The sequence below is a fragment of the Rhinolophus sinicus genome, chromosome 1 (genome assembly GCF_057876585.1).
Source record: "Rhinolophus sinicus isolate RSI-liver-muscle chromosome 1, RSI-T2T, whole genome shotgun sequence".
Classification (NCBI taxonomy): Eukaryota; Metazoa; Chordata; class Mammalia; order Chiroptera; family Rhinolophidae; genus Rhinolophus; species Rhinolophus sinicus.
The window spans coordinates 105,562,135-105,706,313 of record NC_142501.1 but is presented as its reverse complement, the minus strand read 5'-3'; the positions used below and the strand labels follow the sequence as shown (position 1 = coordinate 105,706,313).

General features: G+C 41.3%; 3 protein-coding genes and 1 pseudogene across 14 annotated transcripts in view; 1 reads left to right on the top strand and 3 right to left on the bottom strand.

Moving 5' to 3' along the window:
• LOC148759166 (ankyrin repeat domain-containing protein 26-like) overlaps nt 1–19,454 on the bottom strand; it is a 144,720-nt gene extending 125,266 nt beyond the window's left edge. Inside the window, exons 1-3 of the mRNA XM_088793155.1 lie at nt 19,397–19,454; nt 15,246–15,357; nt 9,808–9,927 (exon numbers count right to left, since the gene is read on the bottom strand). The gene's annotated coding sequence lies outside the window, so the exon portion shown is untranslated. The remainder of the gene's footprint in view (nt 1–9,807; nt 9,928–15,245; nt 15,358–19,396) is intronic.
• An 18,463-nt stretch (nt 19,455–37,917) lies between these two features.
• On the top strand, nt 37,918–139,363 carry LOC148759163 (ankyrin repeat domain-containing protein 26-like). 12 transcript variants are annotated; one of them, XR_016021733.1, is made up of 15 exons: nt 85,672–86,185; nt 88,943–89,057; nt 89,213–89,386; nt 101,243–101,276; nt 103,754–103,826; nt 108,882–108,921; nt 111,764–111,857; nt 115,574–115,644; nt 118,564–119,295; nt 120,668–120,820; nt 124,045–124,115; nt 124,456–124,549; nt 128,820–128,976; nt 137,979–138,027; nt 139,150–139,237. XR_016021733.1 is itself a non-coding variant. In XM_088799965.1 (14 exons), exons 2-14 carry the CDS (start codon nt 89,052–89,054, stop codon nt 139,239–139,241), a joined length of 1,683 nt encoding a protein of 560 aa, XP_088656091.1. In that variant the 5' UTR covers nt 37,918–38,425; nt 88,943–89,051; the 3' UTR covers nt 139,242–139,363. The 12 variants fall into 12 exon arrangements, 8 of the variants coding, with proteins under 8 accessions (XP_088656091.1, XP_088656264.1, XP_088655098.1 ...); XM_088799965.1 differs by lacking the exons at nt 85,672–86,185; nt 128,820–128,976 and adding an exon at nt 37,918–38,425 and having other exon boundaries at nt 139,150–139,363; XM_088800138.1 differs by lacking the exons at nt 85,672–86,185; nt 128,820–128,976 and adding an exon at nt 70,188–70,272 and having other exon boundaries at nt 139,150–139,363.
• LOC148759165 (ankyrin repeat domain-containing protein 26-like) lies at nt 56,498–70,248 on the bottom strand. The gene is made up of 5 exons (XM_088800607.1): nt 70,197–70,248; nt 64,581–64,777; nt 63,175–63,400; nt 58,257–58,302; nt 56,498–57,124 (listed from the first exon to the last, which is right to left on the bottom strand). The coding sequence occupies exons 1-5, from the start codon at nt 70,221–70,223 to the stop codon at nt 57,075–57,077; spliced, it is 546 nt and encodes a 181-aa protein (XP_088656733.1). The 5' UTR covers nt 70,224–70,248; the 3' UTR covers nt 56,498–57,074.
• Nucleotides 83,384–85,801, bottom strand: LOC148759164 (patched domain-containing protein 3 pseudogene; annotated as a pseudogene).
• Nucleotides 139,364–144,179: the final 4,816 nt, after the last annotated feature.

The window sequence follows — 144,179 nt, the reverse complement described above, 5'->3', positions numbered from 1 at the left end:
ACTCTAATTTAAATTTGTCCTAGATGTCGTCTTTGAAATGCATTATTATGATTAATAGGTGTATTATAAGAAGCTTTGACTGGTTTGATATACCTCTGCTTTTTACTTTCAGATTCTGCCAAGTTCTGGTCTACTCATGTGGATGACACAGGTGCACTGAACAGAATTCTCACTTGAATGTGTGGTTAACTCTGAAAATCACCCGCTGATAAACCACCTCCATTCCAGGTCCTTTACAGATGCTAGGTTACTAACAATTCCCTTTCACTGGCAGTGGGCAGAACACTCACTAAATAAAATAAAGTGTGCTCAGACACGAGTGGTTAGAGACACCTATCTCTTCATTGGACTCTTTATTGGTAAAGCCAGGCCAGCCACTTTAATAAATAAGCCCCAAGATTTTAGTGGCTTATCACAAGGGAAGGGTAGTTCTCCTTCATGTGACAGTCACTGAAGATGTGACGGGTCACTGAGCGATTATCTTGCCCCTGGTGATTCAGAGACCCGAGTTTCTGGTAACTTAAGTTGCCATATTTCAAATAGGATCCTCTGTTGCCTACGTCTAGATGGTGAACCGGACAGAGAACTTTTTAAAAGTCTTGGCCTGGAGGTGACACATACCACTTCTTCACATATTTTATAATTGTTTACCGGTCACACATTCAAGTCAAAAGGACTGAAAATCCATCCTTGATGTGGCTGTCATGTTTCAATTTCAGTTTTATATTATGGAAAGGGAACACAATTTTTGGTTGACAGCAAGCACTCAATGTCATTGATTCTTACCTCATGTATTTCAGTAAAATGAATTCCCCAGATGGATCAATACTTAAATGCAAAAAAGTAGGTAATTATAACAACAGAAAAAAAGGAAAGTCTGTCATTTATGACACAAAATCCAGAGCTCATAGAAGAAAAGAATTAGTTAATTCAACTGAAAACACAGCCTTGGCAAGCAGCAATATGGGTGAGGCAGGGTGGAGGCTCATGACGCAAAAGACATCAAAACATAATCATTTCAATATATAAATGGTTCCTATACCTCCAGAAGAAAATCCCCCCAATCCAAAAGGAAAACTGGCAGAAGATGATAGAAGACAGTTCACCCAAAGAGGAAATATGATGATTCTAAGCAATACATTAAAAATAAAACCAAAATAATATGCCAATGGAACAAATCAAACACTTGACTGACTGACATTCTGAGATAGGCTATAGCAAAACAAAACCTCATACACTGCTTATGAAGGTGTCAATTGATACAACTTCTACAGATCTTAATTAATCAACAGTTGTAGAAATTTAAAAGGAGGATACCCTTTGCCCTAGTAAACCTACTTCTAAAAATTATCTCATACACTTAGTTCTTTTTCTCTAAACATCTCATACACTCAGTTCTTATTCTCTAAACAAGAGACATTCATTCATTCGACACTGCTTATGTCAGTAAAAGACTCTAAACCACTCACAGGTCTATCCATAAGGTGATGACTCATTAATCAATGTTTCACCCACACACCGGAAAAATTATAGAGCAGTTTAAAAGAAGAAGATAAATTTATATGCACTTACATGTTATGGAAAGCTCTCTGTACATCTTAGGTCAAAAATATAATTTTCATATACAAATAATTCAATAATATTTATGAAAATATATATTTACATGCATTTTGATATGCCTGTAAATGCACAGAAAGAGTTTGTGAGGACAAACACCCACTTTTTACCGTGTTCTTCAAAGAGAGGAATGGGATAGAAAGATGGTTTAGGGCTTTGGAGTTTTTATTTTCAATTTTCATTGTATATAATTATTTCTAACAGATATGTATATATGACATGTGTAGTTAGGGAAATAACTGTAGTTAGAAAAAACAAATTAGGTGAAAGCAGGTCATTAAAGCCTTCCCTGAGAAGTACGCCACCGGATGAGTCCCACGAAGGAAAAAGATGTCCATCACAACACATGTAATATCTGTGTGATTTCTATGTGTTTGCCTGTGAAGAAGCTAAGGTCTTCCAATAATGTGGATCGTGTAAGACAGGCACACATATTATTTGCCTTTAACATGTTCCTTGTATTAACTGGGCTCCTGAGAGGACAGGCCACGGACACATATGGGGGTGGTCAGGCTACGGGCAAATAACGTGCTGCCCTACAGAGCTCCTTGCAGCACCTGTTGGGTAGCATCTGCAAGTAGTCAGAGCTCAAACTGACTTCCTTGGAAATTCTCCCGGAAACTCTTGGGTAGGGTGGAGACGGGCAATACATCCAGCAGCTACTTTTGGTGATCTTGAGAAGATACCCACCAAGAAGGGCTCCTGATGGCTACCTGAGCTCAATTATGATAACAGAGCCTAGCAGCCATTTCTAAACAGGGGCCTCTCAGGCAAACTGCCCTTCAGGGAGAAGCCTGCTCTAAGCTGCGTGCCTCCCACACTGAACTGAACATTCTGCCTGCACTGTGTTCCTATCATCTGAGCTGACCTGTACAAAGGAGATCCTGGAATTGCAGACTGTAGCAGAGCAGAACTATCAAGCAAGAGAGGGGCCTTGCCCCAGGACCATCTCAAAGCCATGCAGACGCACAGCCGTGCTGTCTCCTAATTGAGCTGTAACACTATTGAGCTTCACCATAGCTCTGCTGTATCACAATTGAGCTGTTTACATTGAATAACTTCCCTCTTTCACCACACCACAAATTGAATATCCTTTTGGCATTGAATTAGCACCAATGACAATCAGCTGACACTCTGTTGTTGAGAACATTGCCTCTCTCTCCAGGACATGAGCCTCAGTCCCTCTAGGGTTGTGTAAGAGGCAGATACAAAGCCCAGTCAGATCCTAGTTTGAAGGGAGCCTAAAACCAGAAGCAAGGCTAGAACCAGAAGCAAGAAATGGAGTCAGGGCAAGGAGCTCTTTGGCAACCCCACAGGGTTTCTTAGCAGTCGTCAGTCAGAACAGGGGTCAGAGACACTGGGGTCCTCAAAGGAAAGATGGGAGCACATCTAGAAGAAAGATTAGTATGGGCGCAGGGGTCAGATCCAAGCCACACAACTGGCCCTAAGTCACAGGTTTTGTAAGCCTGAGATCCAGGGCCCTAAACTAAGATGAGACCAGCATTGGGGCAGGGCCCAGAGGTATTCTGGTTGTCAGAGCACAAGCTGAGCCCAAGCCAAGCAGGAAACCAACCCCGTTCCTTGTGAATACTGGTTTCTGGCCTAGTTTTAAGGAGGAGAAACGTGGCCCCAATAGGTATAGGGAGGTGGCCACTGTGGGTACCACTAATTAATTGCCGCATAAATTCCTTATTCTGGAGAGGAAACAACATCTCTTAGAACACAAACCAAAAAAGCATGGGGGTGAGCGGAATAAAAACACTCCGTTGTGTAATTAGTTGGATAAACATTTTTTTTTTTTTTCCACTCCTCTCCAACCGTAGATTCTTCTCCTCTCCATCTTGACAAGCTGGTTCCTGGGTGGGAATATGCCCAATGAGAAAAGGATAGGGAGCAGGAAAATTCTTAAGTCACACATGCGGCCACGATGGTCTAATACATGCCTTCTCTGGGCTTGAATATAAAACTCACCCTCACGTGAGTGCTTTCGAAAGTTCCTTGGACATCTCTCACTGCTACTTCTCTGTTATCCTGAGAATTTCAACTCTTTTCTGGACAGCACCTCCTCGACCATCCCTAAGATATCCCCATCCTGTCTGTCTCACGCACACTCATATGTGATGGTTATTCTTTGACTACATGCTTTCACCTCAGACAGACCCTAATGCAAATTTATCCTAGGGTTCCATATTTACTGTTTTGCAGAGATGCATTTGAACAACAGTGAGACTTTTTTAAAAGGTTATGCTCCAAATTGAACTTCATTCTATGGCATGTAATGGTATATTGAGCTTCTAAACTATTTCAAAATTGTCTGACATTTTGGAAATGACAAAACTTATACTAAATAGGTCAACTGATGATAAAATCTGGAAAAATCTGCGCCTCTCAAATATACAGTAAACTACTCCTTGCTCATGATCCTTTTCAAGGGAGATGTGAATTCCTCACCAAGCATATAGATGGTTTTCTAAGTATAATAATTCTAATTGAGGCCTTCCATACTATGTGAATTGAAAATTCAGGAAATTGGCCATTTTGCTGCCAGTGATGTCCAAATCAACTTGAGCACTGGAATTATATCAGCAAATTTTTAGTCACAAGGTTCTGCAGCTTCACTACAAACATATTAAATCAGAATCTAGACTGCTGGGTTCCAGGAAATCTAAGGTTTTGAGACTCTTTTCGGTCATTCTGATAAACTGCTTAAACGATTGCCTTCTTGGTAACTGGAACATCTGCAAGTCTATTCACTGAAGTCTTATGGTGTTCCACCTTCAAATCTTTTCTCCCATTGTCTACTGAACATTAAAATATAGGTCATTTAGAGAAAGTCAACACCTCAACTAGTCAAGTCATGTCAAAACAGCCAATCATATATTTTAGTCTCTCCGTTCTCTGAAAAATTTACATCACAAAGTACAGAAATTTGAAAGATGGAATGAGAATGAACATGTCATATACAACTGTGGTCCTCATTAATCTTTCAGATTTCAAAATTTATCTTAGTTACTTTTTATCTTAAACTTTTATAAACTGATGCTGGAGTTTAAGAAAGTCTTCATTATAATCAAGATTTATTGTAACAAAGCAATTTACTTTGGTTGTGGAATTGGTTGGTTTGGGGCCCTGGATGTAACTCACAGAACACTGAAAAATATATCTGGGTTCACATCAGCGCACAAAAGAGAAGAGGCTAATCGTAGAGCTTGCTTCACCACAGAAACTTTAAAAAATTACATAAAATGGTCAAAATCAACACTGACAGAACTCTAGAAAACAAGCCAAGCTTTACATCAACAAAGTGAACACTAAACCTGGGCGGAAAAATAAGCAACTTAAAATGATAGAATGTTTTGTGGCATTTTCATTTGCCTTTGTTTCAACCCTCTGCCTGGTAAGTACAGTGCTGGTCGTGGTCTTCCAGAAGGGGGCCTGTATTCCTGATGTGGGACGCGGGGCTGTGTTTCAGAGGGCACAGAACAGACCTTGTTCACAAAGAGTTATTTGTATGTTCTAACCTGTCTGAAAGCTAGAAGACTGACACAAAGCACTGCCCCCTTTTGAATACTTCAGAACTCACTCATGGTGAAAAAAGGCAGGAAGTCAACAAAAGCAATGGAAGGCAAACTGACAACCCACAGCCAGTAAGGACAAAACATTATAGATTGAGGCACACAATAGACCAGTGAAAGCCATGGGTGAAGAGCTAGAGAGGGAGTGTCTTTGTAAAATTGAGGTATTCAAAGGCACTCATGTGTGCTGGAAACTTAGACACACACACATCCTCAAGGCAGAATGCCTGCTCAGGAAAGACACAAGAAAACTCCAAGCTTTCACCACTGGCTGATCTCAGGGCTCAGTGTAGCAGGAATTAAAGGCTAAGGAGGACGTATAAATGGCCTGGCTACACACTGAAGGAGTGCCCCAGATTTGCAAAGCCAGAAAAATTTAGGATTTTAAAAATATAATTAAATCTCTCTCTCTCTCTCTCTCTCTCTCTCTCTCTCTCTCTCTCTCTCTCTCTCTCTTTTTCTTTTTATTTTTTGTTTCTAATGTTCAAGAAAATTTAGGTCAAACACTAGCTGAACAGGAGCTACAGGTACAGAGACTTAAGAGATCACAAATGATAAAGAATACAGACCTGTAAAATTGTTGCTAAAGTTCATTAAACAAGCAGCTACAACCTACAAGCAACAGAAACCCTAAGGAGGGAGAAAACCTTGATTGAAAAGACTACATGATAATATTCAGGATGTCTAGTTTTCAATGAAAAATTACAAAGCATGGAAAAGAAATTTGGCCCATTCACACAAAAATTAAAGTTAACTGTCATTGTCTCTGAGGAAGCACACTGATTGGAATTACTAGAGAAAGATTTTTAATCATGTATCTCAAATATGTTGAAATAGTTTAAGGAAGTCATAAGAATAATGTGTGAACAAACAGAAAATATCAATCAAGAGACAGAAATTATTAAAAAGAGCCAAATACGAATCCTAGTGATGAGAAGTATAATAATTAAAATGCTCCCTACAGGATTTCAATAGCAGAATTGTATAAACAGAATAAAGAATCTGTAACCTGGAAAATAGACCTAAAGAAGTTATTCAGTTGGAAGGGCTAAAACGCAAAAGGATGAAGAAAATACACAGAGCCCGAGAGTTCAACCAAACCAACATACAGTGGGAATCCCAGAAGAAGAGAAGGCAGAAAAAAACAAACAAACAAACAAACAAAAAAAACCATAAAGAGTTCTTCCCGTAAGCAGCCTGAGGTCACCTCTGAAAATGGTTCACTACTCGCTTGACTCAGAAAACCCCACAAAATCATGTAAATCAAGAGGTTCGCATCTACCTGTTCATTTTAAGAACACTCGTGAAACTGCCCAGGCCAACAAGGGTGTGCATATCTGAAAAGTCACCAAGTATCTAAAGGATGTCACATTACAAAAGCAATGTGTGCTGTCCCGTCGTTATAACGGCGGAGTTAGGAGGTGTGCCCAGGCCAAACAATAGGGTTGGACACACAGTCCAACCCAAAAAGAGAGCAGAATTTTCACTGCACATGCTTAAAAATGCAGAGAGCAATGCTGAACTTAAGGGTTCAGATGTAGACTCTCTGGTCATTGAACACATCCGGGTGAACAAAGCTCTCAAGATGCAGCCCAGAACTTACAGAGCTCAGGGGGGTATTAACCCATACAGGAGCTCTCCCTGCAACACACAGATGATCCTAACTGAGAAAGAGCAGATTGTTATTGTTCCTAAACCAGAAGAGGAGGTTGCACAGAAGGAAAAGATCTCTGAGAAGAAAGTGAAGAAACTAAAACTTATGGCCCGGGAATGAGTTCAGCATCAAATAAATGCTAATAAAAGTAAAAGCAGAAAAGAAAGCATAAAGAATATTTAAAGAAACCATAGCTGAAAACTTTCTAAATTTGAGAAAAGATGCAGATCTACATATTCTAGAAGCTTAATGAACTCCAAAAATTATAAATCAAAGAGGTTCATACACACATCACCAAACTCTTGAAAGCCACGGACAAACAATCTGGAAAGCAGCAAACAAAGAAACAAAAAACCAGTCAGTACAAAGGATCTGCAATGAGATGCACAGCATGTTGCTCGTCAGACACTATGGAGGCCAGAAAGCAGGGCAATGACATTTCGAAATTGCTGGACTGGGTTCTGGTTTAAGACGGCCACGTAGGAATATCCTGAACTCATCTCCCCCCACATACACACCACATTTACAGCTGTATAAGGAACAATTTACTCTGAGAAAGAAAACTAACAACTGGTAGAGCGACCCCTGCTCATCGGGTAAACAAGAGGGAAAAGGAATCCACGCGGTTAGGAAGGGCTGACAAAGTCTCGCCATAAACCCCACCCCCCGCACACTGTACTTGCTGCATAGCTAATGCGGTGAGAGGCTGCCAGGTGGGACAGGGCTGACATAGGACGTTTCCATCACCACAAACAGTTCTATCAGACATCACTGCTGTGGAAGTTTGGAGTCCTACCTTTCCCGTATTGTCTCTTGTTTCTGAAAGGACTGTTTTGCTCATCCCCGCAGTGTTTCTTTCACACCTGCACTGATATCACTGAAGTCACCCTTGCCTCATCAGCATGGCTGATATATACCAGTCCTCATTCAGAGGAATTAATTTCTTGCCCTGCTCTAGGTAAAAGTGTATGAACTTTGTTGTTATAGAGGTTTGTACTCATAGTCTGCGTCCACCATTTTCTAACTGTGTGGCCTTGGGCAAATCATTCAATCGTATTCTATTTCCCCTTCTGTAAACTGTGGAAAATTCATACTTCACAGAGTTATGAGAATTAAATGAAATAACAGAAATTAAGGGCCTAATTCAGTACCTACTACATGTATGTGCTCAATAAATGTGATTTCCTTCCATCATATAACTTGTCTCCAGGTGTGACCAACTTACATAGAACCTGCCCTTCCAGGGGGAGGATTTACTGGTATCTCTAGGAACTCTGAACTTCAGAGGCAGAGGAGGACAGCTAATCACGCGGGGAAATCTAACATATGATTAAGAGATGGGTTTCCTTGCTTGGACATCATAGGCCAAGATTCAAGATTGCCAAACAAATTATACAGGTGCTTTGGTGGTAAAATTGTTTACGAAAACAGGTAAAGCCTCATTTGAGCGTAGCAGACAAGAAAATGTCCGAGGAAAATATGGTAAATGACTCCTGAACGAGAATATTGGAAAAGCAAAATGAGCCAGGTGAGACAGGTGTAGTCATCCTGAAATGACTCTCATGGGATAAACAGTAATTCTCTTTTTATAGACCCAGAAGACCATGAGACAGGCTGAGGGAATTTTCAGTGATTTCTACGCCACAATCTTTCTTTCACCTGTAAATGAAATTGATGAAAGTGATTGACCACCACTCTTATTCCTGAAATACAGTGCTACAAGACTGTTCCATGATGGAGATTATTTATTTATACATAAATAAAAAGTAGAAGGAAACTGAAGCACAGAACAAAGTTCTCTTGTGCACACCAACACACATGAACTTGTATCTGTGTGTCCAGCAGATTGTGCGTGCCCACCCACCCCCCAATGGGGACGGTTGGCCTGCCACCCCTGTGCTCTGTCTTCCCTCTCAGCCATCCTCAGCATGTCACTCTTTTGCAGGCCAGTTCTCCCCATTGTCACAAGCGGGTGTAACACTTGCCAGAGCAGTCAGACACAACAGCATGGAGGGGAGGAGAAGGACTATTATCCCATGTGCCTCTACAAAGAGTGAAATACGTGCTCTGGTGTTCATTGCTGCTTTATTTACGGTGGCCAAGACATGGAAACACCCAAAGTGTCCTTCGATAGATGACTGGATAAAGAAGTTGTGGTATATATACACAATGGAATACTATTGGGCCGTAAGAAAAGAGGAAATAGTGCCATTTGTGACAACATGGAGGGATCTTGAGATTCTTATGCTAAGCGAAATAAATTACAGAGAAAAAGTCGAGAACTATTTCATTTCACTGATATGTGGGATATAAAACTAAAGAAACAAAGAAACAAGACAAAGAAACAAAAACTCATAGACACAGACAATAGTTTAGTGGTTACAAGAGGGTAAGGAGGGAGAGAGGTGGTAGATGAGGGTAAGCAGGGTCAAATATATGGTAATGGAAGGAGAACCGACTCTGGGTGGTGGACACACAATGTGACACGAGTATATTGTAGGACAGAATTGTACTTGAAACCTATGTACTTTTACTAACCATTGGCATCCCAATACATTTTAATTAAAAAATCAAAAAAGGGACTCAGAAGACTTCTGACATTTCTCTGGGTGAAAATGCCCACATCTGATTCAGTAACTGACACGATAAACTGGATCACAATGACTGGCATGGATCACATGGAATTTCTTCCTGGGACATGGATAGTGTGACCTCTCTCAAGTCCCATGGGTTAGGGCTGGACAGTAGAACACAATAAATGCTCCGCCTCAGGAGAAAAGGTGGGACCAACTCTTAGGAACACAAGGATTTTCCTTCTGGTAATATTTCTTGAAACTTCGTTCTCTATGCTTCCCGTTGTGTAGGGAACAACACCCACTGCATTTCTCCAAAGCCAACCTTGGATAATATTGACTGTCCTGTAATATACTCTCTCTGTTCTTGGCATAGTATGGACCTTACCTGAAGTTGTCCTGAATTAACTTTTTCCATTCATTGTTATTCTTCATCTATAGAGGAAATAAAGTGAAGGCGACAATCTATTTCTTCTGGGAAATTAGTTTTTTGTACGCACAGCCTCCCCTAAAAGAACACACACAATAGCCTGTTACATGCCCTCTCACGTGTACCATGAAGCTTTCTGCTGGCCACTTCACCGGACTCTCAAGACATCCCAAATCTAACAGTAATTACACACAGTTTCCTTGTAGATAGAAAAATGTTATAGGGCCACGTAAGGAATCTCTCCTCTTACACATATCACTTCAGTTACTATTGTGTTTTTCTGCCTGGGACTAGAGGCATAAAAATTAATAAAAACAGACATAATTCATGACCTTGTGGAACTGAGTCTAGCAGGAAAGACAGACATTCACCAATCATAACAAGCAAATGAAAAATTATAACCATGATCAGTGCCAAGAAGGAGAGAGGCAAGAGAAGTCAGAACGGGTGCCATGAGGACGTGAAGCTTAAGCTTTTATTGTAGGAAGACAGCAGCCAACTGCGTAAGTAGTAGAGGGGTAGGAGCATGATCCAGACAGAAGGAATAGCATGGGAGAAGGTTCTGTGACAAGAGAGAATGGCACAGCCTGAAAAAGGCCAAAGAGGTGGGAGCATAGAAAGAAAGGTGCGGGAGGTGGTGCTGGGAAAGCCAGCATCTGAGATGGAAGCCAGATCACGCAGGCCCGCGTCACTCACAGTTCGAATTTTAGTCTTTCTCCTATGTGTAGAGGGCAATTTCTGAAGTGTCTTATCTAGGGGATGGCATGATCAGATTAGCATTTGAAAGGGTTATTCTGCCCAGTAGAGATCATCCTGGAGGCAGCAAAGCCACTTTTCAGGCTAATGCAATATACCACATGAGAGACGTTGCTATCTTAGACTAGGGTGGAAACCGAGGGAAGCGAAGAATTCAGAAGAGAGTCAGGACGTAAGAAATAGCCAGAATTCCATGATGGATTGGGTGAGAGGTAAGCTAGCAGGGCCTGGTGAATGGTGGTGCCCATTAACGAAAATGGAACATAGAAATAGGACTGGGTTTGGAGGTAGATGAACAAGTTTGAGAACTGCTGAGCTGAAGGAATCTCTGAGACAGCCAAGTGCACATGTCAAGAAACTAACTGGATCTATAGATCAGGAAGGACGCAGAGGATTAAAACGGAGACATCTATTTATGACTCAACTTCACATAGGTGATCATTTAAACTTTGGGCATAGGTGAGATAAACCAGAGCAAAGAGTAAATTCAGTGGCTGGAAGGTGTGAATACAGGGGCTGGGAAGCGGGATACACGTCTGCAGATGGGACCGAGATGTAGCCAGAGAGGAAGTGAGGAAACAAGGTGAGGGCTGGGTCATAGAAGGCAAGGAAAGAGAGAATGGTTCGAAAGGAAGCCAGTGACCCGCTGCCCTGAATGATGCTAAGACCTCAAGGAGAATGAGGCCTGGACAGTGTGCACTGGATTTTACTGCAGGGACGTAACTGGTGACTTCACTGAAAGGTGTTGACAATAGGCGGAGGCGAGATGGAAACGGGTTAGGCAGTAAGTGGGTGGTGAGGCAGTGGATGCTGTGAGTCCTAATAAGTTTTGAAGGAGTTTGGAGGTGGAGGGGAGGGATATAGTAGGTTAGCGGGGGCAGTGTGAGAGCGCCAAGCACACTCACTTTTAATGGGAGACTCTTGAACATATTTAAAAGCTAAAGCGAGGATTCAGTTGGAAGTAGAGACTAAAGTTATGAAATAGAGAACAGGCTGTTACTACTGTAAAGACCTAGAGAAAGAACAGGAAGATGGGATCCAAAACACAAGTGGAGGGATTGGCCGTTGAGGAAAAGACCTGTCTAAGCTGGGAAGGATGGAAGGAGAGACTTGATATAGTGGGAGGAGTCCAGCAGGTGGGGGCCAGAATCCAGCAGCCCTGGAAGCCAGGCCACCTGTGGATTATTCAGCTGAATGAGAAATGCATTTCTAAGTCCTTTGGACCACATATTCTAACACCTGTAAATTAAGCAGAAAAATAAAATCATAACAAACATGCTTAATCTGATGTCATCTCATCATTTTCAGGCATTGTCCCAAACTCACTATCAGGGGTCAGTTTCAGAATGACAAAACTGACACAAAAGGATTTCACAATTTTGATTTGTTTTAAAACCAGACCACAGAAAACGTGATCATAAATATTTGGCCAAATGCTATTTTGTAGTCAATTGGAGAAATCTAAATTCCATTTGTAGGATAACTAGAAAAGCCAGCAGGAGGGCAGTGAGATGCAATCTGTTTTGATAATTGGCCTTGGCCATCCGATTTCAGAAATGCATTCGAAATCTGCTAACAAACACATAAAGCCTGATCCAAAGCTTGCCAATAAATTCCTAGTATTTATTGTTTCTTACTGCGTGGCCTGTGAATAACTGGAGTCGTGTTGCTCTTTCCTTTTCACAAAAAAAGAAATCTGAGGAGTCTTTGTGAGAAAAGGTTAATCAAAGGGCCACTATATGTGGTTCTGAATTTGAAACTTACCCTGTAATCGAACATTCGTGAGTAAAATTACTGCAGCATCCACTTTATTCGTTAGCGTCATGCCTCCCAAATTGAAGCCTTTGTACAAGTAATGCAAATCAGAAAATTTATTCCACTTGTGGGTTATTATTTAATGCAGTGACCCTAGTTTTATAGAGTGTGACTCCATATTTGAGGGAAGGTTATAACCAACTCTCACCCTACAGCTTGTAATCTTAAAAAGAGAAAATGTCAAAGTTGAAAAAGCAATGTGACAAATTTTTAAAAATGGGAAACTGAGGCCATCTTGTAGTTATGGAGAATTAAAAATAAAAACTTTATCTCACATTTTTTTAACACACATTAAAGACTCATGGCCGAACCAGGCCCAGTTGGAATAACTGTTACCCTCATGTTCTGCAACAACCATGTGGAGCCTCCTTGTTCCTCCCTTAAAATACTGTTAATGTGCAGATACTTCCTTGACATCAGACTCCTTTCAACCAGGAAATTCCAATTTCCTGAAAAAATGTTTCTGTGGTTATAATTTGATTTTCGAATCGGAGGCAGACCTTAATTTCCGGTGCTAAGGAATACTTTCATGGAAAATGAGCTCTAAATCATCTTTTGAGGCATTAACAGCAAATGTCTTTGAGAGATGCTCCAGAGCCCCAGAAACAGGATGTCACTTGAGTTTTGAGACCGTGTAAGTGCAGGTTCACTTCCAGAAAACAGTGCTGTAGGAGGAGGTGTCAAACGCCTTCTTACCAGAAATTTCTGGATTGATCAAAGAAATGAGATCAACAGGAGCCAAGATGCCACCCAAATGGCCCACATTTTGTAGAGGAGACTGAAGGAAAATGCCAAGAGCTGAGTCATATGCATCCTTGCTGTGATTACAAAATGGTGCCATGGAAGCAGAAGCAGTCCTTTCTCTACGTTCTAGACTCAGTCGGCTACACCACAGGCAGATCAGTTCTTGAAGATTAGAGGAATCTCCCCATAAGCGATGATATTTGGGTGATATGCATTCATACTGTCAGACCAGACCTCTTAGTCTAAATTGATATAGTGATTTAATGATTTATATTTAAACTTGATAATGTACATCTACATTTAATAGGAAACACTTCCTTACTCTACAGGAATTAAAAATAAACATACCCATTGGCACTAATTGCCTGAGGAAATCATTGATTGAAAGGATGGCAATAAAAGTAGGAGAGGACTTGGAGGATGGTTGTGGAGTTGGCCACAACAAGGGCAGAGAGAAAAAGATGAAGAAGGAGAGAGTCAGGGAAGGAAGAGAAAATGAGAGAGTGAGAACGTATTACAGTAGATAAGGGTAAAATACTGTGCAATGATTGTATGTGGCTGAGCAAAATAAAAGAATAATAACCATAGAAGCCAACATTTGTTGTCCACTCACCATATGCCAGGCAGAATGTCGCGCCCTGATTGTGCATCATTTTATGTGATCGTTTTTGAAAAAAGAATAAGAAAATTATGTGGTGAAGGCAGATGGCTCAGCTGGTTAGAGCACAAGCTCTGAACAACACGGTTGCCGGTTCGATTCCCACACGCGCCAGTGAGTTGTGCCCTCCACAACTAGATTGAAGACAATGAGCTGCCACTGAGCTTCCTCCAGAGGGGCAGCTGGATGGCTCAGTTGGTTAGAGAGTGAGCTCTCAACAACAAGATTGCTGGTTCCATTCCCGCATGGGATGGTGGCTGCACCCCCTGCAATGAAACAGCCACTGGACTTGGAGCTGAACTGCACCCTCCACAACTAGATTGAAGGACAATCACTTGGAACTGATGGGCCCTGGAGAAACACACTGTTCCCCAATATTACCCAATAAAACAAAAAATTTTTTAAAAATTATTTTAAAAAAAAGAAAAAGAAAATTAGGTGAGCTTCCCCAAACTGCCAGAATTGGATGGCTTAGATAGGATTTTATCATAGAATTTTTCTCTTTCTTCAAAAATCTAGATCTCACATTTAATATGTGTGCCATTCTTCTTCCTCAGTACCTGGCATGGTGCCATTCATTGACTGAATATGTCAGGCACTTTTTTAAAGAAGAGGCTGAAATATTTGTAAAACTAGATACTACATGGCCATGTTAGTAGAGATTGTTGAAATCTCTTGAAATCACAAGTGAGTTAAGTGAATTGAAAAAGGAGACACAGGTGAGTGGGGGGGCTTTGCCCAGGGTTGGGAAGGTAGAAACAAGTGTTCTCTAGAGTTCTCTGGGGGAAGGTAGGGACTCACCTCTCCAGCTCGTCTAGGAACCTGGCTAGAAAGGTGGCACAAAACTTCAGCTGGCACTGTTTCCAGCCTATGCTGCTGGGTCCTGCCCTTCCAGTTTACTGGAAGGTTTGTGTGTGTTCTGGATCAAAATCTGCTATTCCATTTCTGCCTTATTCTCTGTATCTCAAATGTCATTTATAGTTTTAGGACTTTCTGGGTTGGTTTGGTTTAATTCTTAACCACATAATTTTTGAATGCTGACCTGCTTAAGACCCTATTTTGTGTGAATATAAATAAAAGGAGTCAGACCACTCTAGAAAGAAAGAGAAGAGAGAGAGAGAGAGAGAGAGAGAGAGAGAGAGAGAGAGAGAGAGAGAGAGAGAGAGAGAGAGAAGTGAGGAGCAGGTCTTCCATGCTGAAGCTAGAAACAGGTCCAATCTCCTATCACAAACCTTGCATCAAATTAAGTTACTACACCAGGAATGAAAAACTAACTCACTTTGCAGAACATATGCACAGCAGCAGCAAATGGGGGGAATTCTGGAAATCCCCACTTAGTGTGGGCAGTTCAGGGAACAGAAAGGGCATACTAGGTTGCCAGCCTGTTTCCCAGCTTCTTGGAGGTACAGAGTTCAAAACCTACCCTGGAAGAGCTGCCAAGTTTATCCTCCACCTTGGCCCAAGGAGAAAACACTGAAGGGCCACATTCTAAGCACCATCGGCACACACTGGCAATAGCAGCAGCAAAGATTCAGCTAAGGGAGAAAAAACAGGGATTTTTTATTTGACATTTTAATGTTTCTGTAATCTAGCTGCTTACTAAATCCAACAGCAAACAAAACTTTCTGTCTTGGAAGATAAGTGATAATATAACGACCATTTCCTGTATGTCTGCCCTTCCTTCTGAATAGACGAGTTATCTTGTGCTACTTTTAAAAAATGTATTCCCAATGAGGGTCTCTGTTTCTCTAACATCCTCAAAAGATTACTCAATGAGGTGTCACCAGCATACAACTGTGGTATATACATTTACCACAGTGAAGAAATATTTGTTATAAGAACTGTCCTTCCGTACTAATTAGTGCATTATCAATCCAAAGAAATTAAAGTCCCAAATGCTAACTTAAGAGTCTAAAACCATTCTCCTGGACTTCTCATCACGCCAGTTCCAATCAGATGAACTGTCCATCTCTGCATCCCTATGGCAGCTGCAGCCAGGAGTGGGTGCAGTTCAGGGCCTTGCAACTGTGTGTGTTCACTGCTAAGCAGCTCAGGAGCTTTATGATTCAAACTAGTTTTGATTCAAAACAACTGCATGACAATTGTTTTCCACACTTACACATTTTTAGAAAAACAAACAATCCCCAACTCCTAGTATGGTTATCCCAATCATAATTATGTTCCAAAACCCAGTATTTAGTGTAATCAAAGGACATAATAGAGACTCAGAAGTATTATTTATATATATCTATATATATATATATACACACACACACATACACACACACACACACACACACACACACACACACACACACACACACACTTTACTAGTGTGCTGGTCAACCCAAGACGCTTGTTTGGGGTCTAGGATCACGACCCTGAAAATCAATTAGCATCCCACGCCCATGTTCATACCATCATTATGTGTCATAGTGCCCAAATGGAAAAACAATCCATGCCCATCAACTGACAAATGGATAGACAAATGCAGTATATGCACACAGTGGAATATTATTCAGCTGTTCTAAGGAATCTGTAATGCTACACATTACAATAAGGATACAAATTGAAAACATGATGCTAAGGGAAATCATCTAGTCATAAAAAGCCACACCCTGTATGGTTCCATATACGTGAAATGTCCAGAAGAGACAAATCTTCTGCAGAAAAAAAGAGTATTAAAGGTTGTCAGGGAGTCGGGGAGAGGAGAATTGGAACTCCACTCAGCAGGCATCCTGTCTCTCCTCCCCTCTAACTTGCTGGGGCCCAGTCACCTTTCTGATCTAGTAACAATGAAAGCACCACCCCTTTCCTGAAACCCTCTGTGACAGCAGGTAGACCACCCACATCTCACTCCCCTGACCTATGGAGCTCAATTCCCCCTCACATCTGTTGAGTCTGACCCTCCAAATTTCAACCATTATCATGAGGAAACCTTTCACTTCCTCCAGCGAAATCAACCTGAATTTCTTTACTCTGTTATTATTCTATTGCACCTATTCTTATAACAAGGTTGAAGCACACTTTTAATGTGTCCTCCTAAGAACAGCTGATTCCTTGAGGATGAACCCTCCAGGCATGGGCTTTCTGAATTGCTTTTGGGGGCATCGGGCTATGGAAGCTTCATTGAGGTGATTTTCTATTATCCTTCAAACCAAGAAAATGTGTGCTTTTTGTTTTCATAATAAGGCTCAGATCTTTTTCTTTGTTGTTAATAAAATTCTACCACCTTTCTATGGTCAAAGCCATACTTTCAGTCTCAGATGTCACATCAATGATCAGTGTGTATCTAAATAAACAAATCTAGAGCCAACTTGAAACTACAAAGTGGGGAGTGACTCTTAAAGGCCTGCTGATATACCCATGGGTCGGCCCCTGCAGACATTGCCCCCTTGCGTGTTATTTCAGTTCAAAACACCACCAAAAGGGAACAACCCGTATTCACAGTTTGAAGCTACTTATACACTAGTTGTTTGCCTCACACACGGAATTTATTGCACTAAATGTCTGGCCTGCACACGTGGTTGAAAATTCAGATTGTAAAAGCAGCAATAATTATCCTCCTGTCCTTATAAGTGAATCCATGCTCCGGCTGCACTTGTTACCTAGGCCCCGATGGCACACCGTCTGCAGAGAACCTGTGAAGCTTGTTAAACAGGAGTGCAGTTCAAGATAAAACTGCAGTCATCCAAATTCTAAAGCCAGCCCTCTGGGCACCGTGAGCGAACACCAGCAGGAAAGACCAGCACGTGTCAAAGCATCTGGCTGCATAACGACCACCACTTCCCCGGGCTCAGTGTGGCCAGGAATTACAGTGGTCACCAAGGTCAAAATACACAGCCTAAGACGGAAAGCGTTTGCAGGGGTCATGGGAGGTCAGAAAGAAAATAAAAGTCTCCACGATCACAGGGCACAAATAGGCCATTGCAAACTTGTCAGGGCATGAACCCCAATGGCCTGGCACTACAATAGCTCCAATCTCTGAATATTACTTTGTTCCTGATTCATGAACCAAAGCAAAGAGTAAAACCTTAAAAGCAACCAAAGATTGTGGGGACGGGGGCAGGGTGTGGAATAGATTATGTTCAAAAAACGAACAGTTGGAGAACCAATTACTCAACAGCAATTATGGAAGCCAAAGTGCAACAGAATGTCATCTTCCATATCATCAAAGACACTAACTACCAATGTGGAATTCTCTACGAAGTGAAAATATGTGCCAACACTCAGACAAAATAAAAACAGAGATTCACCACCAGGCATTTCTCACTGATGAAAATTCTAAGGGATGTTGTCATGCGGGGCAGCCTGCAGGGTCTCTGCTCCCGCTTCCCACATAAGAACACAGGAAGTGGCTATGCCAAAAAGGAACACCCACGGAGCCATAGGTAGGGGAGTCATACCACTATAGTCTCTGGTGGCTTGATTCACACGACGTGCAACCTGCTGTCTGCTTTTCTGCCAACTGACCGACTTCCTCTTGCTAGCTGCAATCTGCCGTGCTAACTGCAATCCGCTCTTGCTAGCTCAGCCACCATCTTCTCGCTAGCCCCCATTTGCTGCTAGCGTAGCCACAGCAGTTATATTAGTGGCCAATGGCTCACTGGGTACAGCTGATGGCCAACTAGCCACAGCTAATGGCCATGCAATCACAGTTGATGGCCATTTACTACCTGAGCCAGCACCTTTCTACATGAGGCCGAGAGCCTGGAAACTGCACTCCTGGCTCTGTCCCCACAGATGTAGTGTGGATTGCAGATTGCAGAGAAGAGGATTGCTAGCAAGTGAGATTGTTTGGCAGAGATACGTGGATGGCAGGTTGCGGATAGCGTGGTTCCTGCTTCCTGTGTCTCCAACCCAGCCGCCAGTGAGACTATAGTGGTATGACTCCCTAAGCTATGGCTCCATGGGTGTTCCTTTTTGGCCTCACCATGTCCTCCGTTCTTATGTGGGGAGGGGGGCTGAGACCCCGTGTGACTCCCTGCATGATACAAGACCAAGGCATTTGCACATTCAGTGTCTGGTGAGGGCCCACTTCCTGGTCCATGGACACCGGTCTTCTTGCTGTGACACATGGCAGAGGGGCAAGGGCTCTCTCTTAGGCCTTTTATAAGGGCACTCGTCCCATTCATGAGAGCTCCATCCTCACGACCTAATCATCTCCCAAAGGCTCTGTTTCCAAAGACTTTCACGTGGGGCATCAGGACTTCACCTATGAATTTCAGGGGGACATGACATGAGCATTCAGCCTATGGCAGAGCCCTTCACGGTTCGTGGCCATGTGCGCTCACTCAGGATGGCTGAGACTTCAGGAGGCAGCCAAGGGAGCCTCTCACTTCCCGGAGCAGGGCTCAGTCTTCTTTTAAAGGTTTTCAGCTGATGAAATCAAGCTCACTCAGATTCATTCCCCTTTTGATTGACTCACAATGGTCTGAGTTACTTACATGTGCAAAATTCCTTCACTTTTTGCCACATTCTGAGGGTTAGAGGCAAGGGACAGATCCTGCTCATTCTCAATGGGAAAGGATTATGAAAGGTGAGCACAGCAAAAGGCAGATGTTATGAAGTGACCTGAGGGTCTATGCTCTTCAGTTGTGTGAAGGAAATTTTCTGAGTTTTATCATGCTTATTTTGAATCTGTTGAGAAGAAAATTTTTTAAAAATTTGTCATGTGAATTATATTGTTTGTTTGCATTAAATGATTCGGAAGGCAATTTAAGTGTGAAAAAAGCTGAAGTTTAAAATATTCATCATCATCAATATGGATTGAAATAAATCAGAATTATGAAAATATTTTGAATCATCTCATCTGACTGTTCCAAAAAGGGAATTAATTTTAAATTTTACAAATTGAACAATATGACTTAATAATCTAAGAGTATGGTGCAATTTTTAAACCACCCTTTTTATTTATTACCTAATAGTCTCGTTTTATATCAACTGGTCTTAAAAATAAAATGATTTTCCAGAAAGAATGATTCTCACAGATTAACTGAGTGATAATAATGATGGGAACTGAAATATTAAAAAAGAGAAGCAAACACCACCTTAGTTCCCAAAATCTAAAAATAAAAATGTAACTGCTCTTAACGGGAGTAGAGGAATGACATACAATATGTATATCAAAAATGTAATTTGCAGTGAAATGAATTAAGGCATGTTAAAAATCAATGAATTAACCTGTAAAAATAAATTTAAAAAATTTTTTCCAGTACATCGTGCCTTGCACAGTCTTCAATATCCCAGAATTTTTAGTGTTCTGCTTCACGCTTTTCTACCTCATTCGTGACTATATGAATTTTGAGGTTTAATAATTTTTATCTCCACTTCTTTTTATTCTCTAGTTTTTCACATGACTTTTGTACTCCTTTATAGATAATAACTCCTGTTAAGATTGATTTTCTTCAACAAGTTGTAGACATCCTTTTTAAAAAAACTGTTTAAAACAAAATTTGTTTAACAATTGGGGAACAGTGTTTTTTCCAGGACCCATCAGCTCCATGTCAAGTAATTGTTTCCAATCTAGTTGTGGGATGCGCAGCTCAGCTCCAAGTGAAATCGTTCTCTTCAATCTACTAGTTATGGAGGGTCCAGCTCACTGACCCATGCGGGAATCGAACCGGCAACCTTGGTGTTATGAGCACGATGCTCTAACCATTGACCCAACTGGCCACCCCACAGATGGAGACATTCTGAAGATGCAGTTTCCAGTTTTGCTGTGAGATCATCATTCTGAACGAGTAAGATAGTATAATTTGGTTACGAAGGAAGTTGACTGAGAATAGGCTAACCCCAAACCAGTATCAACTTTTGAAATAAATTCAGTTGCAATAAAATGTCATCGATACTGTAGCAGAGTCTTAGAATGTGGAACCTTGAATTACTCAGAATGAAGAACAAACATAAAAGCACCAGGAGTCTCAAAAATGCATCCTTTATTGTTATCGACTTTGCCACATATCTGCACTTGATTTTCTACTATTTCTTGAATGATTATTTCATAACTTTCTTCTATAAAATTACTATACGTCACCTCTCAGTGTTCGTATAGTATAGTCACCTGTTCCCCATTTTAACTCTCCATAATTTCTTAAGAAGTTGTAGGGAGTTACAAGTAACTCATCTTGAGTAACTTAGGCCTCAGTCAGCTACAAATGTTTCATGGTAATTTGAATTGCTTTCCAAGAAGAATTGATTCCCAAGGTTAAGGAGAAATCACATCTCACACTGTGAATGTTTAATGAGATGATCACTGCATTTTTTTCAACAAAAAAAGTCTTAATTCGATAATGCTGTCTGTAATCTTCTCTTACTTTTTGTTTTTTGTTTTTTGTTGTTGAGTTGCATGAGTTCCTTGTATATTTTGGATATTAGCCCCTTATCGGAGGCACTGTTTGCAAAAATCTTCTCCCATTCAGTTGGTTGCCTCTTTATTTTGTCGATGGTTACTTTTGCTGTGCAGAAGCTTTTAAGTTTCATATAGTCCCATTCGTTTATTTTAGCTTTTACTTCCCTTGCCTTTGGAGTCAAATTCATAAAATGCTCTTTGAACCCAAGGTCCATAAGTTTAGTGCCGATGTTTTCTTCCATGCAGTTTATTGTTTCAGGTCTTATGCTTAAGTCTTTGATCCATTTTGAATTAATTTTGGTACACGGTGACAGATAGCAGTACAGTTTCATTCTTTTGCACGTGGCTTTCCAATTCTGCCAGCACCATTTATTGAAGAGGCTACCTTTTCTCCATTGTATTTTTGCTTCTTTCTCAAAAATTATCTGTCCATATTTATGTGGTTTTATTTCTGGGTTCTCAATTCTATTGCATTGGTCTACGTGTCTGTTTTTCTGCCAAAACCATGCTGTTTTGATTATTGTTGCCCTGTAGTACAAGCTGAAGTCATGGAGTGTGATACCTCCAGCATTGTTCTTTTTTCTTAAGATTGCTTTGGCTATTCGGGGCCTATTGTGGTTCCAAGCAAATCTGATTAATTTTTTTGTTCTATTTCTTTAAAAAATGCCATTGGGATTTTGATGGGGATTGCACTGAATCCGTATATTGCTTTGGGTAATATGGCCATTTTAACTATGTTGATCCTTCCAATCCAGGAACGCAGAATGTCTTTCCATTTCTTTGAGTCTTCTTCAATTTCTTTTAAAAATGTCTTGTAGTTTTCAGCATATAGGTCTTTCACATCCTTGGTTAAGTTTATTCCTAGGTATTTTATTCTTTTTGCTGCAATTGCAAAAGGAATTGTTTTTTGCATTTCTTTTTCTGAGATTTCATTGATAGTATATAGGAATGCAATGGACTTTTGTACGTTGATTTTGTAGCCAGCAGCTTTACCATATTCATTGATTATTTCTAACAGCTTTTTGGGGGAGTCTTTAGGGTTTTCTATATATAGCATCATGTCATCTGCAAAGAGTGATAATTTAACTTCTTCATTCCCAATTTGGATACCTTTCATTTCTTTCTCTTGCCTGATTGTTCTGGCAAGGACTTCCAACACTATGTTGAAAAGCAGAGGTGATAGGGGACAGCCCTGTCGTGTTCCTGAACATAGAGCAAAGGGCTTCAGTTTTTCACCATTAATTATGAGATTAGCTGAGGGTTTGTCATACATAGCCTTTATTAAGTACAAGTATTTTCCTTCTATACCTATTTTATTAAGTGTTTTAATCATACATGGATGTTGTATCTTGTCAAATGCTTTTTCTGCATCAATTGATATAATCATATGATTTTTGTCCTTTATTTTGTTTATGTGATGTAGCACGTTGATGGATTTGCAGATGTTGAACCATCTTTGTGCCCCTGGGATGAACCCTGCTTGGTTGTGATGGATAATCTTTTTAATGCATTGTTGCATTCAATTTGCTAGAATTTTGTTTTAGGATTTTTGCATCTGTATTCATCAGAGATATTGGTCTGTAGTTTTCTTTTTTGTGTTGTCCTTACCAGGTGTTGGTATCAGGGTAAAGTTGGCCACATGAAATGAGTTAGGGAGTACTGTCTCTTCTTCAATTTTTTGGAAGAGTTTGAGCAGGATTGGTATTAGATCCTCTTTGAAGGTTTGGTAGAAGTCACTGGTGAAGCCATCTGGTCCCGTACTTTTGTTTTTGGGAAGGTTTTGCAAGACTGGTTCAATTTCGTTACTGGTGATCTGTCTGTTTAGATTTTCCAGTTCTTCATGGTTCAGCCTAGGAAGGCTATATGTATGTATGTAAGAACTTGTCCATTTCTTCTAGGTTATTGGATTTGGTGGCATATAGTCTTTCATAGTATTCTCGGATGATCCTTTCTATTTGCACCCATGATAACTTCCCCTTTTTCATTTCTGATTTTGTTAATTAGTGTCTTCTCTCTTTTTATCTTAGTGAGTCTAGCATGTGTGTGTGATGACGATGATGGGGATGAAAGACAGTTAAATATTCATCCTTCATAGTGGGAGATCAATAAACTATGTTGAAAACAGGGGGGATATTTTAAGTGGCAATTTAAGCCTGATATGTGGAGGTAAATATGGAAAGAACCAGCTAAATTTGTTGAAAGTTGTTATCTGGGGAAGCAGGAAAAGCAGGTGGGGCGTGGCCCAGGAGCTGCAGTTTTTCTATACAGAGTTCTGGAACAACCGATTCTTAAACTGTGTGACAGCAAAACTGGTTTTTAAAAAAGAACTTAGTGGTGATAAAAAGTAAAACAAACAATATTGGTATCTTGCAAATTGCCAAACCTAACTGGGGCACAGGCTCAGTTCCTGGCTCAGCAAGTACGTGGGTTAGGAGCCATTTGGTGCAGGGTTGAAGGAGAGCCTTTGTCATACCACTCACTCATCCACAGTGTTTTGACCTACATTTGAACTACAGCTTATTTTCATTTTCTAGGGCGAATTTTCCAATTCGGGTTGAATTTCCTTGCTGCTTCTCACTTCTCCTGGGTCACACTTCTTACACACTTCCCCTCTCCTTACTGGCTGTCAGTTTAAGTTTGTTTAGAAAACACAAATTACGTGACATATTAAACTTGACAAACAATGAAAGAAAGACAAATCTACTGTTCCCTCTCCCCACAAACCACCTAATTTTTTCAGAAGAAATTTTATACTGTCTACACCCCTATTTCTTGTGATTATTGACAATGAAGATTAACTTACTTCTTTGAGAAAAACACATGCTGAGTCTTGGGATGTGCTTTCATCATATCTCACATAGTATGTAAATCAAGCCAGGATGTTCAGGTATCAGGGATTTTAGTTCTAGGTTTCAGCCCGACCTTAGTTAGGAGGAACTCGTCAACCTGATGCCCACGTAGAAAACATTAGTCTTGGCAACTAATCGCTGACTTACCGGTTGTTAAATACTGAGAAGGCCGGTTGTCAGGACATACTGGGAAAAAGAAGGACGATCTCTTTTGTCATAAAAGGTAGTCGATATTTTTCCATTTCAGCAATGATCACCCTTACAAGCATTATGTGATACTTAAGAAATAAGAGCCAATTTATCTTTGCTACACTGAAATTTTCCCACTACTTGGCTCCTCTGTGTTGAAAAGAAATGGTGGTATTTGTATCAACTGTCCAGGTGAGGTTTTGTAATTTGCTTAAAACAAAACCAAAGCCAAAACACTTACAGCCATCCTAATTTCAACAAAGGAGTCTTCAGAGTGCTTTTGAGTTCAGCTTGAGTTGTAATTCAGACACAATGCCCAGCAGATCTGCCTTTTCAGCTTGAAGGCACGCCACCTGGGTCTTTAGCTGTTCCATTTCCTGTTCTGCTACTGCCTTGGGGTCCCCAGTGGGGTCCTGGAAATGACGAGGAACAAAGCAAATTAACTAATCAAACTAAGAACCTGGCTTTCAAACTCAAGTGCTCCACACCCACTGGGAAGGCAGTTTTTCAACATCTTTGTCACCTATGCTTTACAACAGAATATTCCAGCTTGTCCTTGGCAATTTATTTTGACATAACATTTTCATATCATTTTACTGTATTCAAATAATAGCAAATTAAAATAACTTCATGAAAGAAAGGCTTCCTCAGCATGCTGGAATAATCTGATATTATGAAAATAACCAACCAGACCTTGGCAATGGTAGACTTGCAAATTTTAGTCCAGAATATCAGAAAATAAGGATAAAATGCTGCCAAAATTCAACCTCTTGCTTTTAATTTTACTCCACAAGTGCACACCCACCCCCTCGCTCCCCATACCTGTCATGTCCACTTAGAAGCCAAAGCATCAAGGACATCACTTGGCACAGTAACAGCAAAACACAATGAAAGGTCCAAAATTCTCCCAGGTATATAGTCTGGATACTATAATACTCTGGGTTGGTGCTTTAAGATGCTAAACGTAAGTCTGGTGAGAAATAAGCAAACTGAAAGTTCAGAGGCTGGTATGAAAGCTTAAAAAAAATTAAATTTCAGGCTCTATAAACATTAATATTTCACCAATACATCAAGTACGTGTTGTGTTCAGCCAGATGCAATCACTGCATACGACAAAGTCGGAAGAAAGACCCTGTTTAGAGGCAAGGTTTTACTTGGGAGCAGGGAGAACAGACTCGACTCCACACTCAGCTAATCAGTGTACGTGCTGCCATGAGCACATTCACTTAATGTCTTGGCCTCAGTTTACTTGAGTTAGAAAGAAAGACATGGCACACAGGGTCTCTGGTCTCTTCCAGCTCTGACCTTCTCGGCCTCTCTGATTTCCTCCTCAGGAAACCTTCACTACTCTTGAGGGCATGGCACCACCAGAAATATGTACACTTGAGATTGTCAGAGGAGGCAACACATCAGAAAACTGACATGCACCGCACACATACCCCTCTCTGTGACAGCTTTCCTAAGGGATGGTAACCAGGCCGAAAGGTTCGCAGTGGAACCAAAAAGTATCAGAAAGGCATGTGCCTGGAACATAAACCAGCTCGTCCATGAAATGTTAAAAACTGATGGACGGGTATTAGCTTGCAGCAGGGAGGTGCCCCTCCTACCATCGAGATCATGCTCTTCCTTCATTTGCAGCATTTCCTTGCTGGGAAACTAGCACAGGACTTTGAGCAAAGCAACTCCTTGTGAAACGGAAGAGTCAGGTCTGCAAGGAAAGATTAAGAGCCTGTGCCATCTCTCTTAGCAATGACTCACACCAAAGAAACGTACATGTAAAGGAAGGACAACATACAAGGAAAGGTACCACTGAGCCTGGAACCAGGAAGCAGACAGATGAAGGCAAGACTACATAGGATCATTAGGAATCTTCACATTTACCCACCTGATCTGTCAGAAAACATTTTATGGAATGGATTTTTTAAAACTACCTTGGCAGGAAGGTAGGAAATAGAGTTTTATTTTTTTTAAAAAGGAAGAGGCTTAGAGCTTTATTTGACTTTTCTGTCTCCTTATAAAAGAATGTTCCTGGAATGAAGTTTTAAACAAGTGTCTGAGGACCAGGGCTATAAGGCCGTGACACTAGAACCTCCGACTGTCAGGTTAATTTTCTTTTTCACAATTCTGAGCATCTCTTAAATGCCTTTGAGAAAATATGAATCTATTTGTTTGGCCATAGACACCTTGTACTCTAACACTTTAAATGTCTATTTTACCCCCGAGAGTCTGTTCACTGACTTCCTGGACTAGAACTCCCATGGTTTATTTTCTAGGATCTCAGCCCCAATTCCACCATTTGTCACACTGTCCTCACTTTTAGTCACTTACCATTGACTTTGTGAAACACAGCAACTTCTCTGTCTTTCTCTGTATTTAGATAATATCTCCATCCTACTGTCCTAGCAACGTGCCCAGTTGATATCCCATTCTATAATCCAAGAAGAAAAGCCTGTCTAATGACCTTCGCCTAGCAGTCTGCAATTAAAATTTAAAAACTACTCTGTAGAGACATTATATAGAGTATAATTCAGTGAAATCAAACAGAACCATTAATGCCTCTGCCTCACCCTGAGGATTGGAAGGCAGATCTCTAGGGGAAATTTCCAACTCTCTTCCCTGTGTAGGACAAAACACTTGAGAAGCCCTGATGCTGAGGGGGATTCCCCCCTGTGGGAACAGTGGCAAACATGGGCCAGCATGAGTGAGACAAGTCCCAGGCCTTGAGAGCTTTACTAAGTGAGGAAGATGACCGCCTAACCTCAAAACCACCTCAAGGGAGGCAAGGGGTCAGCCCGGGAGGCACAGTTTGGGGGGGAGAAGGCTGATGACCAAGGGTATTAAAGAGCCCCAAGTATCTCATTGTCGCAAATACCCAAGTCTTGTGTCCCAAGGACTCGTTTCTGAGTCCTGCTTGTAGCTCACTTCGACAGATCGCCTACACTGACACAAGCTGTCCACAGTTTCAACTTCTGATCTCAACTTCTTCCAATGCTGGGATCTGTAAGAAAACCTCCAGGCAGACAATCTCAAACTGCTTCTGGAAGCTTCCTTTTTGGCTTCAATGTGCTAGGTCCCAGCTGGCTGAAGCCAACTGTCAGTTCACCTCCCAAAAGCCAAGGGAGGAAAAGCATATAAGACATTTTCTTCCAGAGAATAGAAAATTACTCATATGTCCCAGGTGTAATCATTTCTTCAGAGTATTACACCTCAAAAACATTCAGACAATGAGCGATTTCCCCCCAAACGTGACTTAATGCTCTTCCAACTGGAAGACACGTTGAAGCATCAGATGTGGTAAGCCTTATCCACAGTGAAACATTTCCAACACTAACATGAATGTATTAAAGCTCAATGTTTCCATTGTCTCACGAGCACAAGTTGATGAGTAGATCACTGATACCAACTGATACTTTTCTAAACAACTTTTCATTCTTTAGATTATTCTATACCATCCCCTTTTCATTACTTTCTTTCCATTTTATTTCTCTGTTCACATTCTTTACCCATTCAAGGAATTAGAGATCATCAAATTTCAAGGTAAAGTCTCAAGAAAGATCACTGATATCTGGAGTTACGTCCTCCCTGAATCAACCCAGTGCTCTGTCCTCCAAAGAGTTAAGATCCAGGTTTGGAAGAAAATGAACAGCAGTTGTGTCCATGTAAACAAATAATACCCAGTGAGCGCGAGCAACCAGGCAGAGGCTGTACATCTGCTCTGCTTTGTTTTTCACTAACATCTTTGATACCCACTCTTGGCTGTGAGCGTATTTCCCAGGTTCTTTGGGTCAATGAAAACACGGCAACCCTGTATAATCTTCTATCACAAGATGACATTTCTTAAACCATCTTTCAGAAGTAAATGTACAATGAAAAGTGATGAATCTATCTTAGACAGAGAGGAAGGACAAGGTCAACAAGTAACACTTCTGAGTAACAGATTTCTTAAAATGCAATTTTATATTACAGACACACACTAAAAACACACTTGGATGGTTCTAGGTAGAGGTCCTTCTGCACTGTCTGTAATGAATACAAAATGTTAGTTTATAACTGCAACATTCTTTTGACTATAATCAATACGGTCAAAGCTTTACAAATTTCTTTCCCCCAACAGTGATTATTCATGGCCCTTAAAACTGCAACCAATCTTCTCAGCAAGAACACTTCTTTCAAGGTAATGCAAAACATCTGTCTAACCTGAACCATGAAAGGCTTTGATCTAGAAGTCCAGACAAATAAGGTTCTACAAATAAGATACTACAAATATTAGTAAAATAAAATCACAGCCAATCAGTCTGCTCACCTGGAATGACATTTCTGTTTTCCCCTTTTAGTTTTCCAAGTTCTTCCTTCAATTTTTCATTTTCATGACTCAAGGCCATTAGGCGTTCTTTGGCTTCTTTGCTCTGGATCTCAAATAACAGGCGTTCTTCTTTCCGTTTCTCTGTCCAGGCTGAAAGCTCCTCAAATTGTCCTTTCATAGCTTGGTTATTTAGCTTCATGGCTTCTGTATGGGGTTCAGAGTGAGGGTGTCACACACCAGGGGACTGAACCTGACTTCATAAATCTCACTGCCCCTCAGACCCCTTCACCAGGAGGCTCTGGATCTAAAGATGCCATGTTGGGCCTGGGCCTAAGGGTCAGCCAGAAGAAGACTGTAGCAAGATGAGGGGCTTTTGTTTTCAGACAGGACCAGCGGGTCTAAGGGTATTTCTAGTCCTCATAAGACTCAAGAAAATAAAATTGATTTGGGTACCTCCATATAGCACAAGTACCTGTGTATAACTACAAAGACTAACCAGATTCAAACACAGGTCCTGCCAAAAGCCATGGCTTGAGATATTAGAATGCTTCCTCTTAATAAAGTAATGATATTTAGGACTAACTCTACAATAATAGCAGCCTTCTTTCGTTCTGTTTCCTTTCTTTCGTTCTGTTTCCTTTCAAATTAACTAAATGTCATTATGCCATTTCCCTGAGACACATAAAATACTTTTTATTCTTACCTTCACCCAAAAGTAAACAATGAAAGCAGCTTTAGCCTTACTGAAAGCTTAATTCTGTGCTCTTTCTGCTCCTTGGGAACCAGACAGAGAGCAGGGAGTTCACCAACAAGCCTTATTACAAAGGGTATTATATTCAGGAAGGTCCAGGGTGAATGGAGAAACACGGGGGCCAGGTGTTGCTTACCTTTCAGCTGATGGTTCTCCATCAGCAGCTTCTTCATTTGCTGCAGCAGCTCCTCTGGGGTGAATGTGTCCAGGTTTGGGTGAGCCAGATTGGGGGGTCCATTTCCTGTGGTTTCATTGGGGCTGTCCCCCTTTTCAGTTAGGCATTTAAGCTGTTGGTGGGACATGGCAACAGATCCTATGGAAAAGTTACAAACAGAAAATATAGCTGTCCGTCCTCTGCAAGGGCTCCCCATGAATCCCCCCAAATCCATTAGTAATTGCTAATATGTATTCCAAAAGTTGTCTACTTTCCCTCCCATCATATTTTGAATATTTTTTGACTCTTTTAAACAAAGGCTATCCTAGCTCAGTGTGTATGTGTGTGCACTTGGATGCCTGTGCATATGGGTGTGTAAAGGGGTACAGTGAGGAGCTGGGAAATGGAGGAGGAAAAAAAGGGCAAAAGGGCACGGCATCATGATGATCAGGAATCTTAGCAAGAGTCATTCAAGAGGATTTCCATATATATATATGTATATATGTATGTATGTATATATATGTATATCTGTGGATGTGGGCAAAGCATCAATAAGCTGATTTTCCCATGCACATCATTCCATTCGAGTCTCCATATTGTGGGTGAATTGCATGGTATGTTAAGTATATTTCAATAAGCTGTTAATCTCCATATTTTATTTCTTGTATTTTTGGCTAAGAAGAAAGGGAGAACTAACACATTTCAGATGCTCACTATGTCCCGAATCACTGCATCAGACACGTCAGTTTCTAATCCTCACGGAAACTCAATTATATTTATTTTACAGGTGACAGAGCTGAGTTCACTGAGGTTTTATAGTTCTTCCAAGGTCACTTAAGAGGCACAACCAAGTAGCAAGGATGACTCCAAACCCAGACCTATAGGACCATAAAGGGATGACTGAATATTTAGGCTTCAATATTGGATCATTTTGCAAAGCACACTAAAAAGACTAAGAAATCTCGCCTAGTTATTGCATGTTCTGAGACTGTTTTAAGCATACCATTAACCTCTAGCGGGGGCAAAGCCGACGTCAATAAGAGACAAGTGTATCCCCACTCCACCTCTGTGGGGCCTATCACCTGGGCAAACAGAACTCTCTTCTCATGACTGGCTACATGCTACAGGCAAACATTTTCTTTTACACATTTCATGAAGAAGATGATAAGCCTTTTCAAGAAACCCTGCAGTCAGTGAAGACGAGGAGAGAGAAGTCCACTCTCTGATGTCTCACTGCATCATCACGACTAAGAGTGCTCTCCCAGTGCCCATACAAGAAAAGGCAACCAAACACACTAATGCAGGGCGGTACTTCCTCCCGATCCAACAGGAGGCGGCACCTGGGCTCTCTGGGGGTCCCCTGGAACCAGGAGACTGGCGACCTGCCTTTGGTCTAAAGGTACTTGTAGGAAATCAGAGATGGAGCTACTACTGATGGAACAGCAGGCCCCCAACAGTGTCACCTGTGTGACGTCTCCCTAGGGCAGCTAGCACAAGGAAAGGCATTCTCATGAGATTCTTTAATGAAGATGGCAATGTTGGGAAGTAAAAAAACACTGATAAAGTACAATATTCAAGTGTGAGCCGTTGAAGTCACCAATGTGCCCCATATCCCAATTCGTTTAGCAAAGAGGATACTGCTGACGTGTGCTCTCTGATAGTATCAGGGGACGAGAACGAACTGCTTTTGTTTTCCACAATAAAATAATCTGGATTATTTTGCATAAAATAATTTGGACAAAAATAATTTGAATAAAGCCAGTTTCTGGCTTTCTGTAAAATTCAGTTTTATACAGAATGATGTTGGTGCTAACATTTCATAAAATGGGTTTTTACTTAGTATCGGTGTTCCCATCAATTTTGCAGAGGAATACTAAAATTCTAGGTAATAGACCGAAAGATAAAATCCTTGTAACGTGTATCATTTACTTGTCCACATTAAATTTCCTCAGGTATTCGGTGATTACACTACACTTCGAAAAAGTAAATGGAAATATTTTACAGATTTTTTGAAAAAGTACCTAAGCAGGTATCCACAAATGTGTTTCGTTCCATTTTATTATATGCACACATTTCTCCTTAATAGTTTTTCCAAGAGAGGGGAAAGAGAAGGAAAGGAGAGGGGAGGAGAGAGGGAGGAAAGAAAACCACCCAGATATTTGTCCTCTTTGACTATCCTTTATGCCTCTACCAAGTCTTCAGACACACCACAAAGAAGTTAAACAGGTTCTAATTATTACATTGGTGCTTCTCACTTTTCCAGGTTGCCCAGATTTTATAAGGACACCAGGAAAAAAATAGGGTTATACTAAGGGAGACAGTAGAATAAACACTGGGTGCCAATAACCAGATGTGTGACCTCCAGATGTCACCTGACCTCTTGTGATGGTTAGCAAATGTGACTTATGTAGCAAATGGTCATTACAGTAGTTTTCAGCTCAAAAAGTGTTCTTAAGCTTCTAATAAGGTCACAGTCCAACCCATACCATTCAACACATGCACCCTAACAGCCTCAGGGCCATGCCACCCTCTCACACTAATAATACACATGCCTATCCTAGTTATAGTAAAGCCTTTGCTATTCAGCACTGTTAGGAAAACTTATTTGGTAATGCAGATGTCACAGTAAATAAACAGTTAGCCTGTATGCTGAATATAAGTATGTAAATACCAAAATTATAAGCATGTCAATTAGTACCAAAATATTACTAACAGCAATTTAACTGACTTGTGGTGACTCAAAGAGAACTTTATGATTTTAGAATATTTCAAGGGGCCTCATTATGATTTATCACAGTACAGTGCATATGTGAAAGGTCTCTTGGTAGAATGCCACTTAGAAGAAGCTGAGTACTTACCCTGTTTTTAACAACACCTTGCGCTACTTTCAATGAAACACAGAGATGTATTATACATCCTTGAACGCATCTTCAAAGGTTATGGAAATTGGCACTAAGCCATTTATTCCAAGGTTCTACCTGATTCCAGATTTTTCCATAAAAGTCCAACTAATGTGGACCTGAAATGTGTCATTTACAAGCAAAGGTGATATTTAACTACAGAATGCTGAATTGATTTAACACGGGATTTGTCAAGATTTCCCTGATGAGGAAGAAAGAGAGCTACATAGAAGGTCCAAAGATCAAAAGCAAAATCTCGGGGATTTTATTCCCAGATCCACTATTTGAATTCCCGATTATATATTTTTATCATTCTTAACTCCAGAATGATAAATTCTGGAATTGCTTAACTACTTGTAGTTATAGCAATGGCTTGACTTTGTAGGCATGAGCTTAAATCTCATCCCTGAGTTGGGCTTTAAAATGATCCAGTCCAACTCCTTATTCTGGCTCTGGCGGCCCAAGATGGCGGATCAGAAATTTAACCCTGGTCTTGAACAAAAGAAAAATAAGAAAAAAATAAGTCTTGTCTGGCTTTTGCGGCAGATGGTCATATAGACCAGGCGTAAATGACATCAATGACAGAAACTATGAGCAATGACCTTAGCAGGCAACTGCCCATTATATTACAGGATGGTTCTGATTGTCAGAAAGTCATTTTGTATTGAACTTAAATCTGCCTTATACTGACTTCCACCCACTAGACATTGGACCAGTGGGAATACCGTTGTTTCCCCAAAAATAAAACCTGGCCGGGCAATCAACTCTAATGCATCTTGCGGAGCAAAAATTAATATAAGACCCAGACTTATTTTACTATAAGACCCAGTCTTATCTAACATAATACCTGTCTTATATTAATTTTTGCTCCACAAGACGCTTTAGAGCTAATTGTCCGGCTAGGTCTTATTTTCGGGGAAGCACAATAATACAGAATAAGTCTAACCCTACACTGTTGTGGTTGATTCTCCAAATTTGCTGATTAAGTATTCATAGGTTCAGTCCCCATGTGAATGAAGAAATTTTAAACAGTGAAAACCTATTTGGTGATCGGAGACAAAAGCTGGTTATTGGCAAATTCCGGTTTGGGTTCACAAGGAAGCTGAGTGACATTCTGTCGCATCCAGCGCAACAGGGGCAGTGAGGGTGCGAGAAGGGGCGGTTTGGGTTAAGTTTTTAAGAAAGAAACAAACAGAGACTTAATGCAGTTAAATCTCTCTGAAGGCCAGGGGTCTCTCAGTCTCAGAGTACTGGAGCCCAGAATAAGGCCTACTGGGGGTTTTTATTGAATAGGTATACAAAAACAAGAGAAACCAACCTTGTTTCTTACACAGTCTCTGAAACTCACACATCATAACAGAAAAACATTTATCTCAATCACCCATTGTCAGTCAACAGCTGAAGCACAAGGTCCCACAATGTCCTAATTAAGGTATATACCCTTTGTCAGTCAACAGCTGAAGCACAAGGTCCCACAATGTCCTAAATTAAGGTTATTTTGTAACAGTGCCCTTGAGCTAAGTGGAAAGAACTGATCTTTATTGTTTTTGTAACTTCTCTCACAAACAGGTGCCAGGGAAAAGCCAGAGCCGGCAACAGCTTTTCCCAGGCAGGGGGAAGGGGAGGCAAGGCCCCTTCCCATATTTTTCTAAAGCAGCTCATTGGGGGTCCCCACTCGGTTCCGCCTGGCTTAGGTTGTATCTCCTGTGAGATATCTTACCCGTCTTTGGCTGCAAACCTTCTTTTGGGGACCAGACAGAGAGACCTAAGGTGTAAACTTGAGGATGGAACAAAGTCCCAGAAAGGCACAGTCTCACAGACTCTTCTTTCCTTACGGAAAGACACGGGGGGACAGTTGGCTAGGCTGTTGTGTGACTACAACATTCCAAGACTGCATCAACTAAACCCATCCCCATCCTGGGGAAATAACTCTAAGTACGTATCCTTCTAGGGGAATAAAAACAACGCTCATCTTTTATGCCAGAAATGGTATTCTGATTTTGTAATTGGCTAATATACGGAAAATGAAAATAGATTTCACCTCATCATCCCAGGCAGAAACCTGGAAGTTGTGTTTGATTCTTCCCATTTCCTCTTCCTCTAAGTCTAATGGGTCACTAATGGGTCACCAAAGGCTGTCACTTCCGCCCCCTCTCCATCCTCGCCAGCTTAGGTCAGACCCTTCTTGTATTGTCTGGACTATAGATATCAACGTTGCACTCTACAGAGTACAGGATTTCTGCCTATTTTGTCCACAGCACCTAGGACATTACCTGGTATATTTGGGGGTCCAACAAATACTTGCTGAATGAAATTTCATAGCCTCCTACACAGTCTGACTCTCAGATCGTTCCCTCTCAGCCCACTGTTTTTTTTCCCCAACATGAGCTCATCTGGCTGCTTAAAACCCTTCCCATACAAGACAGAGGTCCAGCTCCTTCCTGAGAGACAAATAGGGCCTTTCAGGATCTGTCTGTCACTTAGTCACCAATATCATCTCCTGTCGCCATGCCACTCACACCCAGAGGACATTACAGAGCTCACAGTTCCCTGCACTCTTGCTTCTACGCCCTTGTATCTGTGTTCTGCCCTGTGCTTCAAATGAATGGCCCCCTTTTGCCCTGACAAACAGCCACTGGACAGTTCAATGTCCAGCTCAAGGAGATGTCCCGTTCTTTCCTCTGTGTACCCAATAGCGCGTTCCACCTGTGTTCCACCTCCCTGGCCCTTTTCTGCAAAGTGTTCACCCCATGCCCGTCCATCTTCCTGTCCAACTTAGGCCATGGTCTCTATTTCATTCTTCCCAGATACTGGCACACAGCAGGCCCTCAGGAAATGTTTGTTGAAATGATATGAAAATATAGTTTAACAAGGTATTTTAAAGTCTAACACTAATGAAACACTTCCTGCTGTGTAGGTGACAAACCCACATGCTAGTATTATGAGTTTTACTACAGTTCTACGGCATTCACTTCCAGATTCTTAAATTCAACTTTTAAAACTTACCTTGAAAATTAGTACTGTTTTTTATATTACTATTAGGTTGGTGCAAAAGTAATTGAGGTTTTTGCATTCATTTTTAACCTTTTAAACCACAATTACTTTTGCACCAACTTAATGCAAAGGTATCTGGACATCATTTCATAACATATATTCTGTTATTCAATCCTCATGCACATCAAAGTGAAAACAATGAAAGCTTGTAATATATTTTTTTCTGCATGAAATAGATGTTAATTTCAAAAAGACAAAGTTTACTTTTTTCCTTTTCCTTTGTATTTACTGTTCCATAGATTCCAAAGAACATATCACACAGTTCAAGTATCTAGAAAACTCACAAGAAGCAGGGCTCGGAGATCTACTTAAAGGGGGGGCTTCCACAGTAAGGTAATAAATACAATGACCAGTTCCTTTCAACAATAAGTTTCTTTTGGTTTTTGGAGGGTTTATTTGGATTCCATAGCATAAGACGCAACCTGAGGTCAATTACAAAAAGACACTACTTTTATAATGCTGTTCACAATATCTAAAGAACTACTGAAACCGTCCCAGTAGAAAAGTGGACCGTTCATCCCAAAGACTCTAATCATTGTCTCCTCTCTCCAGGGTAGTCCCTTCCAGGGCGGTCCCTGGCCCGGCCTCCTCAGGGTCTCCCAGCTGACTACAGACTGGGCAGGGCCTGAGGGTTAGCCTGGCCCCTAGACAAAGAGCAAGGGGGGTTTGCCGTTCACATTGCCACTTGCTGAACCAGATCTCAGGCTTTCCATGTCCTACCACCACCTTACGGGCCTACAGCTTTGGTTTTCCTTAAATATCTCTGTGGCACACATTTCCGTACAACAGTTTTCCTGGTGGAGGAGGCAGACGAACCTGGTTTCATTTTCTCTGTTCCATGTTTATTGTCTCCAGCTTACACATCTCCAACAGTAAAAGCAATTCCTCAGCCTCATGAAACATTCACATTCTCTGTCTAAATACAAGTATAAAAGTATGTATATACACATTTACACACACACACACACACGTACTAGACACAACGGTTTATGAAGATTCCTTTCAGGTGGCTGTTCAGTATCCCACCACCTGAGAGAAGTCATTTGTTCTCCAGTGTTCCTGGGCCGTTTCCTAAAGCTCGAGTAGTTTTCAGTTTTTCACGTCTCCCAAAGGTGTACCCTTAACCACTTCCCTTGTAATGAGGCACTAGCTGCACAGTGATTCCCAACCCGCGGGAGGGTATCACTTTAAACCACGTTTACGACCTACAGAGGAAAGTCACCTGCCGCCAGCCAGGCCGGTGCAGAGGGGGGAAGGGCGCTCAGGGATGGCCGCCCTCGCGGCCCTTTCCCACCAGGTGAGGATCCGCCGGGAACTGGAAACCCTCCCACAGGAGGGGACGCCCCACCCCTCGCCACCCACTCCCCTACTGGCTCAGGATGGCAGGGAAGGGGTCTGCGGGAACAGCTTCCAGGGTAGATAGAGAAGGAGCCACCGCCTCGCCCAACCCCTACCCGCCCCCGGCCCCGGATCACCCCGCGCGCGCGCTCCCGCCTTTTCCCGGTCACTGCTTCCTCGGCATCGTGCCCGCCGGGGGAGGCTCGGTACCCGGATGCAAACGCGGACCAGAGGACACGCGGGAGGGCGGCGGCGGGGACTCGGGGAGCCTCGGGCTGACTTGCCGCCTTGCGACCCCGCCCAGCGACGCTCAGCTGACTGCCGTGTGGGCTTCCCCGCAGCGGCGGGGAATGTCCCGAGCCCCGCCCCCGACAGGCCCCGCCCCGACAGGCCCCGCCCCGACAGGCCCGCCCCGACAGGCCCCGCCCCGACAGGCCCCGCCCCGACAGGCCCCGCCCCGACAGGCCGCCCCCCCCCCCCGACAGGCCCCGCCCTCCGAAGGCCCCAGCCCACCGAGGGCCCTGCCCCAAGTGTCCTTCCGCCCCTCTTCCCTGTGTCGACTCCCGCTGGCTCTAGGCGCCGACCGGGATAATGAGGATTGCGCCAAGGTGTCAGTGTGATAACCGTGACGAACGGCGTTAATCAAAATAAATTATTAATTAAACCATGTGTGCGGAGTCGTTCTTCCCCGCGGGGGTCCCTATATAAAGCCATATCCACAGGGGGTCGCTGCACCCCGTGGAAAGAGGAGGATGGTCCCAAGCATCCTTGGAACTAGGCGTCAATCTCTATTAAAAGCCTTACATCTGGATGTAGGTAACTGAGCACGCATGGCTTTCCACCTGATTTTACGCTTAAAATAGACCTTTAATTATAAACAAAAAGGCTGCGGGATGCTTTTTCCGCTTTTGTTACCAGGGAACAAAACACCTGGTTTTGTTTCTGGATGTTTCAGCTGCCCCAGGCAGGGGGATTACTGCATTGACCTGGATTGTACCTGGGAAGCAGGGGTATTGCTCTACTGGACCAGAGGAGGGAAGATGCTTCCGGATTTGTCAGAATTAAAAGGAAGGAAACAAGACGAGGAAGGAGGGAGAACCGCACGAGTTTGCAGTCTAAGCACGGTGAGCAGGAACGAGCACACCTGACGCAGAAGTCATCTGATCTCAGCGGTCGGAGCACCAGGCAGGCAATGGGACCCTCGAGCAAGACTGGAAAACAGCGATTAGGGCGGGGTTGCAGGTGGTCTGGAAGAGTGTCTGGGAGCCGGTTTGCGCTGAAGACCAAGAAGGACGTCATACCTGGAAGCCTTGATTTTGGAATGAAGGAGCTGACGCTGCTGAAATCAGTGGGAATAAGCAGCGTGTGGATGAGCATCCACGCTGCTCACTGATGAGATGGAAATGAGCCGCAGACACGGGGATGCGGGGGAATCCTAATACAAGTGGCAAGAGGCATATGCTCCCTTTCCTGGCATCCTGGAAAGATCCCGCAGGATTCTGCTTCGCTATCTAGACCGCCTGCTCCGGGCCGGCTCCTCCTGCCTGGCCCTTCACACCACCCTGAGGTTAACCCCCGGGAGCAGAGCAGGGGCAGCTAGCGAGTTAGTAACTGCCCCCAGACTCACTTCCAGAGCGCCCCTCCTGGGCCTGGTAGGCGTGCCTGGGCTGAGTCACACTCCACTGGGCTTTCTTCTATTTTAAACCATAGTAAGGTAAGATGAACTGAGTATGAGAGAAGCTGGGGAGGGGGGAGGGGATAGGGGGTGGGACTGGAGGAAGCTCATATGCAATGCTGCCCATGCTACAGAGTGGGAAGGTTGGGGATGAGTTTCTGGTACAGAAAGTGGTCAAGGGAATTTTCTCTCCACCTCCTTGCTCCCAGCAGGAAGGGCCTCTGAGGCATTGAGCACCTCCACCACTTCTTACTATGCAGCTATGTGACCTTGGACAAATTACACGCTGGTGCTGTGCCTCATTCGCTCTCTGTAAAATGGGGGCAGGACTACGGATCCCTAATAACAAAAAGTTCCGAGAACCAAACCCTTTCTTAATTCACTTAAAGACAAAACCTGGCCTAAACTGATGTACATAAAGCCTTTTACAGGCTTTAGACCACTTGTGATTATTTGTTTCCCTGAAGGCACATTGACTAGTTTGTATGAGAAGTGCTTCAGATCCTCTTGGGGAGTTATGTTATATAAATTACAGGCATGTGTTACCTTGCTAACATCCAAACAATTCTGAATTCTGAATCAGAGCTTGCTGCAAAGGCTTGAAATCTACAGCACCTACTGCCTCGTGTCCTGGTGAGGATTAAAGGAAGAATGCATGTAAAATGCTCAGAACAATGCCTGGTGCAGTGTTAATTGTATTATTAGATTGCTAGTGTTAGAGCCGGCTTTGTTTCTCAGCCTGACTAGTCCAGGCGGTACCTCATTCCTCTGTCACACTTCCACGAGTAGATGGACTCTAAGTGCCCCTAAGAAAACTGAAACTGTACCTTGCTTTTAGCTGTTCGCTGATGTGGTTTTGTGGTAGGGTATTTAGGGAGGTACTCCTTCGTTTATGTAAATGATCTCTGTGCTCCTCCCCACCCCCTAGCTCCTTCTGTTTGAAGAAGGCAGCTAATCCCTGTGTTTCCTACTTCAAGGGCATTTGCACCATCCTTTTGAGAGAGCTCATTCTCACTAAACACCTTATATATCCCAGGTGTCATGGTGGGGAAAGGGGAGATAGGCTGGATGGGGTAGGGGGCTTTTCAGCAGTTGGAGAGAAGAATGACTACTCTAGAGTGGAAGGGGTGGGGATTGGTGGTCTCCTGAGCCCCTGCCGCACCAGGCAAGCTCTTGGTGTCACACAGCTGTGTGATGCATCTATTAGATCTAGAGAACCTGGCCCCACAGTTTTGGCAGATTCTGGAGTCCACACTTGTCACTGGAAATAATAGAGCAGCCTGCCTTCTCCTTAGAAGAACCCTTGTGTTGGGTAATGAGGGTATCAGCAGCAAGATTAATGGGCTGAAGAACAAGTGGTCCTGATTCCAATGGTACTGAAGGCCCTTCTAGATTTTTGCAAGACCCTAGAGAAGGAGAACCTCCACTCCAGGCCGCAGTGATGCCTGACAGTGGATCTCCCTACATCCCTACTGGCACGGGATGAGTGGAAAGTAAAGCTATGTAATATTTTTATGTACATCTGAGCTAGTAAACTAATATTCATACTTGGGACACCAGATCCAAAAGATCTACCTAGACCATGATTGTATATATATAGATATGAAATGTCTGGAAAAGGGAAACAGAGACAGAAAGCAGACCTGGGCTTGGCTGGTGCTGGGAGTAGCTTTGACTGCAAACAAGCTCGAGGGTATTTTTGGGGTGATGAAAATATTCTAAAACTGGATTGTAATGACTGCACAACTATTAGTGTAATTAAAATCACTGAGTTTACAGTTATAATGGATGAATTTTGTGGCATGTAAATTATACTTCAGTCGAGTTGCAGAAAAACACCAAAAAGAACATTAGAGCCTGAGGTAAATAATCATATTGTCCCAGAAAGGATATGTCCCTTCTCCTGTTGGGCCAACATCTACTCAGTAGCTGAGCTGGTCTGGGCTTCCTTTGAGCTTTAGATTCAGTTCACCATTGACTCCAAATATTCTGAGGATGGGTTCCTCGAAAAGTTCAACAGAATTACCACATGACCCAGCAATCCCACTTCTAGATATACACCTGAATGAATTGGAAAGAGGGACTCAGACTGATTTCCTCTTACTGATATGCAGCATCTGCCTGTACAGTATGAGGAGTGAGGTGTATAGTCGAGGCCTCCATCAGAAAGAGGCTCTGGGAGTAGACTCTCAACTGCCGCCAATTTGCAGCAGATTCAGCCAAGTATCTTGAATCCCAGGGAAAATGGCACCGCTTTATGAAACGCCAGAGAGTGTGTGTTTGTGTGTGTGTGTGTGGTCCTTGTTCCTCTCCTTCATCCTATGTCCCTAAATCATGAAACAATAAACTCATTGGGAAGGAGTTGGGTATTTATCCTTTAGGGGATTGTTGGTCCTCTGTGAATATTAAATAGGAATACCATAGTAATAATACTACTTATTAATGGCTTCCTACTCCTTTCCCATTGCGTATACAGAGAAGCTCTCTTAGTGCCTGCCATCTTTCTATCAAATCAAGGCAGAACATGGAGTTAACATTAAATCTTTGTTTCCCTCTTTTGCTGTAAAACTGTTGAGTTCTTGGAGCAAAATTTTCTGTTAAAGTCTTAATTAGCCAGAGCCAGTGATTTGGAAAAATAATCATGATATCACAATTCTTTGTCATGGTCTGAAAAGTATTGTCATTATCTTCTATGTATGTTTGAGGAGTGAGAAATAGTCTCAGTACTTCATTTTCTGCATAGGTTCTTGCTTCTAATTAAATAATTCACCTGTCAGTGTTGACACACACGTGATTTGTCTGTTTTCCATCTCATTTATTTTTTCCACAATGAGACATCTCTCTTCTCAGAAGTCCCTGGTGGAGTGGGGGACACAGGCCTGGGTGTCAGGCTACCTGGGCCCAGCCTGAGACGCAGGAAGGGGCAGAGTACCCTGGGACTTACCTCTCTATCAGGGAGGTAAAGAGGCCAGGACAGGTGAACTCTTAGCTTCCGTCTAGCTCTAAAAAAAACGTGAATTCCTTTTGGTTCATTGTGTTTGGTGTCCTATTTCAGTAGTCACCAAATTAACTTAATTTCAGTTTAGGCTTTTTGTTTGTATTAGTCAGGGTTCTTCAGAGAAACAGAACTACCGTGTTTCCCTGAAAATAAGACCTAGCTGGTCAATCAGCGATAATGCGTCTCTTGGAGTAAAAATTAATATAAGATCCAGTCTTATATTATGTTAGATAAGACCTGGTCTTATAGTATAGTAAAATAAGACTGGGTCTTATATTAATTTTTACTCCAAAAGATGCATTAGAGCTTATTGTCTGGATAGGTCTTATTTTCGGGGAAACATGGTAATAGAATGTAATATATTCATTTTCTGGGACAGATATCTACACCGTGTAAGCATGTCTGACTTTATATGAGGTAGAAACCCTAAGAATGTTAGGATGGGTGGTTGATAATTAGAGGATTGGGTGTTTGAATACTAAAGAAATGCCACTTTTTTTTTTTTAAAGATTTTATTGGGGAAGGGGAACAGAACTTTATTGGGGAACACTGTGTACTTCCAGACCTTTTTTTTTTTTTTTTTCCCCAAGTCAAGTTGTTGTCCTTTTTCAGTCTTAGTTGTGAGGGCACAGCTCAGCTGCAGGTCCAGTTGCCATTTTTCTAGTTGCAGGGGGCACAGCCCACCATCCTTTGCAGGAGTTGAACCGGCAACCTTGTGGTTCAGAGGACGCATTCCAACCAACTGAGCCATCCGGGAGCTCAGTGGCAGCTCAGCTCAATGTGCCGTGTTCAATCTTAGTTGCAGGGGGCAGAGCCCACCATCCCTTGCCGGACTTGAGGGATTGAACTGGCAACCTTGTGGCTGAGAGCCCACTGGCCCGTGTGGGAATTGAACCGGCAGCCTTCGGAGTTAGGAGCATGGAGCTCTAAGCACCTGAGCCACCGGGCCGGCCCCGAAATGCCACTTTTTATACCTCAAGATGGTGAAATGGGACGCATCACTTACAGGTACTTACCGTTGAATTATTTTATTGACCCTCTCTGCTGCATTTGATACCTGTGATCACATGCTCTGTGCTTTCCCCGCTGCTCCGAATGCCCCATCTGAGAGCTCGCTCATAGCTGAAATCTTTGTGTTCCTGACACTCCCCCTCAGCACCCTTTAATGCTTAATGCTTCTATGCTCTCCTTCCCCACCCTGGACAATCTCACTGACCCTCATGGCCTTCGCATACCCTCCTCCAAGCTTCAGATGTCTGTAATCAATTGCTTGCTGGCATCTCAAAATCAACATGTTACAACCCCGAAATTCATTATTTTGGCCAAACTGTCTTCTCCTTGCTATTCTCCATCGCAACTTACGTCATTCACATTCACCCATTTGTATACATTAGAAATTTGGAAGCACCTCTGACTCTTCCCCCATAGTGAATTAATCATCAAGGCTTGCCCCTTGTTACTTCTTAACTTTTCTGGAATCTATTAGCATTTCTACTTCCATCAGTGATGTGCTGGTAAATGGTTAACCACCTGCTCTGGAGGGAAGCCTTGCTTTACAGCAATTATTAATTTCTGTAGAGCAAATATTCCTACTGTGGATGATTTCAAGCTATCCAAGGTTTCACAGTCTCTCCCCCAAATTCCTGGGGACTTAATTGTCTTCTGTGAGATGATAAAAGCCAGCTCCCACGCACACTGGCCCCAGCTCCCATTGATGCTTTCTCAACCTGTGCGTCTTGTTCCGACCTTCTTTTGCCTCAGCCATTCCATAGCCAATGCCAAAGAGGTCTGCTCCAAACTGAGACCTGACCATGCTGGTACCCTGCTGAGATGCCCTTGGGAGATTCGATCCCCATCTCCTACCAGCTTACGCATTCATGCCCACCGCACCCGTGTCATTTCCAGTCACCTTGCAGTGTTGTCCCTGTCACACTGCGTGTATGTCTTTCCTTGCTACCCTTCTCATGCTGTCTGCCCACTTCCATTCCCTTCCTCTGTTCCTGGCTTCTATCCTTTTGTTCTTTGAGGCTCAGCTCAGCTGAAACCTCCTCCAGCCATTCTTCAGATTGGGTTGGGTGCCCCATCCCTGTGTGTCTATAATAACATTAGCAGGCTTTGATTGCTGTGCTTACAACCTTGCACCCATGGGGCTTTGTTCTGTTTGTTTGTTTTGATCTTTTTTCTTTCTATTCTGTAAGCGACTTAGGGAGAAATCACGTATTGAGATTCTCACCCCCATCTCTACCCCAGCTTTATAGCTACAGAGCATAGAACAGTGGCTCTCTCATTGAAATCAATCAATAAATGCTTCTTAATCATCAAATGTGTGTGTGTGTGTGTGTGTTTGGGATATGGCGGAGGTTAACAGTTGTCCAATTATCTATTGCTGTATAACAACCCCCCTCCCAACCACACAATTTTTGGCTTAAAACTGTTAAAATAAAAAACAAACAGAGACCAACCTTGAAAATTCCCTGAGCAGATAAAATTAGTTTAGTCATACCAGCAAAGCTTAATTTAGCTGATTTTGCAAGTCTAACTTGACCTGGTTTATTTCTTGCTTATGCCTCTGGAAATCAGAAGCAAAACTTGAACTCTTTCCCAAGGTTGATATGAGGTAACTGCTGACCTATTTCCCTGTCATTTAAGAAAATTCTAATGTAATAACCAATCCCTGTGAAGAACAGTCACTGCTTTCTCACTCTATAAGCTGTGAGATTTATAGCAATATTCCATGTTTGGGTTTGAAATGTTCTTACTTTGCAAACTGTCTTTTGGTGTGAACCCAATAACCTTTTACTAATCACTACTTTGGTGATTTGTTGGTTTTACTTCTGTTATTTCTGAACTTTTGACAAAACAGTAACAATTATTTTGCTCATGAATGTGGGAGTTAGTCGGGCTCTGCTTGGCGGTTCTTGACTGAATTCTTTCGGCAGTCAGATGGCATCTCAAAACCTGGGAAGACTCAAAGGGCTGGGGCTCCGTGGGCTCTTTCCCCCCTGTATACCTCCCACTCCATGCACATGGCTGCTTCAGGGTAGCTAGACTTCTTCCATATGATCCAAAGTGGACTTCCTCTGCCCTGCCACCCCCCCCCCCATTCTGATTGTCATCTATTCAGTTTTGGGAGGGTACAGCCCCCAGACTCCAAGATGGTTTTGGAGGTGTGGTTTTCCTACTTTCAGTGTCTCTTTGACTAAGTTTCAGGTCAGTTGCTCCGTTGCGTTTCCCTCAGCACCTGAGGCTGAAAACTCTTTCCCAGGTTTTTTGGCAGTTGACTGTTTGTCTCCCCAACATCACAAAAATGGCCCATTGGAAGCCAAGGAGTTGAGAGAAACCCTTGGGAGATCTGACTGGCAGATTTCAGGTCAAGAAAAAATAAAATTCATGAGTTTTTTGGGGGTCGGGGGGAAACTTCTGTTTTCTGTCCCAGTTCTTCTAGGTCCAGATCTCTGACATTTGAATGGGTTCCTCTTTTACTTTCCCTCATTTGTCACAGATAACATCTTAATCAGTAATTTGCAACAATAGAGTAATTTTTTTGCATACTATTTCATGCAATAGATGCTTTTTGTAAAAAGACAAGCTTTTCGATGATAAGCCATAAAAATGATCGTTAAGAGTTTGGCAGCTAAGCAGGAAAGACAGCCAGCAGTCTCAAGACTTGGGCTCAGATCCTCTCGCCACCATTTAATAGTTGCTTCACTTCTCTGAGTATCGGTGTCCTCATCTGAAAAACGGATAACACCTGCCTTACTCGCCTTCTAAAATCATAAGGATCAAAGCTGGTGGAAGCTCAGATGTTGCACCTGCCTGAGTCTGGACAGTGGGTGAGGGAAGGGCTCAGCGAGGAATCCATGGTTTCTGCCAGCGCTTCTGCTGTGGGGAGGCTGCCCCTCGGGCTCTCGCTCTGCAGCCAGATGATTTGCTTCCTCCCTGTGTGTCCCTGGCGCCTTTCGAGCTGCTGCCCCAGAGCTGGAACTCAGAATGAGTGAGTCAGTCAGCAAAATGCTCTTCCCCACTTCTCCTGCCTGGCCCAAACTGACTCATCTATCCAGTCTCAGATGAAACATCATTTCCTTAAGAAAGCCTTCCTTGGGGCTGCCGGTTAGCTCCCTTGGTTAGAGCGCGGTATGCTTGACGGCAAAGTTGCCGGCTCGATCCCTGCATGGGCCACTGTGAGCTGCGCCCTCCACAACTGGATTGAAACAACTACTTGGCTTGGAGCTGATGGGTCCTGGAAAAACACACTTAAAATAAATAAAAGTTAAAAAAAGAAAGAAAGTCTTCCTTGAGCACGCCCCACCAGGCCCCACTCTCCTGGACTAGGGTCAGGAAATAGATAGCAGATATTAGGATAAAAAAAGCTTTAAAAATTAAGAATCTAATCAAGGCTGAAGAAGTTAGCTACAACCTCAGTGAAGATTACAGATTTCTCTGCGCAGATGGAAGAAGTCAGAAATGGCATCCCTTCAACTCAGAAAAGCTCAACCGTATAAAGAACTCAGACACGATATAGTAACTGTGAAAAGGGCTCATTCTTAAATTCTCCTAACATTGAAGATACTAGAATGTTTCAACTTAAATACATTTACAGTCAGATTACAATTAGATGATTTTAGATGGGAATTATAAGGCTGACTTCTTGGTCCAATTAGGCAAATTTTCTTAAACATTGCAACTACATAAATACCAAATATGCACACTCCTTAACGTAAAAAAAAAAAGTCAAAACACATAACTCTTAAAGATTTAACGCATGCTTTAATTCTAAATCTTCCTGGGGTTAAAAGAAGCTTCTTCTGTAGTAGGCAGAATTCTAAGATGACTCCCACCCCTTGCGTATGGGTGGAACTTGGAAATATGATGAGATGTTATTCCCATGACTAGATTACTAACCAGTTGACTTTGAACAAATCAAAACAGATTCCTGGAAGGGCCTGCCTTAACCAGGCAAGCCTTTACAAGGTGAAGCATCGGAGTAATGTGCTCCTGCTGACTTTGAAGATATAGCTGACCCCTGACCAACAGACAGAAAAAACACTGGGACCTCAGCCCTACAACCACAAGGAATTCGATTATGCCAACAACCAGTGAACTTGGAAGAGGATCTTTAGATGAGAACCACAGCCCCAGATTTCAGCCCGATGACACCCTGATCTTACCTGTGCGTGAACTCCTAATCCACACAAACTTTGTAATAGAAAACTACTATTCCCTCTGTGGTGGGCTGAATTGTGTCCCTTCACCCAAATATGTTGAAACACTGACCCCTTATGACCTTATTTGGAAATAGGGTCTTCGCAGATGTAATCAAGTTAAGAGGAGGTCATACTGAATAAGGGTGGGCCCTAAATCTGATGACTGGCATCCTTATAAGGAGAGGGAGATTTGGGGACACACTTGCACACACACAGGGAAGATGGTCAAGTGATGATGCAGGCAGAAACTGGAGTGATGTAGCTAAAACCCAGGGAATGGTAAGGCATGGATGCAGACATCAGATCTGGATCCTAGACAGTCGCACTAGCTGGGCTTTTGGGACACTCATCTCTCCTGGTTCTCCTCCTGCCATTTTCAGTGGCCCCTTCTACTCAGCATCCTTGCTGGCACTCCTCCTATTGCCCTCTAATGGCTGGAGTCCTCAGGGCTCCGTCCGGGCTCTACCCTCTGAGTCTCTCGCCAGGTGATCTTGTCATTCCCTTGTCTTTAAATCCCATCGATGTGTTGATTACACCAAACTTGACATCCCCATGTCAGGCGCCTTGAGTTTCCTTCTGGAACATACAAAAGCAGGTCTGATGGCATCCCCGTCCAGCAATGCCGAGGATGCCACCCGACCCCCCCACCTTCATTCTTCATTTGACTTCCTTCAGATCTCAGTGAGCTTACATTTAACCTTCTCTGACCGACGTAGCATTGGATCCATGTCACTTCGTCCTGCTCATTTCCTTCTCAGTATTTTTTCATTCCCTACAATGTTATTCACTTCTTGTTCACTTGACTGTTATTGGTTGTACTCTCTAGAATTTTAGCTCCATGAGGAGACCATGTCTCTCGTTTACTTTTCTGGGCCCAGAGCCACGCAAAGTGCCTGACCAAAAGCAGCTGCTCAGCAATACCTGATGAACACATGAAAGGTTGTCCTGAGCAGGTCACCTAACCTTGCTGAGGTAATTCCATCTATTCTATAATTTTAAGAGGATTCTATGGGATATAAGGTGGTATACTTGGAAGAGCCCAGTCTGCTACCTGGCACATAGCAGATGTTTATTAAAAGTTAGTAAATGTAAATTAAATGTTATTTCCTTCCCCTTTTTCTGGGCCATACATAATAAGCTTATAACATGCACCTAAAAGCCCTTCATTAAATCTGGTGTGATGCACGTCACATAGTTCTAAACTGAGTGTACTTATTATCTAGTATACAGATGCACTGGGCTGTGTTCTCAGAGACAATGATTTAAATGGTGTGTATCCTGCTATGTGTCAAAGTTTGAGATCCAGTTATATGGAGTATACATTAAAGTGCAGTACTGGGTATATTAGTCAAAGTTCTCCCGAAGGGAAAAACACAATAGAAGACTGTCTGTCTGTGTGTCTGTCTGTGTGTCTGTCTATCTTCTATCTATCTATCTATCATCTATCTAGCTATCTATCTATCTATCTATCTATCTATCTATCTATCTATCATCAGTAGGGTAGGCTGGCAGGCTGGACATTTAGGTAAGACTTGATGTTGCAGTCTTGAGTCTGAATCACACAGGGAGCAGGCTGGAAACACAGGCAGGATTTTATGCTTCGGTCTTGAAGAAAATTCCTTCCATTTTGGGAAACTTCAGTCTTTGCTCTTAGGGCCTTCAACTGGACGAGGCCCACCGCATTATGAAGGGTAGTAAGCTTTACTCAAAGGTACTGATTTAAATATTAATCACATCTAAAATATACCTTCACAAAAACATCCAGATTGGTGTGTGACCATACAACTTGGCATTCTGTCCTAGCTAAATTAACCATGACACTGGGCAAATATTTTAATGATCAATTTTAAGAAGAATGTTGAAATAGTCTAATATTATGTTGAAATAGTCTAATATTTCTTCAGTTTTAGCCTGAGTTTCATGGAGAACCTATAATACAAAATCCTTACTCCTTCTTGCAGGAGTTTGTTATTGATTTTTCTTTTCAGTGTTTTCCCCATTAGTCTAAACAGATTCAATACTTTGGAGGTGGGAAAACAGTTCTTAGTTAGGAGTTTATTAATCATTACTCACCCAGACTGGCAAGTCTAGAAGTCTCTCTCCTTAAAAGAAAGACATCTGTGTGTCATATACCCCACTTCAAATATTGTTTATTATTTCATTCAAAAAGCCACAAAAACAAAACAAACAAAACAAACCAATTCCAGACCGCTAGTCACTATGCTGGATGCTAGTTACAATGACAAAATGTGGCTTTGGTTTTCTAATTGTTTTTTGCTGGTTGTCACAGGGCCCCTTAAATCTCATGACTTGTTTGACTAAAGAAAACAGGCACTTCATGAAACTGCAAAGGAAATGGAAAGGAAGTAGCAGGAAAGACCCCTTAGCTTCTGAGATACTCATTAGAAGTTGGGAGAGATTTGTCATGAAGTGATATAAAGCATTTTTCCAGCAGGAAACAATTTGTTGAGAATAGTTCCAGGTATGCAGTGGGCCTCCTGATGCTCATTAAGTCTAATCTGATTTTCTCAGCCTGTGACTATCTGTGTCCGGTAGAAGGCGCCAAAGGAAAGCACTCATATTGGCTGAGACCCTTTCTTTTGCTCCATTTTAGTGTGACATGTGGATCAGAATAAGAAGTGGACAAGAAAATAGTTGCTTCTCCTCGCACGTGGTATATTGTAGAATAATGGAAAGGTAGGTCAAACACAGACTTCCCAGTAAAACGGCACCTAGACACAGAGTTAGCACAGGAAATTGTGTGTGTGTGTTTGTGGGGGGGGGGGGGGACAGAGCCCCAGAGAGTAGTTTACAGGCTCTCGGCCTCACGTGAAGGGGTGCTGGCTCGGGTGGTGGATGGCCGTGGGCTGTGGCTGATTGGCCATCGGCTGTGGCCTGTTAGCCGATTGGCCGCTGGTATAACTGCTACGGCTACGGAGGAGAGCCGAGGACTGCCGAGGATTGCCGAGGAGCTGAGCAGAGCCGAAGAGAGCGGAAGAGGAGAGCCGAGAAGAGCGGAAGAGAGGAGAGGAACAGAGTCAAGAGAGTGGAGGAGAGTCGTCGGTCGGTCGGTTGGCGGAAAGGCGGGCGGCAGGTCGCGCGTCCAGTGGGCCCAGCCTCCAGTGAGACCATAGTGGTATGACTCCCCTACCTATGGCTCCGTGGGAGTTCCTTTTTGGCCTCACCATATCCTGCGTTCTTATGTGGGGAGCGGGAGCAGAGACCCCGCAGGCCGCCCCGCCTGAAAAATGGGGCAGCGAGCAGGGTCTCCCGCTCGACAGTGTGTGTGCACGTGAGTGCGCACGCGTTTCTGAAATGAAACAGCAAAGAACGGAAGTGATGAAAAATTCTTCAAGAAAAGGTGACCAGAAAGTATTCTAGAAAAACCTATGAAGATAATTAAAAAGTTGGAGAAGATGAGAGAGAGAGAGGAGAGCTCAAGTGAACATAAGACTTGGAACTTGGGTGAAAAGTATTAATATGGGGAACTCCAGAAGAAGGGGTCCTAGTCCTCTGTTTCTTGTAGTCCTCATAATAGTGAATGGAATTTCAGTGAATACCATATAAGTGGAGGATGAGGGGAAAAGACACCAAATCATTTAGAACCAATTCAGTGGAATTCTTTGTGTCAAGGGACTTAAAAGTCTAGTGCTCACAAACTGCATGTGGTACCTGTTGGGGAAGGTGGAAGTCAAAGCTTTAGGTACTCACAGAGGAAGCACCCTACTGTGGAAAGGAGACAAGAAAAAAGCAAAGTTGAGTTGGAATGGTAGACCTACTGGGTTCACCTTCTGTTTGTTACACTTTTAGAATCTCCCATTAAAAGAACCGATAAGGTGGAAGATGCCCAGAGAGATTTTCTGCCGGCTGCAGTTAAAGGATCTCTTGCTCAGTTTAGAAGCTGCTTCCAGAGCGTGACCATCGACATAATTTGGAAAAAGTTCCCTGTGTCCTATGCCACCCATCCAGAGACATTTCAAAAAGGAACACAAAGGAGAGCACTAATGACGTATTCTTGTGAGCACACACAGGTGACCACTGAAGACGAGACTAAGAAGCTACCATAGATTCTTCCTGAGAATGTTGCTTCTCTCAGGGTTCCCTGCAAGTTATAAAACTCCTAAGTGAACCAATGCTACAGGACGAATAGATAATGCATAACAATATACAAATGTTATAGGCTTTGCAATTTACTTCAATTCCAAGTAACTTCCAACATTGGGTGCCAAAAAACTAGACGTTCCTTTCTTCCAGGAGACTTGATTTCTTACTCAAAGAGTATGCCATCCAGGTTGTTAAAAGTTTGAGCTGAATTATAAAATCTTTGGAAGGGAGTGGTGCTTAGTCCACGTTATTCCAATTAATCATTCAAAAAAGATCTCCTAAACATACTCCGATAAACCAGTGGCTGTTAAATTTGTGTGCTAAAGAATTGTTACCAGGAATGACATTGTACCTCGTTCTTCTGCTGGGCTAGTAAGGTATTTGTCGTCCTCACGAATAGGATGTGTACTTGGATAAGCAGGATGTCCTCCTCCTTTCTCTGACTTTTAACAACGTATCTCTTTGATTTAGAGGTATGTGCAAACCTGGAATCCTGCTGGGCAGCTGCAAGAAGCCTTGACCCAAGTAGGAGCTGCAGCAAAGCGTTTTCTAACTGGGGCTAAGTCTCTCTTTGTCCTGCTCGTTACTATCTACCTAACTACCCCATCAGAATCACCTGAGGTTCAGGTTAAGATGCAGATTCCTCGGCCCAAACTTCACACTGTCTGAGTAGAGATTGGGGGTAGAGCCTAGGAATTTGAATGTTAAACAATCATTTCAGATGACTTCAATGCAGAAGAGCGAAGGACCTCTTTTAGAGAAATATTGCCCTGAGCAAAGGCAGATTGGTCAATCAGAGAGGACTTGAAGCTCACTTCTCCATTCATTCATTTTTTCATTCATTTATTCATTTACTTACTCCCTCTCTCCTGAACACATTAATTCAACACACATTTCTGGTGCCTTAACATTGTACTTGGTGATGTGGGACATAGTAAATATAAAGAGACTCAGTTCTTGCTCGAAAGGAACTTGTATCTCAAGCCTGAGATATATGTAATATATATATATATATATATATATATATATATATATATATATATATATATATATCATATATGTCCATATGTATACACGAGGTGTGATCAAAACATTCGGTGAATGTTTAAATTAAAAAAACGTATTACAGTGAAAGATGCATTGCCATTAATCCCTCACAAAATACTCCCTCTCACTTTGAACACACTTATCCCAGCACTCTTGCCACTTTCTGAAGCAGTTCTGGAAGTCCTCTTTCACGAGTGTCTTTAGTTGCGCTTTCCTGGCTGCCTCCATGTCCTGAATTAGTTTGACTTTGGGGACGCGCCAGAAGTCACATGGTGCCAGATCCGGTGAATTAGGTGAGTGAGGACACACCATAATGTTTTTGTTTGACAGAAATTGCCATATATCAGAAGCAATGTGTGACACGGAGCGTTATCATGATGGAGGATGATTTATGGCACACTTTAAAGCATACCTTCTCTTCTTAACTGTAGCTTACACCTGAATGACTGCACTAAACAAGTTGAAACTTGTCACCGTTATTAAGGTTTGACGCGTCGCTTCCCATATTGAAGATGCCTGCCTTCCCATTGGATAGCACTCGGCAGCGCCATTCATTCTCTCTCTCTCTCTCTCTCTCTCTCTCTCTCTATATATATATATATATATGTATATATGTAGATGTATATATGTATGTATATAGAATGTATATTATATATATAATATATTTATATATATATATATATATATATATATATATATATATATATATATATATATATTATACACACACACACACACACACACACACACGAGGGCCAAAAAAACGTATACACATTTTAAGAACTGTTATATATGCTCAAGTATTAGTTCACCATCATCAGAAGTGTATGGATGCTGATGGTAACCACTTTGAGCACCTCTTGTAATTGCAGAATTCAAATGTGACTTGCATTCCTCTTTTGTTATTGGTATATATTGAGTTTTCCATTTTTAATAATTCTTTCCTTTCTTAAAATATGTATACATTTTTTTGCCATATATCTACATCTCCATATATAGATATATGCCATATATGTGTATATATATATATGTTATATATGTATTCACAGGATGTACAGTACAGCATAGGGAATATAGCCAATGGCACTGTAATAGCTATGTATGGTGTCAGATGGGTGGTAGACTACTTGGGTTTATCACTTTGTGAGGTGTGTCAATGTCTAATCATTATGTTGTGTTGTACACCTGAAACTAATAATAAAAAACACCTCATCATGAGAAAACAGAAGTTGCTCTTGATGAAGTTTGCCCCTAGTGGCCATCTGTGTCATTACTACTCCAGAGAGGCTTTTCCTCTGGTTTAGGACGTTACTGGCTATGTGTATCATTTCTATCCACTGCTTATGCTATATGCTTCTATTATTTTAATTTTCTCTACGAGTTTCAGGAAGACATAGCTGATTAACTTACCTCAGAAGTTTCTTTCCTTCTCTACCAAGTAGGGCCATGCTATTTGCCAAATCTGAATACTTCCCTTTTCTGTCCCATTGCTATTTGCTCTAGATGTTTTTCTAATATGTTCCTCTAGATTTTGTTTTATGAAGTTTTCCATGGTGAGCTATGTGAAAACAGCAAGTTTTGGGTCTGCCAAAAGCATCTGCTGTCTAAAGAAATCTTGTCCACATTCAACTTGCCTGGGTTACATAATCCTTCTCAGAAGAGATCCTTCCATCAGACCAACGACTATTACAAAATCAGTCAATAGTATATGGTCTTTCCTTCCACCCTCCCTCCAACGTAGCTCATCTTTTCTGTGCTTTACCACAAATCCTAACCATGATTTCTTGGGCACGTTTTCCCATGGTACAACATACAATACGTGGTCACCTTAACAGCCACTCACTAATTTTTGAGTTTTTACACTGATGTGACTCGACTTCCCCTCTCCAACCTGCCCTGATATTTGGTAACCAATTCATACTGCTGTCCCAATATTCGCCTGGAGGGTCCTCCTTGTTCTTCCTAGAAAGTCTTCTGCAGCTTTTAGACACACCCTCTCAGGGGTCACTCTAGTCAGCTGAGATCCTGCATCCCTTCCTGTCTGAAGTTTCTGGGGTACAGTCACCCTTTCCGATCTAGTAACAATGAAAGCACCACCCCTTTCCTGAAACCCTCTGTGAGAGCAGGGAGATCACCCACATCTGCCTCCCCTGACCTACGGAGCTCAGCTCTCCTTCACATCTGTTGAGTCTGACCCTCAAATTCTCAACCTTCCTCCTGAGGAAATCTTTCACTTCCTCTGGCGAAATCAACCTGGATTTCTTTATTCTGTTATTATTCTATTGCACCTATTCTTATAGGAAGGTTGCAGCACACTTGTCAAACCAGCCCGTTTTCTCCTGTCCTCGGAAGAAGAGCTGATACCTTGAGACCAAGCCCTCCAGGTGCAGGAATCCTGAGTGGCTTTTGGGGCGCTGGGGCTATTGCAGCTTCACTGAAATGATCTCTTCCCTCAAACCAAGAATGTGCCATGTTTTTGTTTTTTCTTTTATCAATAAGGCCCCCATCTTTCTGTTTGTTGTTAATAAAATTCTACCACCTTTCTATGGTCAAAGCCACACGTTAGGTCTCAGATGTCTAAAATCAAGATCAGACTTTATCTAAATTAACAAATCCGTGTCCAACTTGAAACTACAAAGTGGGGAATGAATGACTCCTAAAAGGCTGTTTTTAAATAATGTGTATCCATGGGTTGGCCTGTGCATAGATTGCCCCCTTGCTTGTTATTCAGTTTAAACACCACCAAAAGAGAACAATCAGTACACACAGTTTAAACCTCAGTTACACAATATTTCTTCTTAGCAGCACACAAGGCACAAGGAATTTATTGCACTAAATGTCTGGCCTGCACACGTGGTTGAAAATTCAGATTGTAAAAGCAGCAATAATTATCCTCCTGTCCTTATAAGTGAATCCATGCCCCGGCTGCACTTGTTACTTAGGCCCCGATGGCACACCGTCTGCAGAGAACCTGTGAAGCTTGTTAAACAGGAGTGCAGTTCAAGATAAAACTGCAGTCATCCAAATTCTAAAGCCAGCCCTCTGGGCACCATGAGCGAACACCAGCAGGAAAGACCAGCACGTGTCACAGCATCTGGCTGCATAACGACCACCACTTCCCCGGGCTCAGTGTGGCCAGGAATTACAGTGGTCACCAAGGTCAAAATACACAGCCTAAGACGGAAAGCGTTTGCAGGGGTCATGGGAGGTCAGAAAGAAAACAAAAGTCTCCACGCTCACCGGGCACAAACAGGCCATTGCAAACTTGTCAGGGCATGAACCCCAATGGCCTGGCACTACAATAGCAACAGTCTCTGATTACTTTGTTCCTGATTCATGAACAAAAAAGCAAAGAGTAAAAACTTAAAAGTAACCAAAGATTGTGGGGACAGGGGCAGGGTGTGGAATAGATTATGTTCAAAAAACGAACAGTTGGAGAACCAATTACTCAACAGCAATTATGGAAGCCAGAGTGCAACAGAATGTCATCTTCCATATCATCAAAGACACTAAGTACCAACGTGGAATTCTCTACGAAGTGAAAATATGTGCCAACACTCAGACAAAATAAAAACAGAGATTCACTACCAGGCATTTCTCACTGATGAAAATTCTAAAGGATGTCCACTACAAACAGAAGAAAAACTACCCCATATGGAAGTTCTGAGATGTAAGTAAGAAACACTGGGGGGACACACTGGGAGAGGGTGAGGGCAGACAGTGGGATCAACAGTGGTCACCACTCAATGTGGGGCGTTGGAATCCAAGGCAGTGAGGAGGACATGTGCGTGGGCACAGCAAGGAGATGAAACAAATAAGATACAGATGATGGGAGCCACCTTACTGCCATAAAAGGGACTTAACAGAGAGTGAAGAAAAAACCCTGTGGAATGATCCCTGTGGAATTTGACTGGAATTAGAAGAATTGGTAGGAATTCATAGTTTTCATTATATTTGATATTGAACCCACGCGTGCGTGTATGCGTGCGTTTCTGTTGACACACATAATCCCTGTTGTTCACTGAGGGAGCCCGAGAGCAACGACAACCACTAGCAACATGCACACCCACCGCAACTGGTGTCCAGATCCAGGTCTCCCGATGTCACTCTCCCCTAAGAGGATTCAGGGCTTCTATAGAAAATGTCCGATGGCAGGGCTGGGGCGGACAACTGCAAGATGAGCTTGGAACAACTTGTCGAGAGAGAAAGGACGTGCTCAAAGAATAATGGGGACAGGTCAAAAAGATATGCTGTGAGCTTAAAATGGCTACCACTGGGCAAATCAGGAGCATTTAAGCACCAAAGTAATAAGCTTTCCTTCCTCCCTCATCTGTTTGCGTGTTTCGTTGGATGTATTGATCAATGCAGGAGGGATGACACAATCATACTATAATCATTTGGCAACCATCAAGGCATTGATTCAGCAAGAGTCATCAATGGGTGCTCCATCTAGTGGGTGAGATTTTGAGGATTGACGATATATTTACAGAGTCTCAGGGTATCTGCACACAAGAGATAAGGGAATAACCAAGGGGAAATAGTAATTTTATGGTGGACAAACTCGGCGACGCTTCTTAACCACACGATCAAAGTCAACATTGCCAGTAACGGAACCCAGCACCTGCCTCCAGATTTGCTGCACTGGGAAGAACTCAGCATCACTTGTGTGACATTTCTGCCAAGTCGGTGTAACCAGAAGCTTCTTAATTTTAAGACTGTTTCCAAAAAACAAATCGATAAATCAATGACTAGAAAAGGTGAAAAACCTTAGACAAATTTTATTTCTGTAAGAGGACAGCTTTATGAATCTGTGTTTAAAATTATATATTAATATAATCAGATTTATGGCACTATAACAATTGTAATACATCCAAACATTGATCGTAACCATAACAGCAGATATCAAAATGATGTCTGTGAAAATTTTTAGGTTCATACACAGTGATAAATATTGGAAAATTGAAAAATAGCTATCAGTTTACACCACTGCAGTATTAATGACAACTTGGTTGTTTGGGTGTTGGATAAACAGCTAGTATTTGGGCAGCATGAGTATGTAAAACTTAACACTGCTTGTTTTCATCCACAAAATCTGCTGCAAAGCTAGTTAGATGCCAAGAAACACAGTTTGAATACTATATAGATTTTCATATACACATATGAAACGAAAATATTTTCCTTCAATAAGGATTTTCACATGCCATATGTTTAATGGGAAAGAAGGAAAATGCTATGTAAACAGCCCAGTAAAGGTGAACTATTTATATTTCAGATCATATAGTTCTTACTCAAAAACGACATATATTCTTGTGATGCATTCAAAACTAGATCATCACTAGATATTAGAGCAAAGTAGACGGTGTTCAGATTGAAGTTCAGCATCAGCTAGAAAAAAAAAGAAAGAATCATACTCTTTATCTAAAATGTAAGTATACATGTTAAGAAGAATGAAAAAAACCTATGAAGACTCCACTACCCAATAGGAGATTACTATTACATATCACTTGCCCATGGCTGCACACTGAATTAACTGCTCTTCCTGCTAAGTTTCAGAGCTTCTGATTGTCTCATTCTTCATTCATTTATTCAACAAGCATGTGCTAAGGTAGTACAACAAGCACTGAAGTTACAAGGTGAAGAGGACATGGTCCACCCCCGAACCATCACCTACTCTAAACTGGAAAAACAGGTGAACAGGCCATTTCCATTCAGAGTCACATATACCATACAAATATAAAGCAGGGCATTATCGGAACACATAGAAGGGACCTCCTGGCTTTGTGTCAATATTGTCTGCCTTTTGGTGGCGGTGATACGTATGTTCGTATCTGAAGGACAAGGAAAAAGCATGCCACATAGAAGGAAGAAGCAGATGCAAAGACTAGAGTGGGGAAGAACAGCGTGGAATGAGAAGTAGTCTAGTTTAGCTATCAATAGATGCTAGAGCAAAGGGGCAGACTAGAGTTAGTAGCAAGAGACAAGGCCGAATTATTTGGCAAGAAGTAAATTGATTTGGGTGGTTTTAACCATGCAAAAGTATGTGATGTTTCTCCTGAAGGTAAAAGGTAAACCAATGACAAAGTCAATGACTGGAGGTTTAAATGTCACCGATCAGGTGACAGCTATATGGACTGTAATTGCCTAAGTATTACTAGATGAGCCTGGTTACTGGGCCTTATATCACTAGCAAAAACAGGATAGATTGATGAAGCCCAGTTTTCAATGTACAAGTTAAAAGTTCCATATGGGTGGTAGAGGAAAGGAAGGGGACGGCCAGAAATAAAAAGAGATACGTGGACTTTGAGGTTTTCGAAAGGCTACACGTGATGAATAAATGAGGAAGAAATGTATTCTTCATAATGCTTGTTTATGCTTTCAACTTTCCCACTTGCAATGCATGAGAAAATAGTTATTGTAGTATCTATTATCAAAACATGGAGAAGGATGCCATATTCTTTATTGTTTATTTCAGAAATTAATGGTATCTAACTGGAATCAGTACATTTTGGCCACCTACCTTCTTCTACATCTCTAGTTATGCTTTCCACCAACTTCTGCTGCTCCTGAAATAAATCAAATCTTAGTTACAGTATTTAAGTTAAACAAGAGGCTTTAATGTAGGAATGTGGCCTTTACATAACACCTTTAAAGAGTAGACCTTGCTTGGGCATTGTGTAAATACACACAAAAGTAATCACATAAATAAAATAAATTTGTACTCATTTTAATTTAATAGAGAACATATATAGGTGACGCTGTTTAGACTAATCCGACCATAGTGCAGCTGAAATTCGTCTACTGAATACACACAATTTCAGAAGGATGAGGTGTGATCTGACTCCTACAAAGAATCAAACAAGTCATATTTTACAGTGAATGCATTACTTTTCAATCCTTAGAAAAACAGCCCTTTATAAAACTTTAATCAGTTTTTTTTTAACTTTAATGGATTTTTTCCTTTATGGATTTTTTATCTTAATCGTTTCTTGCACTTTTAAAAAATTAACCTTAGGGTGTGTTCTAGGCTATTTCTCAGCATAGAACCTTAAATACATAAAATGATGATTGTGGCCCTGTCACGTCATGTGAAAATTCTACTGGCATCAACAATCACAAAAACTATTTTCTTGTCTGTATTATGACTGAAACATTTATATTTGTATGGACACAAAGATTACAGGAAATCTGACTTAGAAAGTATGGCCTAGACCCAGTTTTCAAATTTAGTTTCTGATTCATGACTAAAGAATTAGTAACAACGAAAAGAATACATAATTATTTAATTGTAACTTCGTATTCTTTCTACAAATGAGGGAGGCCCAATTTTTGAAATATTCGAGTGGTTGTAGTTAGTCTACTTAATTACGAAATGTATGGGAATATTTCAAACTCTATACTGCAAGTGTCCCAGTCTAAAGTTTTCTTATTTAATCCTTCCTTCTGAAAGGTATCCTCTCACTACATGACCGAAACGGGGCTTACAATAATGTCCAGAACATAATAGACAGTGTGGTGACAACGATAATATGACACCCAATGCCTTTACAAATTCAGGGGTGAAGACAAATCTGTTGGCCATCATGGTTTCCAATATTTGCAGAGACTGTTTTCCATAACACCTTTTTGTCAATAGCTTCATAGAAGGGGCTTATAAAATGAATAATGTGACAACATTACTAGACGGCCTTGTAAAAACAACAACCCAATACCAGGTGAAGGGAGAGGCCTGTCATGAAACAGTTTTAATTCCAATTAATCAACAATATATAAAATGCAAATCACATTTTTCTGTGACTTGAATTAGGGAACTGCAAATGTAACGTTATTTTCTTTTCCCCAAAGCCCTTTTCCTAGATATTTACTTCGATTATCTTTATGTTTATTTGTAGGTGAAGATTGTGTTCAGATAGTAGAAGTAGCTTGTAGTCCAATATTCAGAAGGAGAATGCTTCTGCAAGTTTATTTATACCTTTCCATTACTCAAAAATATAGACAGGTGAGAAAATTATACACAGGAAAAGAATGTATCCACGAACTTTAATTCAAAGGAGTTTCACTAGAAGGGTTTTCTCATAACTGGTACTTCTCAGACTCTGTCCCATAGAAATCTAAGGTTCCACTGGGGACCCCGCAGGAACACAAAATCTCAGAGTCTCCATGTCTCCGTTAGCTAGGCAGCTCTACTTGTCTATATTTTATATCATATAGTTTCGTTCAAAATTTTTTTTAAAGACTCGTATTAGACTGAAAAATAAATATTTTTGAAGTCAGAAAGTCACTGATTTAGTCAAAGTCCGTAATTGTACATAACAGGCAATCAAGCTCAGAGAGATCAGAGGTCACCTGAGGTCACAAAACCAATGAGCTGCAGGCCAGGAATGGGCTTTAGGACTTCTTACTGAGGCTAGAGTAACATGCCAGCTACTTCCTCATATTCAGGAAATTGCCATCAATTTCTGACTCAGACAAAATGAATACCTAAAACTTTGTCATGTAGTTCAACAATACTGAGGCATGAGAAACAAAATAGTAACTTTCTAAATAATTGGAAGCTTTAAAGTCATGAAAAAAAATAAGGAAACTGAGACTGATATCAAAACTCCGATTAATAGCAGTCAATACACTCAATATATAAAGCACAAACATTTCTCAACACAGGACCGAGAACTTGAAGGAGAAAATCTTTAATGATAGAAAGCAAACTCGAACTGAGGAAATTCTTCCTTAAAGGAACCTTTCTTTTCCTGAAAATAAAACTTGGTTGACCGATATCAACCAACAAATGCGTTAACCATGTTGTGGTAATCTGTAGCAAGCAAAACTTATACCACAAAAGAGATTTCTCTTTATCTCCTAGCACACTTCTGGCCAACCTCACATCATCACAGCTGGACCATAAGTCTTTCCAGCATTCTGTCGTGATTGGGAGACGTATCTCTGTATCTTGACGGAGTAGCGCTTTTTCATCTCTCTTAATCAGGCTTGCACAATTGGGCAAAACAACGCCCCACAGGGGGATAGTGGCTAACTTGGAAAAAAGGTGTTGAGTTTAAAGTAAACCATTTATCAGTTTATCTAGAAATACTGAAAAACTAAATACATCTTTCCTACCAAAAATTAATTAAAGAAAAATTGTCCACAAGCATATTCTCTTGCGTAGCTTCTGCAGTTACACTCTTTCATCTTCTGATTTTTCTGGAGACGACTAAGGAGAACATTTGAAGTATGTATCACGCTGAACAACTCACAAAACATTAGACATACACTTTCCTTTTGTACCCAGTATTCCAATGTCAGCACTTCGAAGCACTGAGATCCTATACGACCAAAAGGCTGTCTCAAAATACTTGGCTCTGCTATGCTATGTTATGATGAAATTAAATGAAAAAACAAGGTTGAAACCTCATTTAGCACAGGCCTACGCTATTTTGCTTGTCATTAAGCGGGCCATAAAAATACCATCAAATTACAAACCAATCTGCATTGACAGAAATGGCTATCTTAGAAGGTGATGTCAACATTATGGCAAATGACACAACAACGTTGCATCTCCTCTAACATCTATAACTAGTTGGACATCTCTAGCCCAAAAGAGGTTCCTCTGTCCCACACACTAGGATGCCTAAAAGATCCCACAGCCGTAAAGGGAAGGAGGGTGTATGGGAAGTGAAAGGGAGGCAGGATGGGGGGAAGGACAGGAACAGGCCCACACCTGGTTCCAGGTGGACAGGCTGAGCCTGAAGCCCCAGCAAAGGCAGTAGCAGTGGAGGGGTTGGGGCGCAACCCCCACATCACAGCCCAATGGAGGGTAAGAGGGGCAGCAGCAGCATCCCCCCACCTCCACAAGAATCCCAACCCTCCCCAGTTGCAGCAGTGCTGGCACCACCAGAGACCAGTAGCAGCAGCAGAAATACTTCTCCAGCCTCCAACCACAGCACAGTCCTACCAGGGCCACAGGGAACCAGGTGAGCTCAGTGGGCTCAAGACAGGCTCTCCTCAACCAGCGCTTTCCCCTGTTCCCTCCCAAGGTGCTGGTGCCCAGCGAACGTCGTGATCTGGATACAGCGGCAACACCCATCATGCTGGTCACCCAGGCCAGCACTCCCACACTCACAGCTAAGCCCCCACACTTGGACCCCCTAGGCACAAGTAGCACCAGTGAAAGAAAACAGAAACTGTGCTATTGCATCAGCTACTGAAAAACAAAACAGAGACGTCTAATTATCTACCTGCTGAATTGCTCACATCAAAATGTACATCAATAAGAAAGTGTTCACTACTTCAAATGAGCCTGCAGAGGAACAAGCCATCCAGCAGCATGAACAACCAGGGTAACAGGGTAACACTGAGACAACGACACTTCTCCAGAAACCAAGTCAAAGTCACGAAAGATTGTGATCTACGTGATAGAGATTTCAAGATAGCAGCCAGGAAGAATCTCAATGAGATACAAGAAAACTCACGAGGCAGTTCAATGAGTTCAGGAGCAAAATTAATGCACAGAAGGACTACTTTACCAAAGGTATGAAAACTATAAAAAAGGTCCAAACAGAAATCCTGGAGCTGAATGAGGAACTCAAGAAATGAGATCAAAATGGACATTTTAATAACAGTATTGCACAAAGAAAACAAGTTGCTAGTAAAGACGCCATTTCATTGCCATCTCAGTCATCAATTATTCAAGTGATGCCGAGATATACAGATATAAGTGAACTTCATTTTAAAAATTCAAATATTTGCTCAATTTACCTCTTTCGAAAATGTACTGTGGCTTAGCAAGACATTTTATTTTATTATTACTTTTTAAGCAAGACATTTTAAATCATCGAAATAAAAATGCTATAAGTAAAACAGAAATTAAGGATGTACTATCATGTAAAAAGATGACAACTTTTAACTTAGAAAGAGAAGTTAATCTTTCCAGGGTTACACGTTTGCCGAATTCATAAAAAGGATTTACCTCGGTTTCATTGAAATAAGAAACATCCACATTTAGTTAGTAAATGTCAATCATTCACTTACGCTTAGGGATGGCGAAACTGGGCTGCAGGAAAACTAAAATTGTTATAAACCATCGCCAAATTAAAAACAATGCAGAAGTAAGCCAAAGCATCTCAAAGCATACCATTCGTTGTTAGGTAGTAATATTTCTTTTGTAAAATCTAATTGAAAAGCAGCTTTTCCAGAAATTTAAAATGTGTCAGTTAATTACATTTATTGAATACAGTTAATGACAGGTAGCTCTTAAAACATGGGAGATGCAGGGACTTACAAAAGATGGTCAAATTTCTGTCTCCATTCTACATTAGCACACACAATTATGCCCTTTACGTTGTGTGCATTAGTCAATGAAACAACTCAGAATCTCACCAAGTTAAGAACAAGAATTACATCGCAAATCTGAAACCCAAAGGAAAGAAGGTAATATAACTAACCTTCATCAAGTTGGTGCGCGTGCCATTATTAGAAGTCTGTGGGGCTGACGTAGCAATCACCAACTGCTCTCTTGGAGCGAGATTTCCTTGAGGTCGGAACCAATCATTTAGCCTTCCAACACAAGGGAGGTGCAGGTCTGGCCTCCTGGGAGCCGTGCTGAGTAAAGAGTTCTGTGGTGCATTCATGAGAAGCTGGGTTCTCATCTCTGCCAGCGTGTCCTTAATCCTGTGAAGATTGTAAGAGCAAAGACTTAGTATTTTATTTTTTCCTTAATGATTTGCAGTTCTTAATGTTTCCATAATAGTAAGTGGAATTGCCCATCAAACGAACACTGAAAATATGTCAGGGCAGACCTACCAAGTACAAGGATATGTTTCAAATTGTTTTAAACCGGTACATATGTTTCTGTGGGGAAGCCAGGCTAAGAAGTAATTCAAAGTAGGGAGGGGAGGAAAAGGCCTATCAGTGATGTTGACGGCTTAACAGATAATACTTTCTGCCTTCTGGAATGGCTGAACCCATAAGATTCTTGAGGATTGCTAAGAGACATACATAGTAAACAAGTTTAGAAATTTGTTGAAATCCCACAAAGCTATTTTCAAGCATTTGCTTTCACTGCCCTTGGGTAATCCCCTCATTACCCTGAAGAAATTAACCATTTGGCACTGAGGCGTCATTTAGAACAACAGCCTCTGGGGGAGAACAAGAGAGCCTGGTTGGTGATCATACTGAACTGAAACAGCTCCAGGGGCATGTAGCTTATGACACTGTTACCAAGGCACTGGAGGTGGGATCTGCCCTTTCTGTCTTCCACACACCCCCTCAGGCTGACCACCTTATTTTTATAGCCACTTAGTCAGTTACACTACCCTTCACCCCTATGTTAACCTTCTCCTATATTTCACATGTATGCCTCTGTGTACATCCAAAAGACTAGAAAAAACAGCTTGTCCGAAAGCGACCTCTAGAGACAAAAACACAGAGCACAATCGAGAAAGTACATTTACCAAGTGCCAGAATATGCAGAGTACTTAACCCTTTGGGTTTAAGTTGTTATAGTAAATAGTTACCTCATATTTAGGGAAATTTTGACAAGAAATTTTATAATAAATAGCGCTGTCTAAATCACAAAGCTTCAAAAACACTTTGCTTAGAGACTGGTAGGTCAGATTAAGGCTATGAAAAGCGTGAGAAGGAAAAATACAGTCATGTAAAACCAAAAATGGGAGAGATGCATCCTGAACTAACATTTTAAAAGTAATTTATTCACTAACATCATTTTCCAAAATTATACTATTTAGTAAGCTTTCACTTCCTATTAATCTCGGGAATCTGCCTGGATAAAAACTAGACTTTAGAGGCAAATTAATGAGCTCGATTGATTTTTCTCTTTGTTTGGACTTACTTGTTTAGTTTCTTTTCCAAAGATGCTGTAACTTTTAATTCCTCTAGGTAGAGGCGCTTACATTCTTCCAATTCTATTTTAAAATGTTTCGCTTTGGAGAGTTCAGATTCCAGACGTTGAATTCTGACCTGCAGACGTTGAATTCTGTCACCACGGTCATTTAACGGATCTACGTTTTCTTGACATGCTGCTTGTTCCTAAAGCCAACGGAAAGGATACATTTTAAAAATAATTATAACCTGAATAATTATAGTCTATTTGTATTCTTTAGTTTTAAGTCAATGATTTAGAGGGCAATTTAAATGTGAAAAAAGCTCAAGTTTAAAATACTTATCATCAATATGGAATGAAATACATCTGAATTATGAAAATATTTCGAATCATCTCATCTGACTGTTCCAATAAGAGAATCAATTTGAAATTTTAAGAATTGAACAATATGACTTAATAATCTAAGAGTATGGTGCAGTTTTTAAATCACCCTTTTTCTTTATTTCCTAATAGTCTCGTTTTATATCAACTGGCCTTAAAAATAAAATCATTTTCCACAAAGAATGATTCTCAAAGATCAACTGAGTGATAATAGTGATGGGAACTGAAATATCAAGAAGGAGAGGCAAATCCCACCTTAGTTCCAGAAATCTGAAAATAAAAAAGTACCCGCTGTGAACGGAATAGGGGAATGACGTACAATACGTATATCCAAAATGTCATCTGCAGTGAAACGAATTAAGGCATGGTAATCAGTGAATTAACCTGTAAAAACAGATTTAAAAAATGTTTTCTACTACATCCTGTCTTGCTCAGTCTTCAATATCCCAGAATTTTTAGTGTTCTGCTTCACGCTTTTCTACCTCATTCGTGACTATATGAATTTTGAGGCTCAATAATTTTTATCTCCTCTTCTTTTTATTCTCTAGTTTTTCACATGACTTTTGTACTCCTTTATAGATAATAACTCCTGTTAAGATTGATTTTCTTCAACAAGATGTAGACATCCTTTTTAAAAAACTGTTTAAAACAAATTGTGTTTGTTTCCAATCTAGTTGTGGGATGCACAGCTCAGCTCCAAGTCAAATCGTTCTCTTCAATCTACTAGTTATGGCGGGTCCAGCTCACTGACCCATGCGGGAAACGAACCGGCAACCTTGGTGTTATGAGCACTGCACTCTAACCACTGAGCCAACCGGCCACCCACCCACCGGGGGCTCAGCTCCAAGCTCCAGCCATTGTTTTCAATCTAGCTGTGGAGGGTGTACCTAACTGGTGCATGTGGCAATCGAACCAGCGACCTTGGTGTTATGAGCACGATGCTCTAACCATTGAGCCAACTGGCCACCCCACAGATGGAGACATTCTGAAGATGCAGTTTCCAGTTTTGCTGTGAGATCGTCATTCTGAACGAGTAAGATAGTATAATTTGGTTACGAAGGAAGTTGACTGAGAATAGTCTAACCCCAAACCAGTATCAACTTTTGAAATCAATTCAGTTGCAATAAAATGTCATCGATACTGTAGCAGAGTCTTAGAATGTGGAACCTTGAATTACTCAGAATGAAGAACGAACATAAAAGCACCAGGAGTCTCAAAAATGCATCCTTTACTGTCATCGACTTTGCCACACGACATCTGCACTTGATTTTCTACTATTTCTTGAATGCTTGTTTCATGTCTTTCTTCTATAAAATGACTATAAGTCACCTCCCAGTTGATAGTCTCTCACCTGTTCCCCATTTTAACTCTCCATAATTTCTTAAGAAGTTGTAGGGAGTTACAAGTAACTCATCCGAGTTACTTCGGCCTCTGTCAGCTACAAATGTTTCATGGCAATTTGAATTGCTTTCCAAGAAGAAATGATTCCCAAGGTTAAGGAGAAATCACATCTCACACTGTGAATGTTTAGTGAGATGAGCGCTACATTTTTTTCACCAACAACAAAAGTCTTAATTCGATAACGCTGTCTCGTAATCCTCTCTTACTTTCCAAGATATACGAGAACATCCTCAACAGCAATAGCAACAACAACAAATCTCCTGGAATTTCAGTGGAACTGAGCAGGGTAGAACTACTTTCCTGTAGATACAATGCTTATTTGGTAAGACGAGGTGAGTGGATATAGTGTTTTTAAAACATGCCTACAAATTCTTGACATTTCTCCATGAAATCCCCTCTCTTTTAATATGTGCTGGCCTTAGTGAGTCACTGGATTCTAGTGCATGGAATAGGGCAGAACTGCTGTGAGAATGCTATGTCTGAGGCAGGAAATGTGATACAGCTTCCATTGGACTTTGTCTCTCGAGAAGCTCGGCCTGAGAACCCAGCCACCAGCTGTGCAGAATGAAGAAGCCCAGGCCACACAGTCAGGCCTCCTATAGATGTTTGCGCTGAGATGGGCCCAGCGGATGTCCCGGGCAAAAGGCCGCTTCAACTGCTACATGTGTGTGTTACAGCCTTTAGATGATTCTCATTCGCAGCTTCATGGCCACCCAGCTGATGCCAAGTGGAAAAGAAATGAGCTGGTCTCACAGACCTTCATCCAACTGCATTGCTTTGGAACAAAACAGATGCTGTTTTGAGCCACTAGCTTTTGAGTTGGTTTCTTGAGCAGCAATAAATAACTGGCATTGTTACTGATATTCAAAATGGTGTGAGGCCACAAGGAAAGCCATCTAAAGCCTGTAGGAGTGCCTTTGCACCAGGAGGGACTTGGAAGCCGAAAGGATGTGGAGAAGAGTGAGAATGACAACCACAGGGTCTCCAAGAGACGCTTCTTGGGGGCTTGCTGGCCCCTGAAGAGGCTGACAGCAAGGGCTTCTCAGCCAGTGAAGAAAATGAGTCTGAAATCTGGATGAAAGGGGACTCTTGCTATGAAGTAACAAAGTAAAATCCATGAGATACATGAGCTAACGAAAGACTATGAACTGTAAAGGATCCAGGACATATTGTGTTCAAATATCTGTTTCCCATTTACAGCCTCTGCCACAGGTCCCGTTTCTGTTTCCCATTTACAGCCTCTCCTAAGGTCCCCACAGGGCAAATCACGCTAAAATAAAGAAATGGCTTCTGGGTGAAGATCAAATTCCCTGTGCTCCCAGGAAGACATGATATAAGGATGAAGAGAAGACTGTAAAACTCTTCCTCGAGACCTCAAAAGGGTTAAGGTGGGGCCTTAAATTCCTGGAAGGATCTACAGAGTATAAGAATTTTAAAGGCATGGTCCTGCAACAACTACAGGAAGCCCAAGAGCTTCTCTCAAAACGATTTATGACAGTGGCTTTTCTAATGGCACGAACCCCAATAAACTCACACGCAACTCCAAGCTTTTAGGATGATCAAGTAGCAAACAACCAGCTTGTTACCTTGGACTAATAAAAACCAAGAGAGTGAAAACTAAGAGGAGGCCTGTGGGTCTTAGGCATTCGCGTGGAGGAATGATGCTGAGGAAAGAGCTGCAAGCACAGGTCATTTCTTATGAAAAGCACAGAACAAAGAGCTCACAGGGCCCAGCAAAGGGCCATGGAGAAGCACTGGCAAGGTTACCACTGAGTCCTAATCCAAGAACGGACAGCACACATCAGGCTGTATTTCAGAATTGCTACGGACTAAGGTGCCTTCCACTTTCCATTTCTGCAGGGGAAACTTCAGCAGTCGAGCAGAATGTTGGGTGTGTGGGTGGTAGATACCTTGTCCCTTCCATTCTCATGTTTTCATACTGAAAGGAATTGTCCTCAAGGGGCTTTATCCTAGAAACCAAAAACCAGGCCCTTCATCCCCATTTGCACCAGACTCACATGGTAAAATCTTAGACTCGAACCTGAGCCTGATGCCATAAACTTGAGACTTGTGGGGAGTATTGTGTAGGGATGAGTGTATTTTCCATGTGGGAGGAATATAAAGAATTGTGGACAGTGGATAGATCAAGCTGGTTTTTAAATGTGTCCGTAAATTTTGAAATATTCATTGCATAAAAACAGTCTAATATGGGTCAACATTAGTGCCTTGCTCCTAATGAACAGAATATGTTGAAAGAGATTCCGTGTGAATTCCAAGACTCCTTCACAAAGGGCAACACCGCTCCTGTTGGTTATGTCTCTGAGGATCTGAACCTTGGAACCCAGCCCCGTGTTGTGGGGGGCTCGGGCCACACTGCGAGCCGGCTGTTCAGGTGTGGGTGTCCCTGCTGTCTGCCCCAGCTAGAGTGCCGACCAACAGTAGGCACCAACAACCGGACACATTGCTGAACAGACTTTCAAATGATTCCAGCCACCAGCCACGGAGCTGCCCCAGTTGAAGCTGAGGGGAACAGAGACAGACGGCCCTGGCCACACTCTTCTCAAGTATGGATTTGTGAACCAAATAACTGTGGTTTATTTCAGCCACTCCATTGGGGAGTTAAGGAAAAAATAGACACAACTTCTGGATTATAAAAAGATATAATAAGCAACATAACTTATGCAGTATAAATTACAGACATATCTTCTTTTATTGCACTTTGCTGTAATGCGTTTTGCAACTATTATTATTATTATTATGTTTTACAAATTGAAAGCTTGTAATAATCATGCATAAAAAAATGCTATGCTTTAAAGGACACATTGAAAAACTAAAAAGCAAGCTAATGAAAGGGAGAAATATTTGAAAATCCTGTATGTGATAACTAATTTGTATCTAGGTTATACAAAGATTCTTACAATTCAGCAAGAAAAAGACTATCCAATTTTAATGGGCAATGGAACTGAATAATCAATTCTTCAAGGAAGATATATGAATGGATAATACGCCTGTGAGAAGATTGCTCAGGATCATTAGTCATCAGAAAAAAATAAATCAAAACCACAATATGGAGCAGAGAGTACACTAGTGGTTCCCTAGGGCTAGGAAGAGTGGGAAGGGCAGACTGGCACACAGTGAAAGCTAACAGGTACAAGGATACTTTCCAGGGTCATGAAAATGTTCTAAAACTGATTGTGATGACGACTACATAAAGCTTTGAACACACTAAAAGCACTGCACTGGACAGTTTAAATGAGTGAACTGCATGCTATGTTCATTATATCTCAATCAAGCTGTTACGAATGAACAGAAGGAAGGAAGGGAGGAAGGAGGGGAGGAAGGGGAAGGAAGGAAGGAAGGAAGGAAGGAAGGAAGGAAGGAAGGAAGGAAGGAAGGAAGGAAGGAAGGAAGGAAGGAAAGAAGGAAGGAAGGAAAAAAGAAAGAAAGAAAGAAAGAAAGAAAGAAAGAAAGAAAGAAAGAAAGAAAGAAAGAAAGAAAGAAAGAAAGAAGAAAGAAGCTGATTTGGAGCCAGTGCTTTGGGGGTCATGCAACAGTGTCCTTCTTGGCTTTAGATAACTAGCCAGGGTTGAGATATAGGAGAGGTAACAGAATGCCCTTTTAAAGAAAAATTATATAGAAAAATAGCGGTCTTTTTCACTGCTTCTGTCTATGAAATTAAGGAAAAATCTATATCATACTGCTAAAAGCATTGAGTGGTTTATATTTCCCCAAATTAAGTGATTTTTGGGTTCCAAACGGATTATAAATTACCTTCTGTTTTAACCTATTTTTCTGAATATCCATTTCTGATTGATTGGGTTCTAAATCTCCAAAGACACTAACCTCTCCATTTTGATTGTCATGTAGCATCCTTGTATTCTGAAAGAGTGTCTTCAGTCTGCAGAATTGTAGAAAATGAGTAAGTCAAATTCTTTAAGACAAATATTTAATAATTATTTAAAGAGAGATTATGTCTATCATACAAAATAAACAAACCTATAAATTATGAACCTCTCCTATTTATTCCAGTATAATAGTTTGAGAGCATACTAATTAAATTGTATCTTAGGTAAGTAACATAAAACAATTGTGATACATATGACACAGACATCATATTGTAACGATGAAAGGTTCTTATAATTAAAGTATTATTAACATCCGCTTAAGATTGTTAGTATCAAACGTTACCCTATTATTAAATATCAGCTAAAGCAGAGATCAGTGTCAAAGGTGAAGAAGGAAAGTATAATATATGTGGGTGTTTCGAAAAGACAGAAAAATACCATTCGGAGCCTACTGACCACAGTCTACAGGAAGAAAAGAAATCATTCAAAATAGAAAGAGAAACCGGAAGGAAAAATCTGGTCAGAGTGGAAAGGAAAGAGGCAGGGCTTTAGAAGAAAGGACACTGGAGAGATAATGTGTAACAGTCTCTTCAAGTCTGTTTTAAGAAGAGATCTTTGCCAGCACAATTTAATAAAATGAGAAGAATCCAAAACAATGCAGAGAAAGACAGTGACAGGAGGGAAAAAAAACACTGAGGAGAATCAGAGAAAAACTTCATTCAGTTTGCAGCAAGGGCACGCCACGTGCGGGCTTCCCAGATGTTGGGAAACTTCCATTATTATCTGAGTGAGACGATTACTCATCTCATTCTTCTTTAGGTTATACATCTGGTTTGGTATGTATGACATGTTTTATAACTGAAAAAAGTAGAAAGAACATAGAAGCCAAATCAATAACACTTCTGATGATGTTAAACAAAACCACAGATAGGTTTTTAGACATTAAACTGTTAGAATGCCGAAGGGAAGAACACTATTAAAGAAGGAAAGATTACCAAAGAGAGCAAAGACATCTTGCAGAAATAAAGATTCAAGGGAGACCAGGAAGAGCGCAGTTGACAGTATATGCAAAAGACACTGTCATTACAGTTATAGGAATCATTAAAGAGCAGGTATAACATTTTGGCATTCACACAAGTTTGATTGTGCTGTGAGTTTCTGAAGTAAATTTTTAAGTAGGACAATGTGTTTAACTATGAAAATTACAGATATGAAATACATTTGTACTTAGGTTTTCATCAAGGAAGAGTTACAGTTAAATAGTAATTAATGGTTGACATGATCTGAAATATCAAAACCTTACCTGGTAACCTCTTTCTCTAATCCATCATTTGTCTTCTTTTGTTGATTCAAATCATATTGCAGAGATTCTGTTAACTTCTTATAGTACTCTAATTGTTTCTTTCCATCCTGAGACTTTGAAAAACATTTTTAAAGAAAGTTAGTTTTGAAAATCTAGAGATTCACTTTTCTTTCTCTAAAATATTATTCCTCATGAGTTCATTAGTAATATGTGTAGACAGGTGTATAAAATGTAGTTTATAAACCTGATGCCAGTAAGCACAGATTTCAAAAACAATGACTTTTCTTAAAACAGCTCAAATTGATTTTACAGTGTCATCATTGGTTTCCTGGAATTTAAATTGCCAAACTTTCTTAAAAACAGAGGTTTTCACATGTAAAAATACTAAGTGTTAAACCTGATTTAAATAGTGGCTTATTTACATTTCGGTTTGTAGAAATGCCTCCAGAGACATTTTCATCTACAGCTCAAGATTTTCCAGGGTTTATGGAATCACATTTTTCTACGATAATCACTGAAACTTCCCTGCAGTCCACCTTACATTATTGTGATCATCTGACATGAGCATCAGATGAAGACTCTCATTCTCTGTAAGCGTTCTTCCATAGGTTTCAATTTCTCCGTTTCTAGTAAATATTTTTCTCTTTAACTAAAGTTCATCTCCTCTATGTTATATGAAAACAAAACTGTTTCTTGATTCCTGTGACTTTTTCTGTCATCCTGTTTTTCTCCTTGGACTCTAACCCTCTTTAATGTGTGGCCTCATCCCCAGGTCCATATTTTCGCCACTTATTCTCTTCTTTTACAGAAGAATCTGACTTTCTGCCCTTATAACTGCGCTAAAACAGTTTTCAGGGTCATCTCTTTCTTTAGTCCTTATCCTGCTTTACTTCTTCGCAGCAACTGATGAGGATGCCCACACCCTTTCTGTGGTCTTCTCAGCCCAACTCTTTTCTAAACAGCAGCCCTGATAGTCAGTCCTTGACCCTTTTCTATTCCTCTTTTTAAATGCTCTCAGCTCCCTACATCCCAGTGCTTCAAACCACATTCCCTCATCTACAGTGGCAGCCCTCACCCCCTTACTGAGGTCTTCTGTACGTTCCTTTTTCCCCTCGAGTCCCTCATAGACAGCGCCCTCAACCACACACTCATAAACCATGACTTGCTATGGATCTGCTCATCTTGTACATTTTACGGGGATTCTTACCACTGTTACTGTGAGCGTAGCGTTATTTTCAGATCTTGGCAGCTCCTCACCCTTAGGATGCTGACCAGCATACTTTGTCCTGCTTTTCTCTCAGAATGCATAAGTTTTTCATAAGCTTCACATTGTCCGCTATTCGCCTTTCCATGTTTGTTTGCTCTTTTGAATAACTTCCTATTGCTTCGGACCTGACCTGACCTGACCTGACCTATGGAAGTGTTCTGAAATTCCTTTCACAACTACACCCCTTATCTTGTTGGAAGGCTTGTCAGCTGGAACTACCCTTTCTTCCCAGTCCAGATGCTTCCTCTCAACATTGTGTGAATCAAATATCTTAACCCCGGTAATATCTCACCTGGGGGGAATCCTGAGATGAGAGTCTTCTAGAGAAAGAGGGCTATTGATCGAATTCGTTGAAACCTGTCGTAATTAAACTTTTGATTTACACGGTAGAGCTTATGGTGGCTGATAATTCTGTCGTGATCCTAATTTCTTCCCCTAGGAATCTATAGTCCCTCATTATTTTGGTATAAGCTTAATCAGTTTTGGGTATGCTTACAAATTTTTCGCTTTTTTGACATTTAATATTATTTTACATTAATTTCATGTGTACAGCACAGTGGATAGAATTTACGTAATTTAAGAAAGTGATCCCCCTGACTCGTGCAGCACCCACTTGGCACTAGACATAGTTATTGTGACAGTATTAACTATATTCCCTATGCTTTACATTACATCCCCATGACTATTTAGGAACTACCAATTTGTACTTTTTAATCTCTCCCCTTTTAACCCACTTCACGAACCCCCTTCCAGCTGGCAAGCAACAAAATGTTCTCTGTATGTATGTTGCTTTCTTTTCTTTTTTTAAATTTATTGTGGTGACAATTGCTAGTAAAATAACCTAGATTTCACGTGTACAATTCTGTATTATGTCATCTGTAAATCCCATTGTGCGTTCATCACCCAGAGTCAGTTCTCCTTCCATCACCATATATTTGATCCCCCTTACCCTCATCTCCCACACCCACCCCCCTTACCCTCTGGTAACCACTAAACTGTTGTCTGTGTCTATGAGTTTCTGTTTCTCATTTGTTTGTCTTGTTCTTTTGTTGTTTTTGGTTTATATACCACATATCAGTGACATCACATAGTTCTCTGCTTTTTCTGTCTGACTTATTTCGCTCAGCATTACACTCTCAAGATCCATCCATGTTGTCACAAATGTTCCTATATCATCTTTTCTTACCGTCGAATACTATTCCATTGTGTATATATACCACAACTTCGTTATCCATTCATCTATAGAAGGACATTTTGGTTGTTTCCATGTCTTGGCCACCGTAAACAAAGCTGCAATGAACATTGGGGCACACGTGTCTTTATCTATAAATGTTTTCAGATTTTTTGGGTAGATACCCAGGAGAGGAATTGCTGATTCATATGGCAATTCTATTCGTAATTTTTTGAGGAAACTCCACACTGCCTTCCACAGACTCAGAGCCCAACTAGTTCCAGCACAGAGGAGGTAGCCTTGGGTGCAGGACTGGCTGTGCTGGTGGTCGCCGCCCTTGCTCAGAGCCACCTGTCACAGCCCACCTCGCCCCTGTTCTCACCTATCTGGGTGGAACTCTGCAAGAGTAAAGAGAGCCGCGGAAATACACAGGCTGTGAAACTGGTGCAGGAAGAGCTCTGGAACTTCAGAAGCTCTCCACATCCCCCCATAGAGGTGGTGCCTTGTGACACAGGTGACCCAGGCGTCTCTGCACTTCCCACTGCTCTCCTTCCCCGCTCGTCCAATTTGCTCACCTTTGGACGATTTCAGTTGCACGTCTCTGGTCTTACCTGTCTTCTGTGCAGGGACAACTTTGTGGAATTATAGTTGTTCAATTTTTTTGTAAATTCCAGGTGAGATTTCAAGAGACTCACCTCACGCTGCCATTTTTATGATGTAATCTGAAGAATGTATTTTTGAGACTACTGATTGTTTTATTTTTGTTGTTGATTCTGAGTAATTCAAGGCTTCACATCCTAAGACTCTACTGCAGTACAGATGACATTTGATGGCAATAGAGGAGAAGCCCGCCTTCTAGAGAACCCCCCCATCACATGAGAAGACAGAACAGTGCTGAGAAAATATAACATTACAGCATGACAGAGAATAAAAGGCTGCAGTCAGAGGTAAAAATAAAACATTTTACCAACACCTACTGAAAAGCAAAAGAAAGACCTCTTCCTATCAACCTATTGCAGAAACCACTCCTGTAGATGCCTAGGAAGAGAAATAATAATTCATTAATTGTCATGAATAACTAAGGTAACAAGGGAGCTCAGAAAGAAAATGAAAGGTTTTCAGAAAATGAACTTAAGGACAGGGAAATATGTGACTTAAATGACAGAGAATTCAAGATTGCAATTCTTAAAAAACTCAACAAGATGCAAGAAAATACAGCCAGGTAGTTTAATGAACCCAGAAACACAATCAAAGAACAAACTGAACATTTCACCAAAGAGATTGAAATTTTAAAAAAGAACCAAATAGAATTGCTGGAGATTAAGAACTCAATTAAAAAAGAAAAAAAGAATGAAATAGTCAGCTTAGGTAGTAGAGTTGACCAGATGGAGGAAAGAATCAGTGACATCAAAGATAAAAATCTGGAAATGACACAGATGGAAGAAGAGGGAGACTTGAGAGTTAAAAAAAATGAAAGAACACTACAAGAACTTTCTGACTCCATCAGAAAGAGCAATATAAGAATAATGGGCATACCAGAAGGAGAAGGAGATGAAAGGGAGAAGGGAGCAGAGTGTATATTCAAACAAATAGTTGACGAGAACTTCACAAACTTGTGGAAAGAACTGGATCCGCGAATACAAGAAGCAAATAGAACACCTAATTACTTCAATCCCAACAGGGCTTCTCCAAAGCACACTGTATTGAAGCTGTCAAATATTAATGACAGAGAAACAATCCTTGGGGCAGCCAGGGAAATAAGACGGTAACCTACAATGGAAAGCCCATTAGGATATCATCAGATTTTTCAGCAGAAACTCTACAAGCCGAAAGGGAGTGGACTCAAATATTTAAACTATGGAAAGAGAAAAATTGTGAGCCAAGAATAATATATGCAGCAAAGATATCCTTCACATCTGAAGGAGGAATAAAGAACTTTCCACACATACAGAAGCGGAGGGAATTTTCTAACACACAACTGGCACTACAAGAAATACTGACGGAGTGGGCCACCAGTTTTCTCAGTGGTTAGAGCGCGGTGCTCATAACACCAAGGTCACCGGTTAGAGTCCCACATGGATCAGTGAGCTGTGTCCTCCACAACTAGATTGAAAACAACGACTTGACTTGGAGCTGAGCTGCACCCCCCACACTATATTGAAAAACAATGACTTGACATGGAGCTGATGGGTCCTGGAAAAAAACGCGTTCCCCCAATATTCCCCAATAAAAACAAACAAGCAAAAACAACAAAAAGAAATACTGAAGGAGGCTGTTCAACCTGAAAGAAAAAAGCAAAAGAATACAAAACCATGAGTAGTATTACGAACAGACAGAAGCAAAAAATGGCAACCCCTACACCAAATAGAACACTATATCCTTAAACACAATACACAGTGTAAAGAAGGAAAAAGACAACCACAAACACTTAAAAAAAGAGGAAAAAGATAACTTGCTACTGCAGTGCAGAAATCAACTCACAGCTGAAATAGGGAAAATTTGTGACAACAAAAACATAAAAGGGGAGAGAGTAAAGGTCTGAACTGACACAAGGGAATGGAGAAAGTAAGCATGCTGAAGAAAATGGAACACTAAATATGAAACTTTCTTTTAAATAAACTGAATAGTAACCACTCAAAAAAAAAAATATCCAGAACTGAAATATATAACATCAAAAAAGGAGAAATAGAAGGGAATGTCATAGAATACCACCACACTGCAATAACAGACAGCAACAAAAAGGCAAAGAAACAATGGAGACACCATCCCACCAAGAAACCAGAGATAGAATGACAGGATATTCTCATATATCAATAATCACCCTAAATGTAAATAGACTGAACTCACTAATGAAAAAGTGCAGAGTGCAGATTGAATCAAAAAAATTAAACTCACCATATGCTGCCTCCGAGAGACACATCTCAGCTACAAGGACAAACATAGACTCAAAACGAAAGGGTGGAAGTTGGCGTCCCAAGGAAATGATATCCAGAGAGATGCAGGTGGAGCCATACTGATATCAGATGAAACAGACTTCAAAGTGAAAAAGATAACAAGAGACAAAGATAGACATTTCATAATGATTAAAGGAACTATACAACAAGAAGACATAACAGTCATCAATATTTATGCCCCCAATCAGGGAGCACCGAAATATACCAAGCAATTAGTAACAGAACTGACGGGAGAAATTGAGCAAAACACAATTATAGTAGTGGACCTAAATACATCATTGACAGCTTTGGATAGATCATCGAAACAGAAAATAAATAACGAAAGAGCAGCCTAAATGTTACACTAGATGACATGGACATAATTGACAATTATAGAGCACTCCATCCTAGAACATCAAACTATACATCCTTTTGTAGTATACATGAAACATTCTCAAGGATAGACCATGTATTGAATGTAAAAGTAGCCTCAGCAAATTTAAGAAGATTAAAATTATCCCAAGCATATTCTCTGATCACAAGGCTTTGGAATTGGATATCAAATGCAAAAAGAAAGCAGAAAAAAACACAAATATGTGGAGATTAAACAACACACTTTTAAAGAACTACTGGGTCAAAGAAGAAATAAGAGGAGGGATCAAAAGATACATAGAGGGTCGGCCCAGTGTCTCATGCGCTTAGAGCTCCATGCTCCTAACTCCAAAGGCTGCTAGTTCGATTCCCACATGGGCCAGTGGGCTCTCAACCACAAGGTTGCCAGTTAAATTCCTCAAGTCCCGCAAGGGATGGTGGGCTCCGCCCCCTGCAACTAAGATTGAACATGACAACGTGAGCTGAGTTGCATCCTGAATGGCTCAGTTGGTTGGAGCGCGGGCTCTCTACCACAAGGTTGCCAGTTCGATACCTCGACTCCCGCAAGGGATGGTGGGCAGCACCACCTGCAAGTAAAATTCAACACGGCACCTTGAGCTTAGCTGCCACTGAGTTCCGGGATGGCTCAACTGGTTGCAGAAAATCCTCTCAACCACAAGGTTGCTGGTTTCAACCTCTGCAAGGGATGGTGGGCTGTGTCACCTGCAACTAGCAACGGCAACTGGACCTGGAGCTGACCTGCGCCCTCCACAACTAAGACTGAAAGGACAACAACTTGACTTGGAAAAAAGTCCTGGAAGTACACAGTGTTTCCCAATAAAATGTCCTGTTCCCTTCCCCAATAAAATCTTAAAAAAAAAAAAAAAAAAAAAGGATACATAGAAACAACGACTATGAAAATATATCCTACCAAAATTTTTAGGATGCAGCGAAAGCAGTTTTAAGAGGAAATTTATATCATTACAGGCCTATCTCAAGAAAAACCCAGATAAATAACCTCGTGTTACACCTTAAAGAGCTAGAAAAGAAGAACAAATGAAACCCAAAGTCAGCAGAAGGAAGGAAATAATAAAAATCAGAGCAGAACTAAATGAAATAGAGAACAAAAAGACAATAGAAAAAATTAATACAACAAAGAGCTGCTTCTGTGAAAAGATAAATAAAATTGACAAACCCTTGGGTAGACTCACTAAGATAAAAAGAGAAAAGAAATGAATAAAATCAGAAAAGAAAGAGGGAAGTTACCACGGGTGCCACAGAAATACAAAGGATCGTCCAAGAATAGTATGAAGGGCTATATGCTACGAAATTCAATAACCTAGAAGAAATGGACATGTTCTTGGAAACATAAAGCCTTCCTAGGCTGAATCATGAAGAACTAGAAAATTTGAATAGAATGATCAACATAAGGAAATTGAACCGGTCATCTGAAATCTTCCCAACAGCAAAAGTCTGGGACCAGATGGCTTCGCTAGTGAATTCTACCAGATATTCAAAGAGGATTTAATACCTGTCTACTCAAGGTCTTCCAAAAATATTTAAGAAGAGACAGTACTCCCTGACTCATTTCATGACTCCAACATGACCTTGATACCAAAGCCTGGTAAGGACAACACAAAAAAAGAAAACTACAGACCAATATCTCTGATGAATACAGATGCAGAAATCCTAAACAAAATTCTAGCAAATCGAATGCAACAATGTATTAAAAAGATAATACATCACAACCAAGTGGGGTTCATCCCAGTGGCACAAGGATGGTTCAACATATGCAGATCGATTAATGTGATACACCATATACAAAATAAAGGACAAAAATCATATGATTATATCAGTAGATGCAGAAAAAGCATTTGACAAGATACAATCTCCATTTATGATTAAAACACTTAATAAAATGGGTATAGAAGGAGAACACCTTAACATAATAAAGACCATAGATGACAGACCCTCAGCTAATATCATAATTAATGGTGAAAAACCAAAGCCCTTTGCTCTATGTTCAGGAACACGACAGGGCTGTCCCCTATCACCTCTGCTTTTCAACATAGTATTGGAAATTCTCGCCAGAGCAATCAGGCAAGAGAAAGAAATAAAAAGCATCCAAATTGGCAATCAAGAAGTTTAATTGTCACTTTTTGCAGAAGACATATTGCTATATATGGAAAACCCTTAAGACTCCCCCTAAAAGCTATTAGAAACAAACGAATACAGTAAAGTTGCTGGCTACAAAATCAAAGTACAAAAGTCCATTGCATTCCTATATACTAACAATGCAATCTCAGAAAACAAAAGTTAAACAAAATAAAGGAAATAATTTTTTTTTTGTAATTGCAACCAGAAGAATAAAATACCTAGGAATAAACTTTCTCAAGGATGTGAAAGACTTATGTACTGAAAACCATAGCACGTTTTTTAAAGAAATTCAAGAAGGCAAAAAGAAATGGAAAGACATTCCGTGTTTGTGGATTGGAAGAATCAACCTAGTTAAAATGGCCATATTACCCAAAACAATATAGAGATTTAATGCAATCCCCATCGAAATCCCAATGGCATTTTTTAAAGAAATAGAACAAAAAATCATCAGATTTACATAGAACCACAAAAGACCCCAAATAGCCACAGCAATTCTAAGGAAAAAGAACAATGCTGGAGATATCACATTCCCTGACTTCAGCTTGTACTACAGGGCAACAATAATCAAAACAGTGTGATACTGGCAGAAAAGCAGAAACACAGACCAGTGGAATAGAATGGAGAACCCAGAAATAAACCCACATAAATATGGATAGATTATTTTTGATAAAGAAATCCAAAACATACAATGGAGAAAAGACAGCCTCTTCAGCAAATGGTGCTGGGAGAATTGGAAAGCCTCACGAAAAAGGATGAAACTGGACTGCTATCTGTCACCGTGTACCAAAATTAACTCAAAATGCATCAAAGACCTAAACATAAGACGTGAAACAATACAATGCATAGAAGAAAACATAACTTACTTAAGTACTAAACTTAAGGACCAGAGGTTCAAAGAACATTTTATGCATTTGACCTCAAAGGCAAGGGAAGTAAAAGCTAAAATAAATGAATGGGACTCTATCAAACTAAAAAGCTTCTGCACAGCAAAAGAAACCATCCACAAAATAAAGAGGCAGCTAACCGAAAGGGAGGAGATTTTTGCAAACAACGCCTCGGATAAGGGGCTAATATGCAAAATATGTAAGGAACTCATACAACTCAACAACAACAACAACAAACCACAAACAATCCAATTAAAAAATGGGCAGAAGCCCTGAATAGACATTTCTCCAAATAGGACATACATGGCAAATAGACATATGAAAAAATGCTCAACATCACTAATCATCAGAGAAATGCAAATAAATACCACAATGAGATATCACCTCACACCAGTCAGAATGGCGATCATCAACAAGACAAATAATAACAAGTGTTAGAGAGGCTGTGGAGAAAAAGGAACCCTTATACACTGTTGGTGGGAATGCAGACTGGTGCAGCCGCTATGGAAGGCAGTGTGGAGGTTCCTCAACAAATTACGAATAGAATTGCCATATGACCCAGCAATCCCTCTCCTGGGTATCTACCCAGAAAATCTGAAAACATTTGTCCGTAAAGATATATGTACTCCGATGTTCGTTGCAGCTTTATTTACAATGGCCAAGACATGGAAAAAATCAAAGTGTCCTTCGATAGATGATTGGGTAAAGAAGATGCGGTCTATATACATAATGGATTACTACTCTGCCATGAGGAAAAATGAAATACTGCCATTTATGACACTATGGATGGATTTTGAGAATATCATGTTAAGAGAAATAAGTCAGACAGAGAAAGTCGAGACCCATATGACTTTACACACATGTGGGATGTAAAACTGAAAGCAACAAAGGAACAAGACAAACAAACAAAGAAACAAAACTCACAGACACAGACAACAGTTTAGTGGTTGCCAGAGGGTAAGGGGTGTAGGAGGTAGTAGATGAGGGTAAAGGGGATCAAATATATGGTGATGGAAGGAGAACTGACTCTGGGTGGTGAACACACAATGTGATATATAGATGATGTGGTACAGAATTGTACACCTGAAATCTACGTAATTTTACGAACAATTGTCACCCTAATAAACTTTAATTAAAAAAAATACATTCTTTACTATCATCGACTTTGCCATACGACATCTGCACTTGATTTTATACTATTTCTTCTATGACTGCTTCATGTCTTTCCTCCATAAAATGACTAGCAGTCACCTCTTAAAAGTCTCTTAACTCCCCCACTAAACACCTCATAATTTTGAAAGAAGTTTTAGGAATATCATGTTGTGTTATTTAGGTCTCAGTCAATTAATGCCTTCCCAAATAAGACTGCAAGAAACACATCTTACAAAAATAAATTCTCATGTCATCAGCCTTTTACTGAACTACAAATGTTTTATGGTCATTTGAATTGTGTTCCAAGAAGAAATGATTCCCAGGTTAAGGACAAGTCACCTCTCCCAGTGTAAAATTTAGTGAGATAATGTCTACAATTCTTTCAACCAAAAAATGCCTTATTCAATAGTGTTATGTTGCAATCCTATGTCTCTTCCTACAAAATAAGAACAAAGTAAGAACATACTAAAAAACAACAACACCAACAACAAAAACTTGCTGGAATCAATGATACTGAGTTGGGTAGAAGTACTTTCCTTTCGATACAAGGCTTGTTTGGTAAGACGAGGTGAGTAGATGTGGTGTTTTTAAAACATGTCTACAAACTTTTTGACACTTCTCCAATGAAATTCCCTCTCCTTAAATATGTGCTGGTCTTAGTAAGTAACTGGTTTCTAGTGAATAGAATAAAAGAATTAAAGAAGACATACATAAACGGAGAAATAAACCATGTTCACAGATTGGAAGATTTCATATTGTTCAAGAAAACTGTTTCCCCAAATTGACCTGTAGATTCACTATACCCAAATCATGATCCCAAAAGGCTTCTATCGATAAATTGGCAAGTGATTTTAAAATGAATATCTAATTGCAAATAACCTAGAGTAAGCAAAAGCAATTTGGAAAGGACGAAAAATATTGGACAACTTATGCAGCCTAATTTCAAGAAACCATACAGCTTCAGTAATCAAGGCAGTGTGGTACTGGTTTTTATAGACAAGCAGATCAACGATAAAAATTAAGCCATAGGTAAATTGTCAACTGGCTCTTTGACAGAGGAACCAAGTGAACCCTATTAATTAGTGAAAGGACAGTCTTTTCACTAATGATGCTGGGACAGCTAGATAACTATTATGGAAAGAAAATTAATCTCTATCCATACTTCCCACCAAACACAGATCTATGGATCAAATGTAAAGTAAAAACCATTAGCTTTGAGAAGAATACAGAGGTAATTTTTTTTCATAATCTAGGAATAGGCAAAATTTTCTTAGGGCACAGAAAGCACTATCAAACACAAAGAAGAAAAAGAAATAAAAGAAGAAGATAAATTGGATTTCAAAACTTTAAAACTTGAGTTCATCAAAATACACCGTGAAGCAAATGCATAGCAAAGAGCCAGAATGGGAGAGAAATAAATTGAAATTTTACATGATAATGCATGTGGGAAGGTACAATGAAAATAATATTTCATTTGTACTATCACATGTAAAATACTTGAGTTCCAGGTATAAACATCGAAAGAAGAAATAGAAGGAAAAGAATAACTGGAAAGTTATACTTTTTACTTGATTCTATAGATCATAATAAAAGTGACACTTCCTAATTTAGTAAAGGTATTTTAATGTAAGACTAATTTTTCTCAGGATATTTTAAATAACATTTTAAAATGGGATTTTTCAAGTGAAGAAAACATGCCTTTGTTTTTAGTTTACTGACTATTCTTTGTTTTTTTAATTATCTATTTTTTTTCCATTACAGTTGATATTCAATATTATTTATGTCAGTTTCAGGCATACAGCATAATGGTTACACATTTATATAATTTATGCAGTGATCCCCCTGTTACCCTATTCATAATTATGCGTTTTTATCAGAATGAATTGGAGGCAATCAGGAATTCTATACTTGGTCTTTGATTTGCTAGTTGATATTCAAACAAACCTTCAAAAAAAAAAAAAAGAGGCTAAAAATACTGGAATAAAAATTCGGCCACAAGCAACCCCAAATACCATAACAAGAAACAACATCTTCAAAAGGTCCTGCAGTCCTATGCTTTAGCTGCTGATAAAGCACTCACCCGGATTACTAGGAAAGTAGCACTTTGTAACAGTGGGTGGCCTAGCACACACAACACTCACTTCCTATGGTTCACCGAGGGCTTCACATTGTAGACTAACGCATAGGAACTGTGTGCAGAAAAATGGAAAGAGAATCTTGTATAAATGGCAAGATTAATCATGGGCATGGAAACAAGACGGATGCTCCAGAATGCCATGGAATTGGTTACTCCCACAATCACAGAAGCAATGGCAAAGTTACCCACAAGGAACACAGTGGAGGAGGAATTAACACTCAGGAAACAAGGGACATAGCTGTTGATGTGACAATGACATTTCGAATAGTGTTGTCTATTACTGCAGTATACTGATCAAAATACATGAATGCCAGTTTATACACCATTAAGGGAAATTCACACTTTTCGGCCAAGCCTTGTTAACTGCAATAGCGGTATCTTCTTTTGAGTTGAAAAAGAAATACCTGTGGTCTGAACGAAGGCCCGGGAAGAAATGATTTCATGTGATGATGAAATAGTAATATCATACGTACGAAATTGGAAAGTCTGTTTCTAAAAGCATTCTTGTCACGTACATCTTGTCTGTTATCTTCCATATAGTGCACATATTCTCATAACCAAAACTCTGCAAGAATTTTATCTACATAGTCTTTGTTTTCCAAATCGGCCAGACGTTTGTCCACTCTTTGTCCTAGCATGTTTATGCCAGTAGTCAAGAGTTTCTGTAACAATAACCATAACCCTGGGACCATAACTTCATCAAGAGTAAAATATTGTGTGATGTAGGAATCGTCACTTGTCAAATTTTGAAGGTCTAAAGCTTCCTCCACTTGGAAACAGCCATATATACTACCTGGCAGGTAAAAGTGTATAGAAGCACTACCCAAAACCTGGACTCAGTGCTTGTGAGCAAAGGGCCAAAATAGTCTCCTAGAGCCTCAGAAATAGTCTTGCTCTGCTGTAATCCATTTCTGAAAACTCAGAAAAACACAATAGCAAAAATTGGATTCTTTCCTTCTGAAATGACAGACCGGGAAGACAGTAGATACTTTTCTACTGGATGGCAAGCTTACATAGTTATTACGTTTACTAGGTCACTAGTTTACTAGTTCATAGCATTTTAGGTTCAAATGTATATGCAACTTAAAAGCAGAAAAACATCATATTAGTCTTACCGTGTTATAATGTAAGGGTTTCATCCCAAGAAAGTTGTCAAAGTTAGTACTGATTTATCCTTGATTTTCAGCTATAATCTCCCAAGATTTATTTCTAAGGGTTTCTATTTTTTCTTTAATTTGATTATTTCACTTGATGTAAGGATTTTGCTCAGAATATCTAATGATGTCCAAGTTTAATAATTGTATTACGTTTATATGATCTATGCTTCTCGGTGTTGGTAAATGCCACACAATTTTATAAGGACAAAAATATGATTAAATACACAAACATTGGCAAAATCATTGGCCAGATGAATGTTGTGACACTGCCAAAAATGAACTGTCAGTAGCAGTGTGGTTATTCATGATCTGATTAACTTTGGAAAGACAGTTGAAGGATTTAAATGACAAATTTAAGGTGGGTTGCAAAAAAAGTATACGAAAATCAAAGGGCAGCTGTAATAATACTGGTACAGTTGTAACAGACTGACAAGTGAACACACTGCCAACTAAAAGAATGGAAAGATAGATCTTTTCTGGCCATTCCAGATGGCATAAATTGGTGAAATCTCATGTCAAAAGGAACAAATCAATAGATGTCTGTGTTCACAGGCCTTATTCAAGAAGCACATAAATACAAATTATACTTTAACTTTCTAAAGTAGCTTTCTAGTCTAAGGTAATTATTTTTCTAAAGATGTTTCATAGATTAAGAGGTTCAAAATAGAACATTTGAAAAGACAAAAGGGTTATCTTTGGAAACCAAACTCTTAAGTGCTTTTCTATTTTATTGCTAGAAATCAATAGATTTCACACTTTTACAGTACATAAGTTTTTTCTTTTTTCTCATTTACGTTTTTTGCTTCTCCTAAGTTCTCTGCCTCTTACATATCTGGTTTTCTAATTCAGGAAATGAAATTTCCTATTTCATTTTCCCCACGTGACCTAGCAAAAGACTGGGCCAAAGCCCAGCAGGGTCTGAAGGGAACCCAGCGCTGCCTCCAAGTGCCTCTGAGATGTGAGACGCCTGGGCCTTGCCCGTGAGCTCTGGGTGCCCTTGCACCTTAGGCTTCTGTGCACCTGCCAGTGACATCAGCTCTGACCTGGCCCGGTTGCTCGGTTACAGGCATTCTGGGCCGAGAGGTTCCAAACCGCCTCACTGTCCTGCTGGGATCTGGTGGGAGAGGCAGTTGACTGCTCCTGAGTGTACTGCTGTTCGGGCTCAGCGGACTGAAAAGCATGAGCGGTGCTGAGGGGCTTGCGACGCCCTTAGGCTCGGCCAGGAAGGAGGGTGTTCACTGGAGGCATAAGACTCGCGTGGCGCCCTTGGAATCCAAAAACAGCTCGCAGCGCCATGGTGCTGTCAAGAAGACTGAGGGTAGCGGGAGCTACCAAATCGAAGGGAAGGATCTCAGGAAGATCCACAGAGCCGCCTGCAGCGGGGACGTCCCGGAAGTGCAGAGGCTTCTCTTGCTCCGTCCGGGACGCTTGAATGACAGAGACAGGCAGAAGCGGTGAGAGGGCTGCGAGGCCGGTGGCCACAGGCGGCCCCGGGGAGGCGGGGCCCTGGGGGAGGGGCTCACCTGCCGGGGCTCATCCAGGTGATGCCAGCCCTCCTGTCACCCAGGGCGCTGGGCTGTCTTCCCCGGGGTGGGGACCCTACCTGGGGTCCAGGGCCCAGGCGGACTCTGCGGGCAGCAGAAATAAACACTTGGGACCCACTCATCATTCCCCTTACAGAGCGCTCTACTGACACGTTCAAAGGCATTGAACTAAATATCTGTGATGGACATCAACTCAGTATTCACAGCATTTGATTTTTGATGTTCACAATTTCAGACATAATGTTATATCCTATGGAAAAGTGCGTAACGAGAAAGAAACTTCCCATCATAGGTCGACTTGTGGGCTAAACATTCTTCCCATAAAACCCAACATCCATTTTGCATCAGTGTACAGCTATGTGTGTGTACCTACAAGTGGCCAACGGACATTGGGGATATAGTTCATGTTTATAGTGAGAAAAGGGATTTAAGGTAAAAGAGAAACAAAATTCCCCTTTCCGTCCACAAAGCGTGTGAAGGAGAGGAGCCACGGCACTTACACTGCTGCTTCAAGTTTAACTTGCTTTTGGCTTTTCAAGTGGGCCACTTGGTGATCAGGACCACGTTTAAAAAATATAGTTGCCTTTACCCGTCAATTCCAAATACTCAAGTATCTTTACGAAATAATTAGGTAAGTTACATACAATTTATTTTTCTCAGCACTACTTAAAAACAGCAATGCATTATAAATTACTCACATAAGCAGTGCATGCATACCGTGAAATAATATACAACCATTGAAGGTGGTATAGATAATAGATGTATGTTGACGTGCAAAGATATACTGGGATAGATCGGAAGCGAGAAAATAAATCGGTTTCATTACACACACACACACACACACACACACACAAACAGATTAGTATCTTATGTTAGCTGAAAACATGTGCAAATTGGGATAAAAGTGATAGCTGAGCATTTGTATTATAAGTGAAATTTTTGTTTCCTTTTAAAAAAATCTGATTTCTACAATGAACATATATAGAAATTCAAGAAAAAGCTTATTATTAGTGAAATAATCCAGGGGGACATTTCATTGATTTCAGGAATATGAATCTTGCGCAGATGAAAATAATTTCTCACTTTTCTATTTTATTTCGTTTTTTACATTTTTAAAGACTGGTATTTTCGGGCAACTTTTCGCCCCTTCAGGAGTAAAGGGAACCTTTTTCCTTGCCTTTTGAGTTCATGCATATATATTTTTATATACGCTTATGTTTTGTATTACATATAGTTTGATTGCCTATAATATGTGCATGATTTTTCATTACTCTTTTCAGCTGTGTCCTTATGAAAATCAGAAATCAAAAATAGCAAATAAAAGTGATTATTACTATTGCAGAAGTATTGCTTTACTCTGTAAATTTTTTCCTTAAAATTATTGAACTCTCCATTTGTAGTTATCCATTATTTTAACCCATTTGTTCATCAACTCTAACCTGAATACCTAGTATGTACCAGAAGTAGTCTACTCAGGCCCTTTTCAATCTGTCTCTCAGGCTCTTTCACCCTTAAAATGTTTCTGTTGACCTGTATGAGCCAAGTGAAACATTTGACGTGGAAGCATTAGAAGCTAATCTCAATGGAACCTTTTGCTTCCTCCTTTCAAACAAAGGATTTCTGCAGTTAGGACGTTGTAAAAGGTAACCAAACCGGCCACTTTGAAAGTGTACAAATACTAATAGTGATCAACGGAAACATCTGATTTTCATATAATCTATAACACTAAATATTGAATAAAATGAGCCCTCTCTGTTCATTTGAATCCTGAGTTTCCTTTGGCTTCAAGTTTCTTGAAAATCAAAATGAGAATTACTTTTAAAAACTTGTCTTCTTTTGTTTTGTTATTTGAGTCCTCTTTCCCCACAGTGGTTTTAAGAACCAGCGTTGATTTCAATGGGAAGTACAGGACTAGAACACAATAGGTCTTTTGTATGTACAATTATTTCCCTCCATTTAAGGTGCCATGGACGGCAGGGTGTCCACTCTTGTGTGTACCAAAAAGAAAGGTTTTAAGTGGCTGCCAATCATAGTTACAAGACATTCTGAATTATAAACTGTCTTCCAAAGTCAGAGGTGTTAAAATTGAGAAACTAGTATCTTAGAATCACTGCCATACAGTGTCCTTTCTAATCCTTAAAACATATCTGCAAAGTATTTAGAGTGATGTCATTTTGCTTAATCGACAGGTTGTCTTTGCGAAGTAGTAGTAATAGTAACCACTATAATCATATTATCTAACAATTATTCAGCTGTGTTTTGTGGTAGGAAGTGTGTAGCCAACTCTTTGCATAGATGTCAGTTGAGCATAGATGCACAGCAAAGTCCTGTGTCCTGTGAGGTGACTACTGTTTTTATGCCCATTTTGTTGCTGAGGAAATCGAGGCCCACAAAGGCGAAGGGATAGCTAACAAGTGACAGAGCTGAAGTGGGATCAAACCCATGTTGAGCTGAATCCCCGGGTCATGTCCTCTCTCACTCACATAGGCTGCTCTTTCATTCAGGTGGTGAGTGACAAGAGCCAGTAAATATTGTCCTTGTGCAGAAGCAAACTCCACATTGGTTTAGAAGGCCTCGGAGTAGCATCTCACGTTCACAGTTACGTGAGGAATTGCATGTTTGAGACAGTGCCCTGTAATGTCCTTAAAAGCCTTGTCACCCTCATAGGACCGCTCTGCATCTGGCCTGTGACTGTGGTCGCCTGGGAGTGGTGACTCTGTTAATAGAGAGGAAATGCAAGCTGAATCTCCAAGACAACAAGAAGCTGACAGCTCTGATGAAGGTACGTGGTAGCCAGCTATGTCCACACCAGACGGACTGAATGATTTAGAATGAAAATGAACTTGTCCTGATTACTTAGAACTAATTGGGGAAAGTTGTGGAATATCTACTTTGAATTCCCAGAATTGACCGTCTATTTCTGGGTATAATCCACAGGCCGTACAGGCCCAGGAAGAGGAGTGTGCGAGTTTCCTGCTGGAAAACGGAGCTGATCCCAATATAAAGGACGAGTGTGGCTGCACCGCTTTGCACTACGCGGTCCTGGTTGGGAACACAGCCATTGCCGCAAAGCTGCTGCAACACCGGGCAGATATAGAAGCAACTGACAAGGTATCGATCAACAGGCGTATTTACCCAATATTTGCAATACACGTCTCTTTAGCCACAAGCATTGCATTTCTAGTAGGTATGTATTGCATACTGTACATCAGGCCCCGTCACCACGGAAACAACTCCAAAGCCAAGTCAGGGAGGCTGGGAAATGGGGTGTCTAAGGAAAGGGCCCAGCTCTGCCTCCCAGCTCCCATTCCACCCCAGAAGGAAGCACTTGCTGTTCTGCGTGGAAGTGGGTGCCAGGCTCAGAGCCCACCAAGCACTGAAGTTCTGGGGGGAGGGAAGTGATGAGGGGGTGGCTTCTGTGCAGGCAGGGCCTTAGGACATGGGCGCTGCTGGGGATGGGTGGGAGGAGGAATGGAGACCTGGTACCCGGCAGGGGGAGCTGGCGGTGTGCATGTGGGGGAGGGGTAGCAGCAGGCCACAGGCCCCTGGCACCCCAGGACCCCGGGTTTCTGAAGACTGCGCAGGAGGGTCAGTCACGTCTGGGCATCCAGCAAAGACAGCTGCCTGTGCTCAGAACCCCTCTGCCAGTCACGGCCCCTCTCAGGGTCTCCACCTCGGAGTGGGGCTCCTGCTCAGCCTCATGCAGGTCCTGGGCGGGTTGCAGGTGTACAGAGGGAGGAGGTGATGGGGCCGCGTTCACGCGCTTTTGCTCCTGGAAGTACATCACCTCTCGCCACTGCGACCCCGGCAGGAATGCTCTAGGTTGACACCGGTAGGGTCAATTTCACTTGTTTGCAAGTCAGGCAGTTCCCTGAATGAAAACATTTTGAACTTAGTTGCCGAAGATTGCACTTTACATGCTGATACTACTAAAGAAGTCGTAGAAGGCACACCTGTCTTTTATGTGCTTATGGCAAATATTTGTAAAAACAGTTTGTCACAGGGAAAACTGTCTTTTTCCAATATTTTTTTCTGTCTGAGTTTTTGACCAACTAATGGAAAACAATGCAGGAAAGCAAAATTCGCCTTGGCAATAGGCTTTCTCTTAAAACTAAAACTAACAGAAAAATTTCACAATTTCACGGAAATCTTCATGCTCTTCACATGTTCCTATGTTATAAAAAGGTGATTTATATGAAGGTGATTTAGCTCTCATTGGCCAAAGCTTAAGAGGGAAAAGGAGAGAGCACTCAGAGGAACGGTGCAGACCAACTTGGAAATTTGGCCAGGGAGGGGAAATACCAGAGAGGTTCTTAGTTATTTTTCCCATTAATTTCTATGTTTAGGCAAGGGGCTGTCCAGTTTTCGGGGATAGTAATCCTTAGTTGAGGAGAGAGAGTTAGTGAGAGGTAAGCTTGCCTGGAGATAGATTCTAGGAGGACACTGAGGCCACAAGATTTCAGTGAATGGTGGTGAGTAAGTGGCAAACAGGAGGAAGGGACAGATAATTAACTGACATACAATCTTATTTTGGCGGAAAGAACCACCTAGATTAAGACTCTAAACTCTGCTGTGCAATCTAGATGTCTTGATGGAGAATTATCAATAATGAAATCCAGTTGCATTTTGAGTGGATTAGTCTTTTTTCCACTCCAACCCAGGAAATGATGTGCAGTTTGGATAATTGACATGTCTCTTACACTTTTCTGTTATTTGTCCGAATCCTCAAATGACCGAGGGAATTGGCCACGTAGGCGAAAGAACAGACTGAAGTGATCGGTACTGCAGTAGATCTCAGCTAGAATTGTTCTGGCGAATCACAGTCACTTGAGGAACTGTGCAAACATTTACAGGCCTGGGCTCTTCCCTGAAAGTTTTGACTGAGTAAATCTAATAAGTCCTGGATCTAATAAATTCAGACACAACTCTTGGTTCAAAACCACTAAATGGATAAGTGTAATGTATCACTTCACAGATTTCAAAAACGTAAGAACTCTCTAGAAGAGGTTCAGTTTGGGATGGACACTTCCTTCAGCTCTCTTCTTTCCAACACTCTTGGCCTGACTTTGAACTGTCTTTACCTGTGGGCTCAAGCAGTGAAAGGGAGTATCACTGGCGATATCTGCTGGCTTAAAGAAGTTCACCTGTTTCCTTTCAGTCATTACTCATTCACTGGCGCTCAGAGAATCTTTAGAAATTTGCTGATGGGTAGTCTACTAACAAGTAGCATATGACCCTTTAAGAATTTAGCATCTTAGTGCATGCGCAAATCGTTTGCTCAATAAATGTTTATTACCAGCAGGGTTTTCCTGCAATAGTAGGAAATCGTGAACTTTCCTTTTAGTTGAAGCTGTGCGATAGACTGTCTCAGTATGTCTGTTAAGTTCCTAGAGCCCTGGCATAATCAGGATGGCAGGTTTAAACATCAAAACATCAAGAGCCTGAAGTTCGTACCAATATAGATGGGAACCATTTCAAAACTTTAGTTTCAGTGGTTCTATGAGTAATTTTCCATTGGATTAACAATCTGTGAAAAATAAGTACAAATAGACTGTGGTTTGAATAAGTATTGGGAAAATTATTCAAGTGGGTAAAATGAGTCTAAATGACAGTTTTCGTTGCATGTCGGTGCCCAAGTTTTTGATAAAGCACACGAGGATTATACCAAAGAAAGGAACTCTTTTACATACAAATATGCACATTATACACGACCATTTGGAAAGAGCAAATATAAAATCCCATGTCAGCTATAGACAAAATGTGTCCTCTGGGTATGTTTAGTTTCCTCCATATGTTGAGTCAATATTGACAATTTTGGAGACTCACACAGCAATCTGAATGTCAAGAATCTCTTACAGAATCAAACCTAGTCCCCCTTGAGCCTTGACTGTGCTGCACCTCTTACATGAGACATGTGTTCTCTCGTTCGCTACTGGCCTCCCCTGCGTTCTTCTCTTACTTGAGTCAACTACTTTGCCTCCGTTAGCACTGGAGGTTATGATTCCTGTCTTATAGTACACGAGGTCTGACAATTAAGTTCGCAAAATCATTCTAGAAAAAGTACTACATACCTCATTGCTGAATGTCACTATGGTTACACTCGAAGTACTATCCCTGGGAAGCTATGAAGCGACGCCAGCACCTAGTCAACCCTTCAAAGCAATTTTGGAACGTTTTGTCTGGATTGGCCATCAGAACTGTCATCGTATTATCCTTGATAAACTGAGTGTCATCAAAATGTCTTCCTTTCAATATTTTCTTTCACTTCGGGTAAAGAGAGAAGGCATTGGGAGCCACATCAGGTGAGCAGGGTGGGTTTCTGATACAGTTATTTGTTTACCAGCTAAAAACATTCTCACAGAAAATGCCCTGTGAGCTGGTGCATTGTCGTGATGGAAGAGCCATGAATTGTTGTCGATAAGTTCAGGTCGTTTTTGTTTAACTTTTTCACGCAGCCTTTCAACAGTTCCAAATCAAGAACTTGGTTAACTGTTTATCCAGTTGGTACAAATTCATAATGAGTCATCCCTGTGATATCGAAAAAGGTTAGCGACATTGTTTTGACTCTAGGTTTGGACTGATGGAACTGTTTTGATTGTGGAGAATTTGCTGACTTCCGTTGTGCACTTTGACGCTCTGTTTCAGGGTCTTATTGGTACACTCATGTTTGTTTCCTCACTAGTGATAACACGGCCCAAAACATCATCTTGACTCTCAAAAATGTCTTGGCAAATTTGACTCTCCTTTGCTTTTGTTCATCAGTGAGCTCCTTCGGGACCATTTTTGCACCCACCTTTCCTATGCGAAGATTTTCAGTTCAGATTGTCCTAACTGTTTCTCTATTGATGGTTTCTTGCTCTGCTCTGCTTCTCACAGTCAGCGATCAATTTTGGTGCACAAGTCGATGAATTTTTGCAGTGTTTTCCTCAGTTCTGCTCGTTACTGGCGACGCTGATCTCTCTTTATCGGTGGTGCGTTTTCTCCCCTCAGAAAAACATTTAACCCATTTGTACACTGCCGTTTTCTTCATGGCATTATTCCCATAAACTTGGACTACAATGTCCCTGATTTCACTTCCACTCTTGCCAAGTTTAACAAGAAGTTTAATGTTTATGAGTTGCTCTAATGTGTGTAGCTCAGACATTCTCACGACAGCACACAAAAACACGCAACCACAATGATGAGCACCACTCAGCAAGACACCGCCACAGGTCGACACAAGCACATCTCTGAGACATCGGCATACCAAGGTTATGAAACCGTAGTGAACTGTTTGTACAGCGCTGCCAATGTAAATGCACGGTGGCAAATTCTCAAACTTAATTGTCAGAACTCTTATTTTGATAAACATTTCAAGATTTTCAAGACAGTCTATCTTGACTTATTATGTCTATTTATGTTAGTCTCTTTAGAACGATTGGATTTTTCAAGTTAGAGTTCCTAAGTTTTTTTGAAACCCTTTCTCTTTATATGTCCCATATATAATAACAGTCCCTTTACAATGTCTATATGTTTTATTAGTTTAATCGTAGTTATAGTTGGAGAGTTTATGCATATTGCAGATAGTTTTATACCTTTCTCCTTAAATTGTTCCTTAAAAATGCAAGTGATTTAGTCACTTTCATTATGCTAAAAATAATCTATATGAATCAGTACTAAAACGTTGATTGATAAGCTATGATAGTTTCATTTCTGATTTATATTTTTCCTAAAATATGAAATAATTTTAAGTAGCAATTGAAATGGAACAGGAGGTAAAAAGCATATTTTTTTTCAAAAAGTAGGTATCCGTTAGCGTCCCACTATTATCATTATAACGGAGACGAAAATTCATATTGAGCTTTCCGACAGCTAAGTTAAAAATCTATCATCTTCCTATCGCAGAGAAGTCCTGGGCCATTTAGTCATAAGCAATCAAAGTTCATTTGGAGCCTGAGTCTTTTTAACTTAAAGTCCATTCCCTTAGTGATCCTTTTGGAGCAAGAGAGCCTGAACGTGACATCTGGGTCCTGAGAGCATTGATTCAAGAGAAGCAAGCGCGTCTCTATAAGCTGGAGAAAACTTCACCTCTGTTGGAAAGCTCTCAAAACTGTGTCCCTGAAATTCTATCTTTTCTCAAACGTTTCTGTTTGCCACAGAAAAATGTTGTCAAATCGGAATTAAGCAAAAGTGAAATATTTCTTTAGTAATAGGCATATAAATCACAGTTTTGTAATATTTCTCACACAGAGATAATCTTCCTGGAATCTTCCTACTGGGGCTCAGTAGGAAGAACTTCTGGTGAAGTACATATTCTTTGGAATATAATTTAAAAAACACTACTCCAGAGATAAACATTTAAGTTATCAGTTCAATAAAAATACTGAACGCACTTACTACTGTGTTTTAGAGTTTGTAGTTACAGAAATGAAATATAGCCCCTGCCCTCAAAGGCTCTCGGTTCAGATGGGGAAGAATAAAATAACTGCAGTTATACTACGATAGAGGCTTTGATTGGAGCAAAGATTCTTGGAACGTTGGGCCTGTCAGTGTTTGAAGGGAGTTCTGGGGAATGAGCTTGCAGTTCATCTGCTGGGGACGTAGAAGGAGGGTATTTTAAAGGGAAGGAGCAGCTGATCACAGCACAGGGGGCTGCTCTTTATTCCCTATTCTTAGTGTATGTTTAAGTTCAGAGGATTTTTTTGAGTTTTAAAATTCAGCTTAGAAATATGTAATTTCAATAAATTGCTTCTCTGTTTTACAGTCTGGTTGCACACCATTTATACGTGCTACACATACAAACAATGAGGAAATGGTGGAATTTTTAATAAAGAAAGATGCAAACATAAATGCAGGCGATCGGATACGAAGGTATAGTTGTTTCTTCTCTTTTTCTTAACCTTAGTATTATTCTAGAGTGGTAACAATCGCTCGTGTCAGATTCAATCAATAAGAAGAGGATTAACTTATAATTATATAGTGAAAAATACCAACACATCATCTGTTGGGTTGAAAAGCAATTATTCTGACTTGGCAAGAGGAAGAAGCGTATCCTGCAGGATTCATATTCATATTTATTTATAATATTCGCTGATGCTATTTGTCAAGGAGTTTTTGTTCGTATGATCGTATGTTAGCTAATGGGTGTTCATGTTAACTTTACTGGTTTTGTATAGTAAGGGCTCTAACTTTTAGTTTATGATACAACGTTGGACTTAGTCTCTCTGATAGTTTTTTTAACCTCTACTTTGCATACAATTTTCCTGAAACTTTGCACATTAAACACAAATAGGAGTTGATTTTGTCTTTTGGATGACTCTGCTTTAAACTGTTTTCTTGGGAGAATACTGATGTCACTGGAATTTCCCGATATGACTATGAATGACCACTACCAGACATTCATCAGTTTTTTTCTTTTTTTATTTCTAGTCTATTTTGATGTTTTCATTTTTTTGGTTGAGTAGAAGGGAGAAAGACAACTTTCACCGAATAAACATTTTATTTAATGAACACAAGTCATAGGTGTGTAATGAAGAAAAAAGAAATGGGATTTCAAGTCACACAAGACGGGGTTTAACGCCTGTCTTTCCTATGTGTCACGTGCGTGACCTTGGGAACATTACTGATCATCGTTAAATATATTTCCTGATATGAAACAAGGATAATATTATATCCTTCAAGTGTGTTTGTGTGTCAGATGATCTAGGATTTAATACAGCGCCCAGCACATGCTTATCAGCATCATTAAGCACAATTCTGAGTGTTATTACTAGAATTATCATTAATATTATTCTGTCAAGCCTGCCAGGTAGCTTTAACTTGCCTGACTTCTAGCTGACTTGGAAGTACCAAATATCAGACTAAGGAAGAAACAGGAAACTCTTCATTGAAATCTTCACCCACTTCAGATAAGTGACCTCAGCATAGTTGCTTGTCTAATAAAGGACTTTAACTTAGCAACTTCTGTGCAGTACCCAGCTGGGGCAGAGGTTTTTGTTTGTTTTCTTTTTCTTTTTCTTTTTCTTTTTTCTGTGTCCCTTCATTTTAGCCTTAGACATAATTTACAAACATGATCACAAAAGAATGTAAATGGTCCATTCTACCCAGACAAGCAGTGTACTGAGCGTGGTAAAGTCTACCCAATTAGCTGTTTACATAACTTAAAGTTCCTAAGGGTGAAATTATCTCTCTGTTATTTTAGAACGGCCCTCATGTTTGCTGCAAGGAATAACTTCCCAAACATAGTCACGCGTCTGCTTCAGCAAGGTGCTGATGTCTCTGCTACAGATGTCTTTGGGCGGACTGCAAAAGATTTCGCTTGTTCAAAAAATTTGAAGATGTAAGTGTTTACATTAAAATGCTAGTTATCAGGAAAAGGGGCTTTAGAACAAGTTAAGTGTCACTTCCTGTGTAACAGGTGAGATGTCACAGTTTGGTTCAGGCAGTTGGGGAACGGCAGAGAGTGACTGGATGTCCTCAGCCAGAAACCAAACGAAAGGTCAGACGAGTTACAAGTAGCACACGGCACAGATTCCTTATTCCAGAACTTTGAAGACCTTTATCCCAGGGTTCTCAACATTCTCCATTTCATTCCAAGTACAACCCTTGTGCATTGGGTACAAATAATGTCCTTTCTCTGATTTTCCAACTAGTTGTTTGGGGTTGTGAAAGGTTCAGCATTGCAGGAAATCCTGTGTTTTCCGGAGGCCATCTGCTATACTCTCCCTCTTGAATGTTTCTAGAAGCCAAAGGGTTCCCTAAGGCTAAGGGAGACCATTGTCTTTCACAAGTCAGATGGAGAGGGAAAGAAGGTCGTTCTGATCATCTCTTGTTTCCCTCGATCTGTTGCTGCACGGTTGCTATAGAAATGAGTCCTGTAATCATGACTGACCTTTGCTCCCACGTTTCCTTGCTGATCTGGAATCCTCTGGGTCCGTGGTTTTCCATACTTGGACTTCAAAGTTCCAACATTCCTTAGTTTCCACCCACCTACTTGTGTGCTCAGCCCCTATTCCAAAGCACCAGCACCCTGGCCCAGCAGCTGGGCCTCCCAGCTTTAGCCACACAGAGCCTTCCCCCCACACTGGAAACCTATGCGGGGCCCGCATGTCAGCCCAGACCTTCACGATGAGTTACCCTTTGAGCGTCTTGTTGTGTCTTCTGCTAGCACATGTTAGTTGGCACCGTTCTAAGCTGTCAGAGAGGGTCAAATAACGTGCAGGAGAAGATCAGACTTTCCTTTCTCCTCTGTTACCAGATCTGTACCTCGAGGCCGCTTGGTGTCCCCCAGAGCCCCTTCCCTTAGGTCCCCGTAGGTCCCGTATCGCCCTTCCCAGAGTAGTGGGCACTAAGTTTCCTGAGATCCCTTAGTTAAGGTGGGGCCCTTAACTAACCTAGATCTGTTTTCCAAATAATGAAAATCTCCCAAGTGACTTGAATCTCCCTCAGGTTTCAAAATGGTTTCAATTGTGCTTCCCAGGGAAGCCAGTCAACAGAAAGCCCTGAATCTGAATCTCAAGTAGGTTATTTAACACTAGAATGGCTGAGCCCACCCATGACTCATCAGTATGCATGTGTGTCAGGAGGGTCATATCTTCCAAGTCAATGGGGATGGACAGGGAGGTTAAGCATCGTTCTAATGAGACCTGTGGGTTCAGCTTTTGAGGAGGTGGAGAAGGGACCGTAGCAGTCCAAGCCAGGTTTCACTCTGTTAGTTCTCTGCCTCTGGTGTGAGTAGCTACGGGAATAGTGGACTGTTATGTCATCTATTTAATGAGGTAATGTATTTCTAAATACACTTAGGTACAAATTGTATAATAGCTGAGAGGTCCTGAATTACAAACCAGAAAGGAAGAGGAGCTAATAACTAAAACTGAAAACATTTTCTGAAAACTGCAACATTTGAATGTTAGAACCTATGAAAAACACACACTGGGGTTTATTTGGGAATCCAATATAGTTCCAAAACTAAAGCTCGAGAAAACTCATTCCGTTGCCTTACTATTTCTCTGAGCCTCTTTTTGGTTCATTATTTCATTGAATCCTCTAACATCCTGGTAAAATAAGGCAGTGGATGCTTGTTTTATAGAGGAGGACTTTGAGCCAGAGAGAAGCACTTTGTCCGAGAACTGAATAGCTGTGGGTCATAGAGCTAGGACTTCTCAGTTTAAGACCCTTGCCCTTATGTCAAGCTAACTCCAATAAATTGAACACTAATGCCCTCAATTCATGACTGGTTCACCTTACTTTCTTTGTCTTCTTTAATCACACGCTTAATAAAAAGTTTGTAGAACGTACAAATTTGAAGCACATGGGATGATTAAAGTTTTATATTAGCTCTGATATTACCTGAAATGCTCTAAGAATTTCATGTCTTTGATAAATGTTTTTCATATCAGTATTAAGACAGTAATATCATCACCTTTTTTATACATAGCATCCAACAACAGATTACTGATTATGAGAAAGCAGTGAAATCTAAAGTGTTTTCTGAAACTAGCACACTAGGTAAGACTTCTGATAGTGAATTTTCCTGGTGGTCCTACCATAGATAAAGTTAGAGTAAAATATTTTCACTAATGAAAGAAATGTAAGAAAAAGAATGTGTAAACTGCATCTGTATGTTTTTCTTTCTTACTTAATTTTTGTAATAGTCCATCATTCAGCATTATTATAAAATTTTATTGTAAGTAATTAAAATCTGAGACAGCGTTGTGTGAAAAATTCATTTATTTTATCACGATCCCTAAAATCCCATATGATCTTTGTGTAAATAAGAAAGAAGATTTTTTCAGTTAGTATGCTGTGTTTCCCTCTATAATTACCTTGTAATGAATTGGACTTGTTATAAAAATGGAATCTTTTCTTTCTTTAACGTTTACTGCAAATGGATTACATCTAGCAAATGAGTACTTGTTATTACTCAGTGCTTGGTCTCACTAAAAATGTAATGAAAACTAGGAACTCAACAATATCCTCCCGGTCCTATAAACAAATTGCAAACAAGAACTACAAAACTAGCCAGTGTGCTGCCATCCCAGAAACATTTTTTTTTAAAGCTCTCTACTCATAGTATACAAGTCAGAAAAGCAACGCCTTTTGAGAAGCATAGTTTTTTCCACGGAGATATACCAACAAAGTCAGTATTGTCACCTTCGTTGCTCATAAGTCAAAACGGAATGAGACATGTTGACTTCATTAGAAGACGATCTTTCCCTGTGTTTGTCGGATAATTGTCATGACAGTGTAAGTTCTCTACAACAGGATGCCCTGTTGCCATCAGTCAAAGTAATAAGGATATTGTTGACATACTCCCTGTGCTGTGCGCTACATCCCTGTGGCTGTGATATTTTATACCTGGAAGTTTGTGCTTCGTGTTCACCTTCTTTGTCATCCATCCCCTCCACTCCCTCTCCCCTGGCATCCATCAGGTTGTTCTTCGTAGCTGAGGGTCTCTCTTGTGTGTTTGTTCGTTTTTGTAGTTTTAGATTCCACATATAAGGGAGATCACACGGTATTTATCTTTGTCTTATTTCACTTAACATAATACCCTCTAGGAACATCCACGTTGTTACAAATGGAAAGATTTGCTTCTTTTTTTGTGGATGAGTAATACTTTATATAAATGTACACACACACACACACACACACACACACACACACACACACACATCCTCTTTATCCATTCACGCATGGAAGGACACCTGTGTTGCTTCCATATCTTTGCTATTGCAAATAATCTTGCAGTAAAGATAGGGGTGCACACTTCCTTTCAAACTCGTGGTTTTGTTTTCTGTGGATAAATACCCAGAGGTGGAATTGCTGGATCTCATGGCAGTTGTTTTTTCAATTTTTTTGAGGAATCTTTATACTGTTATCCACAGTGCCTGTACCAATTTACAATCCCACAAACAGTGCACAAAAATTTCTTTTCTCTGTTTCCGCGCCAACATTTGTTATTTCTTGTCAACTTGATCATAGCCATCTGACAGCTATGAGGTCCTATGTCACTGTGTTTTGCTTTGCGTTTCTTTGATGGTTAGTGAGGTTGAGCTCTGTGTTTCTTTAATTAGGGTGAAAACTGAGAGGCTCGCATTGGACCCCCCATAACATTTACAGGTGGAGTACGTCACATGCTCATTCCTACAACACTTAGTGGTAAACCAGTGACTGTGATTAGCTTAGTACAATCATTTTCTTTCTGGAGCTGAGCAGAGGCCACCTTCTCTGTGTAGTGGGACAGTACATATCCACACAGAGTCGTGCTTCTTCAGCGAGAATGAAGACTAAGGAATGGCCAGTGGGCAGGGAGCCAGCAGTGGTGACTGCAGTGGGTCCAGGCAGACTCTCTACCGTGGAAGGAAACGGTAGCAGAGGGTGTACTGATAACACTGGAGTCACAGAGTCTTTTCTATTATCTTGCAATTGGAGATACAACAGAAAGAGTCTGTTTCCTGTGTTGTGCGTTGCTGCAAAGTACAGTGCCCACCGACCCAGCTTCCTAATGAGAGGGTGTTTCATCCCAAAGTGAACACTCTTGGCTGAAGAGATGGAAACGTTGTACTGTGTAACAGCAAAATAAGTGTACATTGCTGTAACTGCGTGTCATGATGGAATGAGGAAAATCATGCAATGTCCTTTTCACATTGTCAGTTTATGATACTGATTCTACCGATGATACCATTTTCTCTCAATCTGATGGGTGTTGGTTAGTTTCATAATCATTGAAAACGGGACTTGACTTGTAGGTATGAAATTTTGATACACGCCGTTTATTTTTTATTTGATTTGATTTTACTCACATATATGTTATGTATATCTAAGAGAAGTAAAAATTCATAATATATTAATTTCCTACCAATAGTATCATTAATATGCACTCTACTATAGTCTCCAGAAATCTGTTTTATCACAGTATCAGTCTGATAAGTAAAGTTCTGCATTTTTCTAGTGTGGATTTAAATGTATTTTAATTGTTTTCTTTAATAGTGGACGAGTGTTCTAAGAAAGATCCCGCAAGCAGGTAAGATTTTATGGATTTCTAAAAATGGCGTGTTCACTAAGGGACTGCAGAGAACCGAACAGTTATTGAGTGTCCTGCTCTGGGCCAGGCCCTGTCTTATCTACTTACCAGTTGTTAGCTCATTTGTCAACACAATAGCTTTGCAAAGTGGCTGTGCTGTTCCGGCTCCTTTTTATTAATTAGACATTGTGATTCCGGGAGGTTGATTAATTGACCCATGGTTCCCTAGTTAGCAAATGGCTGACCTGTGCTGTGACCTTAGCCTGCGTGGCTCCCAAAGCCATTCTCCTGTCCCTCAGCCTGTCCTGAGAAGTTCCTGGGCAGCTCTGGAGTCAGGATTCAGATGCAGGTCAGAGGAGCTCAGAGAGTCCAATTTAGTTATATGTTAACGCTGATTTAGAGTTTTTCCTAAGAAACCCGGTTAGTCCAAGCATTTGTCTTCAGATAGTGGACAGTGTTAGCAGTAATGAGAACCTGGTTTTCAGCATCAGAATTTAGCAAAAAGTGAGCTAGCTGTGGCCACAGAACTACAGGCTTTACATGAGCAAGACCTGGTCAGTCAGGTGGTTTGGGGTGTAATGCCATCTACCCTTCTGGAGATGAATTACTTTTCCGTAAGTGAAAAGTACCTATGTGTAGGCCATGTTGGGTTAATGAAATTCAGCATCAAATTAGAGGATATTTTTAATTGATATCTCAACTAACAGACTTCCCAGTCTGGGTTTCCCTTCAGGGTGGTTCCTTTACCTGGTTCTATCAAGTTGTTTTCCTTTGTTCCCTAAAGTCTTTCTTCTTCTTCCATGAGTTTTCTTGATTTTTAAATTTCTTTTCTGTTTTTTTTTGGAGTTTCTCTTGTGTTATTTTTTCCATTTCTGCCAGCTAAGTCATCCATTATTTGGTAGAAGCAAAAGCATCTAGAATTTCAGGGGTTTAAGGAAGGTTAGGAGTTAATTATTTAAAACACCCTCTGGTAATTTATGCTGTGATTAACGTTTTGGTCAAGTGGTTGTTCACATGGAGGGTTTGTAACTCAAAGAGATTAAAGTGACTTATTTGAGTCTAAGTGAGTGATGGAAATGAGCTTTAAATTCAGATTCCTAAGCCCATACATTTCCTACTTTATCATCCTGTTGGCGATTGTTTTGCTAATAGAAAGGTCTAATGAACGCACTGGAAGCTGATCAGAATGGAATTAGCAGGAGAATCCAAGTTTCAAGACACCAGTGGTTCGCAATAGAAAAACGGGTTTTAGAGCAGAGATCACAGATCCGATCAGGCCAAAGGGATCAGAAGAGTGGGCTTGGTGACAAGTTAACACAAATCAAAATAAGATTGACACAGGATGTTGGCAGTTGTGTAGAAAAGTAGATAAAAATAAGGCTTCCAAGGGCGTACTGCTCAGGTTGCTGCTTTTTCATTTGGGGAAACTAGAAAATTCAAAGTTTCTATCTGAAATATTAAAATAATTTGGGCCACTGGAACGGTTCTCTTTAGAGCAAGCAGGAATGTGGTACCACCTACCTGCACCCCAGCTTACAAAGGAGCCTTAGATCCTTTCCAGCCCTAGGTTACTGGAGAGATTGCGGAACTGCAGAGATCTGTGGCCCAAGGCAGGTGTCTCGTCACCTCCACCGCTTTTCCCAACTCCCTCATGTCCTTCCCATGTGCATGGAGGGTTGGGCAGAGGAAGGACTGACTGTCAGATCAGTGATGGAGATGGGGAGTTGGTAACATGCCTGCATTGGGAGTGGATGACCGAGACTCCGTTTAGCTTGCTTCCCAGGAGCAAGGAAATAGTGGGTCGTTTGAGGCCGTCCTTGTTTCAGGAGTCTGCGCCTTCATAGGCTGCAGATTTCAAGGTTGGAGGTTGCCAGGGAGCCCTGAGGATGAGAGAGCTGGGAGTGGGAAGGCTAACAACATACACATTTGTTCTTTGACTTTTGTGCTTGTAACTTGCAAACATTTCAGGGAACTCACTGTATTGTTTTAGGATGAAAGGAAAGAATGGGGTCGTCTTAGTCAGTGCTTTCCATGTTAAAGAACCAAGACTGCCATTTCTGAGTGACACAGATGAGTCTCTGAAGCGGGGCAGACACTGGAGAAGTGCCAGCGTATCTTTCCACCACGATTTAGGTCATCAGATTCCTCGCAGTTCAGGTTACAAAAGTTATGTCAGTCATTAATTGGATTTTCAGGACTTCTGGTGAACACAAAGTAATCTCAGGCTTTGCCAATACATTCGCTGTGACTGTTTGCTGTGGAAACTTAGAGTGTGTATCTTCACACTCTTTCATAGGTTGGGAGAGTTGGAGGCAGAAATAGAGCACGGAAAACTGTTTTCAAACAGGCCAAATTTTAATTATATCAAGGCCCTTCATTTGATACGCAGATAGCTGATCTACCACACCATTTTTGTTGTTGTTGCTTTTGTAAAGGAAGGAACTCACTTATTTTTCTTGTGTATCTTTACCCCGCAGTCTTCCCTGCAAACCTGGCATTGATGGTTCACGGTCTACACCACAGGATAAAGACTTCAATATTGAGCCCAAGGTAAAGTGCACCTGTGTGAAATTAAGTTCCTTACTCTGCATTTGGTTTTGTGTAGTACTTTCTCTTACAGTTTAGTAGGGGTCCACCTATCATTGTTTTATGTTTGTATTAGAAATTGGTGGAGTAAACCAGTTTATAAGATAGGACCAGTTGAGGTGTTTTTTGTTTGTTTGTTTGTTTGTTTAAACCCTTCTAAGTACTGAAGATGGGGACGAAAAACCAGAATGGGCTGGGAAATACACTGTGATAGGACAATTATATTGGGAGGTTTCTCACAGCAGAGGAGATATGATATCTGATGAAAGGGAAAGATTCTTAATGCGACATTTATTTACACCAGCGTGAGTTTTATACACTTGCCTAAATGAAATCTTTAATGGATCCAGTTACTTATTGTAATAGTCCTGAAATCTTTCTGAAGCCTTGCAGTTTTAAAACTGCATAGCATATCTTATATAGGTTTCTTTTTTTACACTTTTTATTTTGGTATCATATAGTTGTGAAGAGGAGATGTTTTCTTGTTTCTTTCTTGTTACTAGTTCTTCAGTTACATTCATTTAACATTTGATATTATTTTATATTAGTTGCACGTGTGCTGGGTCCATCATTTAGATTAAAATAATAGTGGAAATTGCGGAAAGTAGAACTGAATTTCTTTATCTCAAAACCCATATTAAAAGGGATTCCACTGTATGCTAAATCATTGCATTATGAATATATTTAAATGTCTTCATCCGATGGAAAAGTACATGTTCTGCCTAAAATGATGATTCTAGAAGCAGTGATTCTTAATAACCGTATGGTAAAATGTCAGATTTCAGAAATTTTTTCTTGTTGTTTTTAATTTTTTTTATTTCCGTTTCTGTTGACATTCAGTATTATATTAGCTTCAGGTGTACACCGTAGAGGTCAGTCATTTATATACCTTACAAAGTGATCCCCTATCAGTGTGGTCCCCCGGGCCCCATACGTAGTTATTACAATATTATTGACTAGACTATGTTTGCAGTACTTCTCAGCCTCATGACTTTTTGTAACTGCCTATTTGGAATCTTAATCCTTTTAACTTTTCCACCCAGCCCCCCAAAAGCCCTCACAGCGGGCCGTGATCAGTTTGTTGTCTGTATTCATGAATTTTTTTCTCTTTTCTTTGTTCATTTATTGTGTTTTAGATTCCACAAATAAGTGAAATCATGTGGTATTTGTCTTTCTCTGTGTGACTTATGTGACTTAGAATAATACCAGCTAGGTCTACCCATGTTGTTGCCAGTGGTAAGATTTCAACTATTTTTAAATGTCCAAGTAATATTTTAGTGTATAAGACGCTCGACAGTTAAGTCCGCGAACTCATCCTTGAATAAATGCTGCGTATTTCATTGATGAATATCACTATTGTCACCTTCAAAGCCATGCACTAAGGCAGCGCCTAGTTCACCCTTCGAAGCAATTGTAGAACTCTTTCTGGAATGGCCATCAGAGCTGTTGACATATTAGCCTTGATGTAATGAATGTCATGAAAATGTCTACCTGTCAATATTTTCTTTGTCTTTGGCTAAAGAAAGAAATCACTAGGGGCCACATCAGGTGAGTAGGGAGGGTATTGCAAAACATTTATTTGTTTTATTTGTTTACTGGCTAAAATCTCCCTCAGACACAGTATCGTGTCAGATGGTGCATTGTCGTGATGCAAGAGCCATGAATCGTTCTCAAAAAATTCAGGTCGTTTTTATCTAACTGTTTCATGCAGCCTTTTCTGCACTTCCAGATAATAAACTTGGTTCACTGTTTGTCCAGTTGTACAGATTCGTAATGAATAATCCCTCTGATATCAGAAAAGGTTAGGAACTCGTTTAGACTGTTGATTTGGGTGACGGAAATTTTGGTCATGGTGCATTGGCTGACATCCAATGTGCACTTTGACGCTTTGTTTCAGGGTTGTGTTGGTACACCCATGTTTCATCATCAGTGACAACATGGCCCAAGACATCGTCTTGCCTCCCTAAAAGGTGTTGGCAAACTTCACTCTCTTTGCTTTTGTTCATCAGTGAGCTACTTCGGGAATATTTTTGCACACACCTTTCTCGTGCCAAGATTTTCAGTTCAGATTTTCCTACCTGTGTCTGTATCAATGTTTAGTTTGGTACAGAAATAAAAAGTCACAATCAGCCCATGATTCTCACGCACAATTCAATGAATGAATTTTTGCAATGTTTTCATCAGTTCTGCTTGTTACTGGCCACCCTGACCTGTCTTCATCGTGGTGCATTCTGTCCCCTCAGTAAAACGTTTAATCCATGCGGACAGTCTTTTTCTTCATGGCATTATTCCCATGAACTTGGACTAAAATGTACCAGATTTCACTTCAACTCTTGCCACGTTTAACAAGAAATTGAATATGTGTTCATTGTTCTAATTCAACCTCAGACATTCTCGCGACAGCACGCAAAATCACACAACAACAAAGATGAACACCACTCAGCAAGATACCACCCCATCGACACAACTAGAGCTGTGAGACACTGATATACCAAGGTTATGAAACCTTATCGAGCTGTTTGTACAGTGCTGCCTATGTAAGAGCTAGGTGGGAAGTTCACACACTTGCTTGTGAGACCGCGTATAGGTACCACTCTTCTTTATCCAATATTTCTCAATGGACACTTAGCTTACTTCCGTATCTTGACTATTGCTAATAATGCTCAACAAACCTATGGCTTCAAGTATCTTCTCGAATTAATGTTTTGGATTTCTTTGGAGAAATACCTGGATGCAGGAATGCTGGGTCTCGTGGTAGCTCTAGTTTTCAATTTTTGAGGGACCTCCGTATTGTTTTCCATTGCAGCTGCACTGATTTGCAGTCTCACCAACACCACACGAGGGATCCCTTTTCTTCACCTCTTCACCAACACTTGTCTGTTGATGTATTGATGATGGCTATTCTGACTGTGTGAAGTGATAGCTCATTGCGTTTTTAAGTTGCATTGCTCTCATGATAAGTATCATTGAACATCTTTTCGTTACGTCTCTTGGCCACCAGTGTGACTTCTTTGGAGAAAAATCCATTCAGGTTCTCTTCCCGTTTTTTAATTCATTGTTGTGTTTTTGGTGTTACATTTTTTGAGTTCCTTATATATTTTGGATATTAACCCTTTATTAGATGTATTATTTGCAAATATCTTCTATTCATTTGGTTGTGTTTTCATTTTGTTGAAGGTTTCCTTTGCTGTGCAAAACTTTTTAATTCGATGTCATATATATATGGGTCTTGTTTTCTTATCCATTCAGCCACCTTATTACCACCAGAGTACACAACATTCTCTCCGAGATGATTTTTTTCACTTTTTAAATCCTCTTCAGCAATCGGTTCATTTCATATTATTCTTAAGAAACTTTATTAACTTTGGTGTCCATAGTTGTTAAAGCTAAGTTGAAAATTCTTTCATATCTCAAACTCAGACATCCTGGTCACTTGATTTCTTAGTCCCTTTCTTCTTTCAGTCCTGCATGACAATCGTTGATGTATTTGAAGACTTTTAAATCTTCAACTTGGATAATCCTCGTTTTATTACTGTATTTACACCAGATTTTCCCTGCAGTATTTAACTACCATGTTATATGCAGTAGATAGGTAATTAGACTTCTACTGTACTGTTTGTTCTCAGGGAAATAAAGAAACCATGTGAATTTTAAAACGGGTTTTATATATCTTTCATACATATAGCAGTGCTTCAAAATGACTTGTGATTCTGGAATCACGAAAGAATTTCTCTTCTATTTTAAACTTATCTTTTACAAATTATTTTTAAATAGTTGTCTTCTAGTAGCATCATGAATTGGTGATTGACAATTTTTTTCATTAAACTTAAAATGTTTATTATGATAATATCCCAGAAATAAGAAGTTACATATATCCATAGAAGGGTATTTTATATTTTAGGTTTTGAAATATGTAATTGAAGAATTGAATCCCACGTTTCTATACGTCTGCTCTTGTTTTATTTTTAAAGTTTCACAAGATCTGTGTAGGCTTTACATTATTGAATGATATCAGCTGAGTATGTTTTATAAACATCTATCTCCTTAAATCATACGCTTTTTCTGAGTAAAGTCATCTATTTCTACTTAAATGTATCTATCCAGATTTTCCTTCTAAGTCCCCTGGCTGGCTCAAATTTGATATGTCGCAAAGTGAACTCATGCCCCGAAACTTCCTTTTTTCCTGACTGTCTCTAGTCTACTCTGTCATCTGTTTTCCCCAACCTAGCAGATAGCACCATTGAAATACCGAAGCAAGAAAAATCCTGGACCCCAGCTCTCCCTGGAATCACCACATCCAGTGACTCACCAACTTTCATATTTTCTACGTGCCTGCCATTTTTTAGGAATTACTACCGTAATTCACTTTCTCACATTTAATTTTGAAGGACTCTTTTGTAGCATTGCATCCCTTATGTTTCCGTTTAAATTGCAGCTGGAGTCACTGTCCTAAAATATATTTCCAATGATGCAGCAACTCTGCTTGATGAATGGCTGTCCATTACATGAGGGTAAAATTCATGTGCTACCTGACACTTGCCTTCTTTGGCTTGGTTCTGATCTTGCAGTTTTATCTCTCCATCCCATTCTCAGTGGTTCCGGTTTACCTCGTTCCTTTGGTGCCCTCCCTTCCTATATTGACTCATACCTCATGTTTTTGTTCCTGCTGTCCTTTCTAGAATCCCTTCTCTCGCCTTCCCTCTGTACTTAGCATAACTTTCAAGGTGCAGCCCAGCTTTGCAGCACCTCCTGAGCTGCACTTACTCTACTTTATTCAGTTCAAGTGTCCAAACAGCCAGTGATACTTTTCTAATGGTTCTCATGTACCTCTACCCAGACTAGAATTAGGACAACTTCTGGTATTTATATTTTCAGCTTCTCTGCGGTTGGCGCCTATGATTTGATGAATACGGTTAATGTTTGTGGTCTTGAAAACTGATGGAATGAGTGAGTTAATGAGCAAGTAAATGAATATGCTGTGTTGTTAAGTTGGGTTTTTGTGTTGTTTTGTGTTTATAGGACAAACCAACAAAACCGGCAATCAGAAAAAAAGAAAATGGTATGGATATTATTGAAAGTGCTCCACAAGAGCACACCAAAAATGATAATTTGACTCACGTTGATGGAGTTCACCAAAATAATAGAAGTGGTATTTTAATGACTACCTATGCATTTTTAATAGCTTCAATGTTGGTAGAAAAAAATATAGCCTGTGTAGTTCCAAATGTGATATTCATTTCTATTAAGTACTTTTGTTGTTGCTAAGTTTCTTCAAATGTATCACAACTACTACCAACATTTCTTCTTACAAATATATCAACCCTCTGTAATTCTTCTCTACTATGGCTTTTATCTGATATTCAAGAATGGAGATAGACTTGAATGTGTATTTAAAATGCATAGTAATAAATATTCACATTAATGTTTCTGTGACTGCATTTTATAGTCCACATGTCAGCATTAGGATTAGGAGAAGAAGAAGATGTAAAATCACCCGGGGATTCTGAGGTACTATCTTTCATTATTATTTTTATTACCGTTATTACTTAAATATCAGCATTCAGTGATGTGGACACATAGGAGGTAGGCTTTGACTGTACTTCGTCACCTCTGCATTTCCCCATACAAATTGTTTTCTCATGGTTTAACCTATTATTAATACAAGAGCTATGTGCTGAATATAATAAGACTGCCTAGCACAATTCTGCTAACTGCAAGGTTCCCTGAAAGAAGGCCGTGTAGTACAATACAAAACACCGAAGCCTTCAAGGTCATAAGGAATCAGTTGGGGTTCTGAAGTTAACTTTCCCCGAAACTCAAGAATTGTTCCAAGTCGACCTATGGCCAGATATCTGATCGTGGTTTTTGTGGGTGTGTAAATGTCCTAATGAGATTCAGAACGAAAGCGTTTGGAGTGTAGTTGTTTTATAACTGGGAACGTGACAAGATAATGCGTGGTACTTCAAAGTCTTATTATATTTGTATTGTCAGGTAGATCTGCAAGGAGCTTTTCCAGGGCAGGAAGAACATGGTGCATAGTAATAAGTAGACAGGATTCTACTAAGAGCACTTTGGCTGAGCGCTGGTTTAATGTGCACGTACATCAGTATTGTGTCTGTGAAAGCATTTACTCGCTCCTTCCACGCAGTCTTGTTCAGTTAAAAGAGCAGGCATTGGGTAACTTTCTGCCAACCAACCTGTGGTAATATAAGTACAAAGTAATGATGAGCAAATCTGAGGTGAAAGCTGTGAAAAGAGATAGGAAGGGAGTGATTTTGATATATGCGTCTGGTGCCTAACGATACAAGCAGTTTATTTGAAGCCTGGGAACGTGTTAGCATCCTGGATTGGTCACCCACTAACTATGGGATCTTGGAAAACTTTTTAACCTGCCCATGTCGGTGATCTGATTCATACGATGGTGGTCACACCTACCTTTCAGGTATGTGTAATGAACAGATGTGATAGCAAAAGTGCAAACACTTTGTAAACTGTAAAGGGTGCTGTGGAAATATAAGACACAGTGATCACAGTGGCTTGTAGTGACTTATTAATATCGGGACACTTTCCATAGCCTGAAGGACAAGGAATGGCAGTGGTGACAAGAACAGAACGGGAAAGTTACAAGGGACATGTGGATTTCTAATTTGGGGGTGTTAAGGTTCAGGAGACTGTGACTGGCCATGTCCCAAAGGTCTGTAGTGGTTTGGGGCGTGAGGCCTTCTTGAAGCAAATGTCTGTTATTGGATACCAACTGTGTGCCGGGCAGTTTGGCACTGAGTGTAGACGTTGAGGGGGTTAAGCTGTCGTGGTAGGACCAGAAAAACAAGTACACAACGCAATCTTCCCATAAAGAAAATGGCGAATGTTAGGTAGAGAATAAGGGGGGGGGGGGTTACAGTAGGAATGGGAGTGGGAGTTGAATTTAAGTGGTCAGAAAAGTCCTCTCTGAGTGTGACAGAGCTGCCAAGTGAAGCATGAAAAGTAGCCAGTCGTGTGAAGGTCTAGAAGCAAAACCTGCTGGACAGAGACAACAGTGGATCGCACTGCTCGTCATTTACTCTGATGTCTGAGAAAGGCCAGGAAGCAGGCAGTGTGGTAACCATCATGAAACCATCTTTATATCTGTTGTTTTGTGTAGAAGAGGAATACAATGTGCATGATTAGTGCCTGGCCCATTTTAGATGGTTACTAAACATATATTCTTATTTTTTCCCCTAATGGAAACTTAAACTGTAATATTTCTGAAGAGTTCATAACTACGGAAAAGTTTTGGCTATTATTTAAAGATAGTTTTTAAAGGAATATTTTTCTGACTTCCTTGCCATTTCATTCAACCACTTTTCCTATCAAAACATTTTATCAAATAATAGTTTGCTTTTTCCAAGCCCTTGTTTACCAAAATGAAGTAAGTTCAAAATAGTTCTGTTTATCCGCAACGTGATGTACACCAACGTTTCTTATCATGTCAGCCATCTTATTTTTGCACTAAAGCAGTTCTGTCAGTTGAAATATTTAAAACTTGGATTAAGTGCACTTCTTAACGTTTTTGTGCACATACTTATTTTCAAAGTGTCCTACCATGCTGGTGGGAATGCAAAGTAGATTTCGGGGTTTGAAGTTAGTTCCTTGGTGAAGTGAGCGTAGACAGCAGTGTTGTGTCTGTGAGAGCCTTTGCTCTGGTTCCATGTGCACTTTAGAGTCAGACAGGAGCCAAATGAAGACGAAAGAGGAGGCCGGTCTAGACATCGTCTCCAGGCTTTTCTTTTAGATGGTTTGGTTTATAAGACATGCTTGTCTTATCGTTCAGTCTAATTCCTTTTAAAGGGGGGAATTCAGATATGTTCTTAGGATGGATTAGACATCATTATACAACTCATGATGGATATAAATTTTAACAGAGTATTCCTGGAAGACGTCCAAAGAAGTATATTGATTCTTTCCTGTTCGCTGACCATCAAAGAGGAAAATATGTCCTTCCTGCACAAGTCGAAGGTAAGACCTGAATTGTGGAATAAAGTCATTCACCTGATTGTTGACTTGAAACATGAATATGATATAGTCTAATAGCCAAAGGACATCACCTATTAGACGCCTACTGAGGAAAATTAAGTGAAAAGGACAAAAGTTGTATAGTGCTCAGTTATCGGCAACAGATTCAAACGGGAGTGCAACCACAGGAGCTCAATTATTTGTTCCATTTCAAGATATTCCGTCACGAGAGTCAGGAAATAAAGAAAGGAAAAGAATAAAAGAGGACTGAAGAAGGACAAAGGCAGAAATTACTAGCATAAGCTAGTAAATAATTGTTTAGAAAAAGGAAGAGCAGAATTTTTGAAATATGGGAAGAATAGAAAGTGAGCTTCCAGTACCAAAATGTGTCCAAGCTTTTCTTCTCGTAGGGACGAGTTTGCGGATTGAGATACGTGGCCACGTAGAACTCTATTTATCCACCATCGATCAACTTAAGTCTATGTGGCCAGCTGTAAATGTATATAACTTAATGCCATATAAAATACTATTACTTCATAGGGTAGTATCCTATAGAGCAAAATAAGAGCATTGGAATGAAGCAGAGAGCAGGATCAGTTATGGGCTATTCAGGGCGGCAATAACCTGACCAGATGTCCATGAGAAAGTCCATGACTCTGAATGCAGTTGCATTTCGGGGGAAATGATAGCAGCAGGTCTTGTATCCGCATGTCTCACAAGGAATGAGGGGGCACCAAGGTGCTGGTCCACAGACCATGCTCTGTGCAGAGAGGGGGCTGACTTCTCTTTAGAGAATTCTGGAAGAGGAGGCATCGGATACTTGAAGACATAACAGGATCGAGGAACAGCATTATTTTGTGTGTGTTTTTCTGACCTTGTTTACGACCAAAGGGAAGCAAGAAAAAGAAGAAAAAGAAGTGATAGCTGTAAGATACTAGCACTAAACAGAGAGGAAAGAAAAAGTTGTGGGGATAATCCACAGAAAGAATGAAAATGGCTTCATCTAGGTAATTTTGGAGTCGATGAGGCAATGTGAGAGACCTCATTTGGATGGCTTCAGTGTATTTGCTCTGAAACAGAAGGTGAGATCATTGCTGCTCCAGAGAATCCTGGAAGCAGGAGGAAGTGCTGGAATGGGATAAACTGTAGCCACTCTTTTATCTCCTCAGGATTCTCAGGCAGCCAAGATACATAGGTTACTCTGGTATTTGTTATTCCAACGAGATGAGTTTGAATAGAGCACATGGCTGTTGTTTTTTAGGAGTTAATTCTTTGATAAAACGGCTGTTTCATAAAACTCCTTTAAAGTCTAGCATGAGATACCAAAGGAAAACTAAGATTGGAAAAAAAAGAAATTAGAGATTTCATTCCCTAAGGGTTAAGATTTTTGTTTTCAGTAAATGTTACACCGATTTTGAAATGTAGAAGTTTTTTGATATCTAATATTTCTGTGTTGTTGAATTAATTTTTCCTCTTTCAATATCATATTTCATATTGAAAACTCATCCTACATCGTTTCTTGGAGAAGTTTGATACACCTTTTTGCATGAGCAGATCGAGAAACTTTTCGATGGCTGTAAAGCAGATGATACAAGAAGTGTAGGCACACTAGTAGCCCCCATAGGTTTGGAAAGAAGTGAATATTTTTATGAACTGCTATTCTATAATTGTATATCCCAGCTGATGGATTCATAACACTTTGTCCTTTTCAAATGAATTATGCATTCAACAGAACTCTTAACACAACTGTGTGCTTGTTCAATTACAGGTCAAATTGAAGACCATGATAAATACTTGTAGCGTGATGGTATCAATGTTTCTGATGTATTGCAGTCAAGATATTCTGTGGCATTCTATCCTCAGCTTTCCCATTGATCCATTCTTCAGATAAAAGATGTTATCTTTTACATGCTCACAGTCTTCTTCTTCCTCATTCCTTTTTTTATTATTTTTCAAATGTAATTGATTGATTTGACATAAATAATAGAGATGTCATTGTTGGTACCCTTTTTGAAACAAAAAGATATTTCCAAGAATAAGAAAAAGAGATTTAAAAAATGTGCCTTTTAACTAAGCACACATTTCTCCTTTTTTTTTGACACTCTAAATTTCCCAGTTTGGAATTCATGTATTTAATAGGGGTTCCCAGAATTTTATTATCATACACGAACTTTTTTCCAGTATTCTAAAATGCTCATTTGAATGTTGACGTTTCCCTAAAGGAAACCCCCAATTGCTAACATGTCAATGTATGTTTTCAATTTATGTCATCTTAGTGTGTTACACCAATGATCTTAGGCTGACTTGATGTTCTGATTAGCAGACTCTGTGTGTGTGTGTGTGTGTGTGTGTGTGTGTGTGTGTGGGCAGACGAGCTTATGGTGTGTTTGATTATTTAAACTGCCCGGAGAAATTAATCAGAATGAATATTTGATACACACCATCTTTGAAAACTTTGGGGTCTTAGGATCCTTTTTTACCATTAAGAATTGAAAAAAAAAAAAAAAAAGACAGAAAGAATTATTGAGATTCCAATTGGAGGTATGTTTCTGTTAGGATGTTCTAGGTTCTGTGACTCGTGTGAATCGCAGCTACCAGAAAACAGAGAGAGCAAAGAACATAATAAAGAAACAGAAAGAGTTCAACCCTACGCCACCTCTGTGCAGCTTCACCATTGTTTTCTGACTTACCAAAAATCATTTTGTGGCAACACCTACTTAATGTTCACCCCATTTATTCAACAGATGTCCAAACGGAATACCTTTCAGCAAGACATTTGCAGTCTTGCTGTAACCACAGCAACACTGATGTAAATAAGAATCAGAATGCGTTGACAGCATGATTTCCTTCAGAGTAACATTGAGCGGACACTGGGGAGTGGGCGGCAGGATTATGTGTAGAATGATTGAACCAGATGGGAAACGTAGGAAGAGGTCGAAAGATTGTCTATTGAGATGAAATGTGGTTTCTTAACTTTAGTTTTATAGCCCTGCATTAATTCCCAAGAATTAGTCATAACTCTATTCGGTGTTACTGAAAAAGCACCTTCTGAAACCAAATATTGAAGTATTGCTTGGATTTTCTATGGCTTTATGTACTTCAGAGGTGACTTTTTCGGTCGTAAGGGGATCGCTGAGAATATGCTGCATTGTACTTCCTTCGCAGCTGTGAACACGTAGCCTGTCCCCTCTTACCTCTGTTCTTCCTTAAAGCCCAGTGCTGAATCCTCAAAGACGAAAGGGACTTTGTCAGAATAGTAGAGGACAGCATTTCAGGTATGAGGAAAAGTGTACACCGATAAAGGCATAAACAGTAACACAGATTCTGGAAACCGTGAAAGATGTTGCAGTTGAATCTTAGGGTGTTGTGGAAAAGGTACTCTGAGGGGGTAGAGAACAGAGTACACTGCGACTTGATCTGTCTTCCCGTATTTATAAAATGTGTTTTGTGTCTGACTGCTTTTTCGTTGAAGTTGGGTGAATGAATTCGTGAGTGGATTTTGCCATGTTTGTATGCCTTCAACTTTTTGACATCAGTGATTTCCCAAATAGTTTGTTGCGGTTTTAGATAATCGGAAGTATTTTTCAGTCAGTGTTCAGTGAAAGACTAAGCTTAACTCTCAATTGATACCATGTTATTTTCTGTTTTTATAGAGACTACAGTTTGTATCACAGTGTCCTGAGTAGTTCATTTTAACTAATATATAGATTTCTCCACAGAGATACACTTAAGCACGGAATCAGAGAAAGAACAAGTGAGGCTTGATGGACGTGAAAATAACCACTGTCATGTACGTGAAAATTTTCTTTTAAATTTCTAGTATAATGTCATTTTTATGCATCAATAGTGTAACATAGTCCATTGAAGTTCACTTTCAAGGTAGCCTTTTCAGAGTCAAGAGGTCATAATGGAATATTATTTTCATCACATTTGCACTGCTTACGAAACTTGAAATATTGTTAGAATCTATAGCTACTTGTAAATCAATTTGATTCCTGGAATTGAGGCAAAAAGCAAAACACAAAACAAAAGTCCTGAATATTGTTTGCCTCTTCATTGTTATAACTTTCTTACCTGATAAAGAAGGTACCATCGACCCTTGAATCAGACGATTAAACAGTTGAAGTTATGGACACTGTACAAATGCTGACCACCGAGTCGGACTCATGTGAAAGGAGTCATCATTCTCAGTGGTTCAAAATTTGGAGTTTTGTATGGCTACTCACTAAGGCCGGGGTTAGAGATGGACTCTGCCTTGGGACCTCTGTGTCATTGACTTCCGAGTCTACATTGAGGGAGAGGACGGGGTCATGAGATCAACTCACCTGCCTATTAAGAGAATCACACCCTGCACGATGAGACCTTCTGGGTTAGGGTACAAGCATTCACTTTCGAGTTCCTTTCATTTTGGTGTAGGAAATGAGTCAGGGTTACTCATTGTTGCTATCTGCTCACCTCAGTGGGTATTAGAATCAATTGGAACAGGATGCAACAGGTAACTCTATGAATGCATAACCCATTCACAGTATATACTTTGAATTATTGTTTATGAATTTGCTTCTCTTTCTGTTTCATGTGAATGATTTTGGCTCCTAATAACTTAAAGTTTGCCTCTTCTCCAGGTATTAAGCTTTAAAAAAGTTGTTAGGTTCCCTGTAGGTACTCACTAATAAAGATACAGTGGGGTGAAATATTTTAAGGGAGGAAGCCTCTGTAACATTAACAATCATCTACTAATTCATTTTTGGGTGGATTTAACATCTAACAAATTGTTTAGTTCAAAGAGGGACAGAATTAGATTGGCAGGCTCATGTTTTTTCTCTCACTTTCGACTGAGGCACTTTATCTGCCACTTCCTAGTTGTAGTCCATGAATTTGGGAGTAAGTAAACATCGATTAAGAAGTTTAACAATTAAATTTTAATTATATTCTAATTTTACTTGGTTCATACTGGATTCGCTAGGTGGCACTGGAGCAAAATGACACTCAGAGGAGACGTTCTCGAGAGCAGAATGACAGAATGTTGCAAGACGCAATTCTGACTAACAACTTTTGCAAACAAAAGGAGAAAGAAATAGATGTTAAGAAAATAATTCTGAGATATTTTGTTTAGTCATTTTCAAACACATGTGTATTTGTGTGCGTATATGTTTTTTAGAACCAACACAGTACATATGGGAAATCTTCACGATTTTAAAAGCATATGTATGTGTGTGTTTGTGGGTCTATGTGTGTGTGTCTGTGTGTATAAGAATGTTTGTGTGTGTGTGAGAGTGTGTGGGTGTATAAGAATGTGTGTGTGTGCGTGTGTATAAGAGTGCATTTGTGTGTGAGAGAGTGTTGTGTGTGTGTGTCTGTATGTGTGTGTATAAGAATGTTTGTGTGTGTGTGTGAGAGTGTGTGGGTGTATAAGAATGTGTGTGTGTACATGTGTATAAGAGTGCATTTGTGTGTGAGAGAGTGTTGTGTGTGTGTGTGTGTGTGTGTGTGTGTTCTATGTGCAGGGACATTTTTGGTCCGTTGCAGTAAATGATGTTCTTGATTCAAATCCATTTATGTCCAACAGAAAGTAGTGACATTGACAGTGGTCTCAGCCATACAGAAGGCTTTCAATAATTTTTGTAAGAATCTACGAGCTTTCTGTAATCTCAAAACTATTGCTATTATCAATAGGTGTTCCAGTGTTCGGCAGTGATTTTATCCCCTTGCTGTATTAATACAGAGATTAGTTTTCACTTCCACTGATGCTAATGTGTAGCCAGGCCGGAGACCATATTTTGCATTCATTCTCCTCCTTCTGAGAAAAGTCACAATTTGCTCCCAGTAGCATCCTATTTCAGTACAATGAACTTCCGAAGCAGATGATATGCCAGGATATATCCCATGATAATTTACTGATGAGAATTTTATTCCCAGTCTAATAGGTCAGTATGTTTCCCCCTATGTCATATTTATAACTACTTTAAACATTATGAAGAGGAAATCAAAGTTACTGAGCAGCAAATAACCTCGTGAATTTCTAAGACCCCTTCAATTTATGTATTAACACAAGGGGAAACACTGGGTTTGGTGCGAGAACAGTGTTGTAGAGTCTGAAGTCCTGGGGAAAATCCTGAACGTGCTGATCTTTTCCATCTCTCTGTGTCAGATTGTGACAGATACTGAGTTCATCCATGTATATAACAACTTAGTGTAATGCCTGGATTTATCAGTCATTACGAGATGTAATTTTCATAACTGACTATGAAAATATTGGGAAATTAGAATATCTATGGAATAGTCTCAGAAAAAAGAACTTTAGGAAATTTAATGTATCCGAACATATGCAGAGTTTCTACTTTTACTGTGGATTTACTATATTCTCAAACTGTAAACTCTATTTTAAAGTGCGTGTCGATTTCTTAACCATTTATGCCTTCTCATTGTGTATCTTTTCCAAATCTGAGACTCTTAAAATTCTCTTTGGATTTGAAAATTCTGTTTTTCACTTTCATGGATTCAGCATCTTATATTAAATTTTTGAACGTTGGGAAATTTATGCTTGTATAAAGTTGGAGATTTGGGATACCCATTTATTGCAATCAGTGGGATATCCATTTATTGCAAGCTTTTCATTGTACAAACATATAGGTTCTTCTGTAATTTGAGAGGCTATCACGATATGTCATTTCATTGAGAGCTAGCTACAAGTCTTTTTTCTTTTACTTAGGTTTCTGAGAGTCATGAAAAACAAAAAGATCTGATGCGTGAAATTGCCATATTAAGACTGGAACTAGACACAGCTAAAAATAAGCATCAGGAAATGGAAAAAAAGTATTTTGAGGACATGGCAGTTGTAAAAGGAAAGACTGACCATCTTCAAGACACAATAAAACTAAATGAGGAAACGCTAAGGGAAACAATGTTTGAATATCATCGACAGCTGAATGTTCTGACAGCTGAGAATAAAAGACTAACCTTCGAACTGAGGAGTGAAAAACAAAACAGAGAAAGACTGGAAACAGAAGTTGAATCCTACCGTTCTGAACTGGCTACTGCTATCCAAGCTTTTGAGCAGCGTCAAGAATCCGAAAGATACATACAGCTTTTTCTCCAGAGAGCAAGAAAGGAACTGTTTGGTTTACGGGACAAACTGAATTTCGATATGTCTCACCTCAAACATAACAACGAGATTCTTTCTCAACGACTTTCTAACATTGAAAGTAAATTCAGTAGCCTAGAAACTGAGTTCCACCACATAAGAGATGTTCTTAGAGAAGCTATGAATGACAAGAGAGCAATGACTATCCAAAACCAGCTTCAGGATATGGTAAAATTATGTCAAACTCAGTCTGAGAAACTAGACCGTGCGTTGGAGGAGCGCAATAAGGAGGTAATCAGTCGCTGCACTGACGTCATTGCAAGGCTGCATCGGCTCGGAAACCCTGAAGCAGGAAGAGAAGTAAGTGTCCACAGAGATACATAGTTTTCAAATTTCCTGCAAGAAAAGGCAATGTTCAGATCTTTGACGATGGGGAAATGTTGAATGTCGTTGAATATTAAAACTATGTATGCTACAAAGGTATTTGCTGTCGCAGCTTAAAAGCATACATTGTATCCAGCAAATAAAAATTAGACCTGCGAGGTGCTTCACTTTGAGGAAAGACATTGTGTTGCCCTTAAAATTCCAAAGCAGAATTTGTTAATACATATAGATTGATATTATCAATTTAGTCTTGTCCTGGTAAAATAATAATTGAATATTTCTGTCACCACAGTCTAATACCATTGTGAAGCAGATCAATAGATAGGCTCCTGTCTCCAAAGTTTTTGGAGATTCAGGTTCCATTCAGTGCATCACCTAGACAGTTAATCCTAGATTTCCCAGATGACCCAAAGTGTAGACGCTGTCCCTCAATATATTGCTTCTTTCCTTCAGTAGCATCCTATACATTTAAGTTGTTATAATCTGGTTGATAGTCATGTCAATTTGATTTACATATGGAAATATTTCCTTTTCAAATAATGTACTCTTATGATCGCTCAACTCTTTACAGGAAGATACATTTTCATTAAATCACAATTTGGGACAACTGTGCTGAGTTTTAGCGAAAGTATATGTGATTTAATCTTCCCACTGCTACATTTCTTTTTCTTTGAATGCTTTTTCAAATGATTTATTCATATTTCTGATCAGAAGGCCCAATTACTATCATTTGGACATAGGTTTGTCCAATTCAAAAAGAAAGAATTGTAGCTGTCTGTGGTTTATTAATTTGGCATTGGATCTCCATTTTCTGACGAGTGAGGGGTGGCAGGATTCACGTGTAACCGGCGGGGAGGTCGAGGCCAGGTTCCATGGGACCCTGAAGGCCGTCGAAAGGCGGTTGTTTTCTTCTAAGACATAGGAATCTCTAGGAAGGATGTGAGCAGAGGACTGCATATGTGAGGACCTCTGAAGTCAATCTCAGCCTGAGATAAAAAAGGGGCACACTTTCCACAATGTAGAATGTGCTACCACGAGTGCCACCGACGCACCCATTTCCCTTCGAGACGTCAGTAGACTGTAAAGCTCTGCAGACTCATCAGGGGAGCACGGCAGTGGGGCTGAATCGGTTGTTCAAATAACCTAACGGTGATTGGGGATAACACCTTCTGTGTCTCCTCGCGGATTCAGTAAACAGCAGACTGTCCGTGAGAGGAAAAGAAGGTGCATTGATGCATGCGGTGATCTCTTTCACGTTATGTGTTATATTAACACGTTAGACTTACAGCTTATCAACGTAATTTAGTATCACGTGAATATAAAATCAGTAACAGAAACATCTTCCTAGGTGGTTGGGACACAACTGCAACAAGAGCTAGCTGACAACCTAAACGAACAATCTCTGCCAGAGCCTTCACTGGAAGTTATAGCACATGATCGCATGAATCCAGAAGCTGAGAGACAGGATCTAATGACGACATCAGAACAAATGAGAAGACAGGTATGTATGAAACCTAACATGTCAACAGTTAAGCTCTAGCTGATTAAATATATAAAGTGTTTTAGGATCCTGATTTTCAACGGCGGCGTCTTTTGTATTTTCATTGCAATTAATTTATTATAGTTTTATGGTCTTTATAATGCACTTACTCCTTAAACTCTGGCTTTCATTCTGCTTTGTGTATTATTTTATTTATTTGTATTAGTTTATTATTATTGTATATTTTTTCTTATAATGTATATACTTGAGAAAGTTGAGAAATATGCAGCATTCCTCATAGAAGTCGACAGACTTTTTTTTTCTACCAAACAGTATTTTGTAGTGATACTTCCATTACCATGATGAGGCAGCCATTTACAATCAGAGGACAATGTTTAATAGAACAATACGGAAAATTATCTTATTATTGCCACATTTGTGAATGGTTATAGAATCTGTATATATTTCATGGATATCAGGCTAACTTGTACAGAAAGGTCATGATACAAACCAACAAAGTCAGCATTTCCTTAATTTTCTTTCCATTTTAAAATATTGTAAAAGTATGGGAATGTGTAGATCATTGAGGCCTGCACACCCACAATAGACGAGATCTACATCCACTATTGGATTAAAAAAACAACAAAAAAACTGACTTTATCAGGCCGTAATTCACATATTACATAATTCGCCCATTTAAAATGTACGATTCAGAATCTCATGCAGAGATTCAGAGAGTCGTGCAACTATCACCACAGTCAATTATAGAACATTTCCATCACCCCCAAAAGAAGCCCCGCATCACTGAGCTGTCACCCCCAGCTTCCCATGTCCCGTGGCTCCAGACAACCACCAATCTACTTTCTGTATTTAAAGATTTGTCTATTCCGATATTTCATGTAAATCACACAATCTGAGTTCCTCTATGTCTCGCTTCTTTCACTTAATATCACGTTTCCAGGGCCCAACCCTGTTATAACCCATGTCAATATGTTATTTCTACTTATTGCCCAACGTTACTTCACTTTGTGGATAAAATACGTATCCGTTCATCAGTTGATGGAACGTTGTGTTGTTTCCACTTTTTGGCTATTAATAATTCTGCTGTGAACATCAGTTTGCAAGTTACGGTGGGAGCCTATGTTTTATTCCCCTGCCCCGGGACGCCCGGCTCCCACGCTCTCCTCTCCGTGAAGCTTCCTGTGGCTGCTCGAACTCTCACTGAGCTTCTTCTCCTCAGCACTTGTCAGCCAGTCTGTGCAGAGCAATCTAGCCCTGAATTTTACATTGTTAAAATTTTCTTCATGAGCGATATCTTGTCTTTTACAGTATGAATTTGTCTAACGGGAAATAGTATTTGATATCATGGCTCCTATCCTTGTATAAATTGAAAATATCCGCTGAACAGTAGATAGGATAAAATCAAATATTCTAAACCACACCGATACTTTCCTCTTGGAGACATGGATATAGTTAAGCTTTTATTGAAAACGTATCTTAAACAGTTAAATAGAAAATAAAGCACTTAATCTAATAGAGAATTATTCAATCAAACGCTCAGTGCTCCCATGTGTAAAAAAAAGAACAGGACACCGGCCTCTCTTCACTCCTCAGTCGCACTGGGATGTGCAGAGATTGACAGCACGTGAGTAACTGGGAAGATCTGGGGACGGCTTTTCTGATTCACCCGAGCATGTTGCTTTCATCTGCTTCTCAGAGCACTTGGGAACGCAGCCCAGCATACACATTCGCTGCGAATGAAGTGATCCGGGAAGTTGGATTTAGCACTAGAGTCCATTCTTTCCATGTCAGTGGCTTTACCCTGCCTCTCATGGTCATGTGCACTGTACGCTCAGTCCCGAGGTGGTTTCTGCATTATAGTCCGTGGTCTTTGCCCACTGAACAGTCCAGAACGAAGTGTATTGGTGTAGAAGTAACTCATGGTCGTTCGCAGAATGAGAAAGTATTCACAAGACTCTGCAAAGTGAGAAAGCATTTATTGAAAGTCAGGCAGAGAGAGAGTTTTCTACTGGAACTGGCCAGGACAGTCTGACAGAGAGAACTGCTGAGACAGAGGGTAAGAGAAATACTGGCAAAAGGAGTTTTGCCAGGGCAGAGCCCGTTGGAGACAGATGCACCGAGGAGAAGTTGTGCTGGGGTTTTATATTTTTCCATGCAGCGTGTAGGATGATTGTCAGCTTCAGGGGGGCTGCCATTACAATTGTCTTCTCCCGGGAACTGTCCTGTTCCCATCTGTGATGGATGTCTGCTTGCACAGTGCTGCTCTTTGACTGGGAACTGTTCTCCTCGCACCTGTGATGGATGTAAGGAGCTTGTCAGCTTGCAGGTGCAGTGCCGGCCAGCGCCTTCAGAGCCAAGCAGTTAGTGATTAAGCTCGCTCCTGCCAGCTCACAAGCCCGCACCTGTTAACTCTTTACTTGTCTCAGCACAAAATAACTGGCAAATTATTACAAGCAGACAAAAATTACAGCTAGCTAGTGGTATTGGTAAAATTTTTATGAAGGATGGGGGCTATATTCTGGGCCTCACGCTCCCCATTTGCTGCCGTTGCCAATCGTATGAAGAAGGATTTCAGTGTAACTTGTGCAAGAGACCACTTCCATTGGCATACCATCTGTACAAAATCTCACATTTTATCAGAATATTAAAACCAGTGACAATAATAATGCTAATTTCAAACCCTTCAATTTTACTACGTGCCACGTCTTCTTCTAACTACTTTACGTGTCCTCCCTAATTTAATATTCCCAACACCCAGTGAGGTCAATGCCATTATTATCTCCATTTTACAGATGAAGAAACTGAGACCCAGAAATTTTCAGTACGTTGCTCAAGGTCACACAGCTAAGAACTGGTGGCCTTGAGATTCAAACACAGGCATTGTGGCTCCTAGGTAGACATTGCCCCTAAACTAGTCCAATAAATATCTGGCTGTCCCCAGAGCAGCCTGTTTACTCTCATTATCACAGCAATGACCATGGTCGTTCCCAAAGGTGAGTGTTTGATATTAGAATTGGTGGGGTGCTCGGAATACATCGTGTTAGACTTTGTAGGCCATAAGGTCTCTGTTCTCACAACTGAGCTCTGCTGTTACAACGGGAAGTAGCCATAAACCAAATGTAGATGAAGGAGTGTGGTTGTGTGCCAATCAAATTTCAGTAACACAAAGAGGTAGATTTGTACTAGATCTTCAATAGTTAAACCTAATTTCTTCTGTATTGTAGTTCCAAGAAGCACGAGATCAACATGCAGAGGACTCAAGACGTGCAGAGAAGATGCAAGATCCTGTGCCAAAGTATGATTTACAGCAGCACAGACAGTCACTTGAATAGTTATGAAGTGGACGTGTAGTAGAGCATGAGAATTACATCAGTTATAATAATAAATTCATGAGTGTTTACGTTGGTTAAAATTTTAGCTTTGAGCTACTTTGAAGAGCATAATTGGTGTATATTATTATCTCTAAATCTTACACATTATCCACAGAACACTACAAAAATTGCACACTTGCTCAATCACGTGCTTTTCAAATTGTAAGATTTTACACAATTGGAACTTCAGATGTTTGTCCAGAGATTATGTGGTATGTTTTTAATCAATGTGTGAAAATAATTATTTCCAAATGTACATTTTAGGCTAGAAAATGAAAATATGGATTTCCAAGTGACAACCGCAAAGGAAGCCGGCATAGTTAAACAGCTTCAGAGACTCCTCTTACGTATAAGTTCAGTAAGTCAATCTCCTGGTTTCTGTCATACTAAGGGAATGTTCACTTCGGTAGTAGTAGCACCTAAGACTATTTTGCACAATCAGAAAACTGTCATATTGACAGTCCTTGTTGACAGTAATGTAAATCGTCTTTACAGGGGTAAGCGTCTGAGTTCATAAAATTAATGAATTCTGTAGTAAGATTTTAGTAGAAAGAGATTGTGATAGTCTAAAAGCAGTATTTGATGTATACGACAATGTGTTTCTCCATTCATTTCTCCAACATCTGGGATTTCCCAGCTTTTGGCTATTGTCACTAGTGCTTCCGTTCACACTGCACTACAGATGTTGTTTGAGTCCAGAAATCTGAGTAATGACTTCATCTAGAATGCTGAGTTTCTCTTATAATCTAAACTCTTCAGTGAGACTTGGAAAATGAATTCCTTATCGTAGTCTAATTTGTTTCCTTCATCAAGAATGAATGCGAGTTCATTATGCACGTGTTTCCTGAAAAGTACATTTCTCTTTGTTGGATTTTCAAAAAGAAAAGAGATGGCAGTGAGAAAGTAGACACGGCTGTTCAAGCGGGGCCTTCCATAGTCACATAATGCTCCTAGCATTGCAAGTTTAGCAACTAAGATTTTCATTCACTTGCATTATCAGACTTTCGAAGATGTAACAATCTGGTCTCAGGAAAGATTGATGTGTCATCCAGGATGACGATTTCCTGATAGATAGTGAAACCCATACCACTGTTTCCTAAGCAGAACGACATTCGCCTGCCATCCTCCTGTGCCCTGTAGGAGAGGCTGCCTAGGATTTCCAGTCAGAAGATTGTACTGTGAACCCTGAGGTGGACTGCTGAGGTGGATGCACCTACCAGCTGGTGTCTTTCAGGCACAGTGGCCAGGTCTGTGCAAGTGCTTTAGACAGACATGCCTATCCAGGGAAAGAGAAGATTATGTTCATGGGTCTGCCTGTGGCTGAAGAAACTTAAAAACTGTCTGGACTTCGTATACCTTAGTGACATTGTGGTAGTGTACTTTTCATACAAATGACGTGACAATAGGTTGATAAGGAGCCTTCCGTGAATGTGAGTGTCGGAAGTTGTGACCTTACTTTTTTAAAGAGAAATCCATTGAGGAATTGATAATTGAAAATTTGGGGATTCAGTGGTTGGAGAGCGGTGCTCGTGACACCAAGGTCACCAGTTCGATTCCCACATGAACAAGTGAGAAACAATGATTTCAGCATGGAGCTGAGCCACGGGTGGATGCCCGGTTGGCTTAGCAGTTAGAGTGCAACGCTCATAACTCCAAGTTGCTGGTTCGAGTCCCACATGCACCAGTAGCTGCGCCCTCCACAACGAGATTGAGAATGATGACTTCACTTGGAGATGGGCTGCACCTCCCACAACAAGATTGGAAGGCAACTAATTGACACGTAGCTGATGGGTCCTAGAAAAATACACTGTCCCCCAATATACCCCCAACAAAAAAATTGGGGATTTGTGGTCCACATGGAAGAGTAGGTAAATGTTGTGCTTGCCTCCTCTCATGACCACATTGAAACTACAATGAAACTACAGAACTGTCACCACTGAGAATGACCTGAAATACAGCGGAACCAAAGTTCTACCTCTAAGGATATGTAGAAAAAATTACCTCGAGACTGGTAGGAGAGGCAACAAAATGGAACAGGCTGGTCCCACTGCCCCATGTGACTGTTAAAAACATCAGGAGGGATATGTTGGTTATGACGAACATGTGCTGAAAGAGCGAAGGGTCCCACCCCACACTATGCTCCCTAGCCCATGGTTCCAGTATCAAAGAGAGATGTCCCCATTACTTCTGGCCGTGAAAACCAGTGGACATTGTGGTTGGGTGAGGAGGATGACTAGAGTCCCAGGCCATCCTCTTACAGGGCTTGGGCAGAGACTTACTCACTGACGGGCTCACTTGTTCTGAGCTCCAGCCTGGAGCAGCAGCTCAAAAGATGCCAGGGCCATAAGGGGTTGTCTGGCCTCAAAGCGAAGGCTGGAGGGGCAGCTTTGTCTGAGACAGAGGTACTGGGAGAATCCTTAGTTTCTTTCCTGATCCTTCACCCTTCTGCATGCAGATCTGGGTGGCCGACACATCTGAGTCTCCTCAACCTGAATAACACTGTGCAGTCCTTCCCTGGTGATTCCCTAAGACCCCACACCACCCACCATGCAGGCCCACCGAAGCCCCAAGCAGTGTCTTTCCACAAAAATGACATGTCTTTTTCATGCTACTGACATTCGTCAAATCTCTCAAAGTTTCACGAACCCAAACAAGCAGCATCTGCATTCAGCATATCCTTTACTTCTGAAGCAGCTGCGGCACCTGGCCTCTGTTCACAACTTGAATTCTCAAAGCCCATCCATACGCAGAGCATGCGGTGGCCATCTGCAGACTGCTCTGTGGCACAAGCCAGGTGGCCCCAGGCAGGGCGAGGCTGCCGCTGAACTTGGACTGTGGTGGGGCCCCTCCCAGACGTCCTCAGGGCAGGATAGTCAGATTGAGCGGCAGCATCTCCAAGTTGCCGACAAAAAGACACACCGAAAGGGCGCCCTGTGTAGGCACCAGAGCCCTGCTGAAGCAAATCCTGCTCTGTGGGGTCACCCCTGCACAACAGCTCCTCCACTATGGTCACAGCCAGTCCTCACAACCCATCAGTCCTAGGGTCAATCCCTCCCTTTGACATGCAAACAACCACCAGGGCTGAACTACAACAGGAGATCACACGCAGTCCACACAGAGGACCTCCTTCCAGCATCCGGCTCTATTGAAAACGGAGAATGCGCCACTGAGCCCCACAGGACACCTAATAGATAAGGCCACTCTAGTAGGACTGGGAGACATAGCCGCCCAACCTTATACATGGAAACAAATATGGGGAGTCAGCCAAAATTTGGGAGTTAAAGAAACATGTGTCAAATGAAAGAAGGGTACAACCTCCAGAAAAAACCTGAACAAGATGGAGACAATCTACCAGATGCAGAGTTCAAAGCACGGTTTATAAGGATGCTCAATGATCTCAGGGAGAACAACAACAAAGAGATAGAGACATTAAAATGGAGATCGAAAACATAAAAAAGAATTAGTCAGAAATGAAGCTACAGTAACTGAAATGAAGAATACCTGAGAGGGAATCAATAGTAGATTAGATGAAGCAGAAGTACTTCATCAGTCATTTAGACATAAGGTAACAGAAAACAGCTCATCAGAACATCAGAAAGAAAAAAAAAGAAAGAAAAAAAAATCCAAAAGTGAGCATAGTCAAGGGGCCTCATGGACAACATCCAGCTCATTAACATTCACATCCGAGAGGTACCAGGAGGAGAAGAGAGAATGGAAGGAATTGAAAACCTATTTGAAGGAATAATGACTGAAATAACCAAGATAATTGGTGAAGGAAATAGACATAGGAACCCAGGAAGTGCAGAGTCCCAAACAACATGAGCCTGAAGAGGACAACACCAGGACACATCATAATTAAAATGCCAATGTTTAAAGTCAAAGAAAGAATGTTAAATGCAGCAAGAGAAAAGCAATTAGTATTCTAAAAGGGAGCCCCCACAAGACTCTCAGCTGATTTCTGAAAAGAAGCTCTGCAGGCCAGAAGGGAGTGGCTACAGATATTCCAAGTGATGAAAGGCTAGGTCCACAACCAAGATTCCTGGACCCAGCAAAGCTGTCATTTAGAATCAAAGACCCAATAAAGGGTTTCCCAGACAAAACAAAACAAAACAAACAAACCAAAACAAAACAAAAACAAAAACCGAAACAAAAACAAAAAAGCACTAAAGGAGTTTCTCATCACCAACCACTATTACAAGAAATTTTACAGGCACACTTTTAAGGTAGGGAAAAAAAATTAAAAGTGGGAATAATACAGAGCCAACAAGTATATATCTATCAACCGTTACTTTCAATGTAAATGGATTAAATGCGCCAAACTGAAGATAGGGTGGCTGAATGGGTACGAAAATAAAACCCTTCCATAGGAGTATGCTGCCTACAAGAGACTCATTTCAGATCGAAAGTCACAGAGACTGAAGATAAAGGGAAGGAACATAGATTTACATGTCAATAGAAACAAACAACAACAAAAGCTTTAAGAGGAATACTTACACCCCACAAAATAGACTTTAAAACAAAGGCTATAACGAGAGTCAAAGAAGGACGCAGTCATCCCTCTTCTGGGGTTTATCCAATAAAACCCCAAATGCTACTTGTAAGGGACATGTGCCTCCGTGTCATTGCAGCATTATTTACAATAGCCCACATACGGAGGCAGCCTGGATGTCCATGGACGGATGAATGGATAACGATATATGCATGGGGTACATATATACAATGGAACATCGCTCGGCCGGGGAAGGGAATGGGTTCTTGCCATCTGCGGCAGCATGGAGGGACCTGGTAGGTATTCTGCTGAATGGGGTATGTCACGTAGAGAAAGACACTTGCAATGTGATTTTGCTCATCGGTGGAATTTCAAGAACAAAATAGACAGTAACAAACTCATAGATACAGAGAACATTTTGCTGGTTGCCAGCTCGAAAGGGGGTTGAGGAAGAGGGTGCAAAAGAGGAAGGCATTACAAAGTACACATTGGTTGTTACAAGTAGTCATGGGGATGTAGGGTATATAACACAAGGAATGTAGTCAATAATACTGTAATGACAGTGCATGGTCTCAGGACGGTACTAGATGTATCTGATGATAGATGGGAAGGGAGGTGGGAGCAGGGTGAAAAAGGTGAAGGGATTAAGGAGTACAAATGGGTCGCCACCAAATAGTCATGCGGATATAACGTAAAGCATAGGGAATAGAGTTTATAGTTAACACTGTGCTCATGACTAGGTATAATGCTAGGTGGCTGTAGACAAGTCAGTGGTTCACTTCTTATATAAATATCTAAGCGCTGTGCTAGACACCTGAAATTCATATAAAATAATATCGAACATCAACAAAATTGAAAAATGTGTAAGCATACCTCAACTGATTAAGCTCATACAAAAATAATAAGGGACTGCCTGCAGGGTCCTATAGGAATGAGGTAGGACCTTGACATAGAATGATTAGCCACCGTAAGCTCTACCCTGTGAATCAAAATTGAATAATGACAGCTTTCAACCAATTCAGCCAATAGCCATCACTTCGCTTGAAGGCTCTCAAGTCTTGAGTCTCCCCTGGAGAAACATTACCTGGGTTAAGGTATTTGATCCGCACAATGTTGAGAGAAAGAATCTGGACTGGGAAGAAGGGATAACTCCAGCTTATTCAAGCCTGCAAATGAGATAGTTGAGTGTACATGTGAAAGGCATTTCAGAAGAAGACTTCCATAGGTTAAGTCACGTTTCTATGGAATAAAAAATTATTCAAAATAAACACACACATAAACCCCATGGCTAAGAGTGGATAAACTGCAGCTTGTGAAAAACATTTGCATTGTAGGAGACCAACAGAACGGAGAGTGCTGGTCACCATCTCAAGAGCCAAAAATAACACTACACTCAAAAGTAACACTGATAGGAATGAACCTCAATTGGACAAGATGAGCTGATCCACAGCACGTCATGGATTCTGAGTGCGTGGTTGGGGACACTGGCCATGAGAATGAGAGGGAAGAAAGGAAAGTACAGATGACCTTAGCAAAGGGGTCAAGGCTGCAATTGTAGATGGGGAATCAGGTTGGCAGCATTGGGATTTAAGAAACTGAGAGAATTTCAAAGGAGGAATAGAAAGGGTCAAGGCCTGACCACCAGGGCTGCTGTTTACAAATGAATTGGGGTTAGGAGACCATAGAAAGCATGTAGGCATTCTTATCAGCTGCTGCTGAGAAGTAAAGCAGGATAAGGGCTCCAGAAGGAGAGGACCCTCAAAAACGTTTTAGTGCACTGATGGCATGGGAAGTCAGAAGCTTATGTAAAAGAAGAGAGTAAGTGGTGAGAATAGGGGTCTGAGGCCACACCTTAAAGAAGGTTGGAGTCCAATGGAAGGGGAGGAGGATGACAGATAGGAAAAGCTGCAAGAATGCAAGAAAAGTTATGATTTTACGTAATATAGAGATAAAATGCTCTTTGATCCCAAGGTCCAACAGTTTACTACCTAGGTTTTCTTCTATGCAGTTTATTGTTTCAGGTCTTATGCTTAAGTCTTTGATCTATTTTGAATTAATTTTCGTACATGGTGACAGACAGCAGTCCAGTTTCATTCTTTCGCACGTGGCTATCCAATTCTCCCAGCACCATTTATTGAAGAGGCTGTCTTTTCTCCATTGCATGTTTTTTGCTTCTTTATCTGTCCATATTTATGTGGTTTTATTTCTGGGTTCTCAATTCTATTCCATTGGTCCATGTGTCTGTTTTTCTGCCAATACCATGCTGTCTTGTTTATTGTAGCCCTGTAGTACAAGCTAAAGTCAGGGAGTGTGATGCCTCCAGCATTGTTCTTTTTTCTTAGGATTGCTTTGGCTATTTGGAGTCTTTTGTGGTTCCAAACAAATCTGATAATGTTTGGTTCTACTTCTTTCAAAAATGCCATTGGGATTTAGATGGGGATTGCTTTAAATCTCTATATTGCTTTGGGTAATATGGCCCTTTTAACTATGTTGATTCTTCCAATCCATGAGCACGGAATGTCTTTCCATTTCTTTGTGTCTTCTTCAATTTCTTTTAAAAATGTCTTGTAGTTTTCAGCATATAGGTGTTTCACATCCTTGGTTAAGTTTATTCCTAGGTATTTTATTCTTTTTGCTGCAATTGCAAAAGGAATTGTTTTTTGTATTTCTTTTTCTGAAATTTCATTGTTAGTACATAGGAATGCAATGGACTTTTGTATGTTGATTTTGTCACCGGCAACTTTACTATATTCGTTTATTGTTTCTTACAGCTTTTTGGCGGAGTCTTTAGGGTTTTCTATATATAGCATCATGTCATCTGCAAAGAGTGACAATTTAACTTCTTCATTCCCAATTTGTATGCCTTTTATTTCTTTCTCTTGCCTGATTGCTCTAGCAAGGACTTCCAACACTATGTTGAAAAGCAGAGGTGATAGAGGACAGCCCTGTGGTGTTCCTCAACGTAGAGCAAAGGGCTTCATTTTTTCACCATTAATTATGAGATTAGCTGAGGGTTTGTCATATATGGCCTATATTATGTTAAGACATTTTCTTTTTATACCTATTTTATTAAGTGTTTTAATCATAAATGGGTGTTGTATCATGTCAAATGCTTTTTCTGCATCAATTGATACAATCATATGATCGTTGTCCTTTATTTTGTTTATGTGATGTATCACATTGAAGGATTTGAGGGTGGTGAACCATCCTTGTACTCTGGGGATGAACCCCACTTGGACGTTGTGAATAATCTTGTTAATGCATTGTTGCATTCGATTTGCTAGAATTTTGTTTAGGATTTTTGCATCTGTATTCATCAGAGATATTGGTCTGTAGTTTTCTTTTCTTGTGTTGTCCTTACCAGGTTTTGGTATCAGGGTAATGTTGGCCTCATAAAATGAGTAAAACAAAGTTTGATATTTAGAGTATTCCATTTTCTTCAGCACACTTACTTTCTCCATTCCCATATTCCGGTTGAGACCTTCACTCTCCCCATTTTTACGTTTTGGTCACGACAAATTGTCCCCGTTGATGGTGGTCAAATAGCCTCCTTTAGTATTTCTTGTAGTGCAGATCGTGTATTAGAAAATTCCCTCAGCTTCTGTATGTCTGGAAAGGTCTTTATTCCTCCTTCATATCTAAAGGGTATCTTTGCTGGATATATTATTCTTGGCTCATAATTTCTCCCTTTCAATAGTTTGAAGATTTGGTTACACTGCCTCTTGGCTTGTAGAGTTTCTGCTGAAAAATCTGATGATAATCTAACGGGCTTTCCTTGTAGGCTACCGTCTTCTTTTCCCAGGCTGCCTTGAGGATTCTATCTTTGTCGTTGATTTTAGACAGCTTCAATGCAATGTGCCTTGGAGAAGGCCTGTTGGGATTGAGGCAATTAGGTGTTCTATTTGCTTCTTGGATTCGAGGATCCGGTTCTGTCCACAAGTTTGGGAAATTCTCATCGATAGTTTGTTTGAATATATTCTCTGTTCCCTTCTCTCTTTCTTCTCCTTCTGGTATGCCCATTATTCTTATATTGCTCTTTCTGATGGAGTCAGAAAGTTCCTGTAGAGTTCTTTCATTTCTTTTAAATCTCGAGTCTCTTTCTTCTTCTATCCGTGTCATTTCCAGGTTTCTATCTTCAATGTCACAGAGTCTTTGCTCCATCTGGTCAACTCTGCTACCTAAGCTGGCTATTTCATTCTTAATTTCTTCTATTGAGTTCTTAATCTCCAGAAATTCTATTTGGTTCTTTTTTAAAATTTCAGTCTTTTTTGTAAAATGCTCATGTTGTTCTTTCAATATGTTTCTGAGTTCATTAAACTGCCTTTCTGTGTTTTCTTGCATCTCGTTGAGTTTTTTCAGAACCACAATCTTGAATTCTCTGTCATTTAAGTCACATATTTCCATATCTGTAAGTTCCTTTTCTGGAGACTTTTCACTTTCTTTCTGAGCTGTCTTGTTGCCTTGGTTACTCATGGCAATTACTGATTTATTATTTCTCTTCCTAGACATCTACAGGAGTGGCTTCTGCAACAGGTAGATCAGAAGAGGTCTTTCTTTTGTTTTCCAGTACTTGTTGGTAGAATTGTTTTATTTTCTCTCTGACAGTAGTCTTTTTTTCTCTCTCACACTGTAGTGCTATGTTTTCTCTGCACTATTCCAGCTTCTCACACATTGGGGGAACTCCCTGGGTGACGGCTTCTCCTCTGTAAATAGTTTGCCTGGGTCACAGGGTGCAGTGTCCCTGTGGGTATGCGGAGAGCTTTTGAAGTTCCAAAGCTTTCCCTGCACCAGATTCAGAGCCCATGTGGTTCAGCAGTTCTGTTTACTCCTGCAGGGATCCGCCCAGAGAGGTGGGGCCAGGGGTGGGGTGAGTTGTGAGACGTGGCCCAGAGCAATGGCTGCGACCACCACCACAGCCGGTCCTGCTTCCACAGCTCCCTCCCCTTTGCCGGAACTAGTTGGGCTGCGAATCTGTGTCTGAGGTCCACAGTTCTCAGAACAGCAAATATTCTGTTCTTTTGCTCTGACATTGCTACTGTTCCGCTTTTAGCATCGGGCAGGTGGGACGGGGCGAGCTCTGGGAGATTGGGGAGGGGGCGGCTGGTCTCAGTGCCTCAGGATTCCGTTCTCTGCTCAGCAGTGAGGGCTTAAACCACTGTTTTGAGCCTTCTTCCCTCAGTCTTTTCTCCAAAGTCTCTGCCGTGAGCGTTGGGTTCAGCCGTGTTATATGCTGTCCCCTCAGCCCTGTGGAGCCCTAGCGGAGCCCTAGCAGTCCGAGTTCCTCTCTCTCCCACAGCTGCAGTAGCTCCGGGATGCAGCGAGCTCGGCGCACTGAGCCAGGTCTGCGTGCTGTGCCTGCGGGGCTCCGTCTCCGTGCTTCTCCCTTCCTTCCTCCCCTGTCCGGCTGGCGCGACTCGGCCACCTTTATGACCTTTAGGTGAATTCTGCAGTGGGCCTCTTAGTCTTGCCTGTCTGCTGTGCAGGGAGTCCTTTGTGGCGTTATAGTTGTTCCATTTGCTGTAAATTCCAGGGGAGATTTGCAGAGGCTCACCTCACGCCACCGTTTGATGACCATGACTTGCATTTTTTAAAGTTGCGAGAATAGCAAGTGGAATTTACCATTACACAGCATTTTAACACTGAAAATGTGTTGGGGCACACCTACCTATAGGTTGAACACTGTTCTAAACTAGTTCATGTGTTTCTCTGGGGATGTCAGACTAAGAGTAATTCAAAGTAGGAGAGACAGAGAAAGGGCTATCAGCGATGCAGACGGCTTCACGGGTAGTACATCCTGACTTCTGCAATGGCTGAACTAAGAAGATTCCTGAGGACTGCACTGAGACATACTTAGTAAACCAGGTTAGAGATTTTTAAAATACCACAAAGCTATTTTCAAGCATTTGCTGTCACCACACTTGGACAATACTCTGAATACCCAGGAGAAATTTACCCTTTGGCACTGAGGCATCGTTTTGAGCAACTCCCTCTAGGGGAGAACAAGAAGTCTGGTTGGTGATCAAAAGGCACTCAAACAGCTCCACAGGCTTTAGCTTATAACAGTGTTACCAAGGCTTTGGAGGTGGGACCTGCCCTTTCAGTGTTCCGCACACAGCCTCGGGCAGGCAGACCACCTTATTTTTAGCCACCTTGTCAATTATACTGCCTTTCACGCCTCTGTTAATCTTTCCCTATTTAACATGTATACCTTTGTGTAGAGTAGAAAGATTAAAAAAAAATAGTTTTTCTCAAAACCACCTGTAGTGATAATAACAAAGGTCTTAACCAAGAAAGTACATTTACCAAGTGCCAGAATGTGCAGGTTAAGTGGTAAAGGTTAAGTTCACTTACTAGCATCATTTTCCAAAAGTATATTATTTATTTTATTTTCACTCCTACTAAGCACATGAACCTGTCTGGATCAGAGTTATATTTTGGAGGCAAATTAATGAGCTAGTTGATTTTCTCTGACTCTTTGTTTTGACTTGTGTGTGTACTTTACTTTCCAATGATATTCAAAGTGTGAATTCCTCCAGGTAGTCTTGTTTATATTCTTCCAGTTTCATTTGAAAAGAATCTTGAGAAATTTCACTTTGAAGAGCTCAGATTCCAGACCTTTAATTCTGAGTTCCATTTGCCTTCTGATGGAAGCATTGTTATACACATTTAACTGTTCTAAGTTTTCTTGAGCACTGGGTACAAAAAGAAAGTGAATGTCCAATGCTTCTGTAAATCGTTTGTGTGATGCACGCTTAAAATGTTCTCATTAGTTATCACCAGAGAAATCAGAAGATGCAAGAGTGTAAAGGCAGAAGCAATGTACGAGAATATGCTTGTGGTAATTTTTCCGTTAATTAATTTTTGGTAGGAAGGAGGTATGGTGTTTTTAGTATTTCTGGATAAATTGAAAAACGGTTGATGTGAAATTCAATGCCCGCGTTCCAAGGCAGACGTTGATCCCTTGTGAGGCATTGGGTTGCCCAGTCATGCAAGCCTGAATAAGAGATGAAAAAGCACCACCCTGTCAAGACCCAGAGATAAGTGTCCCAAATCACTACAGAATGCCTGGAAAGATTTATGATATAGGTGTGATGATGTGAGGTTGGGCACAAGTGCGCTACATGGTAAAGAGAAATCTGTTTTGTGTTATAAATTTTCCTACAGTTCACCCCCAACATAGATAATACCTGTGCTCGGTGATGTTGGTCAACCAAGTTTATGTGGAGGAATGGAAGACTTCTTTGAAGGAAGAATTTCCTCAATTTCAGCTTGCTCGGTTTAACTAAAGATTTTCTCCAATACGTTCCCTGTTCTGTGATTAGATATGTTTATGCTCTATAGTTGATTGTATTGACTGCCATTAACAGGAGGTCTGATCTTCATCTGTTTCTTTATTTCTATTTGTGACTTTAAAGCTTGTACTTGAATTAGAAGGCTACTGTTTTGTTTCTCGTGCCTCAACATTATTGAGCTACATGACAAAGTTTTACATACTCATTTCCTCTAAGTTGTACTTAGAAATTGATGTAATTTTCCTGAATGTGAGGAAGTAGCTGGCATGGATTTCTAGACTCAATATGAAGCCTTATAGCCCATTCCTGGCCTGCAGCTTATCGGTTTTGTGACCTCAGAAGACCTATAATCTCTACGAACCTTGGTTGCCTCTTACGTAAAATTAGGGATTTTTTTACTAAATCCGTGAATTTGAATTGAAAAATATTTTTTACTCAAAGACTACTGATGTTCTTTAAAAAAAAAAAAAGCATGTCTGCAACTCTATTATATAAAACAGAGACCATTAGAGCTGCCCAGCTAACGGAGGGATGGAGACTCAGAAGCTGTGCAATCCCGCAGGTGTCCCCAGTGGAACCTGAGATTTCTACGGGACGTAGTCTGAGAACTGCCAGTTCTGAGAAGCCCCTTCTAGTTAAAACTCCTTTGCATTAAAGTTTGCGGATGCATTCTCTTCCTGTGTATTGTTTTCTCATCTTTCTATATTTTTGATAAATGGAAAAGGATAAATAAGACCCCAGACGTGTTCTCTTATTAATGTTGGACTTCAAGCTACTTCCACCGTGTGGACAAAATCCTCACCTTAGAAATCAACATAAAGGTCACAGAAGGAAATATTTAGGAAAAGAGCTTTTTAGGGGGGACATAGTAATAATGCTACATTGGTAGTTCCTTAATTCAAGTCTTGTAAATATGTGATTTGCAATTTATATTGTGTATTAACGGTAACAAAACTGTTTCATGGAAGGATTCTCCGTTCATCTGGTATTGAGTTACTGATTTCACAAAGCCTGTCTAGTAAGGTTGATGTCACATTATTCTGTTATAAGCCCTGTCTGTCAAGCTATCGACAAAATGGTGTTATGGAAACAGTCTCTGCAGATATTGGAAATCATGATGGCCAACAAATTTGTCTCCCCCCCTGAATTTGTACAGGGGTGGGGTGTCACATTGTGTTTGTCACTGCAGTGTCCACAGCTTCTGGATATTATTTTAAGCACTGCTTTGAACATTCAGGGAGAGGATAGCTTTCAGACGAAACATTTAAGTAAGAGCACTCTAGACGAGGACACTTGTAATATAGTTTGAAGTATCCCCGTACCTTTCGTAATTAAGTAGTCACTAACTACAACTACTTGAATAAAGAAATGTTTCTCTCATAATACAGACAGGAAAATAGTTTGGGTTATTCTTTCTTTCGATAGAATTGGCATCTGACATCACAGTAGCACTTTCAGCATTTTGTCTTTAACGTTCTACACTGAAAACTGATAACCTAGAACATACCTTAAGATTCATTTTCTAGAAGTGCAAGAATGGAAAGCTCATTTTAAGGAAAAGACCATGAAAGTAAAAACAAAAAAAGAAACTTTTATAAAGGGCAGTTTTTCTAAGGATTGCAAAGTAACGCATTCATTGTAAAATATGACTTGACCTGTTTAAACTTCTTTGTACCAATCAGGTCAAACATCTCCCTTGTGAAATTATGTGTATTAAGTAGACCAATATCAATCGTACTTTTGGTCAGATTAATTAAAATGGCATCACATACAGATGGTCTCTATAATTTAAAAACAAAATAAGGAGAAATTAATTTTATTTTATTTATGTGGGTTTTTTTTGTTTTGTTTTGTTTTGTTTGTTTGTCTGTATTTCCACATTCTGCACTTAGGTGTAGTCTCTAAAGGCATTATTTAAGGGCCTCGTTGGATAACCTATGTATCATTCCTACAATAAAGTCTCTTGTTTAACTTAAATACTATAACTAAGATTTGATGTATTTCAGATGGATCAAGAGTTGCAGGAAAAGATAACTAGAGAACAACGAGAAGACGGTATGATGCCAAATGTATTAATTCACGTTAGATATCATGGATATGTGGAATAAACTGTAAAGAGTAAATGGCATCCCTTTCCCTGTTCAGATAATAGATACTGCATTACATGTATTCTTGTGCACAGCAAATGAAAAAGGTGAAAGCAGAAACATTCATAGTGAAGAATACATCTCTTCCTGAGTATTTATCACATTGTGTATCTTTTTAAATATCTCAAGAGTCCATGTATCTCTTTTTATTTCTGGCTGTCCCCTTCCTTCGCTCTGTCATCCTTATGGAACTGTCGGCCTGCACAGTAAAAACTGGGCTTCGACAACTTCCCGTGTTTTTGCCAGTGATATGAGATGAGGCCCAATAACCAGACTCATCTAGTGATACTTACTGAGGCAATTTCAGTTCATATAGCTGTGACCTGCTGTGTGACATGTAAATCTTCAGTCATTGACTTTGTCATTGGTTTACCATGTACCCTCAGGAGAAACTCCAAATTGCTTTGCATGGAATAAAACACCCACATCAAGTTAGTTCTTGCCAAATAATTCAGACTTATGTCTTGCTTCGAGCCCGAGTCTGCCTCTTTGCTCTCGCATCTGGCTGAACTAGACAACTTCTCATTCCACAAGTGTTCTCCCCCACTCTAGTCTTTGCATCTGCGTCTTCCCTCTATCTGGCATCTTCTGTCCTTGTGCTTCAGGCATGTCACCTCCACCAGAGAGTGGACAATATTGACACAGAACCGGGATGTCCCTTGTGTGTGTTCCAGTCACGTCCTGTTTTGTATTTGTGTGGTATATGTGACACTGAGTGGAAATTGCCTGTTCATCTGTTACTTCAATTTATGGTAGATGATGGGTCAGGGGTGGACCATGTCATCTTCATCTTGTAACTTCAGTGCTTGTCATGTTACCTTGTTACTAAACGAATGAAGGATGAGACAACCAGAAGCTCTGATACTTAGCCCTAATACCAGTTAAGTCAGGGTGCAGCCGTGGGCAAATTATATCGAATGGTAATCTCCTGTTGTGCACTGTTGTCTCATGTAGGTTTTTTCATTCTCCTTAACACTCATACTTACTTGTATTTTAGATAAACAACATACTTCTTTCTTTGCCTTTCCAGGTGCTGCTGTAGTTGAACCTGAATTCAAGCGAGCGTTTCCTCTAACTGCTCTTCTAGTTCAATATGCAAAAAACAATATGTCCCTTTTGTGAATAAGAAGTATATGATGTAAAACACATATAGCACAAATGTGTTTACTGCACTATTTACATGTAATAACAATGTAATCGCATCGCATTAAACATAGTGCATGTAAAATCCTTGAGAAGGAGAATAGTTTTGTACCATATATGTGTAGGGAAATTTATACAGTACTTTGAACTATTTTTCTTGACATCTAAGTAACTTTGCAATGAGATGAAAACAAGCTGTATTGAGTGTTACATACTCAAACTGCTCATATACCAGCTGTTTACACAACACCCAAACAACCAACTTGTCATTCGTGCTTCGGTGGTGTTAACAGATAGCTTTTTTGTATTTTTCAGTTTTTGTCACTAAGTAGTAGCATTAATGTAAATGTTTCCTTTTCCTGAAAAGTTCACATACACAAGTGGAGGTGCTACTGAGCAGTGCGTGGCCTGTGGAGGTCTGGGACGTACCCCAGCTGCCAGGCTCGTGCAGCTCTAAGACCTTCCTCACCCCAGGGCCAGTGCACCCTTCCCAGGGCCCAGTGGGTGAGGAGCAGGGCACAGCTGCCTCCCGGGGCCTTCCCTGCTCCCTGCCCAACAGATCCAGGCATCATGGCTGCATTCTCCCCTGTGCCAGCCTGCAGGTGGGGAAGCCCAGGCTGGCAGTGACCTGGCCAGAGCCCGTCAGGTCTGGGATCCCCAGGTGGAGCCTTACCCCCCAGCCACCCCACCAACTGGTGAGGCCTGTGGCCCCTGTAGCCGTCCTGTGATGGCCAGCCTTTGTCTAGAGGAGGTGGGGTCTCTCCCCCACCCTGAGGGTGTTCTGGGAAGGAGCTAGGGAGCGCCTTCCCCCTCTGCCCCCCAGGATCCCTCTGCTTGTTGGGGTGGGGGAAGCCACACAGCCTGCACCAGTTGCACTGTGCAGGCACACTGGTGGTCCTGGGGAAGGGAAAAGCTGGTCAGAGCCTCAGGGGACAAGGGGCCCAGGGCATACCGGGTGGGGAGAAGTCAGGAGCTTGGCCCCAGATCCCTGTATGCTGACACCTTAAGATGCATCGACCCTATTCCTGGGACATGCTTTGCTATCCCTGGTGTCTGAAGGGGGGATTTGTCAGGGTGGGTGGTCCCTCCATGGGCCTGGTCAGAGCCTTCCTGATCTGCTCCAGGCCAAAGAGTGCCTGCCAGCTGCCCACAGGAGGGGAGTGGGCTGCAGGAGGACTCGTCCCTGGTGAGACGCCTGGAGCACAGAGGCTTTGATGATCTGTTCCTGGTGTGCTGCTTAGGGTGAGAACGGGGGTCTTCTGCAGGGTCCCCCGGGTGTCCACCCGGGAGGGGCTGGGTACTGGACGAGTTCCCAAACCCTGCCCCAAGTTGTGTGTGTTTGTGCGTGTGTGTGTGTGTGTGTGTGCGCGCGCGCGTGCATTAGGGGAGGTGCGCCTGCAGGAGCACCCGGAATCCCACCCGTGGATAAAGCAGCCCATCACAGGCCCCTGCTCACACCAGGGACACTGGTGGAGGCAGAGTGATGCTCAGCTCACAGTCTCAGCCTCAGCGCACCCCCAACCCTCTCCAGCTCCGGTCCCGCCAGAGGCTGACTGGGAACTTTCCTGGTGCTGCCCAGGCACCCACATGCTCCGGGCTTGCTCCCCGCTGCCCTTTCCCACCACACCCCACACCCCACACCCGACCCATCTTCCAGAGGCATCTCCGCGCCCGGGCTGCCGCCCTCCGTGGGCCAGCCAGAGCTGTAAGGGGAACCGGGCCGGGGGCGCAGAACCGGAGCCAGAGCCGGGGCGAGGCGCTTCCGTCCAAGCCTAAAGCTGTTCTGCCTCTGAGATGAGCGCACCGCGGGGGCAATGCCCGCTGGGACTGCTTCGGGCAACCGAGGGAGGTAAGAGGCAGCGAGGACCCGCGCTGTCCTGCGCCCCCCAACTTCTCAGTCTGAGCGCAGCGGGCAAGGAGCCCCTCAGGTACCCTCCCCGCCCAGCCCTGCAGTGGGAGAGGGGCCGCCCAGTCCTGGCTGGGACGGGGGCGGGTGGGGTGGGGTGGGGTGGGGCACATCTGTCTCTAATAAGAACAAACACCGCCCCTGGGGCCTCTGGCGTTCCCATAGCTCCGCTCCTCCCGAGGCGGGCGAGGCTGTCATTCCCGGGCCCTGTCACCACCTGTCCCCCTGCAGGTGCTGCCGGACCCACCACGACCAAGGCAGTGCTGTCGCCTGAAGTAATCCCAGTGCCCCTGGGCGAAACTGCCCGAGCCCTGTGGTGGCTACAGGACGTCCCGAGGACCCGTGGGGTGTCCAGGCAAGAGGCTGAGGCTGGGTGGGGGCCATAGTGTCCCTTCCCTGAGAGCCCAGCAGCCAAGCAGAGAGCGGAGCTGGGTGCTGAGGGGGAGCAGAAAATCCAGTACTCAGCACTAGTGGCCACTGTCTTCTTCAGCCTCGGGCAGACCACGCGGGTGGTCTGTAGGCCACAGCCTTCCTTGGAGGTCGGGGTACAGGGATTCCACCCGCAGACTCTCAGCGTGCGCCCCCGAGCTCATTGAACCGGGCTCAGGCAGGCGCCCTACAGGGCTCAGAGCAGAGGCGCAATGGCAGTGCCCTCCCCAACAGCTGGTCCGGGTCGCGCTGTACGTCGGGACAGCAGAGCCTCTTTGCTGACCGGAATGGGGTGGCTTGGGTCCAGAACTAGATCAGGATGGGAGAGGGTGGAAGGGTAGCCGGAGACCACCACGGACTTGGAGGGGAGAGGGCTCGTCAAAGGAGCAGAGGTTGCAACTCCCTGCACACCCGTGGGTTGCGCTCGGAAGGAGAATTCTCCCCAGGCTCACAGAAAGTCTGACCTGAGAGAGGACCCTGGCTGGGGACACGGAGGCACGAAGGAACTGGAGTAAAGGGGAGCTTTTTATGTGCCTTGTGCTTCCCGGCGCTGCAGGAGAGCCATGGGGCCCAGGAAGTGGTGCGAGTCCCCTGGTCGTTTTTCACCTTCCAGGCAGAGAGGCAGTGACCTCGGTGGCGAACCGGCCTTTCCAGGCTGAACTGGGCACTGTGCAGGGGGCAGCAGGCACCACACACTGGAGCCCCTTCTCATGGTGCTTTCTCTGGCGGGTGAGGAAGGGACCACCCTTTCTTTCCCTGGCCATGCCTCCACAGACTTTCAGAGAAGAGTCCAGAATAGAGCTGAGTTTTGCCAGGAGGCATTTCTGGGATGCAGGCAGCAGGTTTGCTGCCCCCCAGCAGGTGGCCTTTGAGCACTTGCAGCTTTGGTTCACTCTGCCTCCTGGCTGGTTCTCCCCAGTGGTCTGCCCAGGGAGCTGGTTGCCAGGTGGCCAGGCTGTGGGTGCTGAGCCTTCCCTGCCCCTGGACCTGGAGACCTGAACCTCCTGAACAAGCAGCTGGGCAGGAGGGTGCGGCTGAGGAGAGGAGGTTGACAGAGGCAGGACCCTGGATATAAACTTTCCCTGTCAGAGTGGAGGAGACAGAGGTGAAATGAGCACCACGTGTGTGTGTTTTTCGAGGTTGTGTGTTTAACCGATAAACAGTAAACGCAAGAGAGGAGTCTGTACCAAAAAACTGATAAGACCCATGTTTCTCATTTCTCAAGTCAAAAAATGGGCTGAGTCAGACACCGTCTGGGTGGGAAGGAGGCCTTTGTGGTCCAGCAAGTGGGCCGTGGCCGGAGGGCCCACCCAGGCATGGCAGCAGGCTTCAGTGCCTGCCTTTGTCCTCGCAGCCCATGGGTGGGCGTCTGTGGATGTTAGGGCTTGGGCCTCGGAGCACTAGCTGGCCTGGCCTTGCAGGGTTTCTGCAGGGGTGTCTTTCTCCAGAACTCAGCCTGGAGATGGTGGTCCCCTGATTTGGCGGAAATGCGGCCTGGTTGGGTGTGGTGATGCGTCCAGGGTGCCTGAAGGCCCTGGGAAAGATGGGGCAGGAGGCCAGCCCTCCTTGCATGTCAGTCATTTGCAAGCTCAGAGACTAAATAGGGAAGGAGCCCAGTGGGGGCTGCACTTCCTCCTGACAGCCCCTGAGTGTGATGCTCTGTCCCCTCGAGGCTGAGGGAATCCTTGAGCCTGAACTTGGTGTCCTGGATGTTCCAGGCAGGTCTGTGTCTCTGAGGATGTCTGACAGGGTTGTTTGTGTTACTCAGTGGAGACGAGGTCGTGTGGGCGGGGGGTGCGTCTCACAGGCCAGGTGACGCCCGGAGGGGGCGGGGATAGGTCTGGCACGGCCACATGCAGCTGTCCCTGTCCCTGGGCTCTGTAGTGACCCAAGGAGGATTCCCTGTGGCCCCAGGAGCTGGAAGGCAGCGAGGCCTGTCACTCAGGGATGAGAGCCGTCCCCTCTGACTGGCAGGGGGCGGAGGAGCTCAGATCCAAAGATGGTTTTACTTCAGGTTCCCTGGAAACCCCTCATCTGTCTATGAGGGTGGGCTCATCAGGGCCCCCACCTGTGTGGGGACGGCTGCTGACCTCCAGCAGACGCCATACTTTGGCTCGGGATGAACACTGGCCTCAGGGAGAACGTAAAACAAGCTGGCGAGCCCAGTCAGGTGGGGATCACATCCCTTGGGGAAGCCCGTGAGGCCTCCCCACAGGCTTCAGATTCCTGGTCGTTGGGCGGTGGGGAGGGCTTGTGCAAGGCAGGGTACTGGGAGGTGTCCCTGTGGCCAGGTTTTACAGGGACTTTGGAGGGTCCGGTAGCTGCCATGTGCTTCCCAGGTCTCAGACTCCCTTCTGCAAGCCGCTGTCCTGTCAGGGCACTGGCCCTCCTTCCCTGGAGCCACCCGTGCCGCGGAGGGTAACCTGGCACCAGAGATAGGATAACGGGGCCTGCTCTGGGAACCTACATGCATAAAGCAACACTTCGCTTCAGCCCTGGAGGCTGGCACAGTCCGAGCCAATGTCCTCCAGCCATGGTGCCTCCAGCAGCTGGAACTCAAGAAGGGGCCTTCCATAAGCCCT

Coding starts and splice junctions, on each gene's coding strand:
- LOC148759163 (XM_088798844.1), top strand. CDS start 85,911: ATGAGCGGTGCTGAGGGGCTTGCGACGCCCTTAGGCTCGGCCAGGAAG. Junction 89,387..101,242: donor ATATAGAAGCAACTGACAAG/GTATCGATCAAC, acceptor TTTCTTTAATAG/TGGACGAGTGTTCTAAGAAA. Junction 103,827..108,881: donor ACTTCAATATTGAGCCCAAG/GTAAAGTGCACC, acceptor TTGTGTTTATAG/GACAAACCAACAAAACCGGC.
- LOC148759165 (XM_088800607.1), bottom strand. CDS start 70,223: ATGCTACATGACAATCAAAATGGAGAG. Junction 64,778..70,196: donor ATGACAATCAAAATGGAGAG/GTTAGTGTCTTT, acceptor CGTTGGCTTTAG/GAACAAGCAGCATGTCAAGA. Junction 58,303..63,174: donor CGCGCACCAACTTGATGAAG/GTTAGTTATATT, acceptor GATTTATTTCAG/GAGCAGCAGAAGTTGGTGGA.